At 52.2% G+C, this 139,465-nt stretch overlaps 4 protein-coding genes across 32 annotated transcripts; 2 read left to right on the top strand and 2 right to left on the bottom strand.

Annotated features, from left to right (window-relative positions):
- Positions 1-8,793: 8,793 nt before the first annotated feature.
- Positions 8,794-16,401, top strand: C21H12orf76 (chromosome 21 C12orf76 homolog). The gene is made up of 2 exons (XM_051835471.2): positions 8,794-8,980; positions 15,196-16,401. The coding sequence occupies exons 1-2, from the start codon at positions 8,851-8,853 to the stop codon at positions 15,279-15,281; spliced, it is 216 nt and encodes a 71-aa protein (XP_051691431.2). The 5' UTR covers positions 8,794-8,850; the 3' UTR covers positions 15,282-16,401.
- A 1,920-nt stretch (positions 16,402-18,321) lies between these two features.
- On the bottom strand, positions 18,322-55,709 carry ANKRD13A (ankyrin repeat domain 13A). 4 transcript variants are annotated; one of them, XM_017337961.3, is made up of 16 exons: positions 54,988-55,709; positions 44,092-44,209; positions 40,474-40,606; positions 38,923-39,047; positions 35,809-35,854; positions 34,919-35,062; positions 34,186-34,375; positions 30,858-30,924; positions 29,519-29,600; positions 28,655-28,716; positions 27,523-27,653; positions 26,616-26,773; positions 25,599-25,712; positions 22,860-23,020; positions 21,305-21,372; positions 18,322-20,073 (listed from the first exon to the last, which is right to left on the bottom strand). In XM_017337961.3, exons 1-16 carry the CDS (start codon positions 55,425-55,427, stop codon positions 19,878-19,880), a joined length of 2,235 nt encoding a protein of 744 aa, XP_017193450.3. In that variant the 5' UTR covers positions 55,428-55,709; the 3' UTR covers positions 18,322-19,877. The 4 variants fall into 4 exon arrangements, with proteins under 4 accessions (XP_017193450.3, XP_002722034.1, XP_017193451.1 ...); XM_002721988.5 differs by lacking the exon at positions 44,092-44,209 and having other exon boundaries at positions 54,988-55,230; XM_017337962.3 differs by lacking the exons at positions 44,092-44,209; positions 54,988-55,709 and adding an exon at positions 42,654-42,719.
- A 3,141-nt stretch (positions 55,710-58,850) lies between these two features.
- Positions 58,851-112,677, top strand: GIT2 (GIT ArfGAP 2). Of its 25 annotated transcripts, XR_515257.4 has the most exons (22): positions 58,851-59,053; positions 62,706-62,839; positions 65,185-65,297; positions 65,852-65,957; positions 68,007-68,093; positions 68,240-68,370; positions 72,977-73,071; positions 82,888-82,933; positions 83,055-83,072; positions 84,351-84,402; positions 87,423-87,495; positions 87,737-87,834; positions 88,782-88,893; positions 90,780-90,922; positions 92,740-92,889; positions 96,324-96,572; positions 98,093-98,182; positions 102,031-102,113; positions 102,679-102,867; positions 108,522-108,585; positions 109,424-110,639; positions 110,719-112,677. XR_515257.4 is itself a non-coding variant. In XM_008249110.4 (21 exons), exons 1-21 carry the CDS (start codon positions 59,002-59,004, stop codon positions 109,634-109,636), a joined length of 2,295 nt encoding a protein of 764 aa, XP_008247332.2. In that variant the 5' UTR covers positions 58,851-59,001; the 3' UTR covers positions 109,637-112,677. The 25 variants fall into 25 exon arrangements, 19 of the variants coding, with proteins under 19 accessions (XP_008247332.2, XP_008247334.2, XP_008247331.2 ...); XR_011385237.1 differs by lacking the exon at positions 83,055-83,072; XR_011385238.1 differs by lacking the exon at positions 92,740-92,889.
- A 7,901-nt stretch (positions 112,678-120,578) lies between these two features.
- TCHP (trichoplein keratin filament binding) lies at positions 120,579-131,708 on the bottom strand. 2 transcript variants are annotated; one of them, XM_070066028.1, is made up of 13 exons: positions 131,594-131,708; positions 130,608-130,801; positions 130,120-130,330; positions 129,547-129,603; positions 128,973-129,041; positions 128,318-128,491; positions 126,706-126,818; positions 126,519-126,585; positions 125,481-125,653; positions 124,802-124,883; positions 123,269-123,454; positions 122,591-122,734; positions 120,579-121,905 (listed from the first exon to the last, which is right to left on the bottom strand). In XM_070066028.1, exons 2-13 carry the CDS (start codon positions 130,799-130,801, stop codon positions 121,873-121,875), a joined length of 1,503 nt encoding a protein of 500 aa, XP_069922129.1. In that variant the 5' UTR covers positions 131,594-131,708; the 3' UTR covers positions 120,579-121,872. The 2 variants fall into 2 exon arrangements, with proteins under 2 accessions (XP_069922129.1, XP_069922128.1); XM_070066027.1 differs by having other exon boundaries at positions 130,608-130,766; positions 131,594-131,706.
- Positions 131,709-139,465: the final 7,757 nt, after the last annotated feature.

The raw sequence follows: 139,465 nt of genomic DNA, 5'->3' as shown, positions 1-139,465 counted from the left end.
TACAAGCAAAGGCCACACAAAGGTTGAAAATAAAAGAATGCAAAAATAAAAGGTGTAGCGAGCAGATAACAACCAAGGCAAAGCTGCCACAGCTTATTAATAGCAAATAAAAGGAATTTAAGGGGTAAAAATGATTAATAAAAATACAGACAGTGCAGCAGCTGCCTGTTGTCCCCGGGGGATCTGTTCTAAGACCCTGTTGGATGCCTGGAAGCACCGAGTACTGAACTCTGTGCCATGTTTTCTGGCTAAATTTGTGTAAGTTTGATCAAGTTTATGTTAGGCACAGTCATCACGTGATAACTTATGACAAAGTCAGCAGTTTGAGCAAATGATGATTTTTCTTTTGACAGGCAGAGTTAGACAGTGAGAGAGAGAGAGAAAGGTCTTCCTTCCGTTAGTTCCCCCCCCCCCCAAAGTGGCTGCTGTGGCTGGCACTACACTGATCCAAAGCCAGGAGCCAGGCACTTCCTCCTGGTCTCCCATGCGGGTACAGGGCCCAAGCACCTGGGCCATCCTCTACTGCCTTCCTGGGCCACAGCAGAGAGCTGGCCTGGAAGAGGAGCAACTGGGACAGAATCCGGCGTCCCGACCAGGACTAGAACCCGGTGTGCCGGCGCCGCAAGGCAGAGGATTAGCCTAGTGAGCCGCGGCGCCGGTGGATGATTTTTCTTAAGTTGAACCCTTAAACCCCTGCATTACCAGCGAGCACTTCACAGCTTCTCTTCGGCATCTGCATTGCTGGCATCACTACCTCCTGCACCTGGTGGTCATAACCAAGTAAAGCAACGGTGACTCCAGCACCCGCACTGAGATCCCAAGGCGGCTCCCGAGTGAGGAACAGGTGTGGACACTCGGGACAAAGGGCGGCTTCCGCCCTGGGCAGGACGGAGCTGGGGGCATGAGACTTCTCTACACCACTCCGCCAGTGGCAGTTAGTGTAAAGCTTGTGAATTGTTTATTTCTGGAATGTCCCTTTTAATAGTTTCTGACTGAGGCTGACCTTGAGTAATTGACACCCAGGGTGAGGGGGATGGTCCTCATTGAAGAAATTTTGGAAATCACTGTAGAGGCAGCCATTGTCAACGTACTTGATGCTTTGTTTTAGTATTTTCCTCTGCTTTTTCTCTCAACAGGAAATAACTGTACTTTTTAAATCCAAATAGAAAATTAATATATAATAATGATAGAGAAATTTGCATAATCTTATTCCTAGTATCCTAGATATTTTGGTGCACACATATAAATACTTTTAGAAAGTATCGTAGACATTGTGTTAGATTAAATAATCAGGCACAGATGAATACTGCATGATCTCACTTAAATGTAAGATCTAGGGGCCAGCGCTGTGGCACGGTGGGTTAAAGCCCTGGCCTGAAGCACTGGCATCCCATATGGGCTCTGTTTCCAGTCCCAGCTGCTCCTCTTCCGATCCAGCTCTCTGCTACGACCTGGGAAAGCAGTGGAAGATGGCCCGAGTCCTTGGTGCCCTGCACCCACATGAGATACCCGGAGGAAGCTCCTAGCTTTGGATTGGTGCAGCTCCAGCCTTTGTGGCCATCTGGGGAGTGAACCAGCGGATGGAAGACCTCTCTCTCTCTCTCTACCTCTCTCTGTAACTCTGTCTTTCAAATAAATAAAATAAATCTTTAAAAAAAATAAATGTAAGATCTAAAAATGTCAAAGGAGCAGAGAGTAAAATGGTGGAGAGGATGGAGAGATGTTGGTCCAAAGAGGCAGCATTTGAGTTAGGCAAGAGGAATGATCATCATGTTCTCAGTTCTGGGCGGAGAAAGAAGAAAACCTCAGGAAAGACCATGCCCGGGCCTGGCTGTGGTTGGGCTGCCCTCGAAGGCTCGTGGTCAAGCGCTTGGTCCTCAGGACAGTGCTTCTGGGAGGTGGTGGAGGTGTAAGAGACAGGGCCTAGCAGGAGCGGTTTAGGCGCAGTGGGAAGAGGAGGGGTGTGTGTGTGTGTGTGCACGCGCGCGTGTGCATGCATGCTTGCACTCCCGGAAGGGATTACAGGATGCCACGTCCTCTCTCCCTCTGACTTCCGGTCGGGGTCGGGTGTTGGAATTGTTCACACAGCCGTCCACAGTTGATGTGCTGCCGTACACTGCCCTCCTCAGAAGCCCCTCCTTCTGATCTTGGACTTTGAACCTCCAAAACTCCGAGCTGTTAGCTGCCTCTGGTATTTCATGCTACTGGTGAACGGTGGCCTCACGCAGACAGCACCCTGGGAGTCTTTGACGTGAGTGAATTCCAGCTGTCGGTTAATTGTCCATCTTAATGTTCCTGTGTGTGTGCGCACTTAACTCAGTGCCTGGGTGTATGGAGGCTGGAGAAACCAAACCCAAGCGCAAAGCCTGAGTAGGCATGGCTGACTCCTGCCCCCTGGTGGAGAAGGATAAACCTAAGCCAGAGGTCTGAGTGAGGCCAGGACCAGGCGGTGCCCTATAGCCAACCTCTAACCCGTGACCTTGCCACTTAGCCGAAGTCCAGGCCATTCACACGGGCCTTTGAAATGACCCTACTCAACCCCTGGACTCCTCCTGGAAGAGCTGTGCCAATGCCAGCGCTATAGACAAGACAGCAGGTGCCTTTAGCCCTTATCACACACACGCCAATAGACACAGATACACATGCTTGCTGCAAACTTCACACCCCTGGTGGAGAACAAGTCTACGACTAACGCAGCACTGAGCGTCGGGGCTGGGAAACACTCCCCGGGCACAAGCCTTATCTCACGGAACCCTCGCGATGGCCGTACTACGCGGGATCTGATACCATACCCATTTTAGTCAGAAAGTAGCCAAGTGAGAGCTTGCCTGCAAGCATTTTGGCTCTAAAATCCACGCTGGTAACCACCTCAGTCTATTTTTGCCTAGAGAAGTCGGGAATAGAGAAAGAGGAGAACAAACAGACTTTCCAAAGGGAAAGTTAGAAGCATATGGTAACAGCAACAATGAGGTTGTGGCTGCTTTCCAGGCCCGAGAATGTGTGCAGCAAAACTGTGGCTTTGAGACACATAATTCAGGGGATGATGCAATTGCTTGTCAATTGCTGTTGCATGGCAAGGATCGCACTTAACCCCTTCAGATCTGCAATGCCCTGTGTCCTCAGTCACCGCTTCAGTGGACTCAACAGGTCGTGGTCTTGATGCAAAGACAAGTACCTGGCTTATTCTCTAAGGAAATACCAAACACCCAGCAAAGGAAAAAAAATTGGGGTAGTTCTTTCATGTTCTTTCATCCTGCCCTGTTCTCTCCATGGACAAGAACAAATTGCGAAACAAAAAGAATGGGACAGATGAATTCTAATATTTCCTGTTGGTTGAAAATGATGTGCAGAGACAGATTCCAGATGGCGTTCTTGATGTAGGGAGTAGTTCTTGAGTCTTGACACAAACTTCAAAGGGTCATCGGTACAAAAAAGGGGGTTCATTACCCCAAAATCTCTTTGACCAGACACAATCGAGTCGTGACTTGATGTGGTCAGACGAGCAAAACGTGCAGCTTTGAGTAGATGTGCTCAAACTGACAGAGGGAAGAAATTTGCCAGCTTGAAGGTTTTTGAAATTAGAATGTTGACAAAACCTAATTTAACCTCTCAGGCTGGGAGAGCACAAACATGATGCTCTTGGAGACACATGAATGGCTCAACCTGAGAGTGTCCAGGTTCAAGGCCAGCTCTGCTCCTGACTCGTTTCCTGCTAATGCACACCCTGGGAGGCAGGGAAGACGGCTCCAATGACTGGGTGCCTGCCATCCAGACTGAGCCCTCTGCGGCATCCCTAAGGAGTCTCCCGTTGGCCACTTCTTTCTCAGGACTCCCCCTGTATCTTCTGCTGCAGCCGTCGATGGTTTCCCCAACACTCCTGGGGCTGTGGTTCAGCCGGGAGCCTGGGTCACCTTAGACACGACTGCCTTTCTCCGCTCACAAAGCACCCCTGGTGTAAGGTGCTTGTCGTGCACAATCGCCTTCTACTTGAGTTTTAGGGATGGAGCTGTCTGGAGCCCCCAGACCACGATAGGAAGCTACAGAAACTCAAATACCAGACATCATTGTCTTTCTCATGAGCCTTCCCTTGTCATGATATACAGGGTCCACTTCCTCCCAACCACCCCTCCTCCCTCCTCTGGACTAGCCCTCCCTTCTCAAGGTTCCCTACCAAGTGTTTATCAGATACTGGGTGAAAGTCAGAATTATGATTTTATTCAGAGCAATTCAGCTCTTCATCTCCTACTGTCTATTCCAAACTGTGCATTTGTCTTTACAACTAAAAAGGCTGCCGAAATATTTTCCTAAACCACTGTAACACCACTTCTTTCCGAAGTTAAAATTGTTGCCTCCCAATGCAAATCAAGACCGCAATGAGATATCACTTTGTACCAATTATGATGGCTTTAATTTTTTAAAAAATGGAAAACAGCAAGATTTGGCAAGGATGTGGAGAAATTGGAACTCTTGTGTGTTGCTGGTGAGAGTGTAACATAGTACAGCCACTGTGGAAAATAGTTTGGTGGTTTCTCAAAAGGTTAAACATAGAGCTACCCTATAACCCAGCAATTCTACTCCTAGGGATATGTCCAAAAGAATTTGAAAACAGAAGACCAAAATGGGTACTTATACACCAGTGTTCATAGCATTATTCAGAGGGTGGAACCAACCCAAGTGTCTATCAACAGATGAACAAAACATGTATGAGTCTTTACACGTAAGAGAATATTCAGTCACAAAAAGGAATAAAACCTTGATACATGCGACAGCATGAATGGACCTTGAAGACATTATACCGAGAAGCCAGATATGGGAGAATAAATATTACATGATTTCTTAGATGAGATACCTAAAATTCATAGAGACAAAGCAGAAGAGCGGCTACCAGAAGTTGGGGGTGGGGAGAAGAGTTGTTGTTGAAGGGGTGGAGTTCTTCTTGGAAACAATAAAAAGGTGTTGGGTTTAGACGGTGGTGATAGGCACACGACACTAATGTATTGAATGCCACTGAATTGCACACTTAGAAATGTTAAAATGATCAGTATTACATAGTGTACCAAATGCAACTTGGCACCTCCCCCAAATTCTCCATTTTTCATTTTGTTTGTTTCCATAGAAGAAACTTTAAATGCATCACCTGAAACGCAGTGACCTGGCAACTCACAAATAAGCCCTACAGTCTAATGAGGCAATTAACCATCACACAGGCATGTATGGAGCGCCTACTATATACAAAGCACACACGAGGGTAGAAGAAACTTGGCAGAGGGAAGGGCCAAAGATAAGTAAGTTCCAGGTTGTGTTTTTAAAGAAAAGTTGACAGATTTAGCAAGTAAAAATATTTGAACTTCAAATATACTATCCCATACAACATTTGGGATATGATTTTACTGAAAATTATAATTATAAATTGTTTATCTGAAGTTCAAACTTGACCGGGTGTCCTACAGCCCTGATGGAATAGATTTAGTTCAGTCAGGATCATAAGATGTTCCAATATCACCAGAATATGAGATATAGTTAGCCAAGCACCAAAAGGCTGAGAATTTAGTGGTGGTAGTTATTGTACTTAATTCTGAATGATCTGTTTTAGGAGGGTACAAATAGGTGTATCTATGAAGTTATTAAATGGAGTAAATGGGCTATTTTCCATAATTTTCCTTCCACAACCCTTTGGACAAGCATGTTTCTCTGTTACTAACATTGCTCCACATACACTAAATAAACACTCTGTTACAGGCAGGCTCGGCACCAGAGACAGAGTAGGGCACCAGACATTGCCCGTGTCTTCATGGAACTGTGGAGTGAGGGAGACCGAAAGCAGGGAGGGCATGCTGCCCTTAGGTTAAGTAGCCACTTGGGTTGCCACCACCTTATGTCAGAGTGCCAGTTTGGGTCCTGGCTACTCTGCTTCTGATCCAGCTTCCTGCTAATACAACCTGGGAGGCAACAGATAATGACTTAAACACTCGGGCTCCTGCTGCTCACTTGGGAGGCCCAGATGGAGTTTCTGGCTCTTGGCTTTGGCCTGGCCTGGCCCTGGCTGTTGCAGGCATGTGGGCAGTGAGGAAACAGATGGATGCTTTCTCTCTGTGTGTCTCTCAATATTTCTTCCTGTTCCCCTATATGCCCTCTCATACCATTACTCTGCCTTTCACGTAGATGAAAACATTTTTTAAAATAAGTGAGGGCTGGCACTGGGGCGTAGTGGGTTAAGCCATGGGCTCAATGCCAACCTCCTGGATGGGCATTGGTTTGTGTCCTGGCTGCTCCACTTCCCATCCAGCTCCCTGCTAACGCACCTGGGAAAGCAGCAGAAGATGGCCCAAGTTCACAGAGGTGATGTAGTGGACAGCAAGAAGGAGATTGGAAGCCTTGTCACATGCTCTACAACCTCCTCCTACTTTTTTTTTTCTTTTTAAGATTTTATTTATTTACTTGATGGTAAGAGTTAGAGACAGAGAAAAAGAAGTCTTCCATCTGCTGGCTCACTCCCCAAATTGCTGCAAAGGCTGGAGCTGAGCTGGTTCGAAGCCAGGAACTTCTTCCAGATCTCCCACGTGGGTGCAGGGGCCCAAGGACTTGGGCCATCTTCTACTGCTTTCCCAGGCCACAGCAGAGAGCTGGATCAGAAGTGGAGCAGCACCCATATGGGATGCCAGCACTGCAGGTGGCAGCTTTATTTGCTACACCTCAGCACTAGCCCTAACCTCCCCCTACTTTTAAAGACATCAAGAACTCATGGGTATTAGCTTGAACTGGTTGACCCATCCAGGAAAATCTCTGAGAAGTTAATTAATCAGTTTTTTTTAAACTATTTATTTATTTATTTGAGAGGCAGCGAGAAAGGTCTTCCATCCACTGGTTCACTCTCCAGTTGGCCACAATGGCCAGAGCTGGGCTGATCTGAAGCTAGGTGCTTCTTCCAGGTCTCCCACGAAGGTGCAGGGGCCCAAGCACTTAGGCCATCTTCCACTACTTTCCCAGGCCATTGCAGGGAACTGGATTGGAAGAGGAGCAGCCAGGACATGAACTGGTGCCATATGGGACACCAGCACTGTAGGCAGAGGCTTAGCCCACTACACCATGGCGCCTGGCCTTCTGATACCTTCTTAAAAAAAGCTTTCTCCTCCTCCCTTTTCAGGTGCTGCATGCCACCAATTCCCAGAACCAAATCTCTACACAAGAAACCATTAGCCTGGTGGGAATTGCTTTCCTGATGCCTAAACTCAGCATCCTCTTATTTTTCTTTATAACATCTATCACAACCTTTTAAAATTTATATATTTTATTTAATTTGAAACAGTTACAGAGAGAGGAAGAGACAGATCTTCCATCCACTGGTTCACTCCCCTGATGGCCAATATAGCTGGAGCTGGGCCAGACTGAAGCCGGGAACATGAGTACAGGCCCCAAGCACTTGGGCCATTTTCTGCTGCTTTCCCAGGCACATTAGCAGAGAGCTGGATCAGAAGGAGAGCAGCCAGGACTCGATCCAGCACCCATAAGGGATGCCAGCATTGCAAGCAGTGGCTTAACCAGCTATGCCACAGTGCTGGCCCCACAAATTTGAAAAGAATCATTTATTTGATAGAATGACAGGAAGAGGAAGAACCAGAAAGAGATCTTCTATCTCTGGTTCACTCCCCAAATTCCTACAACAGCTAAGGCTGGGTCAGGCCAAAGCTAGGAGCTGGGAACTCCATCCAGGTCTCCCATGTGGGTGGCAGGGACCCAAGTACTTAGCCCAATTTCTGTTTTCAGAGGCACACTAGCAGGGAACAAGATCAGAAGTAGAACAGCTGGGACTTGAACCAGCATTCTGATACGGGATGCTGGTATTGCAAGTAAGGACCCAACCTACTGCACCACAAAGCTGGCTCCTACCACACAATTCTGAACTACATAATTATCTATGATTGTAAGTTACATATGGACTGGGAAGCGGTGGTCATTTAATATTTTCTTAATAAATGAAAACACTCCCCTTTGGAACTTTTTAATTGGGGTATAACCACGTAGAGCCGACAGAAAGCATTAAGTGTCTTTGTACACCCATTGTGAGTTAGCTAGTACCAATCCCTCCACAAACAGGGCCTTCAAAGGTGAGGCAGGATTGGAGGCAGAAAAGCCCCTGGGTTCGGATCCCTGGGTCCCCTTGGAGCTCTGCCACTTCCTGTGTGAAGCATCCGACCAGGCTCTTAGCTCAGTTTCCTCTTTTATTCAGCATTCCTGGAACATCACGTGCCACCCTCCTAGCCTCTGCCGTAGAGCTTAGGACAAGAGCAAACTCGCTCATGGGCTTCGGTTTCTAAAGCGCAGGTCAGGGATTGGTATTCAGAAAATTACAAAAAGTCCGTTAAGTGATGAGTTGAAGGGGGTTGGATGAGGGGGAAAAAGAACGAGAGGAGGGAGTGTGTACGTCAAGGGAGAGAGAGTTTCAATTTCAGAAAATGATGCTCAATGAAAGGTTCCTTGAGGCAGAAGCGTTTGTAAAATGGAACTACCGGGTCTATTTATCACGCTTGTGGGGAAGACCTGACAAGACAATATTCAGTCCATAAGACAAAACAAAAACAGTGACGGGGCCAGACTAAGGAGTCCGCCAGGGAAAGAAGCCCGGCGACCTTGGTCGTGGCGGAACGGTAGTCGCGGTGGAATGTTGTTCCCATCGGAACTCTGGATGGACCGGAAAGTCGCCCCGGGGAGGCAACATCAGTTACGGACCTCAGGCAGGGGCGGGACTTGGGACTCGTGTTACCCTGGCAACGACGCGCTCCCGGAAGGTGGTGCGGGGGTGGGGCTTGCGGCGGAAGTTGTCTCTTTACTGCCTGCAGAAAGTGGAAGAGGATGTCTCGTTTGTGGTGGCAGCTGGGCCTCGTCCTCTGCAGCCTCCTGGCGGGGCCGGCGGTGGCTCCGAAGCCCACGGAGCCGTCGGAGGGGAGCCGGCCGTATGCCGTGCTGCGCGGGCAGAACCTCGGTGAGCGGCCTCGGGGTGCCGGGTGCCGGGGTCTGGCCTGCGTTGCCCTCGTTTTGGGCAGGAGCCTGGCACGCAGTGCAGGTGGACAAGGTTGGGGTTGAGGGTAGCAGGGGGGCCGTTCGTGGAGCCCCGCGAGCCCTCTTCCAGAGGCGCGGGCAGCGGGCTGGAGCTTTGCGGTGTGCTGGCTGCACCCGAGTGAACGAGGAAGCTTGGTAGCCGCCTCTGTGGCTGGCGGGCCCAGGCGAGGCAGCGAAGCCCATCATTCACCAGCGCTGCTGTTTCCCAAAAGGGCCCGTACTTGCAGTCATAACAGGAACTGACCCCTTGTTTAGCATTTGCTACATGGCTGCAAACGTGTTGTGCCAAGCACTTGGTGTAGCGAATTCATTTGAACCTAATGAGAAAGGCACGGGTTTTTGTTTTTGTTTGTTTGTTTTTCAGGCTTGTTTTACAGATCAGAATTAAACTCCGAGAGGTGAAGTTATTTGCCCAATCTTAGGGACTGGGGGGAGGGCCGTACTGGAATCTGGGTTTTATGGGACTTGAGACTTGGGGGATAGGCTATAGAAGTTCTTGGAAAATGGGATTAACAGGCCAATTTTGATGCATATTGAGGGGTCTTCAAGTTCTTTGTGAAAATATATATTATGGAGAAACTATGCGTGGGTTTCAGAATTATGTGCACCTGAGTATACTTATCTAGATGTTAATTCCACTTCCCATGTACCTTTTTTTTTTTTTTTCCCTTGAACATTTATTTGAGAGGTAGAGTTAGAGAGAGAGAGAGGTCTTCCATCCACTGGTTCACTCCCAAAATGGCTGCAATGGCTGGGGCTGGGTCTATCTGAAACCAGGAGCCAAGGACTTGGGCCATCTTCTACTGCTTTCCCAGGCCACAGCAGAGAGCTGGATTGGAAGTGGAGTCGCCGGGATTTGAACCGGCGCCCATATGGGATGCCAGCACTGCAGGCGACGGCTTTCCCCACTACGCCACAGCGCCGGCCCCTCTGTGTGCTTTTTGCAGTACTCTTGTGTGTCCATGCGGAGCCCTGGAGTTTAAAGCTTGGCTTACTTCTCAGTAAGTCTGCCTCTTCTACCAGCACCCTCTGCCCCACCCGCGAGACGAGAGTTCCCGCGTAGTGCCAGCTGTGGATTTTCTTGACTGCATGAACTCAGTGTCTGCCATGCATGGACCACTTTTTCTTTTTTAAAAGTATGTTGGCAGTGTTGCATTTCTAGCTTTAAAGTTCTTTATTTCTTTGAAAGGAAGAGTGCGAAGAGAGAGAGTCTTCCATCTGGTAGTTCACTCTCCAGATGCCAGTGCGAGGCCAGGCCAAAACTAGGAGCCGTGAACTCCATCCGGGTCTCCCACGTGGAGCCAGAGTACTCGGGCCATCGTCTGCTGCCTCCCAGGCACATTAGCAAGAAGCTGTAGACTCGGCTGAGTACCTTCTGGCTTTCACATCATGGGACTTAGCGTTTTCAGCTCTTTATGTTTGGAGTTTCTTTATGTTTGGAGCCTTCAAGCTCCTCCCTTCCAGCTGCTTGTAAAATATGTAAGTTACTATGTGAGCAGTGGCCGCCCCACCGTGCTGTGGGACCCCAGGCACAACCTTTGTGGCTGTGTTTTGGCAGGATTTCATTCTTGTTGATGGCTGGAAAAATTCCATGGTGTGTATTTGCCATCATCGGTCCGTTCACCCGTCTGTCCATCCGTCCATCCGTGGATCCTCCGCTTGATTCCGTGTCTTGGCTGTTTGCTGCAGTTTCGCTCCCCACTGAGGCGTGGGAAGGCTGAGTCGTGTGGCGGATCCGTTTTCAGTTCTCTGAGGAACTTCCGTAGGTGCTTCATGATGGCTGCACTAATTTGCGTCCCCACCAAGAGCGTGGAAGGGTTCCCTTTTCTCCATATCCTTGGCAGCATTTATTTTTTTCTGTTGCGTTAACAGCCCTTCTGACTAGGGTAGGTGATATTTCATTGTGGTTTTGACTTTGACTTCTCTGATGGCCAGTGATATCGGGCCATTGAGCAATGTCTATTCAGATCATTTGCCAGTTTCTTAAGTTGGGTTGTTTTTTGAGTTCTCTACCTGTCCTGGATGTCAGTCCTTCGCATATAACTCGTTTGCAGGTGTTTTCCCTTATTCTGCAGGCTGGTTCTTCATTCTGTTGATGGTTTCTTTTGCCGTGCAACAGCTTCTTAGTTGTCTGTTTTTTGCTTCTGAGAGCTTATGCATGAAACCATTGCCTGGGTTGATATCATGAAGTGTTTCACCTTGTTTTCTCCTGGTGGTTTCATAGTTTCAGGGTTACATTTAGTTCTTTGATCCAGTTTCCCAGCACCATCTGTTGCCTTTGTCAAGAACGGGTTGGCCGTGGATACTGAGTTTATTTCTGGGATCCCTGTACTATTCCATTGGTCTGTGTGTGTCTGTTGTTACGGCAGTACCATGCTGTTTGACTGCTATCGCTCTAGGAATCATGTGTTCCTGAAAGGTACAGGGGTGGGGGAGAGACAGCTCCCATCCGCCGGTTCACTGACGTCAGGATCTGGGGCTTCCAGCTTCATCTGGGTTTCCCACGTAGGTGTCAGGGACCCAAGCACTTGGGCCTTCTCCCACTGCTTTCCCAGACCATTAGCAGGGAGCTGGGTCAGAAATGGGGCAGCCAGGACTCAAACCGGCCCCTATATGGGATGCCATGTTGCAGGTGGCAGCCTAACCCACTGTGCCACAGCGCCGGGCCCTGGAGTCGGGTTTCTCAACCTGAATACTGACAGGTCGGGTCAGATGATTCTGTTTCGGCGGAGGAGAGCTGTCCTGCACTCCGCTCTGTGTTTAGCAGCGTTGCCAGCCTTTGCCCTCTGGATGCTGAGCGCACTGCCCCATCCCGTCGGGAGATGCTGGCGTCTCCTGACGTTCCCGGAGGTTCCGTGGGAGCACAGCACTCCTGGCTGAGCACCTCCGAGGGTGCAGTGAATCTGCAGAGACGACTGCAGAGATTGGAGATGTTTTGAAACTTAACAACTGGGGCCGGCGCTGTGGCACAGCGGGTTAAGGCCCTGGCCTGAAGTGCTGGTATCTCATATGGAAAGCAGTGGAAGATGGCCCAAGTCCTTGGGCCCCTGCACCCACGTGGGAGACCTGGAAGAAGCTCCTGGCTCCTGACGACAGATCAGCTCAGCTCCGGCCGTTGCGGCCATGTTGCAATCTCCAAGCAAGTAGAGATCTGAACTGGATGTCCCTGCACCGGAATGCTTGGCAGGTGAAGGGAACTGCGTGTTAGTCACACGGTTAGGACATGTACAGGTCTGGGACAGGCTAGAAATGACAGAAAACCAGTCTTTCCCGCGGAGCTTGAGAAATGCTGCCCCAGCATTCCTGTGCACGCAGTGTTTTCATCCTGTTTTAACAGAAAAGGAAACCGGCCGAGTGGCTTCAGTGAGGGCGCACAGCCGGTCAGTGCGCAGGGGAGCCCAGGCGATCGGACCCCAGATCCTGACTTCCTGGCCGCTGTGCTCTGCTCCTGCCTTGGTCTCTGACGGCTCTCGTTGACTGTGTGCTTCTTGTGCGCCCAGCACTGGAGAGTCCTTTTCAAAAGCAACCGTGCCTGAAGTTTAGCCCCCAGAAACCCTGTCATGGTGGGTTTTGTTTGTTCCAGTTCCTAGATGCAGAAAGTGAGACTCGGGATGGGACGTGGCCTTAAGGAGAGGCTGGAAGTCTCTGTGAGGGCTCTGTCTGGTGGTGGTGGGCGTTAAGCCTAGCAAATCAGACACGCCTCCCACATCAGAGTGCCTGGGTTCAGTTCCTGGCCCCAGATCCTGACGTCAACTCCCAGCCTTTGCACACCCTGGAGGCAGCAGGTAATGGCTCAGGTAACTGGGTTCCTGCTGGCCCTGTGGGAGACCTGGGTTGGGTTCCAAGCTCCCAGCTTCTATTCCAGACCAGGCCCCGTGGTTGTGAGCATTATGTGAGTGAGCCAGCGGCTGGAAGTGCTCTCTGCCTTCCCACCTTACCCCAAAGAATGATCTGCTGGCCCTGGGCCCATTCAAAGTACAGGGAGAGGTTTAAAAAAAGATTAAAAAAAAAATTGGAGGATTTACCAAGTCCCAAGTGGATACTGTGTACCTAATAATTCCTGATTTGAAGTTTTGTTTTTAAGCAGCTTTCCATCCCCCAAAACTCCAGTCCTTCCCTTCCTGCTTTAGGAGTTTTAAATTTTTTAGAACCCTTCCAAAATGTAAACTTCAAGAAAATGAGTTAAGTGGAGTTAAGACAACTTTCAGTCTTATTGTGGTCGGAATCTTAGAAGCTTTGCATTCAGGATTTGTGAACATTAGGGCAGGTATTCTGTAAACAAGGGCTATTTTGACATATGACATTAAGCTCGCGTAAGTCCTAGATTTTGTTCAACCAAGACCTTAGGATTACTTCTGGCCTTTTGCAGTGTGACATTGTCATTGTTACCTTTTCCTCCCTTCCACCCCCTCACTTGCCAAAAAAAGATGATCTTTCTGCATAATGACTGGGTACACCATGGAGAAGTAGCAGAGGGAGTCCCTCAACAGGTGCACAGAAATCAGGGATTGAAGTAAAACTGGGGTTACACCTTGGTTTCTGGGAGGACCAGTAAGCACACGGGAGAACAGCCGTGGGCAGGCTTCCATCGGGGCCTGGGCCGGGCCCCCAGACACACTGCCCGGTGCACTCGCCTGTGGGGCTGTCGTGCGGAAGCTTCCCCAGACGGCCCGTCTCCTCTGCACTGCGTGAGCCTCTGCAGGTTGTGGTGGCTGAGGTGAAGCCCAGGCCCTTGTCATCCTGAACCTCTGGGCCGCAAACTGAGCTCTCAGGTGTAGGTTCTGTTTCCCACCCGAGCACCATGCAGATTCTTTTTATTTTTAAAAATATTTATTTATTTATTTGAAAGGCAGAGTTACAGATAGGCAGGGGGTGGCGGGGGGGTCTTTCATCACTGGTTCACTCCCCGATTGGCCACAATGGCCAGAGCTGTGTCAATCCGAAGCCAGGAGCTTCTTCCAGGTCTCCCACGTGGATGCAGGGGCCCAAGGACTTGGGCCATCTTCTACTGCTTTCCCAGGCCATAGCTGAGAGCTGGATTGGAAGTGGAGCGGCCAGACGAACCGGTGCCCATATGGGATGTCGGCACTGCAGGTGGCGGACTTTACTGCTACGCCAGAGCGCCAGCCCAATTCTTTTTATTTTTAAGATTTATTTTATTTATTTGAAAGTGAGAGTTAGGGAGAGACAAGACAGAGATCTTCCCTTTGCTGGTTCACTTCCCAAATGGCCATGATGGCTAGGCCGAAGCCAGGAGCCAGGAGCTGCTTCCACGTCTCCCACATGGGTGCAGAGGCCTAAGTTCTTGAGTCGTCCTCAGCTGCTCTCCCAGGCACATTAGCAGGGAGCTGGTTCGGAAGTGGAGCAGCCGGGACTCGAACCAACGCTCATGTGGGAAGCCAGCACTGCAGGCAGAGGCTTAACCCTCTGCAGCACAGCACCAGCCCCGAAGATTCTTGACGTGAAAGTTGCTCTTGACGACATGAAAAGCCTGTGAAGTTAGTTGTTTGGTCCTAGGGCCCTAGTCAAGACGCCTGTAGAGACTGAGACGTTACTGCATCCCCAGATGTCGTTAACTCTACAGACACGCTCGGCCCCTGGGATGCAGTGGTCCACTCGCAGCCAGAGGGATCTTTCCCGGCTGAATCGGGGCTGTCACCTTCCACCTCCAGCCCTCCAGTGGCTTCTCTTAGAGTAAAATCCACGTCTCCTTCGTGGGCTCGGAGGCCTGCTGCCTTCCTGTTTCTCTCTTCCCATCCTGCTCACGGAACGTGCCGGGCTTCCGGCCTCTGTGGCCTCGCGTCTCCCGTCCTTGGGCCGGCAGCTCTGCGCCTGCCGGGCTGCGCGCTGTGGCTCCTCCGTCCCTCCCTCCTGCCAGGACACACCGCTTGTGTGACAGCTCCTGGGAGGCTTCCTTGAGCGTTCTGTCCTGGTCGCCTACCGCCGCAGTGCTGTCATGTTCCTGGCAGAGCAGCCCCGAGAGGGGCCCTTCCTTGTTTCTGTGCAGGTGGGGGAGACGACCGGACAGGGGGTCTGCTCACAGCTGCCTGCCTGGCACGAGGGGCGTTTGGTAAGTTGCCGCCAGTGACTGCGAGGAGCTGGAGCTGCCTCAGCAGGTAACCTGTTCTCCCTTTGCAGTGCTGCTGGGAACCATTTTCAGCGTCCTGCTGGTGACCACCATCCTCCTGGCGTTCTGTGTCTACAAGCCCATCCGGCGTCGGTGACTGCCCAGCATGCCAGCGTGGCCACAAGCACTCGGGGACAGGATAAGTTGTGTTGCGCGTGGGCCAGTGCAGAAGTTGGAATCAGAACTTGGAAATTACCTTTGGTGTGGACAGTTGGTAAATGTGACACGATTTAGGGACACCTCGCCTAGCAATTATTTTCTTTCTGACACTGCAATGTGGCTCATGGGTCACTGGGACCGCTTCTCGGTGTTTGATTTGATATCTGGCTGTACCTCTAAGCCCTGAAGCCCCAGGGTTCTGTGGGGAGGTGGGTGCTCAGGAGGAAGAGAACAAGGTAGCCCCTGGGTATCTGCAAGCAATGCCCCCGAGAGGACTAATCACTGGTGCTTGAAACAGTAATAAGAGGGAGACTGGACAGGTAGCCATGCCCTGCTTAAGAGCCCTTCGGCTGCAAATCCTTTTCCTTAACGCTGAGCGAACCTAGAATGCCTGTTAACAAAGCAGCGTCAGCCGTGGGAACTTGGGCCCGCACTCCTCCCACACCTGCCTGTGTGTCTGCGGGTCTCACTGCAGCCAGGGCCTCGTCAGGCAGGCCTGCTTCCGGGTGGCCCCTGGCCTGGAAGGTTCTGGGGCTGGACCGGGGGTGTTACTAGTGGGCCCTTCTGGAAAAAATAAAATACAGCTCCATCCTGCTCAGACACAGGATTGCACTTAAGTCTGCAGCCCACGGCTTCAAACTTGAGGGAGGTTTTTTTTTTTTTTTGCAGCCCAGCTGACAGAAGTGCATGACCCCTGTGCAGGCTGCTGTGTTTACTCAACTCTGAAATGCTGCTATTAGTTTGCACTGTTGGTTAACTGGATTTTTTTCCCCCTTACTGAAATGTTTTCATGCTTGTAAAGTGGTTATCGGTATTTATTTAAGGGTGCTAGAGTTAATTTCCTTTGTTACTAGAGCGAGATGCTTGTCTTGTGCTCCATTTAAGCACAGCACTGATTTTTTTTAACAGCCCGCATTTAATGTGAAATAACTGGTGTGGAATACTGTAACTGTTCGACTTCAGGATTTTGTTTGTAACCTAATAACAGTGAGCCACTGTAACGTTCTGTACTGTGCTTGTGAGCAAATTGTCAATAAGAATTAAAGTGAAACCCTACATTCTGTTATTGCTAGTAATTATTCCCAGGTGTCTACTATGTGGGGGTAGGGCTGTGTGTGTCTGTGTGTGTGCGCGTGCATCTGCATCAGAACTAGACTCCTAAGGCATAGCATGCTGATCGGAGGGAGGGACCCTGAGACACTGGCACTGACAGTTCAGTCACAGAACTCCACATCCCCATCCCCACCCCCACCTCCTCTGAAACAGGGCATTTGCTCTGCCATCATAGTACCATTTTTAGGATTTCAAGAGGAAACAGTGAAAACTCACCATGCCCGTAAAACTTGTGATTTTTTGTTTTGTTCTGTGTTTGAGACAGATATCCCAGCCACTGGGTCATTCTCCCAGATACCCACAGCAGTCAGGTCTGAGCCCAGCTGAAGCCAGGAGCTGGGAACTCCATCCAGGGCTCCCACGTGGGTGGCAGGGACCCAGCTAGTAGAGCCATCACCTGCTGCCCCCGGGTGTGTATTAGCAGGAAGCTGGAATCAGCTGAACCAGGCACTAAGGGATGCAGGCATCGTGACTATTCTACCAGACGCCCGCCCCTTGCCCCCAGCTAGTACTTTCAAGTGGAACTATTTCCCTGGCCTTCATCTTTGGGGCTACAGGGAGAGGTGGTGGTCAAAGCCTGAGCTGTACTCAGAACACATTCAGTTGACGTGCAGCACTCAGATAAAAATGATTTATGTTAAACACTCACTTCCTCTAGAGCCTGGCATTGCTTGAGTCCGGGGATCTGGAGTTTGACATCAGCAGACCACGATCCGCAGCCGGACCTCAGTCGTGGACACGGGCGTGTTCCTAAGTACAGGCCAAGCAGGACTGGGACGCCAGCGCTCACTGCACCAGAGTCCTGTGGAATCCCACTGCCCAGTTCTCCCGATGCCCTCGGTAGTCAGCTGGGCCTGATGGCCGTTTCCCTTTCCTGTCATCTAGGACGGGCTTTTCCGCTTCCTGCCGTCTCACTTAGGTACTGATAAGCTTGTTTACCGAGCGAGGGCTCTGAAGGACTTTGTTAACCTTGGTTGCTAGCAGCGTCTTTACACACAGAAGCTGCTCAAATTAAAGCTTCAGGGGCTGGCATTGTAGCACAGTGGGTTAAGCTCCACCCATGATACCAGCATCCCGTGTGAGCACCAGTTCGAGTCCCAGCTGCTCCACTTTTGGTCCAGCTCCCTGCTAATGCACCTGGGAAAGCAGTGCAGGATGGCCCAAGTCCTTGGGCCTCTGCCACCCACGTGGGAGGCCTGGATGGAGTTCTAGGCTCCTGGCCCAGCCCTAGGTGTTGTGGTCATTGGGGGAGTGAACCAGAAGATCTGGAAGATCTTTCTGTGTAATTCTGCCTTTTTAAGTAAATAAATCTTGACAAGTTTCTGCTGATCTGGGCTACTTGAGCGTCAACCCAAAGATGGGGTTTGTAGGTAAATAATCCGTAGGTGCTGTAGAACGAGAGTAAGTTGTCTATGACGCTTTCACAGCTCAAAGCACTGGTGTGTACTTTTCCCCCAAAGCAAAAAAGCTCCTTCACAGCTTCCCCCAACCACCGAAGCCTCAACGCTAGAAGCCAGGTGGTGGTGTTTATTCTAAAGGCATCGTACTTGGGTGTAGGATGCGTAGGGAAGCCTCTGGGATCACGTGAACGCCCAGGAACAGCCTCACTGAGCGCTGTGTCCTCGAGGGAGAGGGCACATTCTCTCGGTTTTGATGTTGGCCTGACAGCCCCGGAGCTGGTGCCCCGGGAGGAGGAGGCAGCAGCGGAGCGGAGCATGGGGCAGGCAGACGGTCTCCCTGGGGCAGGAAGGTGGAGAGCAGGCCCCCTTCGCGGTGACAGACAGCCGAGGTTCTGCTGTGCATCACGGGGAAGCGTGGGTGCACCGTGACTAGAACGCCCTGTGAGAGAGACTCGAGGCTGTACATAGTGTAGGAGCACCCTCTAAGGAAGCAGTCTTTATTTGCATTTTAAGAGTGAACACATACATGAAAAACGTTGCAATGAGTTGACACGGTGCTCGGTCCCCTTTTAAGTGACTTCCTGGGGAAGCAGAGCCATGGAATGCAAACACAGACGTTACCTACGACGCACACAGGTGAGCAAATGACATGGCCTAACTGCAGCCATTCCCAAGAGGGGTCTTCGCTCCCGGTAAACGCCAAGTAAACAAAACGCACGCTGCGTGTTGGCAACACAGGGCTGTTGCCTGGACTGGCCTCCTGTGTGGAGAAGGGGCCCTGGTCAGACCGCGACCAGAGGCAGGGTTCAGTGGCATTGAGGGCACAGTCTGCGTCTAGGACGTCTTACTGGCAACACTAACTATGATACCGACGGTAACTGGAACGGTCCTGTGTAGGGTTCACTTCCTAGCCCGAGAGAAGTTCAGCAGAGGAAACGGACACGAAACAGAGGAGATTTTGCTTCCCAGGTGACTTCGCGCAGAGCGAGGGGCTGCAGCCGCGTCCCCCAGGGCCCTGCGTGTTGGGTGGTAGTTATTTACAGGAGGGTTACACAAAATAGTGAGCTACTAAAGGTATCCAAAAAAGGCCTGAGAAGATCTGGTTAAAATGTATAACCTTGTATTGCTACTGATGGGAGTAGTCATTTTTATATCTTTTAAAAATAATAAAAACATTCTGTTAAAAAATATATTTATCCGGAAAGATGTTGATTTGAACTCTAAAAAGCAACGTGGAGTCATCCTTTTCCCTTTTGAGTGGAGAGCACGGGGCTGCACTCGGAGCTCCCCTTCCATCTGCACACCAGCCCTCCCTCTGGCAGGTGCCGCCTGCACACCCGTGGCTTCCCTCCGTGCTGCTCCAGCGTGCTGGCCAGCCTGCCAGCCTCGGGTGCCCCTAGCTGCTGCCTCAGGGACAGGATTAGCTGCCTTTGATGTTGCCTGGGGGCTCCTGCTCTCCAAGGAATTGCCTTTACAAATTCAAATCAGACCGATCCTCAGTAAGTGGAGTTGAGGTGGTTTGAAACCATTAGTAGTTTTAAAGGCTAAGGCAACGTCCGTGGTCATCTGTGTATCTTCATTTGATGCAAATAGTTACCCATAATCTAAAATAGATCTGTACATCTCTCCTCTAACGTCAGCTGGGTGCGAGTGGAAGGAATGGAGTGAGATGGAGAAGTATGATGGGAATGTCCTAAAAACCTTGTATAAAGGTAAAAATAAAGAGGAGATCAGCACAACCCATTTCTTTGGTGAACGGTAAGGAAGTGTCTCAAACTCATAAACCACACTCTGCAGAGGCGGTGCCGCTGTCCGTCAAAGCACCCTGACTGCAGTGAGGCTGTTACACGCCTTCCTAAGAACAACCTACAAACCTGCGGGGGAGGGAGGTCTTGTCGGAAGCTGGTAGTAAGAACGTGACCTGCGAGCCAACCCGGGTCCTCCCCTCGCCCCCTCTGCAGAGAGAAGCGGCTGCACCCAGCCCAGAGCCTCTGCTTTGTGCGGCCCCTGGGCAGGAGGGGCTACTTGTCGGTGAGCGACAGCTGCAGGACCTGCTGGAGCTCGGCCTCCTCCTCCTGGAGCCGCAGCTCCCGCTCCTCCAGCTCCTTGGCAGACAGCTCCATGGCCAGCTGCAAGTCGCTGTCAAAGCGGCTGCTCTCGCTCGGGCTGCCGGGACACAGGCCTTCCGCGCTGGTGAGCAGGCTCTCCTGGATGGCCCTGGGTTGGAAAACCAGGAAAAAAGAGACGGTCGTTACTACCATCACCGCGGCAGCGGCGGCGGCAACCACGCTCCTTACCTCCGCACCAAGTGCACACCGTGCCAGGCACTGTATGTGCACGACGCCCTTCAGCCCCACGGAACTGGGGCTGTAGGTGCTAAATCCAGGTGGGAAACTGCCCAGACCAGGGCTGGGGCCGTGAGTGAACTTGGATCTGTTTTAAAGCAAAACCCAGCTTCTACATCAGGAGACTTTCAAGTACGGCTGAAGACTAGGAAAGTGCTTCATATAATGAGTCTTTTTCTTTTTTTTTGGACAGACAGAGTGGATAGAGAGAGAAAGACAGAGAGAAAGGTCTTCCTTTTGCCATTGGTTCACCCTCCAATGGCTGCCACGGCCAGCGCGCTGTGGCCGGCGCACAGCGCTGATCCGAAGGCAGGAGCCAGGTGCTTCTCCTGGTCTCCCATGGGGTGCAGGGCCCAAGGACCTGGGCCATCCTCCACTGCACTCCCTGGCCACAGCAGAGAGCTGGCCTGGAAGAGGGGCAACCGGGAAAGAATCTGGTGCCCCGAATATAATGAATCTTTAGAGTTTTTTTCCTTAGAAAATTGTATAGGGGGCAGTGCTGTGGCATAGCGGGTGAAGCCGCTGCCTGCAGTGCTGGCATCCCATATGGGCACTGGTTCTAGTCCCGGCTGTTCCTCTGCCGATCCAGCTCTCTGCTATGGCCTGGGAAAGCAGTGGAAGATGGCCCAAGTCCCTGGGCCCCTGCACCCACATGGGAGACCTGGAAGAAGCTCCTGGCTTCAGATGGGCCCAGCTCTGGCCATTGCCAGATGAGTGAAACAGTGGATGAAGACCTCTCTCTATCTCTCTCTCTGCCTCTCTATAACTCTGCCTTTCAAATAAATAAATCTTTTTTAAAAAAATCTTTTATAAATTCCCCACTGCCGGCACCCACGCCGGGTGACCATGCATGCCTACACACAGATCACAGCCACCAGAGAACATTTTCTCGCTTTTCTGCCAGAGGCACTGACCTGGCAGGATCGTCAGGATGCTACCAGCCATCCCATCCCAGAAATCACCACAGGGGGTTTCCAGCTTGTTTAACGAGTAACCAGCACAGGAGGAAGCAAGAGGCTAACACCTCAAAGCTCTCCTGTCGGCAGGTGCCGAGCCACAGCCTGTGCCAGCCTGCGCGTCGCCGCCACGATGGCGTCAGTTACCTCTCGTACTGGGCGTCGTAGGCATGTGTCGGGCTGATCCCCCCGTTCGATGCTGGTCCTGAAAATTCCTGGCAAAAACAAACATGATGGACGTGAATACCTCTTGGAAGGAACAGGTGCACCCTGACAGTGCACGTGAGAGCAGCACTCACCTCCCCGCTGTGAGGAACTAACAGGGCCTGGCTTACCTTGCAGCAACAACGAACTGTCAGCTGGGCGTGGGCTTACGATAGAGTCCAGGGTGTCTGGTGAGCAGACACACCTCCCAACCTCACACAGAATCCACTGACCAAGAACGGCCAAGCTGGGGCAAATTTAAATGACCACAGCAGGTAATTCTCGGGCAAGGTTAGAGGGCATAATTCAGTATTTGTCATCTTTGACACTGGCTACTCCCCTTGTCAAAACTTAGGGTCGGCGAGGTTTGTGTAGACACGGGTTGGAAAGCCAAGCTCGTTCACCCCGGAGAGAAGTGGGCTCCGGTGCCAGCCACTTTGTGGGGCTGGGTCTTCTCTCACAGGAAATACGCTGACCCTCACCCAGCAGCCTCAGAAAAGTGAACAGGCCTGGGAATGAGCGAACTGTGATGGCAGGAAAAAGAGGGAGGCCCGAAAGCCAGAGCTGGAGCCACTGGAAACGCTGGAGCAGGGGTACTGTTCTCGGGGGCCAGGGCCGCCCTCACCCAGGAATCCTCAGCCCTACAAACACTTGCTGAATAAAGATGGAAGAAACCAACCAGCAAACAAATGGACGGCAGGAGCCCTGGATACACGCGGGACCAGCTCTGCCCTATGGCCACAAGAGGAAGGGGATGAGAGAGGCTGATAGTGGGGGGCGGCCCTTGAGCTTGGGCAGTGGCAGCAAATGAAGCCTGGAGGGAGACCCGCAGGGACTGTGAGGTGAGCACACACACAGTCACCGAGTGCACCCACTCACAACGCTCGCTGTTCCGGGGAGGAGCTGGCACAAAATCGATGGCTTCTGTACTAGACAGTTACAAGCCCCCAAATACACAGTGACCAGCACCTGGCTAACAGATGTCTTCTTTCTGAAAACAAAGGCTGCTGACTGGGGTGGTGCCGATGGTCTCTGACAGTAAAAGCTTCTGGAGGAGACCAGGCACTGAGAATGCAACCCGGGGCCAACAGTGCGAGGCCGCCAGCTGAGCCTTCGCCTTTGATGCTGGCGTCCGTTAGGAGCCCTGGTTCGAGTCCCAGCTGCTTCACTTCCAATCCAGCTCCCTGCTGATCTTCCTTGGAAAGCAGCAGAGGACGGCCTGAGTGCTTGGGGCCCTGACACCCATCGGGGAGACCCAGACCTGGCTATTGTGGCCATGTGGGGAGTGAACCAGTGAATGGAAAATTGACTGATTTCTCTCCTCTCCTTCCCCTTCAAACACATAAACTTAAATGTGTATCTATACATAAATATTTAAATGTATATGTAAATACCAGGAACATGCCGACTTATTCTTTAGAGGAAGTCTTTCCAGTTGGCCAAAATCCGAACCGGGGGTTCCCCCTCCCAAGCCCCAGCATTTGTGCTGATAAAGCACCTGGCTCCGGCTGGACTCCAGCAGGCTCTGCTGGATGGCGAACTGCATTATCTCATAATCTTCATCCTGCAAGTGCATATTTCTGCCGTTGTCCTGAACGTGGTAAGATTCGGGAATTTCAAACACAGATTGGTCAACCTCGAAGTTGGCGCCCGAGGAAGCTGCAACATCAAAGGAGACAGCCCAGCGTGTGAATGCACTGCGCTACGTTTCCGCTCCACTCCCGCCGAAATTGTTTTTTATGAAGAAAGGATCAAAATGGTAATAACCAAAGTTCATATTGCGTGAGAGATTCTGAGGAAGAATAGTGACAGAGAAGAAGTGCCAGAACACAGCTTTTTTCTTTGATTTTTTTAAGCCTAGTAAAAAAAAATTAATATCTAGTCAGTAGAAAAATGTAGAAGACTGTGAAATGAGAAGTAAAGATTTCTCTTCCTCCTCTATTTCCAGACCCCAGAGGTAGCTGGTGTCTGTGTCCTTTTGAGCAATGCCATGTGTAGGTGCACGTGCGTGTGCACACGAGGTCGCCCCAAGGCGTAAAGAAACACGTAGCGAATGCCTGGGAGTCTCCCCCGGCCCGAGATCCACCACCTCCACTCACATGGCCCAAGCACACCCTTCTCAACAAGGTCCAGCCTCCTCTGCAGGGGTGAACACTTCAGGGCGGGGGGCTTCACCAGCTAAGCTCCTCGCTGGGCTACTTCCACACGTGTGCGCTCTTAGTAGTTTGAGCTCGTTTCTGAACTTGACATAAACGTGCTGTGAGACGCCCCGGTTTTGATACACGTGGCTGCGTGTTTGACTCTCACTGCTGTGTGTGAGTCACTCCACTGCACTCCTACAGCACAGTGAGCGCATCCTGTGGTCTAGGGGCATTCGGGGAGTTTCCAGATACCAGCAGTACTGGGGTCGCAAGAAGAGCCCAAAGGCATAAGTGTCTCGGGACAGCCAGGTCCTGGGCGTGTTCACCCTCAAGTGACCACACTGTGCCAGACGATCTTATCGACATGTCGCCAGTGTACTCTGCTTGCCAAGAGCGGCTGAGCGTTCCTTTGCTGGGCGACTTCAGGGACACTTGTTATTACCCAACTTTGTTGTCACGTGGGAGTGGAAGAACGGTACTGCTGGCTTCATTTACACTAAACACTAAAATATATATAGCATTATTGGCAGACTAAAGGAGAAAACAATACAACCACCTCAAAAGCTATAGAAAAAGTATATTAAAAAGTAGTACTTAATGATAAAAACTTAAAACTAAGAAAGGGAAGCATTTTCTCAATCTAATAAAGACTATCTACCAAAGAAATCAACAGTGGACATCATATTTAACGGTGAAACAACCCTTCCTCCCTTGAAGTCAGGAAAGGAGCAAGGATGGCCATTCATCAATTTTACTTAACACTGTACTGGATGTCCCAGCAAGAGCCATATGACAAGAAAAAGAAAAAGTTTCAAGCGTGGAAGAAAAGCAAATTCTTCATTCACAGATCACATGATCATGTATGTAAGCAAAGATTTTTTTTTTTCAAAGATTTATTTATTTATTTGAGAGGCAGTGTTAGGGAGGGAGACAGTGAAAGGAGTCTTCCATCTACTGTTCACTCCCCAAATAGCCACAATGACCAGAGCTGAGCAGATCTGAAGCCAACAGCCAGGTGCTTCTTCTGGGTCTCCCACGGAGATATGGGGGCCCAAGCACTTGGGCCATCTTTCACTGCTTCCCCAGGCCATTAGCAGGGAGCTGGATCAGAAATGGAGCGGCTGGGACTTGAACTGGCACCCATATGGGATGCTGGCATCACAGGCGGAGGTGGAGGCTTGGCAGGTCCAGTTATGTTACAAGGCCAAACCACAAAACTCAGTTATATTTCTATATACTGGCAACTGGAAAATAAAATTAAGAAAACTGGGGCCAGGGTTACGGCACAGCAGGTTAGGCCAGTGCTTGTAACAGTGACATTCTGTACTCCACTTCCAGTCTAGCTCCCTGCTAATGCACCTGGGAAAGCAGTGGAAGATGCCCAAGTGCTTGGGCCCCTGCACCCATGTGGGAGACCAGGACGGAGCTCCTGGCTCCTGGCTTCAGCATGACTCAGCCTTGGCTGTTGCGGTCATCTGGGGAGTGAACCGGTAGACAGATGTTTGTCTCCCCCCTCTCTGACTTTGCCTTTCAAAAAATTTAAAAAGACACATTGATAGCAACATCAAAATATGAATTGGATCAACAGCAAAGGAGCACGAAGAGCTCTGGGGTGCACAGACAGGTGACACAGATGCACACGTCTGTCAGACTGCGGCACACTTAACCCACTATATCCAACCGTCTTATACAGAGGACACCTGTGGAAACTTAAGCAACAAATACACCACTTATGGGAACTTTGAAGTAGATATTATGTCGTTGAAATACAGAATTGAAAACTTGGGCCTTAACAGGTTAAAATGGCAGCATGCTGTGGTATGTACCTTAGTTGATTTTTAAGATTACGCTAATGCCGTGTTAAACAAAGGCTGCATCAACCCTGTGCAGATGATGTGTGTATCTTTTAATTCCTTCTTTACACACACTTGGGGAAGCTCTGCTCACTACACCACTGGTTCTTTTTGTCTACACTGAATTAGCATTTTCTCTCATCCAGCACAGAAGCCTACTGCAAAAGGTACTCTCATTTCAAACTGAGTAACTAGTAAAATAAGTGACTGTGGTTTTTTTTAATTGCAAAGCTCTCGTTTTACCTGGATCGGCCTGGGCTCCTTCCACGCTCTGAGATGCAGATTCTTCGGCAGTGCTGCAGCCATTCACGTTGCCAAACGTGATCCGTGCGTTTAAGACGTGGAACAAGGGGATTTCTGACAAAATGAGTGTGTTTACAAACAAACGTTACTGCGGAGAATCCCAGCGATCGCTAACTGCGTGCTCCCGGGGCTGGCGCCACCCCTGCCCGTGTTGCAAGTGTGACATCCTGCTAACTGCCGTCCCCCACGTACAGGCGGGAAACACGTTCAGAGCCAAGAACAGCGAGGCGGGGATGCAGCCAGGATTCGAGTGTGATGAGCACACGCCCAGCACAGTTAAGATTCTGCGCGAGTCGTGTGCATCATGCACAGCGTGGCGCGTCCTGGCGCGGGCCGGAAGCACACTGGGAGTCCCCTGTCCCCAGCTAGCGAGCTCTGGTACTGAAGCAAGGAAAGCTCGGATTATCTCCCTCTTTCCTTGTGCGAGCGCCAGCTGTCGGGAGCTGGTGGGAGAGCAGAGCTGTGGCGTGGCGGGCTAAGCCACTGTCTGCAGCGCTGGTTGGCGTCCCGGCTGCTCTGCTTCTGAACCAGCTCCCTGCTAATGCGCCTGGGAAAGTAGCAGAGGATGGACCAAGGCCTGGGTTCCCTGCCACCCACGTGGGAGACCTGGATGAAGCTCCTGGCTTCAGCCTGGCCCAGCCCCAGCTGTTGAGCCATTTGGGGAGTGAGCCAGCAGATGGGAGATTGCTCTGTCTCTCCTTTAACTTTGCCTTTTGGATAAATAAGTAAATATTTAAAGAAACAAGATCAAAAAAATAACTGTTGGCTAGAGACCTCCCAATTTTGACGTGCAAAATGAATCATGACACTTCTTTAAATCAAATTAAACCAGAACGCAGTCTGACCTGTTCCACTCTATTGTATGCTACTTTGTGCCTCAGTGTGCAGTGCCCCAGAAGACATCGTGTCACCCACGAAACAGAACGGACATGTGTCCTGAACCTTGCTTAGGAATACCTATTTTGACGGGAAATCCAGGGGGGAATTCCAGTTTGATGAAATCTCTCAGTCTTGCGAAGTGAGCGCTTGTCCGAGCCATCAGGTCGATGATGGGGATGACCTGCTGCACGAGGGAGAGGGGGAACTCCTCACACATCCACAGCGTCGCCTTAAACCTGCAGGGTTCGACCGAGACAGAGCTGAGGGCCTGTCTACTGCGCAGGAAAGCAGGTCCTGCCACGCCCTAGGCCAGACCACCCTTACTCCCGGCTCCAAGCTACAGCAGAACGAGAACCACAGGACTTCAGCCTGCCCTGGGATCAGACAGTGGGGGAACGGCCTGCTCACAACGTCGCTCTGCAGTGGCCTTAACTGCCAGCAAGCAGTAGCCAGCGGGCACCAGGCCATCTGAGCTGGTCAGCAGCAAGATAAGTAAGGAATTCTTCATCCAATCTCCATCCTGTTTGGAGAAGGGCTAAGAAGGGGGCCATCTACTGTCAGCTTGTATCAGATAAGTTGGTTTTCCAGCCGGTGTTTGGTACAGCAGTGAACTTGCTGCTCGGGACCCCGCGTCCCATGCTGGAGTTGCTTCAAGTCCCAGAACCTCTGCTTCCAATCCGGCTTCCTGCTCATGCACCTCCTGGGAGCCAGCAGGTGGTGGCTCAAGTTCTGGGCTCCTGACTGTGGCCTGGCCCAGCCCTGCCTGCTGTGGGCACTTGGGGAATAAACCAGCAGATGGAAGATCTCTCCCTCTGTCTCTCTCCTTCTCTCTCAAATAAGACTAAAACAAAATTTTAAAGTAGATACATATATACATTGGGAAGGCAAGGGGCAGGGCGCCCACTGAACCTAGCACCCTAAGATAAACAGCACGACCTCGGAGACAGTCCCTAGGGTGAAAGCGGCAGCTCGCCCTTGCTCTTACTTTTGTGTCCTAATGGTCAGCTCTTTCGGCCTTCCGATGTCCCTGTCTTTCAGATCGAACTCTTCGTCAAAGTACTCGTCGGGCGTGATGGCCGTGGGGTTGTTGGCGGTGGCACATTCTGTGGTGAGGTCCTGCGAGCCAGAACTCGGGAAAGTTAGAGTGCTGAGGCCCAGCACCCCAGTCTGCGGCAGCCGGCCACGCTAACCAGCTACAGACCGGAGGATTCCGTCACTACCCTTTAGAATTAAGTGACATCCGCAAAGGCGGCCCAGCCTCTCTGGTGAGCCTGATGGATTGTTCTACTCTAAGAGAACTGTAACTACCTGGTTATGGACAAGGAAGAAGGAAAAGACGAGGCGAGAGATCTGAACGTGTGAGGTCTGGGAGACTCGGGGTTTAAGCGCTAGCTCTGTCCTACCCAGCTTGCTTCGAGAAGGGCTGTTTCATCTCTCCGACCCTCACTGACATCCCAATACGGAATCCATGTCGTGCTGTGTTACAACTGCTATAAAAAGATGGGGGCCGGCACTATAGCATAGCAGGTTAAGCCACTGCCCGCAATGCAGCATCCCATATGGGCGCCAGTTCAAGTCCCCGCTGCTCCACTTTCGGTCCAGCTCCCTGCTATGGCCTGGGAAAGCAGTGGAAGATGGCCCAAGTGCTTGGGCCCCTGCACCCACATAGGAGACCAGGAAGAAGCTCCTGGCTCCTGGCTTCATTTTGGCCCAGCCCTGGCTGATGCATCCATTTGGGAGTGAACCAGGGGATGGAAGATTTCTCTCAGTCTCTCCCTCTCTATAACTCTGCCTTTCAAAATAAATAAAATAAATTAAAAAAAAAAAAAAACTAAATCCTAAGTTCCATTTATATGCGGAAGCCCTAGCTTATAGTAAAAGAGAGAAAGAAAGCACCTGAATTCAATAATCACCACCCCCGCCTCTGAAAGCTTTATTTTCAAAGACCCCCCCCCATCTAATTTTCTTCCAAATGAATCCACCCACTCCTGGCTTGGGCACACCCCTTACCCCTTCCAAATAAACCCACCCAGCCAGGGTCCAGTAAATGCCCTCTCAGGCACGGGGACTCCTCTCCTTTCATCAGACTGCACTGGGAGCTCGCTGCTTCAACTTACCCCTTGTGCACCAAACTGGTGTTCCACTGTTCCCAGCAAGGATTCCAGAGGGTTCCTGTCCGCTACAGAGGGGAAAGGTCAGTGTCTGATCTCACATCTGACTTGTGCTACAGGACACACCCTCATCCTGTTTTATTAAAGTCTCTGATCCAAGCCACCTGCTTAGCAAATCCATCTGTGGACAGACTGACAAAATCACCCACAGTAACCCCAAGCTGAGTGATGCTGTGTAGTGCACCTCTTATTAGGCTCTAAACTAGAGAAACAGTTACAAGAAATTAAACAGAACAGTGGGAAGAGCCTGGATTTTAAGAGAAGCCCAGGTAGGGATTCCGATCCCACCCTGGCCCCTGGGGACCCACATGTTCTGGGCCTCAGCTCTGCCCACCGGATTGGAGTCATGGTAACAGCAGATGCTGGGAACTGCCGCACGCCCCCGCACCCTGCAGGCTCCGTTCCAGGGTTATGAGTGCAACGGTGCCCGACCCTCCCAGGAACTCTCGGGAAGGTGGGGGGTCCCCTCCGTTTCACCGCAGAGGAAACTGAGGCTCAGAGGGTGTGCGACCTCACAGGGCCCCAGCAGCCACATGTTGGCGCTGTGGGGCTTGGAGTCCCACGTTCCGTCCAGGTTTTGCCCCATAATGACGGAGCTACGCCACCGGTTCTGATGGCCTTCTCTACTTTTTTGGCCAAATCCAACACATTGTTCTTCATAAACATGAATAGCTTTAATTACCGCTGCAGCCAAATGGGGAAACCTCTCCCAGATGAGTCATTCTGAGGCCATTTTTGTACAAAAGGAGGCAGGGGTGGGACTGGCAGACCCTGAGCCCTTTAACCCCAGACTACCCAAGGCTTCGTTACCTTTGTATCGCTTCTTTTCCTCCTCGGTCAGGTGTTCTGTGCGGATTTTGGTTATCACACTCACATTGTTTACTGTGTAAACCTTGAGAGATGTGTGCAAAAGAACACAGTGACACAGGGAATCAAAACTCAGAACCTAAGCACAGCAAGAGCAAGAATGCTGAAGCAAAAAGAAAAAAAAAATTCAGCAAAATAAAAATGAGAAATGGTTAACAATGAGGCTCCCGCAGGGAAGATATACAGACTGTCAACTAAGAAATGCATCGGCAGTTGCTTTCCATCTCTGACAGTTTGAACGGGAGGAGGAGCTGTTGTGGACAGCCTGCGTCTTCCACCTGCCCTTCTTGTTGCTAAACTCAAACAAATGCCTGGCAGTTCAGGCTGCCCGCCTGGGTTTCTCTTATACTAAGGGGATGCAAGCCTCTGTCACGCGCTTCTACTGATGTGGGGGGATCGGCTAACAGCCTGGACTTTGTCAGCCACCTGCTGGGCACAAGGAAGAGGGAGGAACCCAGGTTCTCGAGATCTGTGAGATCTGGGGACAGCCAGCAAGCCACTAGTGGGAGAGGTACCCCCCTCTTAGGGCCAAAAAAGCTAACTGCCAGAACGCATGCTCTGTTGTCAAGGGCAACCGAGGAGGATGGTGGGCTGGGCAGTCAAAGGCAGCAGTGGCCACGCGGACACCCAATGCTCAGAGCTGCAGAACACGCCCACTTGGTGCCAGGGCGACTGTTTGTAAATGCAGCTCTGCGGAGCCTGACATCAGCTTCCGCCAGAGGCCTCTGCAGCAGCTGGCCCGGCCACTGCCTGCCATCAGTGCAGCAGGACCGCAGGGCTCAGCAAAGGCCAGCAAGGGGAGCGCCAGGGGACCCGCGGACCAGCTGCCGTCTCCACTTTCACAATGACAGTGTCACAGGGGGGCTGAGAGCCTGTTGTTAAAATCAGGCTGATCTTAAAAAAAAAAAAACGTGCAGCTACTAACATTTTTGTTTTTAAAAGATGAAGAAGCACGTGAAATCCAATCCATTCCCTTTTTTCTTTTTTCCTTTTTAATTAAAAGAATGACTATTTGGCAGGCATTCCTGCTGGGACAGCTGGCGCCTGCACTCCTCTCTACAACACTGTTTCTCTTTGGCATAGCTAGAGCCCTCCTCAGGACAGGCTGGCGCGTTTTCTCAAAGTCAAATGAGATTAAAAACTCCAAGTGAGAGACATCAGACAGGACGCCCTCCGCGAGCGTCTTCATGGTACGGATGCATGAGAGACATCTCGACAGACTCCTCATTTGCACAGAAGCTACAGAGCTGTATTAAATCTTATTTTAAGAGTTGCCTTTTACCTTTGCTTCGTAACCATTAACAACTTCTGCTTTATCTGTCCTCCAGCCCCAGAATCCGGATTTAGTTCTGATAAAAAGTGAACACCACAAATTGCCACATGTACATGCCATTCAGATCCATCCCTGAGCCTTTATAGTTCGCTTGTTCTCTTCCCCCAGCTTAAGTTAGTAAAGGACACTTGGAAATCAGGTCCTATTGTCCTCGGAAGGATGCCACCAATGCCAGATGGCGTAGCCCCCCCACCCCCTCCCACAGTTATTAATCAATTAGCCTCACTCCAGGCATAGAGAGCCTCAGCTCTTGGCTGCTTTACAAAAACTGTCAGCATCGGGGACAAAGGTGGCGACATTTATTGGACAGCTGTCCTCAAGCACTTAAGTGAAGATGGCCAGCGTCCGAGGGCTCGCCACGAGGTGGATCTGGGTGAGAGCATTGATCCGGGGCATCGGAACTGTGGGTGTGGCCATCAGCAGCTCTCGCTCCACAAGCAGCTGCCTCTCCATCGAGGAATCTCAGACCAGGGAGCCCCTGGGAAGGGGCCGGTGCGGCAGGAACCCCTCTCTGGGGCGAGCTGCGTGGAGAAGCCATGAATGCCTGCAGACGGCCTATGACGCGCACGTGGGTCGGGTCTCGTGCGGCAGGGGAAAGAATGTTCAAAGCAGTTTGTCAGCCCAGCTGCTGCTTGCAATCACGCGGCCCAGCATTCCAGCCGCAGCTGCAGGGCTGGAAGCCGGCCCCATGGCCCCGTCATCCCGCTCAACGTACTCCTGAGAAAAACACACTCCGGAGCCAAGGGCGGCTAGGAGGCTCTGCTGGTCCCACTCAGCGGGGAGCCCTGCCCAGCCCTGCCCTTTGTCTAGGACATCACATCCTGGCTCCACGTGGCCGCTCTGACCTGAGGGAGGCAGCAGGTGAGCCGGTCACAGGGAACAGCTGTGCTCATTTGCATCCTGCGGGTCCATACGGTCGGCTTTTCTTCTAATGGGATTTGGTGGGTGCAGTCAGTGCAGGTGGGGCCTGAGGAGCTGTCTGTGTGTGTTTTAGCCCATCAGGGAAAGGAGAGCCCAGAGCTGCTGTCGTCCTTATCTGTCTACCATTAGTGTAACGTGACCCCATAGAAGCAAAGAGAGGAGTCCTAAGGGGACCGCGCCAAATGCTAGCTCGCTCCAACTGATGCTTCAGAAACAAAATACGGGCCCCGGGGACGGCAGGTCAGGGACCCCACCAGACTAAGGAACCAGCCTCCCGCTAGTCATCAGTAATTCAAGTTCAGCGTAGTCCTTTCAGTTAACTAAGTCCGTGCTCTGTCCCTTAGCTATGCCTGCGCCACTTAAGGTTTGGGCTCAGGGAATCCTGGTTTCCTGGCACTTGCGCAGTCTTCAGAGGGACTGAAGGGTGACACTACCTGCTCCCCCATCCTCGCCTACGCCGAAAAAGCAGAGCTGCACCTTCCTCCCGAGGACGGGCTAAGCTCAGCGCGCTGTGGCCCCACAGCCAGCAATGCTGCCGCCTGCTGCCCCCCACATCCCCACTCCGACAGCACGCCAGTTCCTAAGCTCCACGTCTACACCCCGTCTTGAAACCAAGGCCCTGGCGACCCCTGGGTCTGCATGGGCTCTGCGTGCAGAGGCAGCTGGAGGCCACGGCTGCCCTCTCGTGCCGCCTGCAGCTTTGCCTGTCTCCACCGGGACCACGGCGCCAAAGGCCACTCTGTAGGCCCGTGTCTTGGTGGCTGCTACACCATCTGGACAAAGGCCGCGAGGGTGCCGGGCGAGCAGAGTGTACTCCTTCAGAGAAGAGGAACCAGAAAGTACATCCTGCAGGCAAAGAATTCACTGGGGAATGGTGTCAACTCACAAGCGGGAGGCTCCGAGTCACAGGTCAGGAGGAATGGACAAACGTGACCGTCACAACACAGGAAGAGCCACACCTTACAAATTCAAACGGGCACGCATACCTCTGGCTGGAGGCAGAGGTGCACACCTTCCCTACCAGGAAACCTCACCCTGGAAAGCGCCTCAAATCCTTGCTCCCACACTGGAGGACCGGCAGAAAAGCAGCTGTCTTCCAGAAATTCTTGGCAAGCCAGTGGCAAGAGAGTTCGCTTGAACTCTCTGAAAACCCTGGGAGCAAACACTCAGTGTGCCTTCAGAAGCAATGGGCTGGCATCTCCCGTGTGCACTTTGTGGGGTGCCAGGCAGCAGTTCCCACGCTCTGCCCATACATCACACTTCCCAACAAACGGGGACTCAGACAACTGCGCTGCTGAACCACACAGGGCGCCCTGTCTCTCCTGGTGACGGCTCAGCGCCACGGACTTCAGGAACCTCACGGTGAGGCGACTCCGTGTTTTCCTCTCAGCTAAGACAGAAAACTGGAGAAATGGGGCCGCCTGCCCCAGGTCGCACACTCACTTAGTCGCCCTGCAGTGGCCCCAGTTCTCTCCTTACTGATGGGCTGTGGCGGGGGGGGGGGGGAGGATGGGCAGCAGCCTTGACCTTCTTCCTCTGCTACGGGTGCTCTCGCTGCACAGCGTGACAGACATGAGCGGGAGAGGGCACTCTGAACAAAAACCTCTCAGCTGCACTCACCAATTTGATGTGGGAAACAAAGGAAAATCGAGAGAGGACAGAATATTCGTGCAGAGGAGAGCAAGCCTGCATTCGGGGTAACGGTGTGCGTTCTGGATCAGGCTGTGCCACTGTGCTCTGCAGAGAGCTGGATGTGACATCCTAGGCAAACATTAAGGGCTCTTGTGGACTCCCTCGGTGCAGAGTGTCCCGTGGAAAAACACTTCCGGGAAAGGCTGTGCCGGCCTCTGCGCCGCTGGTGCGGCCCCGGGGTGGACGGCCAGCGACGGCGCTCTCATCTGCGCTAACCAGCTCATCGGAGGCCCTCCAGCCTCTTGCTGTGGGGAGGAGAACCACACTGAGCGATGCGCTGTGTGTGCATGTCGCTGATACAGGACAAGTGAACTCAGCAGCGGCTCAGTTCTAGTTTCTGGGAACTCAGCACGCCGAGGTTTGGGAGCCGCGCATGCTGAGGGTCCACAGATACCCAGATGAAAATCAATTCGAGCAAAGCCCCGAGCAAGGGCCCATGGCAGGATATGGAGACACCTCTCCAAGACTTAACCAGTGTGCAAGACAAATGACGGATGAGGTCAGCTGTCCGCTACGGTTTCTGTTCCCTCGGAGATCAGCTCATAACACTCCCTCGTGTTCATGACATCAGATAAGAAACCAAAGCCCAACCCCCCGAAATTCCAGTACATACACACATACACGTCACTAAGATGGCAGGACTACCCAGCGCCTGAATGCGTACCTCTCGAAAGCGATATTTTTAGTATCGAGGCTGGTATTGATGACGGGGCTGGTGAGCCGCCTCTCAACTTCCCTGCTTTTCGGCTTCATGAGGTCCAGGGTGAGGCGCTCCATCTCCTGGGAAAGGTCGAAGTGCTCGGTGGTGACCACTTTGTCGTCGTGGTTGACTTCCATCAGCTCGGCCCAGTTGTCTGCGGATGGAAACCCGGGCGGAAGTGGATGCAGCGCAGAAGCCAGGAGCTGCCCGCTCGCAAATGCAGTGCCTCTCGCGTTTGTCCTGCCGGCTGCTGCCTGCTAAGGCCTGGTGCGCTGACTATCGGTTACCTACTTGTCCAGGGGATTCCTGGCCGGTTTTCCACGTCTGTAGGGGGCTCTGGGCCATCCTCCCCAGAGATGCAGCCTTCTGCACCCTTGATTAGCAACACACCTCACCCGTGTCCTTTACAAAAGCGATCATTTCAGAATTGACACTCCTGAGTGCACCGTTGGGTGACCGGTGCACTGCTCTCTCCCACGGGGAGGACCAGGCCTGTTCAGCAGATGCAGGCCCAGGAAATGAGACAGACACGTGTGCAGGGGCTGAGTGACATGTGCCAGGGGCAAAGAGAGCAGCAGAATGGGTAAGAATAACCGGCAGACACGCCCCAGATGGCAAGAGAGGAAGACGACGAGGATGGGTGCGGGTCGTTGGGTCATGTGGCCGCAGCCACCACTGTGAGGCTGGGCTCACTCACCTTCTCCCTTAAATATAAAGCTGCGCCTCCCTCTTATCCAGCTCATGTTCTCAAAGCCCAGCAGTGTGATATCGACGCGCAGCTTGGCCCCGCTTTTCCAAATGCGACAGACGTCATTCGGGCATATCCTGGAGACCAAGGGCACTGGAGGAGAGAAGCATATGGCTGAGAAGAGCCCGGGGCCGGGCGGAACACCCAGCCCGGGAGATCAGGGTCCGGGCAAGATGGTGACTGGCAGACAGAACTGGACCCCCCAGCGCCCACTTGTCACATGCCAAGTCAGCAAAAAATACAACTGCATCTTCTGCTCCTTCGGCAGTGAATTTCCCGAGTCTTCTCATCCCACTCGCTGCCTGCCACCAGGGCGACCATATGGCCACAGTCACAGCCGCCCTTCCAAACACCAGACCCTCAAATGCGATGCTGGTTCACAAAACCTGAAACCACGGTGATCATTTGCATCAGAAAAGAGTCCTTTGGTGTCTCGGAAGAACAATCTGAGGTTCCCGGGAGGAATCTAAGGAGAACCTCTGTGGAAACATTGTCCCAGCCAGTCCTTTCCAGTGACATTAGGAGAAACATGGCCGCTTGGAACAAGCCAGCCATCAGGGAGGCTGCCCTTAGACTAACAGGCTTAAAAGACTCACGCTGAACTACACTATGGAAATGAGTACCCTGGGGGGGGGGGGGGTGCTTGGGGCCCAGATCTTCTGCCAGGGACAGGGTATGCAGAGCAGCCACTCAGGAGGGACTGGGGTCACTGTCCTTCCTCCTCCTTCTCAAGATTTGTTTTTAAAATGCACCTAACATTCCTACAGGAAAAAAACAATCTACATTCTGGCTAGGGAGATGTGGAAACGGAGAGAAATCCTAAGCCCACAGCCACTCACCCCAGCTGGTGAACTCCCACTTCATCTGCACATAGAAATCCGGAGCCTAAAGGACAGAGGTTGCAAACAGGTTACCCTTGGCGCCGTCAACGGAACACGCACATAGCAGCGGTTAACGGAGTTTTAAAATCAGAAAAATTGAGAGCAGAGGAAGTAGGAAGACACAAGGTTCAAACCCAGTGAACTGGATACTTCCTTCTTATTCGGCCGCTATTCCCCCTCGAGTGATAAAGTCTGTGAGATCGTTAGGAGGGCTCACACGGAAAGGAGCAGGCTTGGAAGCGGGGGGGGGGGGGGGGGGGGGGCTCGAGTCACAGCCCCCGGGGGCGGAGCTTCCCAGCAGTAACAGAGTCAGCCTGGGAAGATGGGTTAAATGCAGCCAGGCAGCAGGCTAACACAGTCTACGCACAGAGGAGAAAGGTCAGCGGCTGCCCTCGCACGGGGAACTTGACCGTGAAGGCTTTGCGTGCCGACCACTCAGAAACTGCGAGAGCCTGCCGGCTGGCCGACACCCACCCCGCCCCCCCAGGAGCGGATTTCCCTCCAGGCAGCAGCCTTCGCCCCACTCTCCTCTCCCACTTTGAGGATCTGAAGCTTTGCACCACCGAGGTTGCTTACCCACCATCAATTCTGCGGCAGGTTCTCCAGGAGCCACTTAAGATGGCCAGCGGTCCCAGCTGACAAGAGAAACGCTAGGGGGGCCGGGGAATTTTCTGTCCCCTCTCCTACCCTCAGAGCTCCGCTGTGGTTTTTACAGAGGATGGGGCGGGAAGGCTGGGAATCCCCCCAGGAGTAAAACCAGCCAGGATTCCAATGACAACCTAGAAGAGGCTGATTAGAAAGGCCGGCGTACATTATAAGGAGACAGTGTTTTAAGGCCAGACGTCAGCTACGGCCTCCGGTGCCACCTAAGTATACACATCATTCATGGCTGTCTAGAGCTCCCCGCCAGCAAACAGTCCCCGCAGCCCATTGCTGTGTATCAATACAGAGGGGAAAAAAAGCATGAAAATCTTTTATACTAGGTTTTTTAAAATGAAGGGTGATTGCATGTTCAAGTCATTTTCTGCTTTGTCAGATGGGCAAAGTGATGTTTTTAGTTCCTCCTGCAGCCAGTTATTAGATCACAGTGAATCTTTGCACACTCATAAAGGCACACCTGTCTGTAGCAATGCACACCACCATCCTACATTTCAGCGTGGGCTCCACTCAGGCCATGGGACATGAGTATCTTGGACACGTCCTCGCTTGAGTGGCACAGAGAGTGTTTTAGAGGGTGCTCAAATAATGAGCACTGATTGTCCTGCTTGTCACAAGGTTGTGCGTCTCAATAGAGCTACTGATTCTTCTTAAGAGATGTGTTCTGGGCCGGCGCCGCGGCTCACTAGGCTAATCCTCTGCCTGCGGCGCCAGCACTCTGGGTTCTAGTCCCAGTTGGGGCGCCGGTTCTGTCCCGGTTGTTCCTCTTCCAGTCCAGCTCTCTGCTGTGGCCCAGGAAGGCAGTGGAGGATGGCCCAAGTGCTTGGGCCCTGCACCCCATGAGAGACCAGGAGAAGTACCTGGCTCCTGGCTTAGGATCAGCGCAGCGCCGGCCACAGTGCACTGGCCATAGCGGCCACTGGAGGGTGAACCAATGGAAAAAGGAAGACCTTTCTCTCTGTCTCTCTCTCTCACTGTCTAACTCTGCCTGTCAAAAAGAGAGAGAGAGAGAGAGAGAGAGAGAGAAATGTGTTCTGACTCAAGTTGTAAGCTGATTTTCCTAGCAAATATTTTGGGGGCTCACTGGGAATGGGATAGCTCACCTCCATGCCTAAGTTGAGAACAAATATGAAAATAGGTACTTCCTTATCTGCTGCTGCCTGGGGAGTCCTGCACACAGGACAGTGCTAAGGTGGGGCTTTCAAACAACAAAGCTTATCTGAAGAATGGCTACCATCTTCCAACACAATCATAAGCCTATAAGTTAACGTTTTTAAGAAAGTTCTAGGAGCCGGCACTGTGGCACAGTGGGTAAAGCAGCCACCTGCTATGCTGCCATCCCAGATGGGTACTGGTTCGAGTCCCAGCTGCTCCATTTCTGATTTATCTCCCTGCAGATGTGCCTGGGAAAGCAGCAGAAGATGGCCCAAGTGCATGGGAGACCTGAAAGAAGCTCCTGGCTCCTGGCTTCGGCTTGACCCAGCACTGGCCATTGTGGCCATCTGAGGATTGAACCAACAGATGAAAGACTTCTCTCTGTGTCTTCTCTGTCTCCCCTGGAACTCCCTCAGATACATACATAAATCTTAAAAAAAAAAAAAAAAAGAAAAAAAAGAAAAGAAAAGAAAAGAAAGAGAGAAAGAAAGAAAAGAAGGAAGGAAGGGTCTGGGGTATCATATAGTGCATATATCTTAATTCAGAAGGCAAACAAACTGCCCCAAAGCCAAGAATTGTAAATTAAGGCAATGGATCAGAAGTTGCAAGATACCACTGGGTAGTAGTGACAAAGGTGGCAAGAAGAACTTGCCTGCTGACTTCCGGGCTTCAGCGAGCCCTGGAAATCCCTGGACTGTAACTGATGCTCACCACAACAGCCTCGAGATTAGCGGGCTCAGAGTGCTACGAGACAGGACGACAGAGAGCCCCCGTCTACTGTTTTATCCCCCAAATGTCCCCAACAGCCAGGGCTCAGCCAGGCCAAAGCCAGGAGCTCCACCCAGGTCTCCCACACGTGTGGCAGGGACCTGAGTACTTGTGCTGTCATCTACTGCCTCCACGGCACACTGGCAGGAAGCTGGATCTGAAGTCGTGCAGTTACGAACTGACCCAAGCTCTCCAGATGGAATGTGGGCCTCCCAGTGGTGGCTTAACCTGATTCACCACAATGCTCACCCCTTCAATTATAATTTTTACATAGCACTTAGAAGGGGTTAAGCCCAGTGACTTAGAAACGTAATTTGTGACAGCCCCCCAACTTCAACGAGTTGGAGAGGTGAGAAGTAGCACTGTTTGCGGCTCGCACCATACAGACTGTTGACACAGCTCTTAAGGAAGGCGTGCCAGGCCGTCACGCCGTGTCTCCAGCTGCTGGATCAGCACTTAGCCGATGGCGGCACGGCCCACGCCTGTGGGTACCTCGAGAATCTTGTGCAGCAGCTCAGGAACTCCCTCGAGGGCCATGGATGTGTTGTGGTAGTCTCGGTGTTGGAGGACCGTGTACACCATCTCGGGGTCGCCCGTGCTCACAGCTTCGTGTAAAACTGGAGAACAAAAGGGTGACAATGATCACTGAGGAGTCTCGGGCTGTAAGATCAACTCCAAAGCCAGTCTGGAAAAGATCCCTACAGACCAAAGACCAATGCCTGCTTTAGTGGCTGTGGTCCAACTTTAGCATATACAATCATGACTTCCGATCGCCAGCTTCTAAGTAAAGAGGAAAGAAAAACAGAGCCCTCGGCCTCTTGCTCAAACCTCTTCCCCACTCGCTGTGCCCCCACCCTCACTGCTGTCCCTGACGGTGTTTTCAGAGAGCTGGCTTTGACCGGGTGGCCACGCAGCACTGGTGACAGGAAGACCGGGCAGACAAGGCTTATGCTTGTGAGCACCCTGCAGGTAGCGGGGGGCTGCTCTGCCCGGGGCAGCCATTTGGCACGGCAGAGTAGATGCCACTTGAGACGCCCGCATCCCGCACCGGAGTGACTCGGCTCCGGTCCTGCCTCTGCTCTCGTCCCAGCCTCCTCCTGGTGTGTACCCTGGGAGGCAGCAGGGGGCAACTCAAGCACCTGCTGACCCATGTGGGACACCTGGATTCAACTCCAGCTCCTGGCTTCAGGCTGGCCCAGTCCGAGCTGCTGTGGCCACTCAGGGAGTGACCCAGCGGATGGAAGATCCGTCTGCCTCTATTTCTCTCACTGCCTCTATGTTCTGACCAATGGTAAGAGTTCACAAAAACGTGAAATGCCAGGATGTCATTAGAAGGTATCTCTAGCCCTGTTTTTTATTTGTGTCGATCCTGATAGACTCAGCGGTGGCACCACCATCGTCACCAGGGGGAGCTGGCCTCCACGTTCTCCCGTGGGAGGAAGGATTCCCACTGAGAGCTGCTTCTGGGTGAGGAGTCACCGGGCCACAGCTCAGCCCGCGGCATCCCCAGCCCTCATCTCCTCCCCACCGCCCTGGTCCCTCAGCTCCCAGCTCCTCCCCCCTCCCACCCTGGTCCCCCAATTCTCAGCTCCTCCTCCCCCCGCCCTGGTCCCCAGCTCTCAGCTCCTCCCCCTGCCCCGGTCCCCCCAGCTCCCAGTTCCTCCCCCCGCCCTGGTCCCCAGCTCTCAGCTCCTCCCCCTGCCCCGGTCCCCCCAGCTCCCAGTTCCTCCCCCTGCCCTGGTCTCCCAGCCCTCATCTCCTCCCCCCTGCCCCGGTCCCCCCAGCTCCCAGTTCCTCCCCCCCCCACCCTGGTCCCCCAGCTCCCAGCTCCTCCCCCCTCCCACCCTGGTCCCCCAATTCTCAGCTCCTCCTCCCCCCCCAGCCCTGGTCCCCCAGCTCTCAGCTCCTCCCCCTGCCCCAGTCCCAAGAGAGCAAGCCCCTGCGAGAAAAAGGATTCAGAGGAGGATTACAGTTGGGACTGGCCTCTGTTCAGGAAGATAAACCAAATGGAGCGACATTAGATTAGTTTTCAAGGAGACTTACCTGTCCATCCCTGGCGGTTTTCTTTTGTCACATCCGCTTTGTGTCGGAGCAGGACTCGCGCAGATTCCAAATGTCCCAGAGAAACAGCAAGGTGCAGTAAGGTTCGCCCTCGTGGATCCAGAGCCTCCACATTCTGTGAGGGAAACACCAGCGTCACGTAACCAGGTGCGGCATAAAAAACGTGGCCATGTGTTTCAGGGACACATTGAGCAGAAAGAAGCCAGAAAACGGGGGGCAGCCTTGTGGTGCAGCACAGGAAGCCACGGCTTGCTTCGCCAGCATCCCATACCAGAATGCCAGTTTGGCCCTGGCTGCTGCACGGCTGATCCAGCTCCCTGCTGAGGCACCTGGGACGGCAGCGGAGGACGGCCTAAATGCTTGGGCCTCTGCACCCATGTGGGAGACCCGGAAGCAGTTCCCGGCTCCTGGCTTCAGCCTGGCCTGGCCCCAGGTGTCGGGGGCATCTGGGGAGTAAACCAAGGAGTAGAAGACCTCTGTCTTACCCTCTCTCTCTGCCTTTCAAATTAAACTTTTAAAAAAACAACCAGAACAGTATTTACACATTAATTATAGCAATAAATACAAAAAGGTTTGCATCTGAGCTGAGTTATGAGCCTGAGGACTATAAATGAAGACAACAGTTACAGAGTTCCTTTTTCTATAAAGTTCAGTGCCCAATAAATAAGCACTGGCACCAAGCCTCAGAGCACCCAACACAACCTGACGCCCTCGGCGACACTCAGATTCAGTCCAAATAAGGAGAGGGGCCCGCGTGAAATGCCTTGGCCCCAGGACTCAGAACGCAGGGGATTTCTCAAGCCCACATCAGCATTCAAGTCTAGAACAGGAAGTATAAAACGGCAATCAAAACTGAAAGAACAGGAGATAATTCGGGCCAGAATAAAATGAGATTTTTTGGCTGGATTCCCACCAGAACACTTTGCTCCTGGCTGCGTACCGAGTTTCAGATGTTCTGAAGTAGCACACAGAATCCGGCAACACCTGCGGGTCCCCCAGGCGAGGCGCGTCCTTGGCTGAGCAGGCGCATGCGCACACTTAGAGAGGAACGTTACGTTACGGGGCAGGTGTTGTGGGGCAACGCGTTCACCCGCAGCCCACAATGCCGGCATCCCATTAGAGCAGCATAGGAAAGCAGCAGAAGATGGCTCAAGTCCTTGGGCTCCTGCACCCACGTGAGAGACCCGGATGGAGTTTCAGGCTCCTGGTGTCAGCCTGGCCCAGATCCGGCTATTGCAGCCATTTGGGGAGTGAACCAGAGGATGGAAGATCTCTGGACTGATCAATCTCCCCCACTCATCCCGCCCCATCTCCCCCACCTCCTGTCAGTCTGCCTTTCAAATAAATAAATTCAGGTTGCACATCCCTTACCTGAAATGCTTGGGCCAGCACTGTTTCAGATTTCAGAGTTCTTTGGAGTTTTTGAATACTTGCAATAGACTCTCCTGGGTGAGCATCCCTAATCTGAAAATCCAAAATCCTCTGAAACCAGAAACCTCGGAGCAGCAACATGACAGGTTTTGGCTCATTTCCGACTTCAGAACTGCGGATTAGGAATGCGCCACCTGTCACTGTCTTCTAAACCCGACCAGGCTATGAACTTCCGAGCTCCGAGCTTAGCTGGAGTTCAGCAGGAAAGGAAAGAGTCAGCCAAGCTCGTTTACCCACCTACTTACGTGTTATATAAACGAAGCATTTTCTGACCTAACAAATTCAATCCAAATGAAAGGTGCTAGGGTTAGCACACTGCCTGCCACATGGGCGGCGCCTAGCATTTATCCCAGGAGAGGAGAGACTCACACCTCAGGACAGAACTAACAGGTCTCAGATGAAGGAGCGAAGGAGTGGCCCTCACATAGGACGTGCAGAAACCACGCACAGGAAGTTTTTAACTTTTTCTGTTCAGCACCACAGGGGTTCTGCACCCATAAGCCACAGAGCAGCAGGGGCTACATGCTGAACTGGAACTCCTCAGGCCTCCTGCGCCTGTCTCTCTCTCTCTCTCTCTCTCCAAATGGGGGTTCGGGTCAGGTAGGGTGGGGGAAAGCATTTAAAACCGAGAGCTGGGGGTGGGCCTCTGGCCTCCAGGTGGGTAGAGGGAGCTTGGGACCGCCCTAAGCCTGATCAGGAAGCTCTACTCCTGACTCCAGTTCCCTGCTCACCTGTGAGGCAGCCGCCGATGGCTCAGGCAGTGGGGTCCCTGCCACCCACATGGAGACCGAAATTGAGCCCCCAGTTCCCTGTCCTCTTCCTGGCAAAACCCTGGCAGTTCACGGCATTTGGGAGTCAACCAGCAGATGAGAGTTTTCTGTCTCTGGTCCTTTTCTCTCTCTGCCTTTCCAATAAATGAATAAATAATTTAATTGGAAAAAAAAAAAAAGTAAGTAAAGATGAGGAGGGAAATATACAAAATAGAAAACAATCAAAACAACCAAAATTGATATTTTGAAATGTCAACAAAATCTAATTGTGAACAAAACATTTAGATTTGACTAAACAAGAGAAAAGACTCAAGTGAAAAAAAATTAGGAAAGAATATTATTATCAACTCTGTAGAAATAAAAAGGCTTATAAAGGAATATTATGAACAACTGTATGTGCCAAAACAAATCAGGTAACTTGGGTTAAGACCTAAGAGGGGCCGGAGCTGTGGTGTACTGGCTAAAGCTGCCGCCTGTAGTGCAGGCATCCCACATGGGCACCAGTTCGCGTCCTGGCTCCTCTACTTCCAATCCAGCTCTCTGCTAATGGCCTGGGAAAGCATCAGAAGATGGTCCAAGTGCTTGGGCCCCTGCGCCCATGTGGGAGACCTGGAAGAAAGCCTCAGGCTCCCGGCTTTGGACTGGCCCAGCCCTGGCTGCTGCAGCCATATGGGGAGTGAACGGATGGAAGGTCCCTCTCTTCTGTTTCTCTCAGTCTCTCTCTCTGTGTAACTCTGCCTTTCAAATAAATAAATCTTCAAAAAAATTTTATTAAAAAAAAAAAAAACAGGCCCTGATGGCTTTACTGATGAATTCTGGCGAACATTTAAGGAATTGATACCAATCTTTCATGATCTCTTCCAAGAAACAAAAGAGGAAAGAAAACTTTCTGGCTCATTTTATGAAACCAGTTTTATCTTGAGGACAAATGCATCATAAGAAAAGAAAACCATGGACTAATTAATACCATTTATGAATATGGAAGCAAAAATCTTCTCAACAACATACTAGGAAACCAAATTCGGCAACAGACAAGAAGGGTTATTATACATTATGACCAAGTCTTATTTATCCTAGGAATATAAGAGTGGCTTAATATCTGATAATCAATTAATGTTACATACCATATCCATAAAATAAAACGAAAAAACACAAGAGCATGGCAACAGATACAGAAAGATCATTTGACAAAATCTAACTCTAGTTCATGATGATGATAGTAATAACAATAAACTCTCAACACATGAGGATTAGAAAGGAGCTTCCTCCAAGAGTGTCTGTGAAAAACCCATGGCTATCACCATCCTTAACAGGAGAGACCAGCACCGCTCCCCCCAGGATGAGGAACGAGAAAGGATGTCCTTCCAGCGCCTCTGTCCCACACTAAAGAGGCTCTAACCTGGGCCACGGGCCGAGAAGTGAAAAGCATCCGGACTGGACAGGGAGAAGGAAAACCATCTCTAGTCACTGAAGACAGCATCTTCTCTACAGAAACTCCTAAGGAATCCAGCAGAAACCTACCAGAACCAACAAACAAATTCAACAATGTTGCAGGAGACACAACCAGTATACAAAAATCAATTACAGGGGCTGGCACTGTGGCGTAGCGGGTAAAGCTGCTGCCTGCAGTGCTGGCATCCCATATGGACGCCGGCTTGAGTCCTGGCTGCTCCACTTCTAATCCAGCTCTCTGCTGTGGCCTGGGGAAGCAGTGGAAGATGGCCCAAGTGCTTGGACCCCTGCACCCGCATGGGAGACCCGGGAGAAGCTCCTGGCTCCTGGCTTCGGATTGGCTCAGCTCCAGCCATTGTGGCTATTTAGGGAATGAACCAGCGGATGGAAGACTTTTCTCTCTCTGCCTTTATGTAACTCTGCCTTTCAAATAAATAAATACATCTTTCAAAAATAAATTATATGTCTATACATTTGTAATTAACTCTATAATAGAATTAAGGTAGCAGTTAAGGCCCCACATTCCATATCAGAGCACCTGGGAGGTAAATGAACACCCTGGGGCAGCAGGTGATGGCTCAAGTTAGTTGGGTCCCTGCCACCCACACAGGAGACCCACATTGAGTTCCGGGTTCCTAAGCTTCAGCCTGGCCAAGCCCTTGCTGTCGTGAGAAATTTGGGAAGGATATCAAAAGCGGATGGAAGATATCCATCTGTCTCTCTGCCTTTCAAATAAATAATTCATTTTTAAAATTACCTTTTTAGGACCACGAAAAAGAACACAACATTTAAGAAAAAATTGAACACATCAAAGTACAAAAGCTACTCTGGACAGTAGAAGGCACTACTGAAAGAAATCAAGGGCAATTTAAATTAAAAAAAAACAAACAAACAAACAAAAAAAAAACACCAACCTGCAAGGTCAGGGTTCAGAAAGCTTACTAACGGTAAGATGGCAGAACTTCCCAGACTGAAGTATAGACTTGATTCGTTAAAAGCCCAGCTGGATCTCTGCAGAAACTGGTGAACAGATTCTGAAATTCATATAGAAATGCCATGGGCCCAGCATAGCCGTCTCAGAAAAAGCGAAGTTCAAGGAACTCAGTACACACAGCGACGGCAATCAAGGCAGCTGGCACTGGCATCAGCAGGCACACAGGTCAATGGAGCATGATTTAGAGTCCAGAAATAAACCCACAGATTTATGGTGAATTGATTTTCAGTGAGGATACCAAAATAAATCACCAGTGAACAGCCCCTTCAATGAATGGTGCTTGACAAATGGATACTCACATGCAAAAGAATGAAGTTTTATATTCAACCTTTCATGAAAATTGGCTTATAATGGATCGTAAACCCAAATAAATGCAAGGACTAAAACGACTTAAAAAAAAACACTCTCTTGGGGCCGGCGCTGGGGCATAGTGGGTAAAGCTGCCACCTGCAGTGTCCGCATCCCACACGGGCGCTGGTTTGAGTCCCGGCTGCTCCACTTCCAATCCAGCTCTCTGCTATGGCCTGGGAAAGCAGTGGAGGACGACCCAAGTCCTTGGTCCCCTGCCCCCACGTGGGAGACCCGGAAGAAGCTCCTGGCTCCTGATCGGCGTAACTCCGGCCCTTGCAGCCATCTGGAGAGTGAACCAATGGATGGAAGACCTCTCTCTCTCTCTGTCTCTCCTTCTCTCTGTGTAACTCTGACTTTCAAATAAATAAATAAATCTTTAAAAAAAAAAAAAAAACTCTCAGAAAAAAGCATAAAAGTCTGCCTTCACAAGGTTAGTGTGTGGCACATCGGGATAAGTCACTGCTTGGGACACTGGCATCCCATATTGGAGCGCTGGTTCAAGTTCCAGCTGCTCCACTTCTGATCTAGCTCCCTGCTAATGTTCCTGGGAAAGTAGCAGAAGATGTCCAAGTACTTGGCCCTGCACCCATGTGGGAGACCCAATCAGAGTTCCAGGCTCCTGGCTTCGGCCTGTATAGCCCTGACTGTTGTGATCATCCGTGGAGTGAACCAATGGATGGAAGACCTCTCTCTCTCTCCCTCTCCCTCTCTCCCTCCTTCTCCCCCTCTTTCTCTAATTCTGTATATCAAATAAATACATACATACATACATTTAAAGAAAAAAACAGCCCATCTGAAGTGCCAGTTCAAGTCCTGGTTGCTCGCCTTTGATCCAGCTCCCTGCTATGGCCTGGGGAAAGCAGCAGAAGATGGCTCAAGAGCTTTGGGCCCCTGCCACCCACGATGGGGGCCCGGAAGCTCAAGGCTTCTGGCTTCAGCCTGGCCCAGCCCCAGACGTTGCAGCCATCTGGGAAGTGAACCAGCAGATGGAAGAGCTCTCTCTCTCTGTGTCTCCCTCTCTCTCTCTGTATCTCTGCCTTTCAGATAAATCTTTTTACAAAGATTCTTATACTTGTTGACCATTTGTATGTCTTCTTTGGAGAACTGTGTATTCAAATACAATTAAAAATCGAAGTTACTTTATTACTATTTGAGAAAGAAGAGAGAAACAGACAAGAGAGAGCGAGTCCCCATCTGCTGGTTCACTACCCAGATGCCCACAACAGCCGGAGTGGGATCAGGCTGAAGCCAGGAGCTGGGAACTCCGTCCGGGTCTCTCACGTGGGTGTCAGGCACCCAAGTTCTTGAACTATCACCTGCTGCCTCCCAAGGCACACGTTAGCAGGAAGCTACCTCAGGACTCAAATCTAGGCACTGTGATATGGGATGTGGGCATCTCGATGGGTATCTTAGTTATTTGATCATTTTAAAAAATCATGACTGTTTTAAAAAATCATGACTGGGGCTGGTGTTGTGGGTGGCAGGTAAGGCTACTTCCAGCAGCGCGAGTATCTCATATGGACGCTGGTTCATGTCCTGGCTGCTCCACTTCTTTTAATCCAGCTCCCTGCTGGATGGCCTGGGAAAAGCAGCAGATGATGGTCCACGTAGGGGACCTGGTTAAAGCTCCTGGCTTCAGCTTAGCCCAGCCCTGGCCAACAGATGAAAGATCTCCCTGTCTTTCCCTCTCTCTAGCTCTGTCAAATAAATAAATCTTTAAAACATGATGACTTATTTGAGAGGTGGAGAGACTGATCTTCCATCTGCTGGTTCCCTCTCCAGATGCTGGGGTGGGAGCTGGCAGAGGGAATTCCATCTAAGTCTCCAGGTGGGTGGCAGGGACCCGACTATTTAAGGCATCATTACCTGCTGCCTCCCGGGCTCTGCACTAACGAGAAGCCGGAGTCAGGAACTGGAGACAGGCATGGAGCTCAGGCACCCCTGTGGGGCTGCAGGCATCGTAACCGGCAGGCAGGATGCCCACTGTGACATGTGACCGCGGAACTGTGAGTCTGTCACGCGTCCTAGATGCCAGGTCCTTATCAGTACGACTGCAGGCATTTTCGCCCATCCTGAGAGCTTTTTTATTAAAGATGTTTATTTATTTATTTGAAAGGCAGAGTTACAGAACGACAGAGACAGAGAGAGCGAGTGAGCACTGGCCCCGTGAGTTGTCCTTTTTACTTTGTAGTATCATTAAACACACTTTGGGGCTGGCGCTGTGGCACAGTGGGTAAAGCTGCTGCCTGCAGTGCCAGCATCCCATATGGGCACTGGTTCAACTTCTGGCTGCTCTCTACTATGACCTGGGAAAGCACTAGAAGATGGCCCAAGTCCTTGGGCCCTTGCACCTGCATGGGAGACCCGGAAGAAGCTCCTGGCTCCTGGCTTCCTACTGATGTCACTCCAGCCATTGCAGCCAACTGGGGAGTGAACCAGTGGATGGAAGACCTCTTTCTCTGTATAACTCTGACTTTCAAATAAATAAATAACTCTTTAAAAAATTTTTTTTTAATTTTGATGAAGTCCAATTTATCTTGCATTTTCTTTTGTTCCATATGCTTTTGATGTTTTATTTAAGAAGACTTTGCCTAACTGAGGTCATGAAGGTGGACTTTATTTTTTAAAAGATTTATTTAGGGGCTGGCACTGTGGCATAGCAGGCAAACCTGTTGCCTGTAGTACGACATCCCATATGGGTGCTGGTTCGAGTCTCGGATGCCCCACTTCTGAACCAGCTCCCTGCTATGGCCTGGGAAAGCAGTAGAAAATGGCCCAAGTCCTTGGGCCCCTGCACCTGCTTGGGAGACCCGGAAGAAGCTCCTGGCTCCTGGCTTCAGATTGGCACAGCTCCAGCCATTGTGGTCATCTAGGGAATGAACCAGCAGATGGAAAACCTCTCTCTCTGCCTCTGCCTCTCAAATAAAAATAAAATCTTTAAAAAAATGCTCAACACCACTAACCATTAGGGAATAACAATCTACGACCAGGGGACCGGCATTATGGGAACAGCAGGTTAAGCCACCGCCTACAATTCCAGCATCCATATGGGTGCCAGTTTGAGTCCTGGTTGCTCCACTTTGGATCCAGCTCCCTGCTATTGTGCCTGGCAAAGCAGCAGATAAACCACCAAGTACTTGGACCCTTGCACCCATATGGGAGATCTGGATGAAACTCCTGGCTTTGACCTGGCCTAGCCCCAGCCGTTGCTGCCATTTGGGGAATGAACCATCAGATGGAAACTCTCTCTTTCTGTCTCTCTGTAACTCTGTCTTTTGAATAAATAAAATAAATCTTCAAAAGAAAAGAAAGAAAAAGAAGAACCCATAACCAAGGATAGGCTTGTGGCATGGCAGTTATGTTGCCTGTTGGGTCACCCACATCCCATACGGCAGTGCCTGATTCTGGGCTCCTGGCTTCCACTTGGCCCAGCCCTGGCTACTGTAGGCATTTGGAGAGTGAACTAGCAAGCAGAAGATCTCTGTTTCTTTCTCTGCTTTTCAAATAAAATTAGTAAATCATAATCACATACTTTCGCATACCCACGAGGATGGCTGTAGTCAGAGAGACAACAGTAAGCTTTGGCAGGGATGTGGAGTAACCGGAACCCTCCAACACTGCTGGTGGGGATACAGAGTGGCACAGACACTTTGCAAAGGTTGCCAGTCCCTCAAAATGTTGAGCACACGCAGTTACCACCTGCCCTGGCAATCCCTCTCCAAGGCATCTACCCAAGAGAGATGGGAACATCGGCCTGTGCCCAGACTTAGAAACATTGTGTATAGCACCCCGATTCTCTATGGCCAAGATGCAGAAACAACCCAGATGTCCACCAACTGATACAGGGATAAACAAAACCCAGAGTGTCCATACCCATGGACTACTACGCTGACATAAACAGGAATGACTCATGCCTCAGAACCCAGAGGAACCTCCAAAAGATAAGCTAAGTAAAAGCCAGACCAAAAAAAAAAGGGCAACGTGTTTTATGATGATTTTTCCATGAAAAGTCCAGAACAGGCAAATATACAAACACAGGAAGCAGACTGGTGGCTGCCTAGGGCTGGAGGAGTTGGGGGGAGGGGAGAGTGACTGTCAGAGACTTGGGGTTTCTCTTTCGGGTGATGAAAACGCTCTGGAGTTTGACAGTGGCCGCGGGAGCGCAGCTTCGTGAATGTACTAAAAATCACTGACTAGTAGACTTTCCGTGGCTGGACTGTCTGGAAAGTAAACTTTCTAATGCGTGTGTTTATATGCAGTATACAGAGCAGATCTCTCATCTATACGCCTGTCGGATCAGTTGCTTCATTTCTCTCGTGTCTCACTTTGCTGGCTTGCAAAACGGGAACAGTAAGAAACACCTACCTTTCAGATCTTACAGGGGAGAGGGCTTAACTTAGCACGAAGCGCTCGCTCTTATCACCCGCCCACACTGTGCAGTTTCGCATAAGCTGTCACTTTCTTCCTTAAAAGAGACCCGTGCAGATTGCGTCACAGGGCCTGGTCGGGCCTGGCATCTTCAACGGCTGCTATGAGTTCGAGAGCGAGGGCTTTCCAAAGGTAACTGGGATTCGCATCCGGGATCTTCCTCTCCGCTTCTTCAGCCCCGAGCCGCACTGAATTACAACACCACCCCCTCTGAACGAGCAGTGTCCCCCGAGGAGACAAGGGCTGAGAGTGTGGCACAGGATCCCGTCCGCTGATCTGTGCCCGGCTCGCTCTCCTGCGCAGTCGCCTTGTTCCCCAGCCCGCGGCCCTCTGAGACAGTCGCCAGCCGAGGTCTGAGAAAAGGCGGCAGCCCCGACATCCCACACCCAGCTTCCCTGCACCGAGCCCTCTATGCCAGGGCACCTGCACGCAGGGGGCGCTCCACACACATGGGGACCTCCGGGAAGGGGCCCTCCCTTCGCCGACTGCCCTGCTCCTGGGCATCTCTGGCCCCCTCCCCAGGTCAGCTGGGAAAGGCATCCACCCGCCAAGTTCCTAAGGACAGCCTGAGTCCCTGGTGGCCAACGAGGAGCCTGCTGGGGGTCGGCTCTAGGCGCTGCGGTCTTCTTGGCTGCACAGCCCCTGGCTCGCTGCAGGCCTCCAGCAGGCACCAACTTGAACGAGTGCCCCGTGGCCTCACGTGGCCGGCCCCAGGCTCGAGGGAGGACCCCAAGGTGGTTCTCGGTGAAGACTCAGGCACCACTGCCATCTGGGTGCCAGGCTTTCCCCTGCTGGCTTCCCAGTGGGAGGCATGGCCAGACTCGCCCTCCACGCAGCGCAGCCCCAGGGCTGTCACTGCGCTAAGGCGCAAAGAGTCACCTTGGGATCTGTCCCCACAGCATCCGTTCCCTTTGCGCACGTTGGTAAGAAGGCCAGAGGCGGCTCAACACACCTCTCTGGCTCAATGACACAACCAGAACACCGACAGTTTCAATGACAGCAGCCAACTTCAAGGCCCTGCCGATCATTAAAGTGCTGCTGGATTAAGAGGCACTTCATTAAGTGCCTCTGCAGAGCCGGTGTGGAAGGCCTGAAACCAGCTCAGAGTTGGCTGTTGGCCGCGGGGCTGGGGCTGGCTCTCACACACTCAGAGACATGTGCTGAGCCCCTTCCTCTGGATAAACTTGACTCTCTTCACGCTGCTGTCCCTGGGACAGAATCAAATCCTCCCGCCAGGCCTGCTTTGGGTAGGGTCTCTCTCCCGTGACGCACAGATGAAGGCAGGAGCAGCAGAAACTCACCAGCACACCAAGGCCTTCAGGGAAACAGCTGCTTTTACTGCTGGGTGATAGGAATATTTATTTAGGCCAGCGCCGCGGCTCACTAGGCTAGTCCTCCGCCTGTGGCGCAGGCACCCCGGGGTTCTAGTCCCGGTTGGGGCGCCAGACTCTGTCCTGGTTGCTCCTCTTCCAGTCCAGCTCTCTGCTGTGGCCCAGGAAGGCAGTGGAAGATGGCCCAAAAGCTTGGGCCCTGAACCTGCATGGGAGACCAGGAGGAAGCACCTGGCTCCTGGCTTCAGATTGGCGCAGCGCCAACTGTAGCAGCCATCTGGGGGGTGAACCAACAGAAAGAAAACCTTTCTCTCTCTCTCTCTCACTGTCTAACTCTGCCTGTCCAAAAAAAAAAAAAAAAGGAATATTTATTTAAAGGTGCATGTGTTTGAAAGGCAGAGTGACAGAGGGAGAGGGAGGGATGGAGAGAAATTGATTTCCATCCGCTGGTTCCAACCCCAAATGCCCGCAACAGCTCAGGCTGGGTCAGGATGAGGCCAAGAGCCAGGAACTCTGACCAGGTCTTCCGCGTGGGTGACAGGAACACAAGTACTTGGGCCATCGTCTGCTGTCTCCCAGGATCAGCAGGAAGCTGGGTTACAAGTGGAGGCCGAGTGGGATCCCGGGCCCCGTGATACAGGATGTGGGCCTGGCATCCCAAGCAAACACTTGACCACTGCACCACAACACCTGCCCCTGAGAAGAGGTTTTTGTTAATTATGCAACTAATCCCTGTTCCTTGTAGACAAACTGGGCCATACGGGAAAGCGGCTCCATTCTCGGGTTAATAAATGCTGTTGTGCTAAGAGCAGCAGCCACTGCTACGCGGTGCTGCCCCCACCCCCCACGTGCCTGCACTTTACAGCCATTATCTTGCACATTCTCCACAATCCGGCAAACGGAGGCATTCTTACTGGAAGGCGGCGCGGCGCAGAGGGACTGCAAACACAGGCTTGCCTGGCGAGCCTTGGTTTCCTCATCTGTAAGATGGGAATTGTAACAGCGCCCACCCCAGGGGGTTGGTGTGGGGATGACATCTAAGATCCGGGGAAAACACTTGGGCACAGAGCCGGGGCGGCCACGGGCTCTACTCTTGCCAGACTTCACAGGTGACGAAACCATTCAGACGCGGTATTAGCGCCGGCTATTAAACCCAGTGGCCTCCAGGTCACAGAGGTGAGTGGCTGTTTCACAATCCACAGAGGATCCAGATAAATACGAAAGCAACCAGATGTTTCCTGCCATGTAGTTCAGCGACATCCCTGCTCCCTTCTTCACCCTGAACTGATTACGTAATCCTGCAGGGCCCGGCGAGAAATGAGAATGCAAGGTGTGCCTCCTTCGAAAACAGTTCCAGGGCTTCATGGTGGTGGAAGCGGGCCTGAAGCCAAATACGGAGCCTGCCGGGACACAGGCCCCACGCGAGCGTCCCACCAGACAGGTGCCTTCCATGGCCATGTGGTCCAAAGCATCCTCATTCAAGAAGTTCCTGCTGAATGCGCCCCCCAACGGGCTCTTCCCCGGAGGGGGCTGGTGTACTACGCAATGAGCCACAGTGAGAACCAATCATGAAATCAAAGATGAATGATCAGCACACGTGACCGTCGCTCCTGGGCCTCCTGGACAGGCAAGGGCATCAAGGCCCTAAAAGGCACTTCAGGAAAGCCAGCAGCAAGACTCGAACCCCCAAACCACAGGTGTCCTTCGTGGGTTTTTTTTTTTTTTTTTTTTATTCGACAGAGTTAGACAATGAGAGAGAGAAAGGTCCTCCCTCCGTTGGTTCACCCCCCGAAATGGCCGCCACGGCCAGAGCTACACCAACCCGAAGCCAGGAGCCAGATGCTTCCTCCTAGTCTCCCATGCAGGGGCAGGGGCCAAGCACTTGGGCCATCCTCCACTGCCTTCCCGGGCCACAGCAGAGAGCTGGACAGGAAGAGGGGCAACCAGGACTAGAACCCGGCGCCCATAATGGGATGCCGGCCCCGCAGGTGGAGGATTAACCAAGTGAGCCACAGCGCCGGCCCCGACCTTCGTGTTTTTCAAGGTGAAGGGCAGAGAGCTTCCAGTGAGTGTTCTTCTCACAGTTGGCGAGGCAGAGGCAATTCAGCTACGCCGCGCTGCAGCCTGGAAACCAGGACGTGGTTCTGGTCTTAGCAGACACCGTGTCTTCCCCGGGGTCTCCAGCGACCAGGAAGGCCACTGCTTTCAGACACCGGTCCTGAAGGAGCCTGTGGCTCAAGGACGATGAGCTTGTCTGTTCCTGGCTCTAACGCGGGGACTGTCTTGGTACTTCTGCTCAACATGGCACAAGCCGGGCAGCCATGATGCTGCAGAAGTGCAGGTGTGAACACAGCCAGGCCCCTGCCAACCAGGGCTGGTCATCTGCACAGCATCTAGACGGGGCTCAGAGATGGCTGAGCGGGAGGGCAGAGGGTTCCCAGGACACAGTGGGAAGGAATCCAAGCAGCAGGTGAATCATTTTGGCTCCAGGCAATGGAGTCTTTATCTCTTGAACTCTTCAACTGTGGCAACAGTGGCAGGAGCCATCTCATTAAGAACAGGGCCTCCTAACCTGTCTGGAATTCCCTTCTGAATGACAAAAGAGCTTTTGAATGGGAGCCCAGCCAAGTTCAAATAAATATGGCGCTTGGCAGGAGCCCCTCCAACTGGGCACCGCTGAGCTCGCCCACCCAAGGAAAATCCAGGCTCCTTTTCTTCTGTAACTTCTGACAACCACAGGGTTCAATTCTGAGATACTTCATGAGCTGGGTAAAATGAATGAAACCAGCAAGAACAACGACACCTGGTTTCAGAGGTAACTGAAGACTCTCCCCCTGACTGTCAGCCTGTGAGTTTGTAACTCCAGGGCAGTTACACACTGGGGCCAGATAACTGTGGGTGGCGGTCTTGTGCATTGTGACAGGCTGGAGTGGCATCCCTGGCCTTCACCCACCACATGCCAGTAGCACCCACTCCCCACAACCAAAAATGTCTCCATACATGGCCAGAAGTCCCCGGGGTGGGGGAGGCGACTTTGACAGAGAACCACTACTTCAAAGAGATGGCAACAAATCAAAGCGCTTCGGAACAGAAAGGCCCTTAAGGAGCCAGAGCACAGGGGATCCTCAAACTTCCCTGGGTATCAGCCTCCCTGGGGAGCTTGGTAAGGAGGCCGAGTCCTGGTCCTCACCCTCCGACTCTGGGTCCAATCCGAGGTCTGCTCCCCATCCGAACCAACATCCTCAACCCACAGATTAACGCGGGCCCGCAAAATGCCTTGCCCAAGGTCACAAGAGCGACTCGGAACCTGGACTTCAAAACCAACCAAGCCCAAGTGGGACAACAAGGGTGGGGGTGGGGGCTGTGGGGGGGGGGGGCGTGAGTTGTTTCTCCAACTCGGAGGCAATGGGGCCGAATAACCTTTATTTAGTTGGGGCCGGCCTCAGGGAAGGCAGGGGACCCCTGACAGCTCCAGTTCCCGCCTCTGTCAAGCTCTGGGATGACAGCAGCTCCCTCCTCGCGTTCCTGGAATGGTTAGCAGGCATGATGGGCATAAAGCTATCGGCACGGGGCCTGGCATACAGCAAGCACTCAAAACATGCCCTACTATTTACCATGATTACCCCAATACCGCAAGCGTGAAGCCGTCCGCGGGGTCCCCGGCGCCCCGAGGCTGGAAACAGGCTCAGGAGGGCGAAACGACCCCCGCCCCGCCCCCAGCCCCCTGCCCCGCCCTCACCTGGCCCCGCAGCTCCTTCTCCAGCTGCCGGTAGTCGTTGTTCCAGACCAGAAGATGGAGGGGGAAGTGGTCGCTGACGTCTCGGGCCGAGGACATGGCGAGGAAGCCGAAGCCGGGCCCTGGCCGCCCGCTGGAAGCCTCGGCCCCGGCGGGGTCCCCGGCGCCCGCCCGCCCGGCGGCCAGAGAGCGAAGAAGCGAGGGGCGCAGTAGGCGGTGTACGCGGCCGCTAGGCCCAGCAGGCTGGGTGCGGGGTGCGCGGGAGGTCCCAGGCCACCGGCCAGGTAGGGGACAGGGTCGGACGCGCCCACCCCGCGCCCCGCCGCGATACCGCCCGCACTGACAGCTCCCGAACCGACTTCTGCGGGCCGAACTGCCCCAAACAGGGAAGTGCCGGGAGCGAACCACCGCACGCCGCGGCGGGAGGGGACGAGGCCAGGCATCGGGGCCGAGGTCCGCCCAGTGCCGCCCACTCCCAACTCCACGTCGGGAAACACACTAGAACCCACGAGGCCGAGCTGAGGTTCTCTCCCTGAGCCGCGGGTCTCGATATGGAAACCTCGGTCTAAGCGTCATCAGCCTGTTTCCCCCCTGCTCCAGTGACCCCCGGATGATTCGGTCCACAACTGGGCCTCGTCCATTGGCTCTGCAGTCAGGGGGTGACGCCAGGGGCCCGGACCAAACCATTCCGGCGCCTGACTCCCTTTCAGCCTTTTTGGACTAGGGCAGATCCTTCCACGGTGGGTCAGAAGCCATTTTGGAAGCGGGCAACACCGCGCAACGTTAAAGGAGGAACTTAAAACCCTGGAGGAGTGGCTTTAAAAATTTGCAGAGTAAGGCGACGGTTCTTATCTTGGGATTTCTCAACCTCAGCATATTTTGAGCATGGGTAATTCCTTGCGTGGGGGCTGCCCCGTGCTCTGTTAGGGTTGGCGAGCAGCGTCCCTACCTAGCCTCTCCACCCACTCAATGCCGGCAGCACCCCGCCGAATATGACGTCTCCAGACATTGCCAAATGGTTTCTGGGGGAGAAAAACCGCCTTCGGTGGAGAACCGCTGTTCCATCTAAGCTCCACACTGGGCTGTCATTCCGAGCTATCAACGGTGATGGTGTATTCGACGGATGAGAGTGTTCAACTATCATTTGCATTCTGCATTCTGGCTAATGCGTAATAGCCCAAGGTGGCCACAGTTTGCAAATATGAAGTCATCGTTTGGGTTGCAACATCAGGCACTACGTCCGTTTCCTGGGCTCGGCCAGCAGCCAGGTGGCCTCGCAGCAGCGGGAGCTCCCCGTTGCTGCTTGGGCTCAGCTGTCTGCTAGGAGGCCACTTGGCCCTCAGAGCATTCCCCCTGCCTTCTCCGCCGGCGCGCCTCGGATGTCTGCAAGGGCAGCTGTGCGAGAATCCTGGCCCAATCCATTCTCCACGCTTGGGCGGCCCGGGAGGTTTGTGAGTTGACGACAGAGCAAATTAGGGTGGCCCTGGAGGCCCTAGCTGTGGAATGTGTGCGAATCACGGGATGCACCCCACGTCCTGGAGGCTTAGTACCCGGGAGAGATGTACCCCAGGGCTCCTCGGGATACTCCTTGGAGTACCCAGGGCTCCTTGGAGAAGCCTTGTGACGCTCAACCTCTCTTCCATATCCCAAGTTTGTTGAACGTGTTTCCTCTCTCATTACTCTGAAAACCCCACAACGGCAGGGACCACCTTAGTTTTTGCTTACCGACAATGCTTCAAACTAACGTGAGAGTACTACAAAAAAAGTGTGTGGAGAAAAATGGGCCTAGAAGATAAGTTTGTCTTGGTGCAAAAACTTTTTGAAACCCATGCATAGAAGAGGGTCTTCAAGAAGCTCGTGGGAAAATGCATACTAGGAAAAAGCTACGCCTGGATAGATTTTTGCACCCTAGTAAACGTATCTTTTAATTCCAATTTCAGTTAGCTCTCTGTAGCCCCCTTGTAATACGTGGCCTACAGCACACACCCAATAGAGACCACAGCTGTGTTCACGTGTAACAAATACAAGAACTATTCATTAGTATTATCATCAAATCCCTTTTCTTTCACACTGATTTTCATTTCATTGTGTTTATTTTACAGCATCCTATATTCTCCGTAAGCTATTCTTAGTCTCAAATTTCAACTAGAGGCGCGCGGCTCACTAGGCTAATCCTCCGCCTTGCGGCGCTGGCACACCGGGTTCTAGTCCTGGTCGGGGCGCCGGATTCTGTCCTGGTTGCCCCTCTTCCAGGCCAGCTCTCTGCTGTGGCCAGGGAGTGCAGTGGAGGATGGCCCAGGTGCTTGGGCCCTGCACCCCATGGGAGACCAGGAGAAGCACCTGGCTCCTGCCATCGGATCAGCGCGGTGCACTGGCCGCGGCAGCCATTGGAGGGTGAACCAACGGCAAAGGAAGACCTTTCTCTCTCTCTCTCTCTCTCTCTCTGTCTACTCTGCCTGTCAAAAAAAAAAAAAAAAATTACAACTATATAGAGAAAAGCAGTAATCAGAAAATATCAATAATAATGCTATCACTTACTGAGGGTTTATTATGGAGTAGGCATACCACATTTCCCATAACTTACGGGATCGGTTCTTAGCCAGATAGAAAATAGTTAGCTTTGCTAGTCACATATAATTTTTATGGTGTATCCGTCTTTTCCCTCTTCCTCTCCCTCTCCCTCTTCTCCCTTTTCTTCTTGCAATGTTTTACAAATGTAATGTAAAAATCACCAGGCAGAGGCCAGGCAAAAATAAATCGGGGAGGTGCTTGGCACAGTGATTAAAACGGCTGCATCCACATCACAGTACCTGGGATTGATAACCACTTCGGGTTCCTGACCCCTGCTTCCCACTAACAGGGACCCTGGGAAGCAGCAGCTATGGCGGAAGTAACTGGGTCCTTCTCACCCTTGTAGGAGACCTGGACGGAGCTCCCAGCTCCCAACCCAGACCCTTGCAGGCATCTGGGGAGTGAACTCACAGATGGGGGGAGCTCTCTTGAGTGCCTTCTCTTTCTCAATCAATAAATAAAGCAAAAACCAAGTCATGGACTAGAGGTAGACAACCATCTCCATTTTATTGTCATTTTTTTAAAGATTTATTTATTTGGAAGAGTTACAGAGGCAGAGAGATCTTCCATACGCTGGTTCACACTCCAAATGGCCACAACAGCCAGAGCTAGGCCAGTCCAAACCCAGAAGCCAGAGCTTCTTCCAGGCCTCCCACTTGAGTGCAGGGGCCCAGGGACTTGAGCCACCTTCCGCTGTTTTCCCAGGCTCATTAGCAGGGAACTGAATCGGAAGTGGAGCAGCTGGACCATTAAGCAGCGCCGATATGGGATGCCAGCGCAGAGGCTTTGTCCACTAAGCCACAACGCGGCCCCAACTATCTCCATTTTAAAGAACCGCAGTCTAAGGAAGGAATCATTAATACAGCTTTAACTGACTTATTTTATCGTATATCTACTCCAGCACAATGTAAGCTCTAGAAAGGCAGGAATCTTGTCCGCTTTTCCTCACTGATGTTTCTTCAGCGCTGGAAATAAAGTGTATAACATAGTAGGTGCTCAATAAACATCTAATTCTTGGTGAAATTAATTATTCCTATTTGAATAAAGGACAGACGAATGAACTTGACAGCCACTGATCGCCTCGAGGAGGTTGTGGCCCCAACGTTCGGGTTACGAGACTGGGCTGCCTCCCCTGCTATTAATCGGTGCTCTACCCTGCGAATTTCTAGAAAGGAAGATCTAAGCGCTGGGACAGAGGATGCTGTGGTAGGCACCTGCCCTCACGCAAGATGGCGGCAAAGGAGCTTTGCCCTTTCCGGTCACATGATCTGCCAGTCGCCAAAGGGCACCGCCCCGCGCGTGCGCGCTGCGCCGTGGCTGTGAGGCGCTGAGGGGAGAGGCGCCGCCGCCAGCGCCGCCGTGGGGACCCGTTAGAGCGGAAGCGCAGCCGCCGCCGTCTTCGCGCTCCTGGGGCCCCCTGGTTCCCGGCAGGTGGAGGCGAGAGCCATGTCGAAGCGGCTCCGGAGCAGCGAGGTGTGCGCTGACTGCAGCGGGCCGGGTGAGTCGCGCTGGCCGGGCCCGCTCCTGGCCGCTCTCCTGGCCCGGACCCCTACCCCGGGGCCGCCCCCTCGTGTCTGGCGCGTTCCCGCGGCTGAGCCCCGCAGCCGGGGTCGCAGTGGAGGGAAGGGGAGTCCGGGGGCAGCTTTGGAGTGGGACCCGTCCCGGGCCTGTCAGAGCCGGGCGGGCCGGGGGCCGCCGCCCTCGCGTCCTGCCCTTCGCTGGCGTCCCCTCCGTCCCAGGCGGGCCAGGGAGGCGGCGGGGGCCGGGGCCGCTCTGCGAACAGGAAGGGGCTTGGGCAATGCACAGGAAGGCCGATTACAGAAGTAAAATGGAGCGGCAGCTGCAGGTGTCAGCCCTGCCGGGACCCCCGCCCCGCGAGGGGGGCCCTGGCCAGGGTGGGCGCCGCTCCCGGAGACCTGGCAGGGGGGCTCGGGTGGGTGCCTTCCCCGCCGCGGACACCGCGGCCGCCACTCGTAGGGCGCAGCCCCAGGACGCCGGGGTCTGGCTGCCCCCCGCCCCGTCCCCGCCGCCTGCACGCGGGGGGCCGTGCCTGTCTCAAGTTTGGGGGTCCAGACGGCCTCGGTTTCGGCTGGGTTTTGCCTGTTGGGGTGACCTTGGGCTGGTGACTTCACTTGGCCAACCCGCGGTTTCCTCATTTTTCCGATGTGGATAATTGGGAGTAAAGCTCAGTGGTTAGCTCAGTGAGGATCCACTCATCTCAGCCCCCTCCCCCCTTCTAAAGTCTCCGAATTTCTAAGTCGTACATTAATTACACAAACAGAAAAGCACAGTAGAGGCGTATGGGGCGCTGGGATGCCGAAACCATTCTTCCCGGGCATAATATGCAGGTCTAGAAACCAGATCCGTCCTAGCACTCGGGACCGAGTAGGTCGCTGGTGCTGGCGCTGGCATTGATCAGCTTTGGGTCTGCAGGAATCCGAAGGTAAGGTAGCTTCTTTGGCAGTCGCGCCCAACGAGTAATCGTGATGAAATCATCGCACATTTTGTTCTGATCTGCATCTTGCCGTTTGGAAGCAGAGACTGATTTTAAATAGCGCTGTGATAACTCAAACCTTATGTGGCTACTGCCCCGCCGGTGCCGTGCAGGTGGTGGTAACCGGTTTCCTTGGCAGATAGAGAGGAGATGGCGGAGTTGAAAAAGATGTGTTTTATAAACCCCCTCAGTGTGGGTTGTACAAACTCCTTTGTTTTGTCTAACGTTGCTGTGTGTTCCACTTCCTTATTTCCTTGCCGGTTTTCAGTTGAACTTTGCGTGACAGGCTCGGTGCACATGTATCTAGCTTCAGACTTCCTCTCGGGGTGCGTGGCTCCTCGTAGAGGCCACGGAGCGCAGGAGCCGGCTTCTCGCTGCCGCCCTGCCTCCTGCCTGCCAGTTTGCAGTGCCTTGTGCATTTCAGAACGCTTTGTCTTCGCCTGGATTGTTTTAGTTGTTGTCTGAGGGCCTGATCTGCAGAGACTTGAGTCACTTCCTTCCTGTTTTGAATATAATTAGGCTACCTTGAACTGTTCTGCGCACTGGAGCAGCTAGGGATTTGTGTTGCTTTTCTGCTAAGTCCCAGTGAAAGAATTGCCTGGCTTAGGGTTAGGGCTGCCTTCGAGATTCTGGTGAATGCAAAGCCTTCTCCCCCGAAAATGCACCATACTCACTCACTCACTCACTCACTCACTCAAGATCAGCTCAACTCAAAATGTGCGCGACGTTGCTGGGAGGAGCGTGCTGCACATCGTTTTGAAGGCTGTTTGGGGCTGCCGTGGCGCCTGGGTTAAGAAACCCTGGTGTAGAACACCCACACAAGCTGCAAAGTTTCACCCAACCTCATTCATACAGACTCAGTGTTGATTTTCTGTCTCGTTTATATTTTAATATGCCTTCCATGGGGTTCTGATCCATGACGTTGAAGTGATCAGTCAAGCATCTTGCTAATGTACAGCAAATCCTTGCTGTTTTTTTTTTTTCTTGTTTAATTTCCTCCAAGAATACCGTGAATCCTGTGAATCATGTGAAAGCCAAAACTGTGCCCCAGCGTGGTTTCTGGTCATCAGTAGGAGTCTGGAAGTGCAGAAAGTGGCACATCTGTGTACATCCTGCGTCTTCATGTGGCCCGCCTTCCCTTCTTTGTCTACCAGTAATGACAGAGCTCCACTTTTTGAGTTGTTTTGTTTCTGTTTTATTTTGTGGCAGAGATTTAATTAACCATGATCATGTTTCAGTAAATATTTTACTTTTCTTTTCATGAGCCTAGTTTATTATAAATACATCGTACCGAGTCCAGTTACCTGAAAATGTCATTATGACACTCCGACAGTGTTTGTGTGAAACATTGGGTGCTTTTAAGAATTTTCAGTCAAAAACTTTTTCGAGAGATCATGCGTCTCGGTGGACTCTCACAGCTCTATGAGTAGTATTTAGGAAATGAGTTTTAAAAGGTGTGGGAGCTGACATGGCTGCGTATTTGCTGTGTGAGAGGCACTTGCCCTTCTCTTTATGCTCTGTCCTGTGATGTGCTGTTATTCGCATTTGACCCATAGTGAGGACACTCAAGAAGAAACTTGCCTGAGATCATTGTGCAGGAAGCTGCAGAGTTGGGGTTCAAACCCTGGACTGCTTGTCTCCAGAGCCAGCCCTCGTAACCACCACACGCCCTGGCTCCCGGGATTTGTCTTTGATTGAAATCATAGCTTTTCATTATATGGTTTGAAAGAGTTTGAATAAACTGTTAAAAATGGTAAAGATGATGTACATGCATTTTGGAGATTTTTGTGGACATTGAAGAATGTTAAAATATAGCCCTTCGACCAGGCAGCTTGAGCGGCACCCATTGTCACTCCATGGCGAGGCTGGGGAACTGCAGAGGGCCCTTCTCCACTTGGGGCTCTGAGTGCTCAGTTTACGTACCCAGAGCCGTCCTGCTGCACTAAGTGTGAGGTGGTCCTTGTTTCAAAGGACGTCTGAGCAAGCTCTGTGGGATCTCAGAGGGGAAAAAGTATTTCACAGGCACCGTCTTTGCCTCTGTGACGCCACTTGTTTTCTGTTAGATCAGTTGCAGAATCGATCTCGGCGGTTTGTTGAAAACAGCTAACGGGCACCGTAGAGCATGTCCCTGTCCTCAGAACCACAGCAGCGAGGGCTTCCCTCCGTCCCTCACGGGCTTCTGCTCCGCGTCAGCGCGTGCTGGTTTGTAGCAGTGGATTAGAACAACCGTGTGGTCCCCGTTGACTTCCCATGATGCCGCGTGCATAGTTCACTGTCGGAATTGTGTCATCTTGCTGTGTGGAGGTAGATAAGCAGTGATTCATCGGTAGCCTTCCAACTGTGCCTCTGACGTTGACTGAGTGTGCACCTGAGATGGTAAATCTGTGTTAGAGCCAAAAACTGCGGCCCTGAGTCAGAAAAGAACCGCCTCATTAGGGCTTCAACTCGTGTTTTTAGTCTCAGTTAACACTGTACCGAGTCAGCCGAGGTGGGGATGGCATCATCGGACAAGATCGCTGGCTTGATGCACCGACAAGCATACTAATAGCAGAAATGTCTTGTTTTTCTAAAGAAACAAACGTCAGCCATCATTTGCCATCTGGCAGGTTAGAAACCAGCTGACGCCCTCCCCACTGAGATTGCCTTCTCTTTCCAGATCCTTCCTGGGCATCCGTAAACAGGGGCACGTTTATCTGTGACGAGTGCTGCAGTGTCCATCGGAGCCTGGGGCGCCACATCTCCCAAGTGAGGCACCTGAAGCACACGCCGTGGCCTCCGACGCTGCTGCAGGTAACGCCGGGCAGCGCCTCCAGGCTCGGGGTTCAGGCTCCAGGACCATTGCCTTAGCGCCCACTGTTTCTCCCAGATCCCAGGCCCCGCAGATCCTAGGGAGGTGTCTGAGTCGTAACTGAAGAGAGGAGCTGTGCCCATCGGTCTTACATATAAGTAGTATCCATAGGAGTTTAGCATTTCCGATTGTTACTTCTGTCCTGACACCGATCTCGTTCAGTTGTATGCAGATGGATGGTCATTAAAATGCCATGGGGATGTGTCACCGCCAGCCTCCTTGCTAGCGTCCCGAGAAGCTGTTTCTAAGTGATCCTCCTGTCCCATGCACCATTTTGAATGCTCCCGCAAGCCCCTGAGAACCTTTTCATTAACGTGCTTCCTCCTCCCGAGCACCTACCGATGCGTGACAACATTCGCTCCCTCTGAGGGGAGCACGGGCTGAGACGTCTCAGAAGTTTCCGAAACATCTGAACTAAGTTTTCTGCAAGGTCTTGTTACTAGTCGGAGACCCAATTAAGTTAACGTGTTTGGATTGCGTGCCTAATACTCTGTTAAGTGAGCTCCTCATTTTATTTGGGGTCCAGTGTCATGTCACCTGCATTTTCATTTAGGTGTACACATTCTTCAAGTTCCCTTAGAATGGAGGAGTAAGCGTATGTTTTGCCTTCATGTGTCTTTTTTTTTTTTTTTTTTGACAGGCAGAGTGGACAGTGAGAGAGAGAGAGACAGAGAGAAAGGTCTTCCTTTGCCGTTGGTTCACCCTCCAATGGCCGCCGCGGCCAGCGCGATGCGACCGGCGCACCGTGCTGATCCGATGGCAGGAGCCAGGAGCCAGGTGCTCATCCTGGTCTCCCATGGGGTGCAGGGCCCAAGCACCTGGGCCATCCTCCACTGCACTCCCTGGCCACAGCAGAGAGCTGGCCTGGAAGAGGGGCAACCGGGACAGAATCCAGCGCCCCGACCGGGACTAGAACCCGGTGTGCCGGCGCCGCTAGGCGGAGGATTAGCCTAGTGAGCCGCGGCGCCGGCCCTTCATGTGTCTTTAGTAAATCTATGGCAGCTACATAGCCTGTCCCTTGAACTTGCCTGTATGAGCCAAGGGACCAAGATGAGTGGATTTGGATCTCTGTTGTGAAAAAAGTAAAAAGAGGTATTTATTGCTCTCAGTTCTATCATGCTTAAAAAGTCAAATTATAGTATAGAATCTGAATAAAATCCAGAGAGATAGGCAGTTTAAAATGCCAGGGTTGTCCATAAAGTGTCAGTTCCCAAAGTATGATATGTAAAGTAGTACTTGGGACAGGTACAGGAGTTTCTCAAATATGTATTTTCATAGTTGCATTATTCTAATGTGTATAAGAAAACTATTTATCACATCAAATCATAATTGTTAATAAAAGTTTTAAATAGTGAATGGATTGGGCCAGTGCTGTGGTGTAGCTGGTAAAAGCTACCCCCTGAAGTGCCAGCATCTCATATGGGCAACGGTTTGAGTCCCAGCTGCTTCACTTCCAATCCAGCTCCCTGTAATGTGCCTAGGAAAGCAGCAGAAGATGGCCCAAGTGCTTGGGTTCCGGCACCACGTAGGAGACCTGGAAGAAGCTCCGGCCATTGAGGCCATTTAGGGAGTGAACCAGAGAATGGAAGACCTTTCTGTCTGTCTGTCTCTCTCTCTATAGCTCTACCTCTCAAATAAATAAAAATATTAAAAAAAAAAAAGTGAGAGGATTGTTAAAAAAAATAAATAGTACAAATGGGACATGGGGTTAAAAACTTGGAAAACAGTATTCGATTGGGTTGAGAGACACTGCCCTGAAGTGTCAGAGCACTCTTCATCATCTGGAAGAACAGTGCAGTCGAACCCATTCACGTGCTTAGCGCTCCAGCTGGTCAGAGCTGAAGGTTCATCCCAGAGTTAGAAATCCAGGCAGTTGTTGTGGTGCAGTAGATTCAGCTGCCACTTGGGACACCTGTATCCCTGTTGGAGCGCCAGTTCAAGTCCTGAGTCCTCTGCTTCCAATCCAGCTTCCTGCTGATGCATCCTGGGAGGCAGCAGGTGATGGCTCATGCTTGGGCCCCTGCCTGGGTGGAGTTCCTGGCTCCTGGCTTCAGGCTAGCCCAGCACAGGCTGTTGGGAGAAATTTGGGCAGTGAACCAGCAGGTGGAAAATTCTCTCTCTCTCTCACTCTTTCAAATAATAAATCTTTAAAACCGGAAAATAGCCATCTAAGTTGCATCCCAAATATGTTAATGTTTGTAGTGGAGCTTTGTTTTCCCAGTTACTGATTCCCATTGAATATTTGTGAAAATAAATGAAAACGTGATTTCACATTGCTTGCTTTCAGATGGTTGAAACCTTGTATAACAATGGTGCTAATTCTATATGGGAGCATTCCTTGCTGGACCCTGCCTCTATTCTGAGCGGAAGACGCAAAGCTAATCCACAGGATAAAGTACAGTGAGTGGAATGTTTATAAATACTTTTTTCTTAACACATGGAGCCCACTAAAAGGAATGCAGCTATTTTTGATGAGGCTTCCCTAGAGCAGCACAAGAGGCGCTTGGCCCAGCTGTGCGTCAGGCCCCTTGCTGCCGGAGATGCAAAGACAGGGGACATCCTCACCTTCACCTCTTTCTCACAGCTACGCAGGAGCCGAGGCTTGGAGGCTGGTGTAATCAGGCTTCAACTTAGGTGCTCAAAAGACGTTCAGACTAAAATTTTGGTTCCAGGCACCAGTCTGCTGGATGCCTCCTATAAAATGGGACTAAAATGCCACTTCCTCCCATTGTTGCTAAGTTAATTAAGAAAATGGAAATGTGCCGGTGCTCTGCGGCCCGGCCCTTGTCATGACAAATGTGTTCTCAGGCTTCGGGTCTTAAACACTGCCGAAACACATTTCAGCATTGTTCATTCCACTGTGGGTCACTTCCTCTTCTCTTTACAGTGCTAAGAATGGGGAATGTTGTCTCTGAATGGCAAGTGAACTGTTTTCTTTTTTTATTTCACACCAGTCCCAATAAAGCAGAATTCATCAGAGCCAAGTATCAGATGTTAGCCTTTGTGCATCGCCTGCCCTGCCGGGATGACGACAGCGTGACCACCAAAGACCTGAGCAAGGTGGGTCGCGCCGTGAGACCCCCAAGGGCTGGGCGACGCGGCATGTTGTTCTACCTGAGGAAAGTGTAAAAAAGAAAGGGAGAGAAGCAAAAACTCACTTCTGTATATCGAGTAGTTAATAGCAGCTGGTTTCTTTTTGCAGTAGTTTTGTCTTTAATCTTAATTCATGTGGCGTCTATTTGTGTTTTACCGATGATGATTTTGAAGTTACACGTCAGTACCCTTTCTGAGTGTTCAACCTTGAAATGGGAACCATCTTGGAGTTGTTTCTAAGGTGGGGCTAGAAAGTTTGCTGGTTTCCAATAAGGGCTGGGAAAGAATCCGTAAGGGGGCGAGGTCTTCAGGTTCGAAGGTTGTGTAGTGAGTCAGCTTTGGAGAGAGTGTGACTCAGGGTTGTGTGCGGAGCATGGTTTATTGTAGGTGAAGAGTGCGTCGATGGTTTCTTGATGAGAGCCTTGGGACGTTTCTAGAGATTCTGTGAGAGTCGCACATCTACGTCAAAGCACTGCGCTCGACAGTTGCTCACTCACATAAAGCACAATCTCTTGTAATTCGGAATTTTAAAGTTTGCGTTGAAATGTGTATAATTGTTATTTTTGTTCACTAAGACTTGTTTTTTTTTTTTCCCTTTTTGTAATGAAACTTTTTAAGAAGGCCTGGGTATAGGTGTTCGAGTAGCTCTCTGCTTTCCTGTGGTAAAGGCCGCCATGTCATGGACAGTCCAGGGATAGACTTGAAGGAGACCGCTCGTCTTCTGCACATAGGAGCGTTTCTGCAGCAGTACAGAGTGTGGCCTGTTTCCCACCCTGGAAGAGTGTCCTGGGACGCTGTGACGGAATGCAGAGTCCTGGAGTTTACACTGGGGACAAGCTGAAGCCCCAAAGCCCGAGGTTCAGTACCAGCAACTAGTAATCGTAGTGACAGCACTTTCCCTATCCTGGGCTCCCTGCTGAGCACCTGCTGGTCCTGTGAACCTTCACAGTGACGCAGTGACCCTGTAGCATTGTTATCACTGTTTTCCAGGTAGAGACTGTAGGTCAGCTTGCTTACAGAATTTTTGTGAGGCCACGCAGCTTGAAAGGGGTGGGGTTTGAAACTCAGGTCCGTAAGACTTGAGAGCCGGGAGCAGCCTCCTCCTCACACTGCCTCACTCAGGATCTGGTTATGCTGCTTGCGTAGACGAGTCATGCGTTTGGTTAGGTCAGCCTTCACAGTCCTGGTTTCCTTATCAGTAAAGTGGCCCTGTTCCCGGAGAACAGCAGGGTTCTTGTCTTCGCGCAAGGAAGAATTCAGGTGTGAGACAGAGAGTAGTGGAAAGTAAAATAGCAAGGTTTATTAGGGTAGGGACATCCATAAGAACGGATGGGCACCTCTCCAGACAGAACCTGAGAGAGAGTGCCCAGTCGCTCAGACTGGGGGAGAGCGAGTTTGGTTGAGTGGAGAGAATACACCTGGGCAGGCCAGGCGGGCGGCTCAGCAGAGAGGCGGGCTGAGCTCAGGCTGAGCCCGCAGTCCAGTTGAGGCTGGGGGGGGGGTGGGGTTAAAGGGGATGGGTCTTGACTTCCCGCTTCTCCTCCTGGGACAAAGGACTTTTTGAATGTAAATACGAAAAATGCCGTTCTGAGTTTTCCCCCTGAAGTTATCAGAGGGGGAAGCCTGGCTGGCGTCACCCGCCTTAGAGGAGCCCTAGAGGAAGGAGGGTTATTGGGTAGAAGGGGTGGGGTGTTTGAAGTGCAGATACTGGGCTGCACCTGGGAGGTTAGCGGGATGATGGGGATGCTGGACCTAGATGTCAACTCCTTAGGCCTTTGTCACACACACATAAGCTCATTTCTGACTTCCTACCTAACGGCCCCACTGCACCTTCCAGCCCACAGGTGGCCGTGATGGGGAGAAACTGCTCGGTCCCCCTTATTAAACCAAATAAATAAATAAATCTTTGATTACATGTTTCTAATGTGGCGTACATTAAAATAGTTACTACCATCAGCTCTTGTAGATCACCATCGACACTTTTAACAAATACTGTTTTTTGTTTGTGTTTTTCAGCAACTCCATTCAAGTGTGAGAACAGGGAATCTTGAAACCTGCCTGAGGCTGTTATCTTTAGGAGCACAGGCCAACTTCTTTCACCCTGTAAGGAGACACGACTTGATTCAGATTCCATTCAGTGAATGACTTCAGATTGACACTAAGTGACTTGTGACTTGTGTTTGTGTTGTCTTTAGTTTATCTCATTTGCTTTTTTGTTTTTTTGTCTACTACCTACAAATGATTCTTAGGAAAAAGGAAACACCCCACTCCATGTAGCTTCCAAAGCAGGGCAGATTTTGCAGGCTGAATTATTGGCAGTATATGGAGCAGACCCTGGCACGCAAGATTCTAATGGGAAAACACCTGTTGATTATGCCAGGTAAGAAAGGGAGCTTCCTGTCACTTGTCTCTGGGTTGTTTTATGTGAGTGTGATTTTTGCTAAGTAGCTAATTGTTTGTCATTAAAGTATAACCTCTTTGACAGTAGTGTTCTGTTACTTTGCTGAAGAAATATTTCAAAGGCAGCTGAGCTCAGCCTGGCAAAGGGTGGGATTGTAAAGCAGAGTGTTTGGCTTCTCCCCTTTATAATTCAGTGGTATTTGAACCCCCCACACCCTCAGGTCCAAATCAGGTGTCAAAAATTACAGAAATCACTCTTCACTTGAAAATCACTGTCTGAACTTAATAGCCAATTTGTGGCCAGATCTGTGGTCAAACAATGTAATAAAATGTTATTGAAATCTGTAAGTAGCAGACATCTGGGTGCTCATTGTAAAAAGTCTTTAAATTTTTCTTTATTTGAAAATTTTAATTGAGATGCTGGAAAAATAAGCAGGCAGTGTTAACCATCATTTAGATTGCAGATCTTTCCTCCTTTTTCCAAATTAGCTTTTCTGAATTACCGTTATTTACTGGCAAGCACCGTCCTGTGCTCCACGCAGGGTAAAATGAGCAAATGACAGACTTCTCCATTCCCACCCCGTTCCATCCCCCCAGAATTTACTTTTTGTTGGAAGAGATGATTCATAAATGCCTGAAAAAGAGTTAAGGCAAGAGAGTACATGATTCATTGTCAAAAAGGGTAGTTGGTCATAAAAAGCATATGTAGGATTTCTTGGCCGGTGCTGTGGCTCACTAGGCTAATCCTCCGCCTTGCGGCGCCGGCACGCCGGGTTCTAGTCCCAGTAGGGGCGCCGGATTCTGTCCCAGTTGCCCCTCTTCCAGGCCAGCCCTCTGCTGTGGCCCAGGAGTGCAGTGGAGGATGGCCCAAGTGCTTGGGCCCTGCACCCCATGGGAGACCAGGATAAGTACCAGGCTCCTGCCATCAGATCAGCGCGGTGTGCTGGCCCCGGCGGCCATTGGAGGGTGAACCAACTGCAAAAGGAAGACCTTTCTCTCTGTCTCTCTCTCTCACTATCCACTCTGCCTGTCAAAAAAAAAAAAAAAAAAAAAAAAAAAAGCATATGTAGGATTTCTTCACTGTGGCCCACATCATTAAGTTTCTCTGGTTGGCCTTTAGAGAATAGATTGTGTTTGGGTATGCGAAGTGGGAGCTGAGGTGTCCTGGGTGAGAGGAAGGTGGAAGTCAAGGTTGGGAGGCTGGGATGAGCAGGGCGCATTTCGCACCTCCACAGGCTGCAGTGGGGAGAGTGCGGTGTCAGTGGGGATAGCCGTGGGAACCCGTCCTTCAGACCCCGGGGGCAGCACGTGTACAGTTGTACGGTGTGTCATATTGTCATGTCGCACTACAAGAGGAAAAACGCTCAGCCCGTTAAATCACCGGGCCCCGGCTATCATGGGCTACTTCCTGGTTTCACAGATGTTAAAAAGTGAGAAAAAAAGATGTGCATCCCAAAAATCAGAGGTGTCTGGGAGGTTGGAGGAGATTTTGTAGTGCCTCAAATCGTGGAAGGAGAAGCTGGACTGGACCTTCGAAGAGGAGGGAGCCTCAGCAAATCAGCGTCATCGTCGTCATTCCTTGGAGTTTCCTCACTGTACCTTTCATATAACAGGCTTTATTTTTTATAATAAAAATTTTTTATTTAATAAGAAAAAATACCATTCCCCAAACGAGAGCAGAAAGAATTAGGTATGACAAGAGCCAGGGCGTTGTTCTTTTTTTTTTTTTTAAGATTTATTTTATTTATTTGAAAGAGTTACAGAGAGAGGTAGAGAGAGAGAGGTCTTTCATCTGCTGGTTCACTCCCCAGATGGCCGCAACGACCGGAGCTGTGCCGATATGAAGCCAGGAGCCTCTTCCGGGTCTCCCATGTGGACACAGGGGCCCAGGCACTTGGGCCTTCTTGTTCTGCTTTCCCAGACCATAGCAGAGAGCTGGATTGGAAGAGGAGCTGCCAGGACTAGAACCAGCGCCCATATGGGATGCCGGCGCTTCAGGCCAGGGCTTTAACCCCCTGTGCCACAGCATCAGCCTCATAATAGTCTTTCAATGTAATAATTTACCTCTATGCCATATTGATCCTAAGCAGCATAAATATTTATTTAAGGAATGAAGAAAGGCAAATTTGATGGTTTCTCAGTGTTAGAGAACTTGAAGGTACAGAGGTAAAGGAAGCTGCAGGTATGAGCCATGCGCTAGGTGGATCTGTCTGTCCCTGGCTTAAAGCTCTTGCCGTAGTTACTGGACTCTCATCAGAGGCGCTAGCCGCACAGAATCATCTGGGGAAGGACCTTTTTCAAAACATTGATCCTGGCCCCCTCCCCCATGTTCTTACTCATTCAGGATTTCCAAGAGTAGGACCTGGACATGGTACAAAGGCGCTTCAAATAGTTCTTGGGAAAATGAAATTAAAAGGTCTATTTATTTTGATACAAAAAAATTTGAAATCCATACATATGTGGGATCTTTAAAAGTTCCTGGATGGGGCTGGTGTTGTGGTGCAACAGGTTAAGCCACTGCCTGTAGCACCAGCCTCCATGTGAACATTGATTCCACTTCTGATCCAGCTCCTTACTATATGCCTGGGAAGGCAGCGGAAGATGGCCCAAGTCCTTGGGCCCCTGCACCCACGTGGGAGACTCGGAAGAAGCTCCTGGCTCCTGGCTTCCACCTGGCCCAGCCTGTGTTGTAGCCATTTGGGAAGTAAACCAGCAGATGGAAGGCCTCTCTCTCTGTCTATCCTTCTCTCTCTCTCTCTCTAACTCTGCCTTTCAAATATATTAAAAAAAAAAAAAAAAAAAAAGGTTCCTGGATAGGGCAGATGTTATGGCACAGTGAGTAAAAGCTTCCACTTGGGATGCCTGCATCCCATATTGGAGTGCCAGCTTGAGTCCTGGCTACGCAGATTCGTATCCAGCTTCCTACTGATGCAGCAGGGAGACAGCAGAGAGTGACCCAAGTCCTTCAGGTCCTGCTGCCTACGTGGGGGACCCAGATGTCATTCCTCCTGACTACTGGCTTTGGCCAGGCCTAAGCCAGGCATTTGGAGAGTGAACTGGTACATGGAAGATCTGTCTCTTCTGTCTTTCTGTCTTTTTCGCTTTGCCTTTAAAATAAATAAGATTTTAAAAATTTCCTGGAAAATTGGAATTATGGAAAAACTGGATTTAAAATCTTTTTACAGCATAATAATCACTTTTATATATATATATAAACATCACTTTTTAAAATTTATTTGAAGGCGCCGCCGTAGCTCACTAGGCTAATCTTCCGCCTGGGGCGCTGGCACCCCGGGTTCTAGTCCTGGTTGGGGCGCTGGATTCTGTCCCGGTTGCCCCTCTTCCAGGCCAGCTCTCTGCTGTGGCCAGGGAGTGCAGTGGAGGATGGCCCAAGTGCTTGGGCCCTGCGCTCGCATGGGAGACCAGGAGAAGCACCTGGCTCCTGGCTTCGGATCAGCGCAGTGTGCTGGCCGTAGCGCGCTGGCCGTGGCAGCCACTGGGGGGTGAACCAATGGAAAAGGAAGACCTTTCTCTCTGTCTCTCTCTCTCTCACTGTCCACTCTGCCTGTCCAAAAAAAATAAAAAAAAATAAATAAATAATAAAAAAATTTATTTGAAAGAGTGACAGAGTGACTCAGAGATCTTCCATCTTTTGGTTCACTTCCCAGAGGGCTGTCACAGTGGGAGCTGGTCTAGACTGAAGCCAGGAACCCAGTGTTCCAGGAAGCTCTCCTAAATGGGTGTCAGGGGCACATCTACTTGAGCCATCTTCAGCTGCCTTCCCAAGCTCATTAGCAGGTGGCTGGACAGAAACTGGCATTCTAGTATGGGATAGCAGTGTTGCAAGAGACAGGTTAACCCACTGTGCCACAACGCTGGCCCCTAAATTTATCTTTTAATTCCATTTTTTATTAACTTTTTAAAATACCCTCATCTGTTTTTAGAAATTCAGTAGTGAAATTTTTAAAACTTTTGCCATCAACCCTTTATTAATTTTATTGTCTCAGTGGCTCACTTGGCTAATCCTCTGCCTTCGGTGCCGGTACCCCGGGTTCTAGTCCAGGTTGGGGTGCTGGACTCTGTCCTGGTTGTTCCTCTTCCAGGCCAGCTCTGTGCTGTGGCCAGGGAGTACAGTGGAGGATGGCCCAAGTGCTTGGGCCCTGCACCCGCATGGGAGACCAGGAGGAAGCACCGGGCTCCTGCCTTCGGATCAGCGCAGCACACCAGCCATAGCGGCCATTTGGGGGATGAACCAACTCACTAACTCTGCCTGTCAAAAAAAATTTTTTTTGTTTTTGTCTCACCTCAGTAAATGAAGTTGTTCTTCGTCATAAGTCTTTGCGTTCCTTATTAAGCATTGTATCTTATACGTTAATACCGGAAAGGGCTAGATCACATGGGGAAAATCGTATATAAAGGTGGGACTCGAAGCAGAGCTCGACAGTTACCCTCACACAAAGTTGATTATGCTGAAAAGTCAGGTTTGATCAACGGCTCGGGCATCTCAGGAGATGCCCCTGTACTCTCCTGTGGGACAGCCAGTGAGCAGGGAGCCGCATGAATGGTACTTTGTTTTCTCTTGGTAGGCAAGGAGGGCACCATGAGCTGGCAGATCGCCTTGTGGAAATACAGTACGAGCTGACTGACAGACTAGCCTTCTATCTCTGTGGCAGGAAACCAGGTGAGTGAAAGGAGCCCAGCTTCCCCAACCTGTCAGGAAGCTTCTGAAAAACAAGTTGGGTCACTATGCTTTATGATCTCTGCTTTAACATATCCTGGAGAAAATCGTTAATCAGGTTTTCAGTTTTATGTAAAACACATAAAGTTAGTCCACCTGAAGTTTTAGTTTCTGAAACTTTATTTTAGCTCTAGAGAAGTGGCTTTCTCAAGAGTCAAAAAGGGTAATTGAGCCAGAATTGAATATGCATCACACTTATTGAATATGCATCACACTTATTGAATATGCATCACACTTATTGAATATGCATCACACTTATGGGACATCCCAGGACTCATGGAGGAGTAAAGCCATAACTTTTGCTGTTATTTGAAAAATTCTGTTAAGAATTGGAAAAAAGTTCAAAAGTGAACTTTGCCACTGGCCAGCTTTGTCATCTGAGATAGGGAACAGGGCTCAGCAGACTATGGTCTGTGGACCACATGTAGCCATCGCCTGTTCCATCAACAGAGTTTGGTTGCCGGGTAGCCTGAGCATTCATCCTGTTGCTTTCCCTCAGCGGCAGCAGAGTGAGCACGCTGAGTGATCGTGGCAGAGAGCAGGCAGCCCCCAAGCCTGGTTCCTCTACAGAGACAGCGTACCAAGTCCTGGTGCATTTCTCCACATTTGTGTATGTGGTGGTTCTCCACCCTCGTCCTGGGTGAGACAAAGTGAGCACACCCGACCCTACCCTGTCTCTCCTGCTAAATAGAGCTGGAATCCTCAGACCAAATGCCCAGTGTAGTTGTCTGAGATTCTGAAAAAGGAAGTCAAACGGTTGGTGAAGGTCCTGTAGATTTTACCTCAGATGAATCTTTAGCAAGAGCCTGAAGAACTGCTTAACAGGTGCAAAGAAGCCGCCTCCTTTTGGTCTGAGGAGCAAGAAATGGGACTTCTGCAGGACACAGAGTAGGGGGATTCCCCTGGGGTTTTCTCCTCCTCCTCCTCCTCCTCCTCCTCCCCCCCCCCCTTTTTCTCTTCTGTTCCTCTCCAGCTGCTGGACAGGAATGTGGTTGTAGTAGTGGCGGCAGCAGCAGCACAGGGACCCAGACCTCTGACCAGGATTTAAGGAGAATCCATGTTGCTTTTCTTTTTCTCTTTAATTTCTCACCACTTGCCCAGGAGGCAGAATCTAACCTTGTTAGTTGCCTGCTAAACCAGAAATGTTAAGACTTTCCATAGTGGTTACAGAAGACCTAGGGTCTCAGCACAGTATTGAAAATGCCCAGGATAACAACCATCATGATTCGACGTGGGAAGAACCAGGAGCGTCTCCTGGGCTTGCACTGGGAAAGCTGCCATCAGGTGCAACCCCAAGATCACACAAATGTTAGAATTATCAAAGATTTTAAGCAGCTAATGACACCATGCTCTAAGCAGTAAGAGTGAACGTTCTTGGAATAAATAAAAAATATAGAGAGTTCCAGCCAGAAATGGAAGATACCAGGAAAAAAAAAAAAAAAAAAAAAACAAGAATTTTAGAACTGGAAAATACAAACTCTAAAAGTTTGAAAGTCAGTGGGTGTGCTTATGACAGAAAAGGCAACAAATTGAAAATAGCTCACTAGAAATCATGCAGTGGGGGCGGGAAGTAGGAGGAAACAAAACCGAAAGAGTTTCAGGGACATGAGGGAAAGTACCAAAGAGTCTGACGTTTGTGTTGTGAGCTCTGAGAGAGGAGGACGAGTGCTGTGGAGAGGAAGATTATCTGAAGAAATATCAGCAGGAACCTCTTAAATTTGGTGAAAGACATAAACTTCAAGATTCAAGAAGCTCTGTGCATCCCAAAGAGGATAAATTCAAAGAAACTTATACTCAGGACACGTAAAAATCAAACTAATGAAAACTCAAGTTGAAAAAAAATATCTTGAAAGCATCCAGGAAAAAAAAAAAATCACACATGATACATAGAACATTGATTGCATGATTATGGCTTTCTCATCAGAGAATGGAAATGAGCAGGAAATGAAACAGAATCTTAAAGTGACCGAAGAAGATAACTGTGAACCCACAATTCTATATCCAGTGGGAAGAACCTAAGAAAATTAACTGATCTCACAGAATTTCTGGGAAAAATTCTTTGGGTGGAAGGAAAATGATACCAAGGAGAATCTTGGAACCTTGTGAATGAATGAAGAGTAACAGAATTAAGTATCTGGGTAATACAGGCTGTTTTCTGAAATTCAGATATATGACAGTGGAAAGCAAATGTTAAAATGTTATCTGGAGAGATTTTAGCATACATCTCTTGACAATAACTTGAAAGGGAAAAAGAATCGTTAAGATTTTTTCATGCTACTTGAAACGATAAAAATGTTATTTCTAAGTAGACTGAAAAGTAAAATGTATGTATATTATAATCTGTAGTGCAGCCACTAAAAAAAGAGTATACAAAGTTATGGGATCCAAAACTCTACAGATGAGTTAAAATGGAATGTTAATAATTACTGGTTTTCAAAAGCATTTTTTAATGTATGTGTTTATTTATTTATTTGAAAAGCAGAATTACAGAGAGAGAGATCTTCCATCTGCTAGTTCACTCCCAAAATGGCCTTATCTCCATTCAGGTCTCCCACGTGGGTGCAGGGGCCCAGGCGCTCGGGCCATCCTCTCTTGCCCTCCCAGGTGCATCAGCCTGGAGCTGGGTCAGAAGTGGAGCAACCAAGCTTGAACTGGGGGTCATGCGCGATGCTGGCATCACAGCAGTTGCTGAACCCACTGTGCCACAACACCAGCCCCTAAAAGCTACTTTGATTTAACACATTCTATAGAAGAGATGTGGGCATTTGGCATAACAGTTAAGACACCACTTCGGATTCCTGCATCTCCTGTCAGAACACCTCAGTTCAAATCCTGGATCTTCTTCCAGTTCTGGCTTCCTGCCATTGCACGCTCTGGAAGTAACAGGCGATCACTCAAGCACCGAGGCTCCTGCCGCCCGCATGGGAGACCCGGATTGAGTTCTGGGATCCAGGCTTTGGCCTGCCCCAGCCCCAGCTGCATTTAGGGAGTGAGCTAGTGGATGGAGGATTTCTCCCAAGCCCATCATTTTTAAGACACAATACTCTTCTTTTAGTAATAGAAAGAGTAGATAGAAAACCAGTAAGGATATAGAACTAAACCAAACAAAAACCTAGTGGGTCCAGCAGTGGATACCCAACAGCATCACAGTCTACATTCTCTTCAAGTCCTTGTTGAATATTTTAGACAGGCCATATTCTGGATTGAAAAACAAGTCTTCACAAATCTAAAATAATTAAGACCAGGGTGGGCGTCATGGCACAGCGTTTAAGCTTCTGCATAGGATCCCACATCCCCTGTCGGAGTGCCTGGCAGCAAGTCCTGCCTCCACTTGCCATCCAGCTGTCTGCTGACTTGCACCGTGGGAGGCAAACGGATAGTGGCTGAAGCACTTGGGCCCCTGCCACCCATGTGGGAGACCCAGATGGAGTTGTACCCTCCTCGCTTTGGCTGTAGAGAAAGGACCAGCAGATGGAAATATATTTCTCTTTCTCTCTCTCTCTCTCTCAAGTAAGTAAAAATTAAATAAATAAACATTTAAAAAAATTAAAATCCTACCAAGTGTATTCTCTGACCATGTGGAATTAAGCTAGAAGTTGATAATAAAAATAAAATTGGAAAATATGCAAAGTGCCTTAAATTTGACAACACACTTCTAAATAATCTGTAGATCTAAGAGAAGGTCTCATGGGGAAATTAAAAGATATTTTCAACTGAATTAAAATGCAATTAAGCAAAATTTGTGGAATGTAGTTAAAGCATTGCTTAGAGGAAATTTTATAACCTTTTTTTTAAAAAAATATTTATTTATTTGAATACAGAAAGAGGCAAAGAGAGAAAGAATGTCTTCCATCCACTGGTTCACTCCCCAAATGGCCGCAGTGGCCAGAGCTGAGCCAATCCGAAGCCAAGGACCAGGAGTTTCTTCTGGGTCTCCCATTCAGGTGCAGGAGCCCAAGAACTTGGACTGTCTTTGCTTTTCCCAGGCCATAGCAGAGAGCTGGATTGGAAGTAGAGCAGCCAGGATTCAAACCAGCACTGCAGGCGGTGGCTTTACCTAGTACACTACAGTAGCCTTACATTCTTAGTTAAAAAAGAAGAAAGGTCTGAAATCATAAGCTTCCCCCAAACAAACGTTGAGAAAAATAAACCTGAAGTAAGCAGAAGGCAGGAAATAAATGAAGTCGATGAAAGTCAAAGGGAAACAGTAGAAAAAAAATCCATAAAACCAAAAGCTGATTCTCCAAAAAGTTAAATACAATTGATAAATATATAGCTGTGCTGACCAAAAAAAAGGAAAGAATGTGAAGATGGAGACATTTCTACAAGCCCTACGATCGTTAAAGGGTCATTCAAAAATCTTGTTGGGGTCAGCATTATAGCACAACAGGTTAGGCTGCTGCTTAGGATGCCCATATCCCAGGGCCAGCACTGTGGCATAGTGGGTAAAGCTGCCACGTGCAATGCCGGCATCCCATATGGGCACCAGTCCAAGCCCCAGCTGCTCCACTTCTGATCCGGCTCTCTGCTATGGCCTGGGAAAGCAGTAGAAGATGGCCCAACTCTTTGGACCCCTGTACCCGCGTGGGAGGAGCCAGAGGGAAGCTCCTGGCTCCTGGCTTCAGATCGGCACAGCTCCGGCTGTGTGGCCAATTGGGGAATGAACCAGCAGATGGAAGACTCTCTCTCTCTCTCTCTCTCTCTCTCTCTCTCTCTGCCTGTCTGCCTCTCCTTCTCTCTCTGTGTAACTCTGACTTTCAAATAAATAAATAAATCTTGAAAAAAAAAATAATTAAAAAAAAAAGATGCCCACATCCCACATCAGAGTGTCTGGGATGAAGTTCTTTCTTCTGCTTCCAATATAGCGTCCTGCTAATGGGCCTGGGAAGCAGCAGGTGAGAGCTCAAGTGCTTGGTCCCTGCTCCCATATAGGAGTCCTGGATGGAGTTCGGGCTCCTGGCTTCAGCCTGGTCCAGCTCCAACTCTCAGGGCTTTGGGGGAGTGAACCAGGGAATGGAAGATTCTCATTCTCCCTGCCTCTCCCCCTCCTCTGCCTTTATATTCTGTTAAAACCCCATATTTCCAGATGGTTTCCCTGGTCACCAGGCAGAAGTAATGTTGCCATGTAGGTATACAATACATGTGATTTATGATTCACATGATTCCCTAACTTTTCAGGTGACTCTTACTGGATATTTTTAAGTGTTTGAAATGCACATTTCAAGTTTTCTTCATAATGTGAGACTATTCTGTGAAACATTCAAAGAAGAAACATTAGTTTTTCATAATTTTTTTAAAAAAGAAGGAAAGAAACATGTTTCAGCTTAGTTGATGAAGCTAGCATTACCCTGATACCACACCCAGCAAAAACGTAGCCCTCAGGAACATGGGCAGACATCCTTCACAAGTTAACAAACTCAATCCAAGAGTAAATAAAAAGAAACACACACTAATCAAATACAGTTTCCAGATGTGCAAGGCTGATTCAGTGTTTGAAAATCAGTTAAGACTAAAAAAGAAAAATCGTATAATTACTATCAGTTAATTCAGAAATGATATTTCACCGAATGTAACATCTATTAAAGATCAGAAAAATCTTAGCAAACAAGGAATAGATGGGTGTGCCTTCACCTGATAAAGGGGCTTTCTAGAAAACCGGCAGCCAACCTCGTCCTAATGGTGAAAGACTGCTTTTGTCCTGCAGAGGAGCAACACTCGGGTGTCTGGTCTTAGCCATTTCTAGTGAGCATTGCATTGGAACTCCTAACCAGTGTCACAGGCAAGAAATAAAGTGAACAAGCTGAAAAGAAGTAAGACCCTTTCCGTTCAAATGGAATGATTTCTACGTAGCATCTACAAAAAAAGTTTCTAGAACTAACTTAGAAGCTTTGCAAGGTTGTGGAATACAAGATCAGCAGCCAAGAAAGTCAGTCATGTTTCTTTAGACTAACAATGAGCAGTGTCAAACTGAAACTGGAAAAACAGTGCCATTTACAGTGGCTCCAGAGTAAACGCTGGGCATAAATCTAACAAGTGTGTGTAGGAGCTATGCTGATGAAAAAAATCAAGGAAGACCTAAATAAGTGGAGAGACAAACTGTGTTTATGGAGTGGAAGACTTGGTAAAGTTAACATGTCAGTTCGCCACCAAATAACAAGTCAGTTTCGTTCATGTCAGTACTTTTCACAGACATAAACCTTCTAGTTCTAAAAATTTAAAGGAGACAAAGGAACTAGAAGGTCCAAGACAGTTTTGCAAGAGAAATAATGTGGGAAGAGGCATACCACCGAGTCTGTAGACGTGCTGTGATCTGTACAATACTCAAGACAGTGTGATATTGGAGACAAATGACATAGATCACTGGAACAGTATAGAGAATCAAGAAATACACAAATAGGTTCAATTGATTCTCTACAGAGATGCAAAAATAATTCAATAGAGAAAGGTTATGTCTTCAACATACGGTTTTGGGACAACTCGACAGCCATTTACAGAAAAATGAACTGCAATTTAAACCGCACACCTTGTACAAAAACTAACTCAATCATAAATTTAAAGATAAAACCTAAACCCATACAACTTCTCAAAGAAAACATAGGGGAAAGTCTTTGTGGTTTTGGATTAAAGTTCTTAGCTATAATGCCAAAACAAGTCATAAAAGCAAATACAGGCCGGCGCCACGCTCACTAGGCTAATCCTCCGCCTGCAGCACTGGCACCCCAGGTTCTAGTCCCGGTCAGTGCGCCAGATTCTGTCCCGGTTGCCCCTCTTCCAGTCCAGCTCTCTGCTGTGGCCTGGGAGTGCAGTGGAGGATGGCTCAAATGCTTGGGTCCCTGTACCTGTATGGGAGACCAGGAGAAGCACCTGGCTCCTGGCTGCGCACCGGCCGCAGCAGCCATTGGAGGGTGAACCAACGGTAAAGGAAGAGCTTTCTCTCTGTCTCTCTCTCTCTCACTGTCCACTCTGCCTGTCGGGAAAAAAAAAAAAAAAAAGCAAATATAGATAAATTGTATTTTGTCAAAATTGAAAGCTTTCCCAAAAATGGGAAAACTATGATCACATGAGTGAAAAGACAAGCCACAGCCTAGGGGAAAACATTCAGAAATCAGATATGCAATGAAGAACTCGTATCCAGAATAATTGAAGAAATCTTTTTTTTTTTTTCAAGATTTATTTATTTGAAAGTCAGAGTTACACAGAGAGGAGAGGCAGAGAGAGAGGTCTTCCATCTGCTGGTTCGCTCCCCAACTGGCCACAACAGCCAGAGCTGTGCCCATCCGAAGCCAGGAGCCAGGAGCTTCCTCCAGATCTCTCACATGGGTGCAGGGGCCCAAGGACTTGGGCCATCTTTTACTGCTTTCCCAGGCCATAGCAGAGGGCTGGATCAGAAGTGGAGCAGCCGGGTCTCAAACCAGTGTCCATATGGGATGCCGGCACTGCAGGCAGCAGCTTTACCCACTATGCCACAGCCCCAGCCCCTTAAAGAACTCTTATTAAAAAAGTTTTTTTTAATTTATTTGAAAGGCAGAGTTATGGGGTGGGGGCGGGGAGACAGAGGGAGAGAGATTGGTTCACTCCCCAAATGGCTGCAACGACCAGGGCTGAGCTAGGCTGGAGCCAGGAGCTTCTTCCAGGTCTCCCAGGCAGATGCAGGGCCCAAGCACTTGGGCCTTCCTCTGCTGCCCTCCCAGGCACATCAGCAGGGAGCTGGATCAGAAGTAGAGCAGCTGAGGGGCAGTTGCTGTGACATAGTGGGCTGAGCCTCTGACTGCGGCACTGGCATCCCATATGGTCCCCAGTTCGAGTCCCAGCTGCTGCTCTGCTGATCCAGCTCTCTCTTATGGCCTGGGAAGGCTGTAGAGGGTGACCCAAGTGCTTGGGCCTGTACCTGCATGGGAGATCTAGAAGAAGCTCCTGGCCCCTGGCCCCTGGCCCCTGGCCCCTGGCTTCAGATTGGCCCGGCTCCACCATTGTGGTCATTTGGGGAGTGAACCAGCAGATGGAAGATCTTTTTCTCTGTCTCTCCCTTTCTCTGTGACTCTATCTCTCAAATAAAAAAAAATTTTTTTAATTGAAAAAGTAGAGCAGCCGAGACCTGAACCAGCACCCATACAGCATACTGGTGCCCGTGCACCAGCAGAACTCCTAAAACTCAATAGTAAGGGCCGGCACCGTGGCTCAACAGGCTAATCCTCCGCCTAGTGGCGCTGGCACACCAGGTTCTAGTCCCGGTCGGGGCGCCGGATTCTGTCCCAGTTGCCCCTCTTCCAGGCCAGCTCTCTGCTGTGGCCAGGGAGTGCAGTGGAGGATGGCCCAAGTGCTTGGGCCCTGCACCCCATGGGAGACCAGGAGAAGCACCTGGCTCCTGCCTTCGGATCAGTGTGGTGCGCCGGCTTCAGTGCACCTGCCGCGGCGGCCATTGGAGGGTGAACCAACGGCAAAGGAAGACCTTACTCTCTGTCTCTCTCTCTTACTGTCCACTCTGCCTGTCAAAAACAACAACAACAACAACAACAGTAAGAAAACAACCCAATAAAAACTAGACAAAGAAAAGATAACAGGTGGGGAAAAATAATAATGCATGAAGATAAGCTCAGCATCATTAGGCATTGGGAAAATGCAAATTAAAACCGTAATGAGATACCACAACATACTTATTAGAGTGACTAAAATTTGAAAAACAAAACAAAAACTGATAGTGCAATCCTGGGATGACACAGAGCAACTGTAACTCCCATCTGTTGCTGTTGGGAATACACAGTGAGAGAGCTGTTCTGGGCAGAAATCTAGCAGTGTCTTACAAGTTACACTTGGCAGTCCCACTCTTCTAGGTTTTCCCCCAGGAGAAATTCTTACGTTTACACAGAAACCTATATAAGCATGGTCATAATGGCTTTATTCATTGAAAGATGGCTCAGTCCCTGAGAAACTGCATTAGGACGTGTTAGTAACCATCCTAGGAGTAGAGGCCCTTCCTGGGTCTGCAGAAACAAACTGGCCGAACCCTGTTTTAGACTAATTTGAGCCACCAAATTGAGTGAAGTTTTGCCATCCCATAGAGCAGCCTGGTAGAAGTCTGCTCCAAGCTCATTCAGCTCCCTAAACCCTCTTCCCATGGCAGAAGATCGTCACTTATACTGGGGATAGACTCATACAGTCTGGAGTGGGCATAGGTTTTCCACTTGATAACATCTGACCTCTGTACTAAAAGAAAATGGGATATGATCCTTGTTACTGACCAGGTCTTCGGGAATTTGTAGCCAGTCTGACAGTGTTGGTACCCCTCCCCGCTATGTGATTCATAATGACAAAAATATTAATTGCACATCTTTTTTAAAGTTTTACTTATTTATATACATATATATATTTATTGTTTGAAAAACAGAATGACAGGGAAAGATACCAAGAGATCACTCATCTGCCAGTTCATACCCCATCTGCCCACTACAGTCAGTGCTGGGCCAGATCAAAGCCAGGAGCCTGGAACTCTATCTGGGTCTCCCATAGGAGCTGCAGGGATGCAAGTACTAGAGCCATCGCCTGCTGCCTTCCAGGGGCCATATTAGCAGAAAGTTAGATGGAGAGCAAAGCAGAGACTCGAACCCAGTCACTCCTACCCGGGGTACTGGTGCCCCAAGCAACATCTTAACCGCTCTGCCAAACACCGGCCCCTCTATTGCCAGCTTAAGTTGAGAAAATGCATAGTGTTCCTTTACAGATCCCATTCCCATGAACAATCTGACCTGGTTTCTGTTTCAGATCACAAAAATGGACAGCACTTTATTATACCTCAAATGGCAGACAGGTAAGGGCATTGAAAACCCAATTTTATCCGTCACTAATGTTGCCTCAGTTGTATAATATTTAAGTGTACATATTTTGTGTTTAACAAAGCCCATACTTTTTTCTCTTTTATGGCTGTACAGTTTGGAAATAAGACGGCTGTAAGTAAACCATAAAACACTTAAATTTGAAAGAACACAAGCAAGAAGTTTACTAATAACTTTACTACTCATAGTTGAAGTCAGTGATATTACCACAGCTTTCGTCAGCTTTGAGCATTTATTGTGTCTGTGGATTAGAAAGTCACAGAATGTTTGTGCTGTAAGAATTGATACTTGGCCGGCGCTGCGGCTCACTAGGCTAATCCTCCGCCTTGCAGCGCTGGCACACCGGGTTCTAGTCCCGGTCGGGGCGCCAGATTCTGTCCCGGTTGCCCCTCTTCCAGGCCAGCTCTCTGCTGTGGCCAGGGAGTGCAGTGGAGGATGGCCCAAGTGCTTGGACCCTGCACCCCATGGGAGACCAGGAGAAGCACCTGGCTCCTGCCTTCGGATCAATGCAGTGCGCCGGCCGCAGCGTGCCAGCCGCGGCGGCCATTGGAGGGTGAACCAATGGCAAAGGAAGACCTTTCTCTCTCACTGTCCACTCAAAAAAAAAAAAAAAAAAAGGGGGGGGGATTGATACTCTTGGTCTGCCACAATGGGGGTCATGGGGGTCGGCAGATGTCTTGCTAAGGGCTAAGTAGAAAACATCTTCGATCTGGTGAGCCATGCCGCCCGTTTCACAAATGCTTGTCTCATTGTAGAGGAAAGCATCTGAGGGCACGCTGTGGACGAACAGGCTGTTGCAATAAAATTTTATTTCTTGACACTAAAATTTGAATTTCATACAATTTTCACATCTTCTGCTACTCTTCCTTTTTTTTTTTTTTTTTCCTCCCAGCCATTTAAAAATGTAAACATCGATTTTAGCTCATGAGCCAACCAAAAAAGGCCATCATTTGCTGACCCCTGGTCTACGTGATCGGGGCCCCCTTCGTGTGGCCAGTTAGGTTTGCACAGATGCTGTCAGGGCGTAGGAAATGACAGCTGCGGGTGCAGATGCGGTCTTCCCGTTCCCGTGGCTCACGTCTTCCTTTTCATATTTTCTTCTGTTATTGTGCTTTTTTTTTTTTTAAATACTTCAAACATTGTGGCTTCTCACATGAAAACCTGGAGTTTAACCTGGCAATAGCTTTTACTGTGTAGGTGGTGGATGGTGTTTTTTCCTCGTCACCGTTTTCACATGCCTGTGGTGTTGCTAGGAGGGGTCACTTTCACCAAAGGGGGCCACCGAGTGCTCAGTTCCAGCAGTGTCTGTGGACTGAAATTCGTGTTTTTATCCCTCGGGTATCTACAAACGTGTGTTATTGATTTGCTTATTAGTGTTGTACATTTTCTTAGCAGCCTGGATTTGTCTGAACTGGCAAAAGCTGCTAAGAAGAAACTTCAGTCCGTGAGTATCCCTGTTTACTAGTGGGACCAGTGCAGGCATCAGCGTGTCCTGCTGGGTCCCGGTCTCAGTCCCAGTTACCTGTTGTGTCAGATGACGTTGTCTCGTGCTGTCAGATGTTGTCAAGTGAGAAGCAGGCCATTGTTACGAGCCAGTGAAGACGGCAAGCACTGTTGAGTTTAGACTCTCGAGTTCTTTGGCTCTGCTTCCGGAGACCCCATTTTTCTGTCAGTGTCACGGGTGAAGACTGTGTCTTTGGCGTTGTTTCTCCTCTTGAAAGCCTTGTTTTCTGTCAGTGTAAATGAGCAAGTGGGGCGCACCTCCTTGGGATGACTTCCTAGAGCCTCCTAGAGCGCTAGGGAGTGAGGAAAGCTGGTCCAGGCGTGGCGATGAGAGCCATAGACGCGCTCGTGCCGCTGGGCACCAGCCGTGGTTGGAACTGACTTGCCCTTCCCCATGCCATTCATCAGAACTTTCCAGATGGACACTTGGAGAAGCCAGTAGCCCTGGCCCGTGTGTTTAATCAGAGTTGGCCCAGCTCAGCAGGTTGCAGCCTCCCTGTGGACTGTGTGTTTCTCTCCAGCCTGCCCTCCTCTGCCTTAGTTAGGACCCTGGCAAACTCCTCTGGGAACAGCAGCACTTTGTGCACCCCAGGGTGCTTCCTGGCCACACTGTGCTCCTCAGCTGCCTGCTGTCTGGGTCAGAGCCGAGATCTGTAACCCTTCATATCTGGGGGCGCCAGTGCCACTTCCCACCTCAGCTTGCGCTGCTTCCCTTCATGCATGCATGTCTCCGTGTTTCTTTGTGGGCGACACTCTCTGAGGCCAGGAGCTGCCACGCTCAAGGCCTCTTCCACGAGCCCTTTTTGCCTGCAGTGTTTGCTTTGCCCAGCTTCCACCCTTCACCATTCAAGGAGCAAAAATCTGCCCCCGACGGTGTAGGCGGTAGCTTTCCCGAGGCTCTCGATTTAGGACGACTCCTTCCCCTCCTCGCAGAAGGCCCTCTACCAGCACTTCATAGGGTAATAAGTACTAAAGGTCACGTAAATGAGTTTATCCTTGCTAGCGTTTAACTGTATCATGAAATAAATGTGTTTTATGCAATTTGGTGTCTCTGTGTTCTATATCTACAGTTTTGTGTGTCTGTGTTTTGTTGCCTTTCTTAAATTAAGGAGGTCATGTATTAAGACACCTTCGGTGTCAGCACAGAATATTGTATGGTTTCCTTTTACTTATAACATGTAAGCGAGCTTTTGTTACAAGGAGCTGAAGCCTAGAGAGAGCCCAGTTTCCCTCTGACCGTGCTGCATGTGCTAGGCTGGAAACGGCGTGAAAGCTGTGGTTATGTCTGTAATCTCGGTAGCATGTGGTGGGCGTTCAGTAAACATCTGGAGCAGAGTTAAGGACAACTCTCCGAAACTCGGGCTCTGGGTCAGGCAGGTCAGGTACGTCTCATGCCTGCCAGGCTCCTCAGCCTTCCTGGGCTTGCTGTTGTCTCTTAGCAAAGGGAGCTGACGATACAGCAGAGCTGTGACGGGAAGGGCAAGCAGCTGTTCCCTGTGGGCCCCTGCTCTGGGGCCTCCATGTCTGGAGAGCCTGGTCGGTGTGCGTCCTCCAGTACCTTCTTCCTTTCCTCCTCTCCCTCCTGTTCTTCCCTATTGAAAAGCTGAGAGAAATATAACAAAGATGAGTACATTTATATTTCTTGAATGAGAAAATACTAGCGTTTTATGAGATTCAACCTGGATCTCTGGTCCCTCATGTATTTACTGTAGCTTTAGGCAAGCTGGTAACTTGCAAGCCTCAGCACCTTTTCTGTAAAACAGAACGGCAGTGGCTGCTGTGTTTGTGGGAGTGTCGGAAGCACCACATGCGACGCTGTTTGCACAGCTCCCGGGATGCGAGCCTCCCATCGGCGTCGCCTGCTGGGGCTGTAACAGGGATGTTCGTGTGGCGTCACCTAGAGGAAGAAGCTGGTTGTGAGCAAGTTCAAGTTCCCAGTCCCTCGTCTAACCCAGCTCTGGGTTCTCAGTGTTCATTTTTATTTATAAATGTCATGTGACAACACACTACCTTGGATTCAGGCTCAGTATTTTGGTATATTTCTTTCAGTTTTTATTTCAAATGCATGCAATTTTTTTTCAAATGGAACTCAATCATTACAGAATTTTATATCCTGCTTTTTTCTCCTAACAACGTATTGTGCCTATTTTGCCATGTTCCTCTGGAGTCTTGGTAGCCAGCATCATAAATCGTCACATAGCACACTTGCAGTCAGTCTGGGAGATGTTTCCCGAGCCCAATACTGCTTGTGGGGTCAGGAACACAGTAGGGAATTTAACACATTCAACATCTGTCCTCTAAGAATAGGGGGTCCCCGAGTGCTAAGTTTCGGGGTGAGTCATGAGGCACAGAGACCTGGAGCCGCTCTGGCGAACTTAACCTTGTCTTGGTGGGAAAGGCCTGTTGTTGTGTGGCCCATCCCCGGCTGCTGCCAATGAGGGTGCTGGCACCACACAGCCCACTGACGAGGAGGGCAGCTCAGTGCAGGGGCGGGGAGGGCCCCCACCATGGCAGGTGGCGAAGGAACGTGAGCACGGTCTGTGTGCATTTTTGTGTGTTGGCACATTGTGTTCTCTCAAGATGGCATGTTTTCACTGCCTTAACCTGCCAAGAACTTAGGATTTTGACAAACTGGCAAATGCTGTGAGGAGCAGAAGAGATCACAGGGCGATAGCTCGGGAGGAGTGAAGACTTGGAACCTGCTTTTTGAGATTAAGCACTTTGGGGATACTCTGGGCTCCTTACAGCATCCCTGTCTGTCTGTCACCGAGCAGCGAGGCTGCTGCGGTGGGCAGATGCTTGTAGACCACCGTATGATTTTGAAACTTACTGTCTGTCTAACACTGGGTATTTGCTAAGCACTGGCTTCGGGTGATAACAGGGTGAATTAAGTCCCAGTCCCCTCTCGTCCTCCTGGTGTTAATCGTTGTCCCTTGTGTTCCTGATATTTTTTACTTTCAGCTAAGTAATCATTTGTTTGAAGAACTTGCCATGGATGTGTACGATGAAGTTGACAGGCGAGAGACTGATGCAGGTGACTTGACATGTGGCTTTATCTGCTAAGCTTCTGTTATCAGTGGGCAGTGACAAGCTGCCAGCCTCAGTGTTGTACTTGCCCGATTCCTACCGTCCTGATATCGTGTGTGTCGACATTGACTTTTGAGTGTGTTGGCCTCAGAGTGTGCTTTCCCAAGTCTCCCTAGTAACGCGTGAGCCGTGCCTCCCAGAGGAGCAGGTGTGATGAGATTCTGTCTCTGGCTTTTTCCTCTGGCTAGTCTGGCTTGCCACACAAAACCACAGCACCTTGGTAACCGAGACAACCGTCGTCCCCTTTCTTCCGGTCAATCCCGAGTACTCGTCAACACGAAACCAGGCAAGTGGTTCAGTTTAAAAAGTAATTAGTAGTTGTATTGGTGGGGGGATGGCTGTTTCCCAGGACAAGTTATTTAAATTTTTTGATTGACTAAAATTTCGTACTTTTTATAGACAGACAACTCACAAAATGATAACCAAAGCAATAGATGTAAGTAGATGACTGGAAAAGAATATGTAATAACTCAGAGATGAAGTGTGAATGGCTTACAAATACGCAAGAACATTCACTCTTAGCAGTAATCAAAGAAGGCAACATAAAGGTGTTTGCCAAAGTTTCCTCAGTCAAAATAATAAAATATAGAGGATACTCCAGGCTTGAACGAACATGGCAGGATGAGCTATCTCATGCTACAGATTTTATGTTGCTGTAGACTTCAGAGAAGCAATTTTTTTAAAATTAGTTTCAGAATCCTCAAAATCCAGTGCATCCCTTTGGGAATGTCCTGATAGCAGCAGGTCTGCAGGCTGGCTTTCCGAGCGCCGTGTGTGCTAATGAAGTGTTAGCAACAGCCCCGGCGTGCTTCTCAAGGAGCAACGCTGAGTCACTGAGGAAGGTGCTGGAGGTTGTGATTATAGGCCACAGGTGAGGACAGAGTCCCTGCGTCCAAACCGTTCACCTTATTCTGAAATTGAAAGATCTTACTCCACATTAATTTTTTACTACTAGATGTACTTCAAAAAAATAAAAGAATTAATCATTTTATGTTTGGTCACAAGAATACAATACATTCTCACATTTTGAGAATTTAAATGTTAGGAACTTCTCCCATATAAAGGATTATTTTTTTTGAACTGTTAATATTTGAGTCAGTCATGGCTGTGATGGATCACAGCTTTGTTGGGCAGGAAGGGCTTTGCAGGAGTTGTCGATAATCTGACCAGCTTTGTGGTCAGATTATGTGTACTTACACTGGGGAACATGGGCAATTATTTTCTCATCCTTAGGGCAGACAGAAATTAGCTCGGTTTAATGCACACGAGTTTGCCACGCTGGTCATCGACATTCTCAGCGACGCCAAGAGGAGGCAGCAAGGCAGTCCTCTCTCTAGTGCCAAAGGTAACTGCTCAGACCTCTAAGGGTTTTGTGCTTTTGTCCTTCTAAACTCAATCCAAGTGTCAGTTTTAAAGTTGCACGTTACTGAACGCAGTCCTTCACATGGCAGCTTCGTGCAGTCCTGTAAGTTTGGTTGGAAGTATATTAAGTGACTTGGCCTTTCTTATAAATTATATCCTGAAATTAACCCGGGAGTTGGACTGGCTCTTGTTAAAGAACATAGAAAAAATTCTTGATTAGAATGGCATCTTACCTGCTGTTGCTTCCTAAAGTCACTTACATCGATTAAAATTTGCTGGGGCCTCACACTGGCTGCGAGGGGCCCTTTCATTTGTTGGCTTAGTGCCGTGTTCGTGTTTTTGTGTTTTTTGCTGGTGATTTTGGTTCAAAAATAGCCCCAAGCATAGTGCTGAAATACTGCTGGTGTTCCAAAGACTGAGAAGGCTCTGAGTGCCTCAAAGAAAACCGCGTGTCCAGTAGCGTCATTTAGGTGTGCTGTCTGTTGCAGTTGTGAGCTCGGTGCCGAGTCAGTGGTATGTATTAGATAAGGGTCTTTAAGCAGAAGCACACACGTCTCACAGTTGAGTATTGATTGGTTAAGGAAGGGTCATGACCAGAGGCTCTCGGGAAGCTAGCCCTGTATTTTCCCTCGGAGGGTACACATTGCTAATTCAGACTTTGCAGCCATTTTTTAGAGCAGGACTGCCAAGAATAAGAGATTGACTGAGTGTGTATAAATATACTTAGAAAAAAGACTTCAACACACAGCAGTGACTGTGAGTGATCGCTCTGTATTTCCTATATCGAATCTTAGTACTCTATCATCAGATTATATGTATTTGTTTTTAAATGTTAATTTAAAAATTAAAATAAGACCTAGTCCTTTTAAGTAACTGTAGTTCATCACAAAGATACGATTCACTGAGCTATCAGGTAAGTACTATTAGAAATCAGAGGTTTCCTTCAGTTGCCTGACAGGAATTGGAGAGATGTGGGTGGTTGGTAGAATCTTATGTAGGCAATGTCCAGCGTCCCATAACACAGCACCGGTTCGAGTCCTGGCTTCTCTGCTTCTAAACCAGCTCCCTGCTGGTGTGCCTTGGGAAAGCAGTGGGAGACGGCCCAAATAACTTGCGCCCCTGCCACCTACGTGGGAAAGCAGGATGGAGCTCCTGGCTCCCAGCCTGGTCTGGCCCAGCCCCAGCTGTTGCAGCCATTTAGGAAGGGAACCAGTAGATGGATGATCTCCTGTTCTCTGTTTCTTTCCCTGTGCCTGTTACAGGCATCTGGGGAGTGAACCATTGAATGAGAGATCTTGATCTCTCTCTTGCTGTCTCTTTCTGTCTGCCTTTCAAATAAATAATTTTTAAAATAGTGTGTTAGGGCCTGCAGAATGATGAGTCCTGCCCACCATGGAGGATATTCTGAATAAAATGCAAGTGTGCATGCACTGGATTCATTTTCCTCCCTTCTGTCTCACTGGGATTCAGGTGACTGAGGCCAGGGTTCCTGTCTCTAAACCTCAACAGTTCGCTTTCTGTTTTGACTTGTGACAACTTCACCTTCAAGTCTGAAGCCACACTCTATCAGTAGCAACTTAGGGACCTTTCCCGCTAGTCCGAGCCTCTCTTCGCTGAGCCAGCTCCTTGGTTTGCTCACATTTGGCAGGCGGGTGAAGGGCTGCTTCAGTTGCTCTGCACAGCTGTCCGTCTGCGGGATGACTTCTCTGTCTCCCGCTCGGTCGGGTGTGGCTGTGATGCTGCTATTCTTGTCGTTTTTCTTTCTGTCCTTTAAGTGGCTAACTCTCCATTTTTATCCTCTCAGTAGTTTGTTTTGGAAGGAAAGCAATGTTTTAAGCCTGAAGTAAAGTTCTTTGCTTCTGTTGGTAGACAATGTGGAGCTCATACTGAAAACCATCAGTAACCAGCACAGCACCGAGAGTCAGGACAATGACCAGCCAGACTATGACAGTGTGGCTTCAGACGAAGACACGGATGTGGACACAGCGGCAAGCAGAGCAAACCGGCAGAAGGTGAGCGGGCACGCCTCGCGCAGAGGGGCTCTGCTTCTTGTAGAAACCTTCCTTCTGCAAAACGGCCCTGTGTGTCAGTCACCAAGGCTGTGGGACTCAAGTTGGGTTCACTGTAGCTTGGGCCAAGCAGAGGTGAAGCAAGCTAAATGGTTTGCAAATAGGGGTCCTTCGTCCCTGACCAGCTGCTGAAATCACAGCCCTGCCACCTTGGTGACTTTGTAAGGCCTGTGAGGAATGACCGGTGTGTTTTAGTCACTCAACAAATGTTGATTAAGTGACTTCTCTGGATAATAACTCCACTGAGGGAGGCCTAGTCCCTGACCCCTAAGCATGTCCCTGTCTACAGGAGAGATGGGTGAGGCAAAAGATACAAAGTGATATGCATGGTATGACTCACAGAGGGGCAGAGGGCGAGAGAGGAGGGGGAGCCAGTGCTGGCCGGGCTGGCTCTAAGACACGCCCTCAGGACCCAGGGGCTTAGGGCCTCTGGAGGAGGCAGAGCAGGGTGGGTGGGGCAGAGAAAGGGCGAAGCCAGGGCACCTGGAGAGACAGCTTGCCCTGCAGAGGGACAGCCTGGAGAGCTGGGACTCGGGTACGTCAGCAGGCATGTGACAGGAGCCTGGCCTCACACGCAGTCCATAGCCCAGAAGGCTTCAGACAGGGCAAGAGGGCAAAGGTCAGAAAGTAAAAGGAGGGAACCCAGGGAAGACACTCCCCAAGAAGTCCCGATAAATTGGTGTAAGCCACCTCAGGCCCTAGGTGAGGAGGGCCCAGGTGAGACAGAGACCATGGCATCAGAGTGAGCCAGGGAAGGGGGCTGGAGCCCCAGGCAGCCCACCCACTCCTGCATCCCCTCGGCAGGCCCACGGGAGTATTCCACAGACGTTGCCGATGGGTCATGAGGAAGGTAGACTATGTAGAAAGGTCTTGGCAGTAATTTGGAGGTCTGAAGTGAAGAAACAGACTTACAGATGTGTCTGGAATTTTCCGGCTCACATGACTGAGAATATGATGGTGCCATTGGCAGGTTCAGGAGAGGCCCCCACCCAGGCTCCCTGGAAGCCGCCTGGTGCACTCAGTGAAAGCCAAGGCCATTACAGGACCCTCGTGCTGGGCCCTCTTGACTGACTGACCTCCCAAGGCCTGCACCCTGCACATGTACTCCCTCGGGCTGAGCTCTGCCCCCAGCCGGAGTGTTCTTCCAGACGTGGGACTGGCTCCTGTACCTCCCAGGCTCTCATCCACACCTCACCTCCTCAGAGGCTTGCCCAGCTCCCTGACTAACATGCAGCCCACTTGCACCCCTGTTTCAGCTCCTCAGCCCCCAACCCTGCTCCGTTTTACCTTTGCCCACAGCACTAATCACCATCGATCACACCATGTATTTACTTATTTTTATTTTCTCTCTCTCATGCTGCTGGGATGTAAACACCATGGAAGCAGGAGTGTTTTCTGACACATCCCAAGCACTTAGGACATTGCCTAGTGCTCTCTGAAAATGCTGGAATGAACGAGTAAAGAAGAAGAGTGAGCAAGCCAGTAAGGCAGGCAAGACAGGACAAAGCTCCGTAGACAGCTGTCAGCTTAGATGTGTAGCCCTACTGCCCATCCAGTTAGAAAATATTGAATTAAATTTTTTAAGTATTGAAGTGACGCAACTTTTATGTTGTAGTTTTGTATTACTCTCAGAAGCCTTGATTTGGTTTTATTAATTTTGCAATCCAGTTGGCGTGGCCAGAATTTGGAATTCTTTAGCTGTTAGTCTTTAATGTTATCATCGTCTCAGATTGTGAACATTTTCCCCAATTTATTTTTAGAGCCTAGATTCAGATTTATCAGATGGACCAGTCACTGTACAGGAATTTATGGAGGTCAAAAACGCTCTAGTGGCTTCTGAGGCCAAGATACAACAGCTAATGAAGGTGAATAACAACTTGAGTGACGAGCTGAGAATTATGCAGAAAAAGGTAACATGTTAATAAATGCCAGGGCGGTTGACTTTTAATCCCGTAGCATAAGGAAGACCCCTAGGCACCATGCTGTGGTCAGAGGGAGGATGAACAAAGTTACCATAACACACCTAGAAATCTTCAGGCGCACCTGTCATGTTGGAGGCAAGATGTGTTTGAAATGGAATAGCCTTAATGAGAAGTGTGTCCAGAGTAAGTTCTCCCAGTCCGTGAACCCCCTAGCCTGTGCCTGCTGGAACCTGGCTGCCCCTCCGTGGACGTGGGTCTTCCCCTGGCTGCTTCTGAAGAATCACCATGTGGTAAGACAGAGCAGAGGAAGCCCTGGGTGTGTTTAGACCCGCCCACACCAGGCAGGGGCCTTTCCCGTTCACACCGCACTGACTCAATGCCTGCCCCTGCCTTGGCAGCCCTGGCCCACATCCCTGCTTTATTTTCCCCCCAGACTGACCACTTAATTGTGGTGTCCTCGGAGCCGGGAGCAGGGCCTGCCTGCTGCAGAGTAGGCCCACAGTCTGGTAGAGAGAGCTCTTTATTTGCAGCGGCAGCAGCTGCGCGCTTAGCCAGGCGCAGTCGGGTCTGCCCAGCACCTGAGAGAATCAGAACCGAGAGCAGCGTGACTGAGTAGCAAGCAGTAGACTGAAGAGGGGCTTGCGCATGCAGTGGTTTCTGGGAAGGCTGAGGAAACAAAGTGGGAAAATCCTATCATCCAGTTCTCTGAGGGTCTGCTTCCCTAGGCAGAAACCAGTCTGGCTCTTTCTGCTGTCCTTTGAGGAGTCACGTTTCGGGATTGTTTTCTAGACCCGAGGACTGTACTGGGCCCGCGCTGCTCGGCTCGCCGAGGAAGTGAGCGCTGCGCCTCTCGGCCGGGGGCAGTACAGGGTGCTCTCAGTGCTGAGCTCCAGGTCATCCTAGAGACCCTGCAGTGACGGCCTCCAGTGCCAGCAATGAAGGGAACCCGGGCTCCTGAAGGCCAGGCAGCCCCCCGGGGGCCTCCCGCCGTGAACAGCACGTGCCGTGAGCCCCTCTACCATGTTGTGCAGGACTTGTGCTTCCTCTGCTGTTCCTGAAATATATTTCGCTTAGTGGTGTGTGCTCATAATTGGACTGATAATTCTGCTGGATGGCTCTTCCTGAAACGTGCTGACCTGGCCAGTGTTAGCCCGTCAGGCATCACTTTTTTTTTTTACCCTATGATTTTTTTTAACTATAATGCTCCTGTCAGTACTTGTGGAAATCACCAGAGATAGCCTGCTTCTCAAAGCCCATGTCCTGAGCTGCTTTAGAACTGAGAAGTGCAGTCACCTGCCATTGCTCATTGGTTGTATCTCCAGTGATTAGAAAAATGCCACTAAATTATCTTTAATATCTTAACTTTTTACTTTCTGTTCTGCTCCTTCCAAACAAAAGTGTGTGGCCTGGTTCTTAACAAAATAAGCGTCACTAACTTTATCCGAGGCTATCTCTAAATTCACAGGACTAAAATTTTTAAATATTGAAACCTGGAACTCTTGCTCGTCTGAAAACACCTTCCAGAAAACGCCCAGGCTGGATGTTTGAGAGGTGTGACCAGAGCCAGGGTAAAGTTGCAGGCTCCAAGGGCTTGTCTGAAAGTCTGCAGCTGGAGGCTTTTGTGCAGACAAAGGCGTGGGCAGACACACCAGGCCTCTGCTGAAGCAGGTGTGTTGGTCAGCACTCCTCGGGTCTTTGGGCCTTGACCACTTCACATTAAGCTCTGGGTTCCCTAATTAGTCGTTTCGACAGGCACCGCATGCCTGTCTGTCCCCTGGAACGTAAGGATTTCCAGTGACTGCTTGTCATTGTGCAGCTGTTCCCTGTTTGGAAAGCGAGTTGCAGATCTAAGGTGGAGCCTGAGAGTCTGTGGTGTAGAAGCGAGCTGGCCGTCCTTACTGGCTGTCTCCGCGAGGAAGCCCCGAGTTACCGGTCTGGCTCTGAAAGCGGCAGGAAGCTGCTTTTCCAGAGTGCCGGCACTGTGAATGTCAAGTGTGGGGAGTCTGTTAAGGAGCAGAGATGTATTGATTTTATTGGGAAGCTAGGGAAGATTTTAATATATAGTCGTATGTATCTGTATGGTTGACACAGTAGCGTGATTTGTATCTGATCTTTCACATTTAACAGTTGCTTGGAAAAGATGATAATTAACGAAGAGGAGCCGCTACTATTGGTGTGTTTTTCACAGATCGGTGCTTTCTAAGTCAAAATTGAAAGTAACTCCTAACATTGAATAGGTTTGCTGTTGACAAAGCAACCGTCCTCTGGCACAAGCACTGTTGCTTGGTACCGGTGGGGAATTGGTCAGATTTTACAGTCTGTCAAAGAGTAGACAGCTGAACATCCACCACACGCAGCGCATAGAGTGTCACGGAAGATGAAGGAGCACCCGAGGGCAAGGACACGTGCAGAATGGACACGCTTCCTGGTGTTCAGAGTGCCAGGGGCTGAGGAGTAACGAGCTTCCCTGCCGCCCCCCTAACTGTTCTTCAGACCCTGCGAAGCAGCCGCATGTGAGGAGTGGAAAGAGCCCACAGGGCCTCCAGGTGACAGTCCCTGCGTCAGATGACGTGGTGCCAGGCAGGTTAGCGTGTCCAGAACTGGACAGCACCATGGTCATGCTTTGTGAGTGACAAAGCCGCAGGAAAGAGAGGCCAGATATTCCAGCCCTGGCTGAAAGACAGTCGGTCACCAGAGGGAAGCGAGCACACTGCGCGGAGCACTCAATGAAGATGCTGGCCTTGCTCTGTTGTCCTCTTGATGCAGTGTTAATATAGCACACTCACCATGACGCGGGGCCTTACCCCCCATGCCGAATTATCTGGACTATCGAGAATATTATGTAATAAAAACTTACTGATCATAATTTTTCTTGTTGGCCTTTGGGAAAGCACTAGCCAATCTGATTTTTCATGAACTGAACCTCGACTTCTTTCTTGCTTTGCAAAGCAAGTCTGGTTACCTTTGTGCTGCTTCCATGGTGTCTGCTGTCGCTTTGGGCATTTGCAGATTGCTCAGGGCTCATTTGAAAAGCAAGTTACGCAGAGATGTTTTAACAGTCTCAAGTCCTAGCTTGAAACAGTCTTAAAATAAATAGTCCAGGGTATAGCTTGCCTGCAAACAATTCCCAGCCCCACCATGACAATTTTTTTTTTTTAAATTGGGAGACATTTAGTTTGCAAAAATTCCGAAGTAGGACTTTCCACATTCAGAAATGAAGCTTGAATTTCCCTCCTGATGAAGTCAGTTGATTGCTCTCCCTCATTCCAGAAGAGGGTTCTTGTTTGTGGTTGCGTTTTTACTTTGAAGTCATCACCTGCTGCTGTTCTTGTTTAAAGCTGGTAGCTGTATTCGTTTATTTGGTGTTTGCTTTTTCTGCTTGCTGTAGAAAAACACAGTCCCACGCCAAACATTTCTTTCAGCTTCAAACACTGCAGAGTGAAAATTCGAACCTCAGGAAACAGGCCACCACCAATACATGTCAGGTGCAAACTGGTTCTGAGTACCCAGATACTTCCAACCACTCTTCCTTAAAGCGACGTCCGTCTGCTCGGGGCAGTCGGCCCATGTCCATGTATGAGACGGGATCAGGTCAGAACCCGTATCTCCCAATGGGAGAGGTGAGCCACCCCGAGGAGAGCAGGACGAGACTGCAGCCCTTCCCGGCACACGTAAGTAACCCCATTGGCGCTTCTGCCCTGCGCTCTGTACAGCCTCAGCCTGACTGCTCTGTGTCCCCCTCTGAACCTGTGGATCCCCATGCCTCTGCTTTAGCGAACTGAGCTCCGAGAGTTGCCCTGGTGTTTGCTGCACACGGGGTCACGGGCTGAAAGCTTCCAGTCAAATGGGCGAGTCAGGTTCCACCTCGACTCCCACACCCGCCCCCCACCCCCACCGTATCCATGATTCAGTTCCCACCATCCACCTCCTTCCCCATTTCCTAAAACAAAATGGATTGTGGAGATCACCAGCAGAAGTGAGTGTGGTCTTCAAGGTAGACAGGGACAGGCCCTTTTATGATCTGGAGTGCCTGGGCTCCAAGATACCTTCTCAGCATTTCCCACTTGAGCAGGCGGTGTCTGTGGCCAAAGGGCAGGTCTAGGAGCTCCAGGCCTTTGAAGCCTGTCTGCTATGCTCAGTGTGCCTGCTGGGTTAGTGTGCCTGTCCTCTGCCCCTCCCCTTCCTGGACAAAGTGTGGCTTTGTCATAGCATAAAAATGAAATATGAGAATGCTACATCCATCTTCCAAGTGCTGAATTCCAAAGACTGTACTCGGTAGCAGGGCTCCAACAACCTCACTTTACCATGAGACAAGCAGTGCGTTCTGAGGTATTCAAATATGTTATTTCTCTTGGGTTAATTTATTTTAAAAATCTTGTTTTGACAAAATGTTACATTGTAAACTTTCCAGTGTGATTTTTTCCAGAGAGTAATATTTATGTTTTCAAGTGTCAAAGTTCTTGTTTCTTAAATCACATGTATAGCAGTTTCAAAACATTATCAGGGTAACTGTAAAGTTAAAGGATTTTAAATTAAGCCCTAGTATAATTTTTGTCAAGTTTTACCATGATGAAATTACAGCGTTGTTATATTGTGCCTGCAAGTCCATTGTTTCAGCTTCTCTTTAAATTAGTTGGGTTTAACATTCTAAGGTAATTCGGCTGATGCATTTGTTGGACTGTGGATGCCATTTAATTAAGAATCTTATGTTTGTAGAATTGAAAACAAAATCCAGGAAAAACAACCTTTGTTATTTTTCGTAATGTCCTTTCTATTTTTGAAAAATGTAGAATGTAAACATGTAACATTATTGCAAAATGTCTACAATTATGGTGCTAAAAGTTAGATTGGTATCATACGTCCACCTATCATCATTTGTACATTTTTCTTCTTTCATGATACCGGTCCCAGTGAAATGAATGCACTTAGTCTGTCGTTTAGAAAAGATTGGCAAATGTGACAGATTATGCCGGGTGATGGCTTTTCCCTCATGCAGATGTAGCCTTATTAAATCCACAGCCGTTCCCCGAGGTGTTGCAGTAAGGGATTCAGTGTCTCTGGGGACTGCCCCAAGCTCTCCCTGGCAGCCCAGCCTCCTCTCAAATTGTGTGGAGGTCTCGCACCAGTTGGTAGGTGGTCGGATTTTTGTTTGTTTTGTGTTTTCCCGAGTGTGTTTTCTTTCCCCTTCCAGATCGGGAGGAGTGCGCTTGTGACCTCCTCTTCGTCTCTGCCTTCCTTCCCCTCCACACTTTCCTGGTCGAGGGACGAAAGCGCCCGAAGGGTTAAGTACACTTGAATGGTCTGCTCTGGAGGAGGGGCAGTGCTCCTGGGCGCTTTGTGCTTGGGCCCGGCCCTCCTGTCCCTGCTAACTGCCCCCCGCCCTGCATGAGGCAGCGCTTCCTTCCTGGTTTCTCACGCACACACACGGGCACGCACGCCTGTCTAGAGGGGCGGCCTCCCTGTGTCTAACTCCACCTTGCTCGTTCTCACGTCATGATTAACACAGTGCGCGAATCACCCTGGGGCATCTGTTCTGAGCACACTGTCTTTTTAAACCATAGGAAAATTAGCTGGCTGCTGGTTGAAACCTTCGTAGGGCAGATCGGTCCAGTTAGTTCAGAGCTACACTTACTGGACGGAAACTCCTGTATCTGAACTCCCTGAAGCACTAAACTGTCATACGTTTGTTTTTGAAACCTCTGACAGGTTTTTGTCCGCACCACACTTGACAGACTAAGCTTTTAGAGTCTGCATCCTGAAATCAGAATTGCACCCCTCATGGCATTGGAAGTGGCTGTTGGCATAAAGCTGTTCACCTGTGGTGTTGGTCAAACCCAGCCTGCTGGTAAACAGTGTTTCTCTGTCTCTCCCCACCCCCGATTTATTTTATTTATTTGCAAAGCACAGTGCCAAAAAGAGGGAAAATCAGAGAGAGGGAGCAAGAGAGAGACAGAGAGAGATCTTCCATCTGCTGATTGACTCCCCAAATGGCTGCAATGGCTCTGGGCTGGGCCAGGCCAAAGCCAGGAGCCAGGAACTCCCACATGGATGGCAGGGGCCCAAGTATTTGGGTCATCATCTGTTGGCATCCCAAGCACTTTAGCAGGGAGCTGGATTGGAAGAGCAGCTGGGGCTTACACCACCAGCACTCTGAGACCGGATGCCAGCATGGCAGGCGACAGCTTAACCCTGTGCACCACAACGCTGACCCCTGGTTCTCATTCTCAGTAGCAGCGTGTGATTCTGAGAAGTTCCTGTTAGAGTAGTTAGGCAACAAGTGCTCATTCAGCACCTCCTTCCATCACCAGCCTTTTGTAAGTCAGTTAAGGGTCCTAAGGAGCTAGGTGACATGGTCCCTGCTCCCACAGAAACCATCAACTTAAAAAATGTATATTTTCATGCACGAAATGCACATGACTGCAACTTGGAAAGACCGTGAGAGAGAGCAGGCTTTGCAGACCTGCATCCAGGTCCTGGCTCCCTCTGTCTGAACGGAAGGAGGGTGGTGTCTCTGTGGCTTTGCACATGGCCCTTGTCTCCTCCTCCTGCACCCAGAGGATAATGGGGACTCTTCCTCAACACTGCCGTTGGTGAGAGGCTCAGCACAGCCCTTCTGGGATTCTTTACAGCACCTGAAGCAGTCTGACCGAAAGATGTCCTGATGCATGGGACTTAGTCCTCTGGGCAGGCCTGAAACTGAACCATAGCATTTCCATTGTGGCGTTCCAGTTAGGGTAGTCATGAGATGTCTCATTTGAAGTTTCATTAATAAGAGTCAAGTCAACTTTTCACCCACTGTGAAATGTGTTTTTTTTTTTTTTTTTTTTTTTTTTTAATTTTTATTGGTAGCTTTGAAAATCATTGCAAGGGCTGCTTGCTGAGACAGAGCTTTATACGAAATTCACAGCCATTTAAACTGATAATCACACTTGTTCCTGACAGCTTCGTCACGGGCTTAGATTTTTCTGGCTTATCTGTATTCAGAGAAAGCTGCAGATGTATTCTATTAAATCAGCTGAACCAGCACCAGCTATAAGGTAACTTTTCTGTTAACAGCTGTGGGAGGCAGCACTTTTAACCAGTAGCTCTTGGCTCTGCATGTTTACAATCACTTTCCCGAGATTAAACGCTGGCTGCCTTGAAGTCCTGGGCATAGGCTTTGCTCACAGCGGTGGAGGACTCCACGTGTAAGTAACTGACTTCCTGGGCGGTGGTTTCTTGTTGAGAAACATTTCCTGGACGCTCTTACTGGGTGTGAGTCGCTACTCCTTAACTGTTCTAAGTGCAGCTCGGTACTTTTGGTCACCGTGGGTTGGATATTCGACTTAGAGTGATCAAATTGACATCAAGGAGGTGAAAAGATCCATTATAAAGATGTGGAGTTTTCTGGATTTAATTCTATTTGCTAGATTTTTTTTCCTCTGGAGCAACCCTGGATGAATTTTTCAGTATAATTATTTAAATGCAAGTTTTTTTTACATTCCATTTATATGTGTGTATGTCTATGCACACATCTATGTATGTGTGTGTGTGTATATATATATATATATTTCATCAAAAAAAAATTAAAAGTTAGGTGTTCCCCGTGAAAGGTAAGAATTGTTTGTGGGGATGAAGGGTTGGTTTTGAGGTCAGAGCTGGAAGACCATAGTTTGACTCACTGTTCCTGCACTGAAGGTGATAGCAGACATTGATCTTGCATTTGAACTTGCAGTGGCCAATAACACTGATTCATTCACAAAATCAGGACTGATTCCTGGTAGGAGGTATAGCAAAGGAATCTCAAAAGTCTCCCAGACTTTACAGAACTTAGCTTAACAGATGTCCCACATGGCTCCACGCCAGTGCTTTTCATCATTTTCCCAGTGAATCTGAGGAGATAAAATAGGAGTCCATGTTGAATTGTAGGAGCCCAAAGAAAGTGTCGTGCGTTAGAGTAGCCAGGGAATAAAGAGCGTCGTGGGGGATGTGACAGACCTCAGCAGGCAGAGGAGCATTTGCCCTGGGACAGGCAGCAAACTGGGTGAGTGGGGAGGCACCCCCGGCTTGAGGCTGTCTTGCTGCTCCCCAGAGGGCCCAGCAGTGTATCAGTGGTGAGCGAGCAACTAGACCTCCCGGAGGCCTTCTTCAGCTGACGTAATTCTGAAGTAGTCTTCCTTCTGGGTGAAGCTACAGGGTCCCCACGTGTTTCAGCAAGACTGTGCTTTTCAGCTACATGCTCAATTTTATTGCAGCGTCCATGAAATTCCTTAGTCACACGATTTCATGAACTTGAATGCAATTCCGGGTAGAAAGCTGGAAATAGCGAGGTAATCTGTTTAGGCTTTGAATCAGCTTCTGCCAACTCCTGTTCTCGATGAAGGGATTATCAAGTATGATAAATACTGAGGGAAGATCATTTTCTCTAGACTCTTCCAGAACTGACGTCGTCCCTTCAGAGGAATGTGGTCCCCATCAAGTTTTTGCATCCAGGAAGGCCCTGTGTTTAGCAGGGCTGCCATTTGCTCAAAGTATTTTTGGAATTCCTCTTCTGAATCTTATCCCAGTTTTGAATCTCCACAGTTGCCTGAATCTGTATATTTTAAGGAGTAGATATTTCTGGAAACAGATGGAAGTGGTTTGAAACCAGGTGTCATACTGGATTAATCCATTGGTTCACAAACAACATGTGGCCATGAGTTAGTAATCGTAGTTTACTCGTGTGGTTCATGAGAGCCACCTCCAAGGGCTTGGAGGGCCAGTGTCTTGAGCCCTAGCTGTCCTCAGAGCCCCAGGCATGGGGCACTGGAACCAGCAGGACACAGGATACCCGGCTTCTCATTGTGTTAGAAACTCCATATTCCATCAGGAACTAAACGAAGGCGCGTTGCCTTGATGTCTGTGTTAGTTTCTACCAAGGATCTGTTTACGAAGTAGCCACTGAGCTAAGAAGAAAATGGTGCCGAGAGGAAATGAAATCATTTCTGGATCTGCTGCTCGTCTTTTACTAACTTTTCAGTGAAGGGTTGGCTCCTACCCCAAGAGAGATCTGGGCATGGCGGCCATGTAGCCTAACAGGTAATGATTCCCAGGGAAGACTCCCAGAAAGGGTCTCATGTTCTAACTCATGGGGGTCCCCTTTTCTTGTAGGCCTCCAGGCTGGAGAAGCAGAACAGCACACCCGAGAGTGACTATGACAACACCCCCAACGACATGGAGCCAGATGACCTGGGGTACATCTGCAGGATGAGGGCGCAGGGGCGGGCTGAGGGAGACATACCAGAGGCCTGGTAGCAGACCAAGGGCACTCACCACCTCCTACCCGTTTTCCCTACATTCAGACTTCTAAGGTCTTGGCATGCGTGGTTCACCTGCCCACTCGTCTCACATCACTGACCCAGGGCCTCTGTCCTTTTGCCAGTGTGTCCTGTGGGCCTTTGTGTATTTAGGTATCTGTAATGTGCTTAAGTTAGTGCCTCACTTTGTTGTCAAAGTGAATTGGCTCAACTGGGGATGGATTTCTCAAGCCACACCCAGCCAGTTATTCCCTCCCCTTGGTCATCCTGTCCATAAGAATCATCATTTCCATCCAAGGAATTGTGTAATCAAACAGCCTGGGGTGAGCTGTAACTGCCCTTTGATGAAACAGCCTTATGGAGAGTCTCCTGCTAGACAGGGTGAAGGAAACCCCAGACTCGGCCCTCTCCTGCCTTCAGGCAGGCGGCATGGCTCCAGGACACACAAGCAGCTAACGAGCACCTTCAGTGTCTAATTCAGCCACTTCTTTAACATCCCCAGGTCAGGCCGCAAAGGACGTCAAAGGAGTATGGTGTGGCCAGGTGACAGCTCAGTAGCAGACACAGCAGAACCCCACGCAGCCCCAAGCCCCAGCCTTCCCAGCACGGAAGACGTCATACGGAAGACGGAACAGATCACCAAGAACATACAAGAGCTCTTGAGAGCAGCCCAAGAAAATAAACATGACAGGTAAGGGGGCTGAAAACCCTGCCTGGGGCGGGCATGTGTACTCGCCCTGCAGGGATTGTTGGGAACTCGCTGCTCCAAGGCGGGAGAGCAGATGCGTAAGCATCGTTGGGTTTTTAGTGTGCTCTTCAGTTGTGTCTCACTGTGAAGCTCTTTTGAAGATTGCTCTGGAAATAAAATAAAATTGCTGTGGATTTGGAGTAGTGATGGGCCTTGTTCTAGATGGAGAAGAGAAGGTGCCTTAGGGCTTGCAGTGGCTTCTTAACTTATTTGGGAAGCATAAACAGATAAAGAGAGCTTCTTGCATCTGCTGGTTCGTTCCCCAAAGGCCCATAATGGCCAGGGCTGGGCTAGGCTGAAGCTGGGAGCTGAGAACTCAGTCCAGGTCTCCCGTGTTGGTGGCAGAGACCCCAGGACTTGAGCTTCCCAGAGTGCACATGAGCAAAGCCGGAAGCGGGAGCCAGCGTGGGGCATCGATCCCAGGCGCTCTGGTGTGGGATGCCGGCATCCTGACCAGTGTCTTCACATTAGGCTCAGTTCCTCCCCCAAGGTGATTTGTGCACCCACTGCTATACCTTGCGGTCCCCTCAGCTGTAGAAACAAAGTGTCCTGAGAGAAACCTGACATCTGTTTCCCTCGTGTGTGTACACGTGTGCTCATGTATTTGTGTAAACTAAAATTCTCTGCCTGTGAAAGAAGCGTCTGTTTCCTATGAACAGAAATTCATGTTGCAGTTACTCTGTTTTTCAAAATAAGCATTTTGGCATTGTAGTTTAACACGTTAAGCCACCCCTGTGATAGCAGCATCCCATTTGAGCACCAATTTGAGTCCTGGCTGCTCCACTTACAATCCAGCTCCCTGCTAATGGTCACATTAAGGTATTGGAGGGTGGCCCAAGTCTTTGGGCCCCTGTCACCCATGTGAGAGACCCAGATGAAGCTCCTGACTCCTTGCTTCAGCCTGGCCCAGCCCTGGCTATTGCAGCCATTTGAGGGATAATCCAGCAGATGGGAGATCAATACCTCTGTCTCTGTCTCTCCCTCTCTCTATAACCCTGCCTGTAAAATAAATAAATCTTGGGCTGGCACTGTGGCATGGTGGGTAAGGCCACCACCTTCAGTGCCGACATCCCATATGGGTGCCAGTTTTGAGTCCTGGCTGCTCTACTTCTGATCCAGCTCTCTGCTATGGCCTGGGAAAGCAGTAGAAGATGGCCCAGATCCTTGGATCCCTGCACCCACGTGGGATACCAGAGGCAGCTCCTAGCTCCTGGCTTCTGCTTGGCCCAGCTCCGGCCATTGGGGCCATCTGGGGAGTCAACCAACAGATGGAAGACCTCTCTCCGCCTCTGCCTCTCTCTTAAGTCTGCCTTAGATAAATCTTTACTAAATAAATCTTTAGAAAATAATAAACATTTTTTAAATTCTGGGTTTCTTTTTTGAAGATTTATTTATTTTATTCAAAAGGTGGAGTTAGAGAGAACGAGAGACAGAGACTGAGAGAGATCTTCCATCTGCTGGTTCATTCCCCACATGGCTACATCAGCTGGTGCTGGGCTAGACTGAAGCCAGGAGCAAGGAGCTTCATCCAAGTCTCTCACATTGGTGGCAGGGGCCCAAGCACTCAGGCCATCCTCTGCTGCTTTCCCAGATGCATTTGCAGGGAGCTGGAAGTGGAGCAGCTGGAATTGGGTTATCAGAGCTGAGAATCCAACCCAGGCACTCCCTTGTGGGATGCAGGCATCGTAACTGCTGGACCAAATGCCCACCCACTGTAGGTATTTGTTACTCTGCAGAAGGCAGTGGCTCAAGCTCTAACAATCCTTATGTTCACGGGGAGTAACTTCTTCAGGAACTTCTGGGAAGTTGCAAACCCTTTTGAGTGACATCCTGTTTCCCACAGCAGGTGAAATGGAGACACACTCCTTAAACATTGTTGAACCCCATCCCCCGAGCTTGGAAAAGCAGGAGAGTTGGCTCAGCCACAGGGACAGCCTCATCTTTCCATTAGGTCAAGAGTTTAGGACCTCAGTGAAGAACCTGTGTCCGTGCCTGCCTGGACAGGAGGCAGTCCGGGCGCACAGAACTGCCTGCTGCGTCCCTGTGTTCCCTTCCTGGGAACACGCATCCATACCCGTGGCTTCCCCGGTGCTCCTGGCCCTGCCGTGCGGCCTCCCCCGTCTGCCCTGATTCTCTTATACAGCTCACGCTTGCCCCAGTGTCACCGTTTCCCGCTAGGAAAGGGAGAAAACAGTCTGTGTGTTGAAGGTCAAGTGAGTCTTCACGGAAAGACCGTGGGAGGCTCCCTGGAGGAACCTGCGGAAATTCTCAGCCCCCTCCCCAAAAAAACGCTCACCGTGGTGCTCCCTCCTCTCCGAGGCGTCCTCTGTCACCCAAGCCTCTTGAGCCTCACGTGTCATAAACACGTAGGCCCTGTGCGTGGGGTCACAGCCTTGGTAACGGTGCCTTGGTGTCTTGTTGCAGCTGTTCCACAGCTTCCAGAACACGGTTCTGACAGCGGTTCTGACAGTGGTTAGTGCTGACCCAGGCACGCTGCTTCCCAGTGCTCTCCCCATTTACCACTGCTTCACTTCTCGTTCCCTCCAGCTCAGAAGTGCTGCGCTTGTATTTCAAGCTAAACTGAAAATGTGCTTACATTGTGTGGCTCTGATAGTTGTCAGAAATATAAACATCTGCCCCAAGGCCATTTCTGGCTTCACAGATTGCAGTGTGGTGCTGGTATGATTTGGGGAGTTTCTTTCTTTTTTTTAAGACCATAAGAGAATGATGCAGAGGTTTTACTCATTAGTTCTGTTTTTGTTTTTGTTTTTGTTTTTGTTTTTGTTTTTGTTTTTGTTTTGGCTTGAAACCAGAGTTGGTGGGGCGGGCATCGGGCCTAGCATTTAGGATTCTGGCCAACAGCTCGTGTCCCACACCTGAGTGCCTGGGTTTGAGTCCCCGTTGCTCCATGCTTCTGATCCAGCTTCCGGCTAATGCAGCTGAGAGCCAGCAGATGATGCGCAAATACTTGAGTCTTTGCCATCTATCTGGGAAACCCCAGTGGAGTTAAAGTCTCCTGGCTTCAGCCTGGCCCAACCCTGCCCAGTGCAGGAATTTGGGGAATGAACCAGTAGATGGGCAGTCTGTCCTCTCTCTATTACTCTGCCTTTCAAATAAAGAAACAACTTTTAAACAAATAATTTTTAAAATAAAGTTATGAGCTTGAACTCCCTCTGATGAGTTTGTGCCTTGTTGAGGACTCTCTAACATAGTGAACTTTTGCGAGAGATGGCCTTAGAAAGCTTCCTTCTCTGTGACAGGGGGAGAGGGTGCATTGTGTCTCAACCTGAAACTATAGGCAGCCGTGTGTGAGGCTTATAGGTCTCCTTCTCAGTCAAGTATCTTAGAAGGTAAATATTTTTTGAAATATTTATTTATTTATATGAAAGAGTTACACAGAGAGAGGAGAGGCAGAGAGAGAGAGAGAGGTCTTCCATCCGCTGGTTCACTCCCCAATTGGCCCCAACAGCCAGAGCTGCCCCGATCCAAAGCCAGGAGCCAGGAGCTTCTTCCAGGTCTCCCACACGGATGCAGGGGCCCAAGGATTTGGACCATCCTCCATTGCTATCCCAGGCCATAGCAGAGAGCTGGATCGGAAGTAGAGCAGCTGGGTCTTGAACCGGCGCCCATATGGGATGCTGGCAATTCAGGCAAGGGCATTGACCTGCTGCACCACAGCACCAGCCCCAGAAGGTAAATTTTTAAAACCCAACATGTGGCCAAGCCAGTGGCATTCAGAACAGCGTTTCCCAATGTGCTCAAAAGGGGCTTTTCTTGCAGTGCTTTTCCCACATAGCGTTTCCCTCCTAAAACAGGGCTCAGTCCCCGTAGAATCGAAGCCCAGGCATGGTGGCGATGTGGTACCCAGGAACCATCGCTCCATACCATCCATTTGTCTCTCTGCACCTCATAGCAGGTGGCACTCAAGGTGCAAATCTTTTTAAGGTGCAGGAATTAGCCCCATCTGTTGCTTGTCACAGTACCAAGAATGAGAATCCTGGATGAAACCAAAGTCTTAATTCTGTAGTCCTTGTCACAAGTCAGAGTGCACTCACCTGTGTAGGAAAGATGTGAGGGGTGGGTATTTGATGCAGCTCTTAAGCCACTGGTTGGGATGCCCACAACCTGTAACTGATGCCCGATTCGGGTCCTGGCTCTGCTCTCCATTCCAGCTTCCTGCTCATGTACACCTGGGAGGCAGCAGGCAATGGCTGTAGTTCATGAGTCCCTGCCACCTATGTGAGAACCTGGGTTAAGTTCCCAGCTCCTGAGGAGATCTGTGTCTCTGTATCTCTTTCTCTGCCTTTGCAATAGAACTTTTTGAAAACAGATTTTAGGGGCCAGCGCTGTGGCCTGGCAGGTAAAGCCGCTGCCTGCAGTGCCAGCATCCCATATGGGCGCCGATTCAAGTCCTGGCTGCTCCACTTCCGATCTAGCTCCCTGCTATGGCCTGGGAAAGCAGTAGAAGATGGCCCAAGTCCTTGGGCCCCTGCACCCACGTAGGAGACCCAGAAGAAGCTCCTGGCTTTGTATCAGCACAGCTCCGGCCATTGGGGCCTACTGGGGAGTGAACCATCGGATGGAAGACCTCTCTCTCCCTCTGCCTCTCCTTCTCTCTCTGTGTTATTCTGACTTTCAAATAAATAAATCTTTAAAAAAGAAAACAGATTTTAGAAGATCAGTTAGGAAAAAGAAAGATGTGAGTCCATCCCCTGTTGTCAGAAGCCAGGCTCAGGCACTGGACGTGGGGTTCGAGCTCGGCCCCTGCTCTGAGAGCTGAGGGACCTGGGCAGGTTCTCTCTGGTCTCACATTCCTCTTTTGAAAAATGGGTGTCAGAAAAACCTTCAGCCTCACTGGTTGTTGGGAGCGTTTGTCAGTTCCCATAAAAGCCATGCTTCCGCAGCTGTCGCTCTTGTGCTGTCTGTGGAGTTTCTAGAAGGCCAAGTGGCCTGGAAGAAATGATGAGGACAGGCAGACTTAAGTGCTTTGTTTCCTCAGAGCCCAGCAGGGAGCGGAGACGGTTCGGACTGCACTGGCAGCATTTTGTTACAAGCCAGCAGTGCTGACTGCTGAGAAGGTAGATCAGTGTCCCGACAAGCAGGCGGAGCAGGCTCAGTGTGATTTTCACTCCTCAGCGACTCCGGTGCATCGGGGCGGCAGGGATCGAGAAGTGTCTGTGGGCCAAGTGACACCAGGCGTAGTGTAGGCTGCAGTTCCGTGTGTAAAGGATTTTTTCAGTCCTGTGTTTCTCATGAGTGGCCTCTTACAAAGAAATGCCCCTTTGCCTTCTAGAAACTGGGAATATGTAACACCACCGACCTGAGTATGTGTGAATGTCTTTTTTTTTTTTTTTTTTTTTTTTTTTTTAAATTCTGTTTTGTGACTCTGCCAGTGTACGCTTCATCCCTGGAGGCTGGTTCTAGCAGGTTGGGTGAACTTTCTGGAAAGAAGAGGGGCCGTGGGCTCCTGCACAGGGGGGTGGGGGCTGCACAGGGGCTGCTGCAACCTCATCCCCTTCCGTGAGGGGATGGAAACAGATACCCGCAGGGTCATCTTCCTGTCTCTGAGTGGAATAACCTCTTCTGTATTCTTTCAGTTACGTGCCCTGCTCAGAGAGGATACACGTCGCCGTGACAGAAATGGCAGCTTTATTCCCCAAAGTAAGTCGTCTCCTCCTCACTGGGTTCAGACCCTTTTCCATGAACCGCAGGGACTCTGGGAGGGTCCTTCCGAAAGGTGCTGGCAAGTGGACTTCAGGGGTGTGTGTCCCAGAGGCCTTCTCAGGCGCCTCCTGCGTGAGGCCTAGGTGCTCACAGGCAGTCCCGTCGGGCTTTGAAACGCGCTTGTCCTGCGCCAGAGATGCACGAGTGAGTGCTGGCGGGGAAACCTTTCACCCGTGTGGATTGATGTTCCCAAAACTGCCTCCAAGGCCGGCGCCGCGGCTCACTAGGCTAATCCTCCGCCTAGCGGCGCCGGCACACCGGGTTCTAGTCCCGGTTGGGGCGCCGGATTCTGTCCCGGTTGCCCCTCTTCCAGGCCAGCTCTCTGCTGTGGCCAGGGAGTGCAGTGGAGGATGGCCCAGGTGCTTGGGCCCTGCACCCCATGGGAGACCAGGAAAAGCACCTGGCTCCTGGCTCCTGCCATCGGATCAGCGCGGTGCGCCGGCCGCAGCGCGCCGGCCGCGGCGGCCATTGGAGGGTGAACCAACGGCAAAAGGAAGACCTTTCTCTCTGTCTCTCTCTCTCACTGTCCACTCTGCCTGTCAAAAAATAAAAAAATAAAAAAAAATAAAAAAAAAAATACTGCCTCCGAGCGCACACACTGCAGGCGTCACACACCTCTCGCTCCTGCCGTGGTCACTGCGCCACGCTGGAAAGGCGCTTCACCAGCGGCCTTGCGCTCCGTGGAACACCCGAGCTATTTGCGGGAGAATGCGTGTCCCTTGCTCTTGGACGCCCACCCTGTAGTTCATGGCAAACGGCTGTGTTTTCTGTTTAGAAACCCAGGTCTGACACGGTGAAGACTTCCCTTCGTTTGCTGACATCCAGTGCCTACCGTCTGCAGTCAGAGTGCAAGAAGGCCCTGCCGGGGGACTCCGGCTCGCCCACGGACGTCCAGCAGGTCACGCAGCAGGTCATCCAGTGCGCCTACGACATCGCCAAGGCCGCCAAGCAGCTGGTCACCCTCACCACCAAAGAGAACAACAACTGAACCATGCAGCCCCGTCCTGTTTTCTAGACTTTCTACAGCCCAGTTTCAAATTCAGACCTGGAATTCCTCAGATTTTTACCGAAGCATTGGATGATGGTTTAAAACTTTTTAAAAGAAAACACAGTATTATTTTTGCATGTTTTCTAACAGATTTTCAACTATTAATTTAACCCACTTGCCTTATTTTGTGCCTGTTTGCCAGTTTTAGTTCCTGATGTTCAGTTGTGTTGTCAGCCACTGTTGAACTGACCATGGACATCCAGAAGCATAGCTTCATTGTTTAAAGTTCGTGGAAGCTCCCCCATCCTCCGCAGCTCTCAGCCTGTGGCTAAAACTGAATGAGATTTCTAGTGAAACCTTTTCTTGAGCGAGCTGGGTTTAGAAAAAAGAATCAACATAGCCTCCGTTCCCTACCAAGCATCGTGCAATAGTGACTCGTCCAGCCTCCTGCAGTCTCTTGCGTGCGGGGCGTCTCCAAGCGCGTGTGCAGCGAAAGGACCTTGTCACTTTCTGAAACTAGTGCAACAGTCTCTCTTGGGAGGAAACAGTGAATTGATCCATCTCTTCTCGCCCTTCTGTCATGTTCAATGTTATTTAATTTCTTTTTCCCGTGATCTCCCATCTCCGATGTCTTACTGACATCCTGAAGTCTGTGGAGTCAGATGAAGCAGTCGTCCTCCGCTGTGTATCTGATTTGGCTGCGTGCAGCTGGGAGCGCCGCCCACACTGCCACCATGGCCAGGCCTCCACCTCCCCACCCCTGGAAGACAGGCGCTTTCTCCGGAACGCCTGGCGACCAAGAGAAGCGTCAGCCTCGCCAGCCGGAACTAGTCTGGTTCCACCCACTGTTCAGATGTCACTGCCAGGAGCTGTGGGGATGGGAAGTGACCTGCCCCCAGCGTGGGGTCGCACCTCCCACCCGGGACTCAGCGCCTCCTTTCACCGCCACAGCCCTCTCTCCAGAGCTGCTCTGCGCGCCTCCTCGTTTTTAAGGACTTCAAAGGTAAGACGTGTGCAATCATCTGAGTTAGTTTCTCCTCCGTTACCTCGCCGGTTCTTAAAAACAGGACATCACCTTTCAGGAACTGCGTGGAGAGTGTGCCGTAGCGGACTGCCAGCACTCCCAGAGATACGAGAAGGTGCAGGCTGAAGTTGTAGATCGTGCGGAGTGTACCTTGTGACTTGCTGGAAAGCCGGCTCACGTCCTCAGTGCCGAAGCGCATTCCTCCGCCTGCTGAGAGCAGCGCTTTCATCCTGGCCCGACCTGAAAGAGCAGGGGACGTGAGTGGAGGGAGGGGGTGCCAGGGGACAGCCGGGAGCCCACGGCCCATCCAGCTGGCCCGGCAGCCCCCCAGCCCCACCCATGTTGCCACTTAGAAACAGCAGCCTGGGGCTGCCAGAGCTTTGATTTGTCAGGAGACACCAGGAATGTGGGTGTGAGAGATGCCCTCTCCGTTTATGAAAGTGGCCAGCCAGTCTGAACCTCTGCGCAGAATGTGTGCCGGTGAGCTGCCTGTTCGAGCCTCGGCGCGGGGGCCTGTACGCTGTGCCGTGGGAGGGCCTTCCTGGCCACGCCTGGGTCAGCCTCTGAGCCTCACCTGAGAGACAGCCAGCCTACCCTGGTTACGTGGCTGCCAGTACCCGTGTCCCTGCCTTCCGTCCTGTAGTGGTCACTCACACACGTGAAGAAGTCAGAATCATTAAGTTGCCTCAGCACTTGCAAAAGCAGCCTCTGTGTTCACCGAACTGGTTCATCAACGCCTTGGTAGTTTGGACCGTACGCTGTCATGGCCACGGTGGTGTGTGGTTTACTGGTCAGGAGTGTGGACGCTTTTGTCAGTTTTGCTACACCGTGAGTGGCGTAAGGAAAAGGTCCACATCACCAAAAGACTCATCCACCTGTCTGCCCGCGCAGCCCTAAGTGCCCTGTTACCGCTGGATGCCTGGGATGCCTTCTGGAGGGGCCTCCCCCCGACCCTCCCTCCCCCACCCGCCGTAAGCTCCAGCTCCATCTAGAACCTTACCCGCATGCTTCCACGCCTGGCTGCACCCCCCATCAGGCTCCCCACTGCAGTCCAGAGCCTGTGCCCTTGGCCTTGTCTGCAGGAAGTGGAGCAGTGACTTCCCTGGGACTCTGACCCTGCAGCAGAGCACATTACGAAGGGAAAGTGACCGTGGGACCGACAGAGCACGTCCAGATACAGGAGAAGCCCAGGAGAGTCTGTGGTTCACCCTGCAGTGCCGGAGCTCCAACAGTGGTTCCAAGGCTGAGTGACACACGGTGACAGAGAGCTGCAAGTCCGCCCTCTGTCATGTGCTCTGTGCACTTCCTTGGCCGTGGCTGAGATCCGGCGTCAGCGTTCTCTGCTCCTGCTGGCAGACCGCACCTTGTCTGAACACTGGCTCCGGCCGCCTTTGCACAGGGATCCCACAGCCTTGCACTCAGGATGTCTGCATTCCGCAGTGTGTGCTTTCAGACGCGTTCTCAGTTATCCGTCTCCCCCAGCTGACAGGACAGAGGTGCACTTTATGAAACTGACACATGGCTGCACAGAAGGAAACAGCTCTGCCCGCTTCGCTCCTTTCGTTGAAATCGTCTGCCTCAGAAATGCAAATAGTTCTTACTTGCCAAAGAACCGTGAATTGGGCCCACAGATCAAACACAGCCTTTCATAAACTGGGAACTATCAACGCACAACTTAGGAGCTGTTAGCTCAATTCCTCCACGATTTCAGTTGCAGAACCAAGAACGAAACTGGCGTGTTTTGTCCTCAACAGCACCCGTGAGCGCTCCGGTGATTCCGTTTCCTTTCTCTCCTGTCTCTGTTCAAGGTGACCCTGGTTCTACAGAAGGGAGTGCTGCGTAGGAAAGAAGAAATGCCTTTGATTCAGATGTGCTTTATCCGGGCCACCCGTTCTGTGCTCATTTTCCCTTTTTCGTGTACATTCTATTTCTGTAATTATTGTACCCTTTTAAGTGTTGTAAAATCGTTTTGGACTCTGTGCCTGCTCATTAGGCAATAAACAGGCTCTGTAAGTAAGTGTGTGCGTGGTGATGCGCTTCCCCCTGCGGTGCTGAGGTTCCTGATCCTTGGCAGAGCGTGGGGCAAGGTTCCCCGCACCTACCGCCGTTGCTAGTGAGAGTCGGGTTCAGTGTGCTTCCTCCCGGGCCCTGCTCAGTGATACCGTGTTCTCAGCAGATGGAGCTTTTCTGCAAAGAAATCCTGCGTCAGATGTTTCTTCCCTGTGTCTTGTAGCAATGTATTTACTTCTTAAGTCTAATTTTTAAAATCAAAAAAATTTTTAAAGTTTTTGTTTATTTGAAAGAGGCCGGCACTGTGGCTCAATAGGCTAATCCTCCACTTGCAGCGCCGGCACCCCGGGTTCTAGTCCCGGTCGAGGTGCCGGATTCTGTCCCAGTTGCTCCTCTTCCAGGCCAGCTCGCTGCTGTGGCCCGGGAGTGCAGTGGAGGATGGCCCAGGTCCTTGGGCCCTGCACCCCATGGGAGACCAGGATAAGTACCTGGTTCCTGCCATCGGATCAGCGCGGTGCGCTGGCCGTGGCGGCCATTGGAGGGTGAACCAACGGCAAAGGAAGACCTTTCTCTCTGTCTCTCTCTCTCTCACTGTCCACTCTGCCTGTCAAAAAAAAAGAAGAAAGAAAGAAAGAAAGGGGGGGGGAGGGAGGGAGGAGGAGGGAGAGGGAGAGAGAGAGAGCGAGAGCGAGAAATCACCCATGTGCTGGTTCATTCCCCAAATGTCTGTAGCCGCTAATGCAGGGCTGTACCAAAGCCAGGATCCTGGGACTTAATCCAGGTCTCCCATGTGGATGGTAGGGACCCGAGTGCTTGTGTCATCACCGCTGCCTCTGCAGGTGCACGTTTACAGGAAGTGAAGTCAGGAACAGAGCCCTGACTGAGCCCAGGCGCTCTGATATGGGACACGGTCATCCCGAGCAATGTCTTAACCCCTACCCCAACACCCGCACCCCCTCTAAAGATTTTCTCCATCTATTTGAAAGGCAGAGTGGCAGCTCTTCCTTCTGTTGTTCATTCCCTAAATGTTAGAATCGCTAGGGCTGGGCCAGGCTGAAGCCGGGAGCCCAGAACTCCATCCAGGTCTGGCCATGGGTGCTTAGGCACTTAGGCCGTCATCTACTGTTTTCCCAGGCGCCTTAGCAGGGAGCTGGATTGGAAGCAGAACAGGACTAGGAGCAGTGCTCCTTGATGGGCTGTAGGCATTGCAAGCTGCAGCTTTAACCCACCACATCAGAGCCTGCTCCAGTTTTTAAGAATCATTTTAGGCCAGCGCCGCAGCTTACTAGGCTAATCCTCTGCCTTGCGGCGCCGGCACACCGGGTTCTAGTCCCAGTCGGGGCGCCAGATTCTGTCCCGGTTGCCCCTCTTCCAGGCCAGCTCTCTGCTGTGGCCCGGGAGTGCAGTGGAGGATGGCCTAAGTGCTTGGGCCCTGCACCCCATGGGAGACCAGGAGAAGTACCTGGTTCCTGCCATCGGATCAGCGTGGTGCGGCGACCATTGGAGGGTGAACCAATGGCAAAGGAAGACCTTTCTCTCTGTCTCTCTCTCTCACTGTCCACTCTGCCTGTCAAAAAAAACAAATCTTTTTATAGTTTTCTTTAAAGATTTATTTATTTGAAAGAGTTACACAGAGAGAGGAGAGGCAGAGAGAGGTCTTCTATCCGTTGGTTCACTCCCCAATTGGCCACAATGGTTGGAGCTGCGCCGATCCAAAGCCAGGAGCCAGGAGCTTGCTCTGGGTCTCCCACATGGGTGCAGGGGCCCGATGACTTGCTTTCCCAGGCCATAGCAGAGAGCTGGATCAGAAGTGGAGCAGCTGGGACTCGAACTGGCACCCATATGGGATGCCGGTGCTTCAGGCCAGGGCGTTAACCCGCTGCACCACAGCACCGGCACCTATAGTTTTGTTGTTGTTTGTTGTTACTTACCTGAAAGAGTTAGAGAAGGAGAGACAGAGAGAAATCTTCCATCTGCTGTTTCACTCCTCAGTGGCTACAACAGCTAGAGCTGGGCCTGACTGAAGCCAGGAGTCAGGAGCTTCTTCTAGGTCTCCTTCATGGGTTCAGGGGCTCATGGATGTGGGTCATCGCAGAGAGCTGGATCAGAAGTGGAGCAGGGCCGGCACTGTGGCATAGTGGGTAAAGTTGCCACCTGTTTCCAGTCCAGCTCTCTGCTGTGGCCTGGGAAAGCAGTAGAAGATGGCCCAAGTGCTTGGGCCCCTGCACCCACATAGGAGACACAGAAGAAGCCTCAGCTTTGGATCAGCGCAGCTCTGGCTGTTGGGGCCATTTGGGGAGTGAACCAGCGGATGGAAGACCTCCCTCCCTCTTTCCCTCTCCCTCTCTCCCCCTCTCCCTCTCTCCCCCTCTCCCCCTCTCCCTCTCTCCCTCTCTCCCTCTCTCCCCCTCTCCTCCTCTCCCCCTCTCCCCCTCTCCCCTCTGCCTTTGCTTCTCTGTAACTCTGCCTCTCAAATAAATAAAAAAAACTTAAAAAAAAAAAAAAAAAGTGGGGCAGCCGAGTCTCAAACTTGCACTCCTATGGGATGCCGGCACCACAGTTGGCAGCTTAACCCACCACGCCACAGCATGGGCCCTTATAGTTTTCTTTTTAACAGTAGTTGTATTTGTAGGGTACAGTGTGATGTCTTAGTACCTGTATACATTATGGAGTGATCAAGTGAAGCTCCTTAGCATATCCATCACCTCAAATATTTATCTTTTCTTTGGGGTGAGAATTATTTTTTTAAAGCCCAGCTATTCTGAAAAATACAGGAAGTTACCATTAACTGCATTCACCTTGCCGTGCAGAAGGCCCCGGGACTCGTTCTTCCTGTCTAACTCAGATTTAGACAGCTAAGGTGGGCAGGCCCAGCATAGGCACTGTCATCTCGAATGGGTGACCCAGCAGGCTGTGGCATTATTTGTGCAGGTTCACGTGGGGACTGACGGCACAGGCACATCGGGGTTCATCAGACTCCACCATCAGGAGCAGTTTCGGGAGAGGTAGGGGACTTGGGTGCTAAATGGGAAGTCAGGGGAGGGTTTAGCATGCTCCCCCGGGGTTCCGGCCGGCGTGGGAGGACCCCAGACCTGCAGTCAAACACAAGAGCGGCCTGGCTCTGGAGCAGGGGCTTCTCCAGAGCCAGTTCAGGGCCTGGAAACCCTGCACACCTCACACTCCCACAGGCAGGCCCTGCACGCGGCAGCCCCACCTGCTGTCTGCCCAGATCCCCCAACTGCTGGTCCCCCAAGCACAGCTTCTCCCCAAGGTGCCTCCCCTTCCCAAGACCAAGTGACTTCCTGTTTGGACTCAGCCCTCCGCGGGCCCCAAGGAATCAGCAGTTAGCTGGCCCTGGCCGAGTCCCGTGGGCCTCCTCTCACCCAGAATGCCTCACAGGCAGGCAGGTTCTGATACCTAACCTGACCTTGCAGTCTGCACCTGGCATCTCTGCCCGCCCTCCCCGTAGCACCTTCTGCTGCCTGCCCCTCCCCAGACCCTCGCTCTTTGGGGCCTTCTCCCCTCCCCGCTTCCTTGACACCAGGAGGACTGTGTTCAGCCTCTGGGCCAAGCCCTTGGTATATTTCCCAGTGAATCATGAAAAGCAACCTCATGAAGGTATCCTCATGTTGCGGATGAAGGAACCAAGGCTCAGCCCTCAGAGCCCAGGGAGTGGGAGAAGGAATCAGCACAGAGCCTGTGCCCTTAACCGCAGGGCTCTGCTGGCACAGGTGGGCATCCAGGACGAAGACAGCTGCAGCAGTGCGGCAGACGGCAGGCCTGGAACCAGGAGAGGCCGAGGAATGGCTGTGGCCTTGGCAGAGGTACAGCGGGAAGTCTGGGGCAGAGACGGTGTGTGTGGTTCTCTCTACAGAGTGCTGGGCTCGGCCTGGCGGGGCCCACAGGGAAGTGCTGCTTGCTGTGGGGCCTCCACCCACTGAAGAGACCCTGGGTGGCCTGCTGTGTGTGTCTGGCAGTTGCTGCTTTTTGCCACAAATATTTGTTTCAAATGAGGATATCCGGTACTTAGCGCTGACATAGCACTGTGATCTGTGCGTGGGGCGTTGCCCAGTGCAGCTGTTGGGGGGGTGGTGGGAGGGTCTCCCAGATGGCACAAGCACATGCGCTGGCCTGCACCGAGGCAGCAGCCCTGTGCCTGCCACCGGAAGCAGGAGGGCTCCCTTAGGGGGAGTCCCTCCCAACCTGGGGGGAGGAAGCCTTGGGCTCGGTGAGGGCCTGTGCCTGACCTGCCCCCCACTGAGAGGAGTGTGCAGGCAGAGGTGTGGTCAGAGGTGGTGTCCTGGGGGCGCCGCCTCTCTCGGCTGGAATAGTCGGCTCTGAGCGCCCTCGCATCTCCAGGCTTGTGTTGCAGATAACATTCCAAGTGTGCTCACCCAGCTGCGAGGGGTGGGCGGCAGGGCCAGACCCCAGGCCATCCCCGTGGTGAGCTGTAAATCCAGCAGGGTGTCAGACATGCCTGCGATGACGAAGCCGCCGCCCATGTAACTGGTACCAGCTCACGAAACAGCGAGCGCTGCCTTTCCCTCACGTGTCCCCGCGGGCCCCTTCCATGTGCTGAGCTCAGCCAAGCCTCTGGGCGCGTCTCCAGCAGCCTGGGTTTGAAAACAAGACCTCTGCTGCGTTGTGAGGTTCAGCTGTCAACGTGTGTAGCTCCAGGTAGGTGGGTTTTTTTTTTTCTTCTTATTGAATCATTTTATTTACTTCAAAGGTGGTGGTGGGGAGAGAGAGGGAGAGAGAATCTTCCATCTGCTGGTTCACTCCCCAAATGGCCACAAAGGCCTGGGCTGGACCAGGCTGAAGCCAGGAACCAGGAACTCCATCGAGGTCTCATATATGAGTGCCCAAGCACTAGGGCCATCTTCACTGCTTTCCCAGGTGCATCAGCAGGGAGCTGGATTAGAAGTGGAACAGACAGGAGTCAAACCAGCACTAGGCAAGCAGCGGCTGAGCCCGCTGCGCCAGCAGGCCCCTCCCTAGCTGGGTCATTTTTCTTTCACTTAAATAGTTTTTATTTAGTTTTAAGCTAGTTCATTTTCAAGGTGTAGTACTGACTGAATGACTTGTCTCCCATTTTAGTGCTGGGCATTTGAGTTCATTCTGGCTCTGTGAGGATTCTGACTGGGTCCTTGTCTGACCAGCCTCCACAGGGTATACAGCTGGCCGCGGAAGCCAGGCCGGTGGAAGTCACCACTTGGTCTTTGGCAGCAGGCCGGCAGGGTGTGCCTGCCGTTCGCAGCATCAGCACTGCTGTAGGAAACCTGTTATCTGGCTGGTCTGGTGGGTTTGCAGCCGTCCACACTGCAGCCTTGACTTGCACGTCTCTGATCAGCGCTATGATTGCCTGCCTTGCACTGTTTGTAAACCATTTAAATTCCCTCTTTCATGACGTTTCTGCCGGAGAGTTCACCCAGTTTTCTACTAGATTCTGTCTGTTTCTGTCTTATTTGTTTGACAAGCAGTGATGAGCTCTTCCATTTACTATTGGTGACAGCAGGGGACTGGACCAGGCTCAAGCCAGGAACTCCATCCAGGTCTCCACATGGGCGGCAGGAGCTCAAGCATTTGGGTCATCTCCCACTGCCTTCTCAGGCACATTAGCAGGGAGCTGGATAGGAAGTGGAGCAGCCAGGGGTTGAATGGGCAATCCAATAAGGGACGTAGGTGTCCCGAGTGGCGGCTTAACCCGCTGCGCTACCCAGCCCCTTAGAAATCATTCCTAAGAAGTGCTCTGAACACCAGTCCCGTGTCGCTGGCCAGGGTCGCTCTTGCCCATGCTGTGGCTCAAAGTTTTCTCTCAGGTCTCTGTTGAACACGAGCTTTTAAGGCGAATTGACCAGTCCTTTCCATTGTGGTTGGTGCTCTGTGGTTCAAGAACGCTCCCCTGTGCTAACTACTGTGTGTTCTGAAATCATCGCACAGCGGCCCCTGTGCGCTTCCCTGTGTCCCCCGGTGCCTGCAGTGCAGCATCAGTCAGGACATGGCCCCTGGTAAAACGCAGGCCTTACTCAGAGCACCGACGTCACAGGCGTGCATGTGCGGCTCCGTGCCATCCCATCACACGTGGGTTCCTGTGACCACAGTCAGGTTACAGAACTGCTGTCACCACAGATGTCCAAGGGAGAGAGGAAGGCCTCTTCCATCCACTGGTTCATGCCCCAAATGCCCACAACACCCAGAGCTGGGCCAGGCCAAAGCCAGGAACCAGATACTCCATCTGGGTCTTCTGCCTGGGTGGCTGGGGCCCAAGCCCTTGAGCCATCACGTGCTGCCTCCCAGGATGCCTGAGCATGGAGCTGGATCAGAAGCAGAGTGGCTGGGACTTGAATCCGCACTGGTAAGAGAATGGGTGTGCCACGCTGCAACTCAACTCTGTACCACACGAGGTTCCCCCTCTAAAGGTTACAAACGTTCCATGTGGAAAATATCAGATACTTCAAGAAGTTTATGGACAAACAGAATTAACTTTAGGGGTAGACGTTTACTCTAGTAGTTTAACATGCCTGCATCCCTGGGACCAGCACTGTGGCGTAGCGGGTAAAGCTGCCACCTGCAGTGCAGGCATCCCATGTGGGCACTGGTTCGAGTCCTGGCTGCTCCACTTCCAATCCAGCTCTCTGCTGTGGCCCGGGAGAGCAGCAGCAGATGGCCCAAGTGCTTGAGCCTCTGCAACCACATGGGAGACACAGATGAAGCTCCTGACTCCTGGCTTCGGATCAGCCCAGCTCCAGCCATTGTGGCCATTTGGGGAGTAAACTAGCAGATGGAAGCTTTCTCTTCGCCTACATCCCTCATTGGATAACCTGGGTTTCTAACCTGGCTCCAGCTCTGGACTCCAACTTCCTGCTAAAACAGACTCTAGGAGGCAATGGTGATGGCTCAACTGATTGGGTTCCTGTCACCAATATGGGACACTTGACTTTTCAGCCTGGCCCCGTCTTGGCCATTGAGGGCATCTGGAGAATAAGCCATGGGTGGGAGCTTTGTCAGTCTCTCAAATAAATATACTGGGCCCCTGCCCACAGTGGGGACCTGGATTGAATTCTGGGTTCCTGGCTTTGGTCTGGTCCAGCCCCAGCTGTTGCGGACATTTCGGGAGTGAAACTGGGTGGAACATCTCCCTCTGGCTCTCTCTGCCTTTCAAGTAAATAAAACGTTTCTGGTTAATAAAATACCAGTTTATTTTGGCATAAAAACATTTAGCAAGTCACACCTAATTTCTCCACAATATGCATTGTCTATGGAGATTCTGAGGGTCCCTAGGGAGAGAAGCGCCCGTCCTGGAAGACTGACCAGTGCAGCTGTCGGGGCCGCAGGAGCAGTGGTGTAAATACTGCTGGACTGCAGCAGAGCTACTTCTCAGGAACTTTATTTTTAGGCTTTCCGTTCTGTTGAATGCACAGAACGACGTCCCAAGCCCACGGCCCCGGCGCCGGCCGTCTAGAGCACTGGTTCGCAGTGCGCTAAGACTGGAAACAGCGTGTCTGTTCCAGTCTGACTGGGTGTTCTATTTCCTGGGCCAGCAGGCCTGTGGCGAGTCCCAGGAGGGAACGGAGGGCCAGCTGAGTGGGGTCTTGGTCCTGGGTGCGGGAGGCCAGGGAAGAAGGTGGGAGGTTTTCACATCAGGAAAACGGGTGCGTTAGTGACCACACACAGTCCCATTGGTGGTGACTGGGCAGACTGTAGCTCAGAGTAGGATGTGTGACCTTGGTGGAGGAATCTGAAGGACAATCGGGACGTCATTTGAGGTAGAAAAGGGTGCTTGGAAACAAGGAAGCCGATGCGCATGTGTGCAACCACAGCCCAGGCACAGCACGCAGGAGCCAGGGGCCCATCTACGGACTGCAGGAGAAACGGAGAGACGGTGATAGCGCCGAATTCAGAAAACAGTTTGCCCATTTAAATATTAGGGTAGAAAACAATTTTAATGCAAGCAAGAAAAATTATCTCCACGCTTCAAAAGCAAAAAATTAAAATAAAAAACGTATTCAGTAAATATGCGCGTGTCTGTGACCAGGCGCACTGGTGCTCAGACAACATGACTGCTAGTAACTTCTAACGGAAGTGGAGGCGACAGCACCGCTCTCACAAGGAAGCCGAGTCCAGCCTGCGAAACGTGACCAGTGCTAGACAGCGTGCAGAGCCGCAGGGGACGCGGGTCAGTCAGCGGCCATCAGTCCCCGCCAGCCCACCCCACAGCAGTGACTGCAGCAGGCCCAGCCCGGGAGCGAGGCCCTCAGGCATGTGTCTTCAGAGAGACTCAAGAAAATGCAGAGCAGATTCAGGGCGGTTTGCAGCTTCGTTCCGGGGAGCAGTGGCAGGGAACTGACGCAGCCCTCGCACTCGGGGTTCTAAGAAACGCTGCTTTCTGATAACCATGGAGCGCCGCCCCCTAATTAGCTGTGACTGACTGAGAAGTGGAATGTACTGAAAACTCCCGAGTAGGAAAAATACATTTAAAAAATACAGGTCATAGAAATACGATGATTGAAGCAAGGAACCTGAAGCTGCTGGTAGAGGCTGATCCAGAACGGTCTCACGGACACAACGGCGGGAGAAAGTTCTGGCCAATTTGTGGCTCTGAGTCTGATCTCGTTTCTTCAGGTTCAGTGTTCCTCCCGCTGGGCGCGCGGTCCCTGGAGGCTGCTTGTGGCCAAGACCTTCCCGGGCACGGGGGGCTGTGAGGGTCATCCCCACGGGCCGGCCGCCCCCACGCAGCCCTCCAAAGCTCCCTCCTACAGGAAGGCCTCATTTCTCACGCCGTTCCACAAAGCACCCCTAGACCACAGCAGTTTTTTCTCCCAGAATACAAAAGGCTGGATCCTTTGGGGACCGCTGAAATCAGCTGTACCAAACGCTGCAAGACCGCTTCCAACAGACACAGCGACGAGGCTGGAGTCGCTGAGCGCGGGCGGCGGGAGAGCACAACTCGCAGCGCTGTGTGCCGGCCAGCCGACACCGTTCACGAGCGCGCCACGAGGGTGTCGACAGCACTGTCGGCACGTCCCGCTCAGGACCCCTTGAGTAAGAGCAGGGAAGGGTCTCTGGCTGGGAGCTGCACGTCCCCACAGCTCCGTGCCTGGGCCCCGGTGCCCCGGCCCCCACAGAACCTGGTGCAGCTGCTGGGCGGCTCTGCGTCGAGGCTCCAGCACCGTTGCTCTCCGGGCGTCTGGCACCAGCCGCGTCAGTCCCAGGCAATTCTGGGGTGTCCGCGAGGCTGAGGAACAAGGAAGCAGACATGGGGGCGGTGGAAGAGCACCGCAAGTCAGAGCGAAGAGCACGACACGAACGGCTCTTCACGTCCAGCTGGAAGCTCTGCCCGACACGGAAACAGGCTCCCTGCGGTGGTTCCGTAAAGCACCAGCCCTGACACACTCCTGCGCGCCCTGGGAAGCCCCGTCCCCAGACACTCGCTGTGCACGGCCAGGGGAGCTCCCTGCGGTGGCCTCCCCGCTCGCTCTGTTCTGCTTGGCTTTGGGACTCCCTGACCCGGAAGGGCCAGCCTCCTCCCCTCACAGCTCATGACCTCGAGAAGGCACCGTGGGGCACCAGGCAGCTTTCCTGTCTCACCAGTCGGGAGCCTGCCCCTGCTGTCACCTCTCCCCAGCTGTGGCCACCGCCCTTCTCAGATTGCTCTTGGCCCCCAGACAGGCTGGACAGGCTGGACAGGCACGCAGCTTGGCGGCGGGGTATCAGAGTCTGGGCTGCAGTGGCAGGAGCCAAAAAGCGTGAAGGCTGTTGGAGGCCCAACGAAGGACTGAAACAGACCCTGCGCCGAGGTTCTCTACTAGTCAGGAGGAGGCAAACACAAGAGGAGCGCCCAGACAGAACCGAGACGCTGCACTGCACAGCACAGCACAGCTCAGCGGGGCTGTGGACACGCCGCGGAGGCGCGCTCCTACCTTGGGCCGGTAGCCACGCTCGGCCATCATCTTCGCCTCTTGCCGCAGCAAGGCGTCCGACAGCTGCTCTGCCTGCCTGGCCTCCTCCTGCTCCTCCTCCTCCTGCTGGTCAGCCTCCCGTGCCTGCAGCTGGCGCTCTGCCACCTAGGCCCAAGAGCAAAGTCACCCCAAGGCAAGGCCCCGGGGCACAGCCCTGCGCCTGCTCAGCAGGGGAGGCTGCGGGCCCAGCTGGGCTGGAGGACCAGAGCTCTAAGGAGCAGGGGCGGCAGGTGCCAGGAAATGGGAGGGGCCCCTGGGGACTGGAAAAGGCTTGGCCAGCAGCCGTCCGGGTCTTATACAAAGCTCCACACACGGCTGTGTGTTGGGCAGAATATTCCGTGTTCCACCTCAGGTTGTGGAATTGAATAAATGGAGAACTGTGGCCCAAGGAGCCACCTGTCCGCAGGTGCGGACAGGACGGAGGGGACAGACAGGCCAGCCGTGCCCACCAGAGGCGAAGGACCCTGTGTGGGGTGCGCCAGGGCTTCAGCTGCAGTACCCAGGGCCACAGCGCACTGCACTCTCCAACACGAGCGAGCTGTGCGGAAAGCGCACCAGCCCTCAGGCCTGCCCTGCAGCGAGGCAAGGATGCGTCCCCTGCAGAGGCTGCCTCCCGCCCAGGGCCCTGGCTCAGCCCACCTGGGCTTCCAGCTCCTGCTTCCTGGCCGACTTCTGTTCTTCACTCTGCCCCTGCTCCCGGCGAGCCGACTCCCTCGCCTCCTCCAGACTGCGAATGAGTTGCTCCCTGTGCTTTAAGGATTCCTCTTGCGCCCGTCGGTTTCGTTCAATCTTTTCTTGTATTTGCTGTTGTCTTCCCGCCAGGACCTGGCCTCGGCAGGAAGGAAGAAGCAGACTTGAGAACAAGCCTTGGCCAGGCAGCTCCGCAGGCGACCTAACCCTCAGCCTCGGGTCTAAAGCCCGACAGGACGGCCAGGCCCCACTCAGACTCGGGCAGAGTGAGACTCGTTCCCTAGCAGTGGGGAAGCCCACAAGCCCCGCAGATGGCCACAGGGGGTGGGGGGGCCTCGGCTCATGGGGTGACATCCCCCACTCAAGGCCCCAGAGCAGCGTGATGTCTTGCACCAGCCTCGGACGGCCTTGGGGATCAGAGAGGCGCCTGGGAAGCCACCGACACACCCTACGGTCACGCTCTCGGGAGGGAACCTGCAAAGCAGCCACGACCAGGACCCAGGCTGGAGCGAGGAGAATCAGCGGCCACTGGGGACACCTGGTATTCACAAGAGTGGGAAATCACCAACGGAGACCCCAGTTCCCACCGCCAGGCACACGGGACTCCCTGCTCTAAGCCACTCGGAGCTCTCGGCACACAGGTGACACAGACCACCCAGCCACTGGGCGTCTTCCACGTGTGCTCTCCAGACCATGGCTGGTTCCCCGTGCTGAGGGAGAAATCTCAATGTGGAAAAGCCCAAAACACTCCGGGCAGCATTGCTTACAGTGGCTCAGAATGAGAACAAACTAGAACGCACCAGACAGCGATGGAAAGGCACGCTGGGAGGCCCTCAAGAGGACGCGTGGTAACAATCTGGCCGTGACACGGCATTTACACACAGAGCAGTACGTGGAAACGCTCGCCTCGAACGGCACAGTATAATAGGCACCGGCACACACGGAAGCAGGAGTTGAAAGAAAGATGCCAGTGGCTATGCCGAAGACAAGGCTCGGGTGCTGTCAGTTTTACTTTCTGCAAGTTCGTTCTTTTTTTTTTTTTTTTGATAGGCAGAGTGGACAGTGAGAGAGACAGAGAGAAAGGTCTTCCTTTGCCGTTGGTTCACCCTCCCACGGCTGCTGCGGCCAGTGCACCGCGCTGATCCGAAGGCAGGAGCCAGGTGCTTCCTCCTGGTCTCCCACGCGGGTGCAGGGCCCAAGCACTTGGGCCATCCTCCACTGCACTCCCGGGCCACAGCAGAGAGCTGGCCTGGAAGAGGGGCAACCGGGACAGAATCCGGTGCCCCGACCAGGACAAGAACCCGGGGCGCCGGTGCCTAGTGAGCCGCGGTGCTGGCCTGCAAGTTCTTTCAACAAGAGTTTCCAAGCCCACGTAAGATAACTGGAAGAGACTGTCCCCAGCAGCGCCGGTGGGATCAGTGCTCCACGGTGGACTCCAGACACCTGCCTGGGGCCCCGGGCCTGGAGGAGATGCTGGCTTACCTCGCTCATGAGCCTGTCGCGTGCACTCCGCTCTCGGGCCCACTCGGCCTCTCTCTTTTCCCACATCTCCTTGGCCTCCTCCCTGGGCAAACACGAAACAGGTGGCAGAGGCTCTGCACCACTGCTGCTGGCCGGCAGTAAGCCAGAGAGCACACAGGGCCCAGCAACAGGCTCCGGAGGACCAACCTTCCCGTCAGCTTGTCCCCCAAGCTCTGCAAACCTTCCCGGAAGGACTGCCCTCGGAATCTGAGGCTACCCCTTCCCAATACCTCATCTCCTAAAAGCACTGCAGGCAGCTTCTACAGCAGCCCCTGGAGTGATGGAGACCACCAGGCCTGGGCGGGAGGAAGGCACTGCCAGGGCCTGAGCCCTGTGGCCGTGCACTGGGGTCATGGCCAGTGACCTCCGTGAGTGTCAGTGGCTGTCACCCATCACGTGACCATTTCAGTCTATGGGTTAGGTGTCGAGGGCCAGGACCCACTTGCACAGGCCCAAGAAGCACGCAGCTTCTCCAGGACACAGCAGTTTCCCTGCAGATCGCCAAGATTTTACAGCAGCTGAGCAGTGTCCTGAGCCGTCGTGACTTCCACCTGAAGTGACTGAAGGACACGCTCCCACAGCCAGGCCCGCGCGCGCCCCGGTCAGGGGGCCTGGAGGCCACGGCGGCCTGGGAGCCCACCTCAGCAGCAGCTGCAGCTCTGCCTCCCGCGCCCTCTCCAGCTGCAGCTGCTCCTCGATGGCCTGCTTCATCCAAGCCGCGTCGGCCTCGGCCTGCTGGCGCCTGGCCAGGCGGGCGCGCTCCTCCTCCTCCTCCTCCTCCAGCAGCGCCTGCAGGATCCGCTTGTCGGCCTCCTGGGGGAGGCAGGGGCAGCTCAGCGGGCGGCCTGCACGGGGCCCCTCCCCTCCTCCCTGTGCCCCGTGTCCCCGCACGGCGTCTCAGAGCAGGGACGGGAAGGCACGGAACTTCTTCCAGACAGCCAGGGAGGGTTACGCGCCCGTGGCCCAGGCTCAGAGCCTTCCCGTGACTGAAGAGAGACCCCTCCGGCACCACAGGCCCTCAGCCGTATCTCACGGCACAGGTCCACGTCTCAGAGTACGGACTACAGTGACACAAATGCACAAAGTGCTTGCTTATCAACGAGGTGGCTTCGTCAAAACACCTAACGAGAGGACTAAGCAGCTATTGATAATACAGCATGTTCAGGCTTGGCGGGCAAAAGCTGCCACCTGTGACACCGGCATCCACACGGGCACCGGTTCAAGTCCCGGCTGCTCCACATCCAATCCAGCTCCCTGCTAATGCGCCTGGGAAAGCAGCGGAGGATGGCCCAAGTCCTTGGGCCCCTGCACCCACTCTGATTTGGGATACAAGTATCCAAGTGGTGTCTTAACCCCTGAGCCACAGGCTTGCCGTTTTGTTTACATAACAGCTGTACTGACATATAATTTCGTGTTTTCATATGCACTGTGAAGTGAAGCTAGTTAACAGACCCATCCTCTCAACAGGATTTTTCGTGGCAACAACACTTCAGATCTGCTGTCTGGGCTTCTGCGGAGCCCACGGCCCCTGCGCAGTACTCGACGTCTCCAGACCTCGTCCACCGCAAGCTTAGGCTCTGCCCCGCTGAGCGCCTCCCCGCCCCGCCCGAGTGCGCCCTCTCGCTGAGCGTGGCACACGCCTCGGGGAGGGCGAGAAACACCCCGGCTCTTCACTCACCAGTTCCTCTTGGATCTGCTGGGTACGCCTGCTGAGCTGGGCGTTGTACTGATGCCGCAGAAAGCGCCTACGAGAGGGCAAAGTACGGGTCGCCGTCCGTGTCACATGAAGAATTACACGGAGGCTGGACACGGCTCGCTGCCGCCGTCTCTCAGGGCTCCCGTGTGAGCCGGCCGCCCGCACCCACCCCAGCTCGGCCTTCTGGCGCACGGCCGCCACGCGCGCCCGCTCCTCCTCCAGCTGCTCCAGCTGCCAGCGCTGCCTCAGCAGGTCCTCCTGCTCCTTCTTCAGCTCGCTCGCCTGCGGAGACAGTGAGCGGGCCCGGCCTGCACCCCTCTGCTTCCGGCACACCTGACGCAGCGAGGGTGGCTGGGCTGCGTGGTGCTCAGGACCCCCGCCCGCCTCCGGGCCCGGAGCCCCACAGCCCAGCTTAACTCCCTCCCTCGTCCCATCTCAGCAAGAGCACTTCCCAGGGCTGCAGACGAGGAAGAGCCCCGACCTCAGGCGTCTCCCCTGCCCGGCCAGGCCAGGAGAGAGGGCTTGTTCCGGCTCGACCGCCAGCACCTACGATAACCAGTGGACACTAAGTCCTGAGTCCCCCAGGCCTGGGGAGGGAAGGAGAGAGAAAGGGGCACAGGGGCCTCGCTCGGCTCCAAGGGAAGACCCAGCCCTCACAGGCCAACAGCACAGCGCCCTCAAGGGGCAGCCTCCGGGACCATGAGCCTGCAGACCCCACGCCCGCCGCCTGGGGAAAGCCGTGTGCAGACCACGCCGCGGAGTCCTGTCTGTGTGAGGCCCTGGGAGAGCCACGCTCCCACACGCGGACAGAAGGCAGGCCGGACGAGCGAGCGCCTGGCCGTGTTGCGGCACTGCCCTTCCTCTGTCCTCACTTCTCAGAAGGCGGCTCTGTTTTGTTTGTCATTGGAGAGGCAGAGAGAGAAAGCGCGCCCTTCCAGCGGTTCACTCCCCAGAGGCCCCCAACAGCCAGGGTCGGGCGGGGTCTCCCACATGGGCGGTGGGGAGGAACGGACTGGAGCCACCCCTGCTGCCACGGTGTCCGCGTCGGCAGCAAGCCGGAGGCAGGAGCCAGAGCAGGGATGGGTGAGGTGGGCCAACCCCTGGGCCATGCGCCCGCATCGAGGGCTTTTTAATTATTGTTTAAGTCTGCTTATTTCTTTTTCTTTACTTGGCAGGCAGAGAAGGGGGGAGGAGCAGACATAGCTTCCATCCACTGATTCTCTTCCCAAATGCCTAAGGCAGCTCAGGCCAAATCCAGAAGCCAGGAGCGCCATCTGGCTCTCCCTCATGGGAGCCAAGGACCCGAGTACTCGAGCCATTGTTACTTTAGCCAGGGTGTGCGCTGGCAGGAAGCTGGACGGAAAGAAAACAGAAGTGGGAGTACACCCCAGGCCCCCGCAGCAGCTACAGCCCAGGGGCCGGCGCTCGCCTCCGCCTCCCGCAGCCCAGGGGCCCGTGCTCGCCTCCACCTCCCGCAGCCCAGGGGCCCGTGCTCGCCTCCGCCTCCCGCAGCCCAGGGGCCCGTGCTCGCCTCCGCCTCCCGCAGCCCAGGGGCCCGTGCTCGCCTCCGCCTCCCGCAGCCCAGGGGCCCGTGCTCGCCTCCGCCTCCCGCAGCCCAGGGGCCCGTGCTCGCCTCCACCTCCCGCAGCCCAGGGGCCGGCGCTCGCACTCACCTCCGTCTCCCGCAGCCCAGGGGCCCGTGCTCGCACTCACCTCCCGCAGCCCAGGGGCCGGTGCTCGCCTCCACCTCCCGCAGCCCAGGGGCCGGCGCTCGCACTCACCTCCGTCTCCCGCAGCCTCAGCTCCTCCATCTGCTGCAGCAGCGCCTCGGCCTGCAGCCTGTCCTCCCGCTGCCGCCTCTCCTGCTCCGCTCTCAGCCGCTCCAGCGCCTCCCTCCGCGCCACCTCGTACTCGTTTTCCTGCCGTCTGCTCTCCTGCTCCGCGGTGGCCTCTTGCTACAAGGAGCAGAAGGAACCCGGGAGGTCAACACATGTGACCCGCAGCCGGCCACGTGCCCGCCCCTGGGCGCAGTTCTCGGTGGAAACCGCAGCAAGGCCGGGGAGGCCGTGGCACGGGGCCTGACGCAGCAGAGGAGCTGGGCCACGTCGAGGCCCCTCCCCCTGGCACAGGCTCCCACGCACTTTCAGGAATGGAGCCAGAGGCAAAGCAGTGGGGGCGTGGAAGGGGGCGCTCGTCCTGGAGGCGCCGCTGTGGGCCAGCACCAGCGTTCAGGAGACGAGTTTCATCGGGACACCGCTGACAGCAAAGGTTCGCTGCAGGCCGCCCGTGCCCCTCCCACTCCCCGGCCCCCCACCCGGCCTCACTCTGCCCCGGGGGATGGGCAGTGCTGCACGTGCCAGGTGTGCCCGACTGGCGCCCTCCGCACGGCCAGACTCACACCGTCCCAGGGGCGTCCCCCAGAGGCAGGGACCGTACCTGCTTTTTTTCTTCTCTCTGCGCCTCCCACGAGTCTACCACATGCTTCCTGTGAAGGTCCAGCTCGACCTAGGGTGACAAAGGGCAGACTCCGGACTCCCTCCCCAGCTGCCCTGACGCTCGCCGCGGGGACCGCGTGCTGCCTCCTGTGCCACCGGCCGCCGTGTGAGGACCCACGGCGGCCCAGCTGACCAGCGGGGGGAGCAAGAGTGGCCCCGAAACACAGCAGCCCGATTAGGAAACGCACAGAGCAGGTGCGAGCACACCCGCCTGGGAGATCCAGCGCCCCGGGGCTGAGCGGGAAGGCTGTCAGCACACAGACAGGAAAGTACCCCTCCCCGGCCTCCAAGTGGGTTGGGGGCCCACCCCCTGCCCATCTGCCCAGGCCTGTGCAGGAGGCAGACGGTGTCACTGCACGGGGAGCCAGCGGCAGAGGGCACAGCCAGGGCACCGCCGAGGCCAGGCCGCCCCAGGTCCTGCGCGGGGCTTTGCAGCCAGCACAGACGCATGATTAAAAACAGTCAAGACGTGACTTCATCCACAAGGCAACTCGATGGAAGGTTCTGGGCTTCACCTCTCGAAGTTCTGGGTTGTTCTGTTTCCAGTGTTCATACAGAAGCTGCTCTGCGATCTATCAGGAAAGCAGAGAGAGGTTCAAATCCAATCACGTCTGGACAAGGCTCAGTGCGGTCGTGGGGTCGGCTCAGGCTAAGGGCTCCTCCACCGTCCAAACCCTGCACCCACGACTTCGAGCCAGACTTTGGGAAGACCCGGATGGCAGTGCCAGGGACCCCCTGCAGAGGTAACAACAGGGGGTCAACTGTTCCACCCGGTATTTTTTTTGCAAGAGAAACGGGAGCAGTGCCAGGCCCTGTGGGGAGTCAGAACTCGAATGAGGCACTCGGACTCATCTGTAATGACGTCAGGAGTGAAAGAGAACAGCTGATTGAACAAAACTCTCCCCGCCCACCAACGTGGAGCGGGCCGTGCCCTGGCGGCGGCGATGTGTGTGTGTGGGGGGGGGGTTGCTGTCACAGCGGGGTGCCCGGGCTGGCCCATGTGTGCACACACACACCCCCCGCCGCGCCCTCACGCTCGTGCTGTGAGCGCCTGCCCCACCGCCGCCCGCGGCCCCGCGACCAGGTACCAGTTTCCGCTGCTCCTCTCGGGCCGACCTGAGGTGCCCGTGCCGCTCGCGGATCCGCCTCTCCCGCGAGCTCACGCTCAGCCGCAGCTCCTCCAGCTCTCTGGCCAGCAGCTCCTGCTCCTCCAGCATAAGCCGCCGGAGCCGCTCCCGCCGGGCCTCCAGGCTCCTCCTCTTCTCCTCCTTCATCTTCTCGCGCTGATAGGCGTGCATGCTGGGGGACAGGGCGCCCGCGGTCAAGCGCGCGCTCGCTCGTGGTCGTGCAAAGGTATGCGTGCTGGGAAACGCCTAGTGGGCTTGCACAGGCGTGTGCTGTGACGATGCCCAGGGCTCCCGGGCAGCCCAGTGCCGGCACTGCACACGCGTGTCTGCACGCGTGCGTCTCACCACGTGGGCTCTGTCTGGGACGAGGCGGCAGGTGACACGGTCGGGATCTCTAAGCTCCGTGTGCTCCTGTGTCTCTCTAAGAACGGGCAGACGGGCACAGTTACCTGCGCAGGTAGGAGGCGCGGGAGCTCCACTCGGCCTGCTTGGAGCTGCAGATGTCCGACAGCCGGAAGTAGCGGCTGTTCGCGTCCCACTGCTGCCGCAGCCGCGCCGCCTGCTCTCGCTGCCGCTGCAGCGCCGCGTGCTGCTCCGGGAGCCTCCGGCTGTACCAGGACGAGGACAGCGTGGGGAGGGCCATCTGGGGGGGGAGGCGGCAACGGCGGGAACACGGGGTGACTGCCAGCCCCGGGGGGCCTCCAAGCTTGGCCTCAGCCCTCGGCTGCACGCAGGCATCGCCTACTGCAGCTTTAAAAAATATGTATGTACGTGCCCATCGGGTCCCACTCCTGACCGGGGGAGGGGGGCTGCGCCATGCCCTGCCGCCAGGGCTGCCAGTGGACGGCATGACCCGGCCGACCCCTGGCTGTGGACCGCCCACCACCGGGGACTGGCCTAGCAAGGCTGCAAGAGGCACACCGGGTGGCAGGGACAACACTTTGGGGACTGTCCCTGGGTGGCAGGCACTAGGCGTGCACGCCGCCTCCCCTTCGTGCAGCCACCCCGCTATCCGGCACCGAGGGAAGGGCCTTGCTCAGCATCACAAGGACAGGAAGTAGAGAAAACAAGGAACACAAGCTGTCACACCGGGAGCGTTCGGGGGAAAGCCAGGACCCTGGGAGAGGACTCGGGTTCCCCTGGGCGACCTGGAGACCACCCTCCCCCACAACGCAGCAGGTGCCCGGGCGCGGGGAGGCGCACGAAGCCAAGTCCACGCCGAGAACCTCAGACGCAGAGCCCCCTCGGGCCCGAGCCCGCTGCAGGCCAAGCACACGCCGAGCTCGCCTCGGCCCGGGCAGCCGGTCCGGGATGGGCCACCGGCCCCCTGCGCCGCTCCCCGCACAAGGTGCACCCCGCTCTCAGCCTCGACCTCCACATCCGCGTCGGCCGCGGAGCCGGGACCGACCGCCCAGGTCCCCACCGCCAGACTCACGTTCCTCCGCGCCGCCCGGAGCTCCCGCACGCCCCAACCCGGCCCGCACAGTTCCCGCCGCAACACCGACGCCGGCCGTTTCCTGTCCGCTAGTTGCCCCAGCAACCGGCCCGAGGACGGAGCGCCGCAAGGGCCAAACCACTTCCAGCGCGATACCAGATGCACGCCGAAGGAAAATGAGACATTTTTGTTCTGGCGCCCCCTGGTGGTGGGCGGGAGACCAATCGCAAACGTCTAAAGTTCTTGACACGGGGAAGGAGGGAGACAAAGAATCCACCCCCTCCCAAAATCCAGGATGGTGGCTACCTGGAAGGAGTGAAGGTAAACTGTAAAGGGGGCAGGAAGTCAAGGGGAATATAAACCAGTGGTTCTCAAATAATGGCTTTACTTGGGAGTCAACCAGGGAGCTCTTGAAAGCCCAAATGGAGTTGGGTGTTTGGCATAGCGGTTGAGACTGAGATGCCCGCATTCCGCATCCCAGGGCCTGGGTGAGAGTCCTGGCTTGGCTTCCCGCTAACGTGCACCTTGGCTCAGGTGGCGGGATTCCTGCCGCCCATGTGGGAGACCCAGATGGAGTTCCTGGTTCCTGGCTTCCTCCTGGCCCAGCCCTCAGTGTTGTGGGCGTTTAGGGAGTGGACCAGCCTATGGGATTTCTGTCTGTCTGTCTGTCTATCTACCTGTCTCTGTGTCTCCAGATGCCCAGGCAAATCCCACCAGGTGCCCTGAGAGTACCTATGGTTTTCAAGGTTCCCCACATGTACTCAGTGTGCAGCCAAGGCTGACCACTGGCACAGTGGATACAAATCATTGGCAGCTTTGTGTTGTTGTAGTCCTAGATCAGCAGTGGGCTCAAGGCTCAAGCATGTTCATTGTTTTATAACACGTGTGTGCTACACGTGTAACTGTATTGCCAGCCGTCCCATGACAAAGCAGAGACATCATCATTGTCTTTCACGTTCCCGCTCCTGTCCTCCATCCCTTCATCCATGTCTGGTGGTGCCCGGAGGCAGCACAGCATCCCGGTTGGCAGGGTGGCTGCCGTGACCGGGATGCCAGGTTCCAGTCTCCACCTCGTAGCTGCAGGGTCTGTGCCTCCGTTTCCCCACAATGCAGAGCACCTGGTGGGTCCCTTGCGAGCACAACCGTGAGTCGTCTTTCACAGCTGTGCTCTGGGTAGGCCTCGCTCCGTGCGTGGGGTTCCCCAGGGCTGCCCCCAGCGTGGCTCAGCTCGGGACCGTTCTTCCGTGTTGTGGGAAGGGAGGAAGCGACAGCTCAGCAGGAGTGGCCCCTCCAGCACAGCAGCCAGCCCGATCTCTGAATGGTTTTTTTTTTTTTTTTTTTTTTTTTTAGAGATTTATTTATTTACTTGAGAGGCAGAGTTACAGACAGCAAGAGGGAGGGACAGAAAGGTCTTCCATCTGCTGATTCACTCCCCAAATGCTGCCAACAGCCAGAGCTGGGCCAGGAGCCAGGAACTTCCCCCAGGTCTCCCAGGCAGGTGCAGGGGCCCAAGCACTTGGGCCATCTTCCACTGCTTTCCCAGGCCACAGCAGAGAGCTGGATCAGAAGAGGAGCAGCCGGGACTCGAACCGGCACCCATATGGGATGCCGGCACTGCAGGCAGAGGCTTTAACCCACTGCACCACTGTGCCGGCCCTTCTGTCTTACTTATTTATTTGACAGCATTATAGACAGTGAAAGAGACAAAGAGAAAGGTCTTCCTTCCGTTGGTCTACTCCCCAAATGGCCACCACGGCTGGAGCTACGCCGATCCGAAGCCAGGAGCCAGGTGCTTCCTCCTGGTCTCCCATGCGGGTGCAGGGCCCAAGCACTTGGGCCATCCTCCATCGCCTTCCCGGGCCACAGCAGAGAGCTGGACTGGAAGGGGAGCAACCGAGATCAGAACCCGGCGCCCATATGGGAGGTCGGCGCCGCAGGCTGAGGATTAACCAAGTGAGCCACAGCGCCGGCCCTGTCTTAATTATTTAAATAATTTTAAAATGCATGGAAAGGTGAGGAGCTCCTCACATTGAGTCTCTTCTCTCCCCGCCCCTCAAAAGAGAGAAGAGACTGCCGTGTGGCGCAGCGGGGCAAGGCGCTGCTTGTCGTGCTGCCATCCATATTGGAGCGCTGATTCGAGTCCCAGCTGCTCTGCTTCCAATCCAGCTCCCTGCTAATGCACCCAAGGAAAGCAGTGCAGGATGGCCCAGGTACTGGGGCCCCTGCACCCACATGGGAGACCCAGATGGAAATCCAAGCTCCTGACTTCAGCCTGGTCCAGCCTCGATCATTACAACCGCTCCGGGAGTGAAGAGCAGGTAGACAATCTCTGTGTATCTCTCTGTCTCCACCTGCCCCCTGCCCAGTAACTCTGCCTTTCAAATCGATGAAGACATCGTTAAGGAGGACTGGGGAGAGAAGGGGGTGACAGGGAGTGGCTCTGGTTAGCGGAAGCGGGCCAACACTGACTGCCCCGCGAGCCCCACTTCATGAGCAGGTGGCACCCCTGGGGCGTGCTTACCCGGGCATGTTGACCTTGGCCACCACAGCTCCTCTCTCTGCCCTGGGCTGGGCTCCCCAGGCTCCCTGAAGACAGGCTGCACAAGTGTACATGTGTGCCAGGATCCCAGCGCATGGCGCTCAGACCCCAGCTGTGTGCCTTAAGAATAATAACAGGGATCATATGAAGTAGAGATGTCCATGAGAAAAACCACATGAAAAGGTCTTCACACAAAGCTGGGGGGTGGAATTGTGGGTGATTTTCATTTTTAATCCTCTGTGTTTAGTTTCACAATGGTAACTGTTGCTTGTTTAATTTTTTAAGCTTTTTGGGAAAGATCTCTTTTTTTTGAAAGGCAGAGAGAGAGAGAGAGAGTGCTTCCCTCCACTAGTTCCCTCCCTTTTCCCCAAATGATAGCAACAGCCAGAGCCAGGCCAGGTCAAAGCCAGGAGCCTGGAACGCTATTCCTGTCTAGATGGCAGGAGCCCAAGCACTTGGGCCTCCCTCCTCTGCCTTCCCAGGCGCATTAGCATGGTGTTGGATTGGAAGTGGAGCAGCTGGGACTCAAACCCGTCCCCCTAGGTGATGTCGGCATGCCAGGCAGCAGCTAAACCCGCTGTGCCCCGACGCTGGCCCCTGGGAGCAGATTCCTTTGCCTTTCCTAACTTCTTGACGCCCACCACACTCCGTGGCTCGTGGCGTGGCTCCTTTCTCTATCTTTCTGGCCAGCCACAAAAGTCTCTCTTGTTCTTCTGAATTCAGTCTCACATCTCCCACTGAGCACAGCTGGGAAGGTGGCTCTGTCTCTAAGGCCTCAGTGCCCACCTGGATAATTCTGAACACCTTGCCCCATCCCCATCTCGAGGCTTTTAACCTCACTCCCCTCTGCAGTCTCTCCTACCATGTGAGGGTCCTGGGGTGGCAGGTGCCCACGTCCTGGAGTGACATGTCCTGCATGGAGCGACATGGAACCTGCACTCCCATACGGGATGCCACAGTCAGAATCGCAAGCAGCAGCTTATCCCACTGTACCACCCTGCCACCCTGCTAACGGATGTCTTAGAACTGCTAGGCTAGGACATAGATACCTGGGAAAGTCATTCGTCCACCTCACTGTGGTCCACTTCCGTTTACTGCCCTTCGGCTATGTGTGTTTTAATTCTCTGGGACACCAGGCACCTGCAGAAGCAGGCAGGGCGGGGCAGCCATGCGCACAGGTGCAACGTCCAGGGTGACCAGAGGCTGAGAGGGTGGTCTGGGACTAAGTCACAGGCTCCAGCTGGCCGCACGCCCAGTGCCGCAAGCCCCCACCCCATGGCTTTCTAGAAGAAATAATAAAGCATCTTAGTGCTTAAATCATTTTCCCATCACTCGCAAGTGATGGATTTTTCCACACTGACATTCCTGAAAGTGTAATTCTTTAAAAAAAATATATACCGTGAGGGGCAGGCTTTGTGCATAAAAGGCCAAGTTACCACTTGGGATACCCACACGCCATATTGGAGTGCCTACTTCCGATCCAGCTGCCTGCTAATGCGCACCTTGGGAGGCGGCAGATAATGGCTCAAGTACTTGGGCCCCTGCCACTCATGTGGGAGACCTGGATGGAGTTCCTGGCTCCTGGCTCCAGCTTGGCCCAGACCCAACAGTTGTAGGTATTTGGGGCAGTGAACCAGCAAATGGGAGATCTCTCTGTGTCTCTCTGTCCCTTTGCCTTGCAAATAAATAAAAAGTAAATAAAGAATTAAATAAATATAAAACAAACCGTCCAATGAGCACTCCTCCCGGGAGACCTGCCTGGCAACCACCCTGTGCTTTCGTGTGCTCTCTCTCTCTCTCTCTGTCCCTGTACCAGTAGAACAGGCGACACAGGTAGTGCCACCGTTCCCAGCGGCCCCTGGAGGTCTGGTGCTCCCTTCTCTTCGGGATCTGTCAGGGGTGAAGGTGACTTCTTTGAGCTGGTGTCGTCTCTTGTGCTGCGTCCTCTGGGGCTTACCTGATGTCTCACCTGAACCTGCTCTGTCCCGGCCAGGGCCGGCTCCTAGAGAGTGGCCGACACTGGACACAGGTCACACGAGAGCCTGGTCATGGGCGAGACACGTGGGCACACTGGGCACGCTCTCGTGACATCCCCCCCAAGGCCGAGCTCTCGAAGCCCTGGGACGAGACCCAGGCTGCCTTGCCCCCTCCTCTCCACTGTTTAAATGACCCAGCGGCGACTTCCCCCCAGCAGTTGAGAAAAACTGCTCCAGCCTTTGGCTGCTGTGGGCCGTGCCATAGCTGAGATCGGCAGCCGGTGGGGCCCGATTGGCAGGTGTCGCTGTGGCTCTCATTAGGCAGAAGCCGGTGGCAGCCAGGCCCTGTGCTGCAGCAAGGCGGCTTGGCACGGAGGCTCATACCACCCAGAGGAGTTGGCACAACAAATCCCATTTGGCACATTTAGTCCTGCTGGAAACCCGGCAGTGGGGAGGCGACACAGTGCAATCAGTCCCCCGCGCGCTCGCCAGGCCTGGGGAGAAAGAACTCAGAAAACAGGTGCATCGTGACGGCCCTGCCCCTGGAGGGCTGCCTGCCTGCTGCCTGCAGGCTCCCCGGAACCGCTGGTGGTGGTCCTCATTGGACAGCCGGCTGAGGCCTGGAGGAAGGGGGTGTGTGAGGCAGACAAAGCGCTCCCCAGCTTCTCGCGTCCCGATGATGCCCACGAGCTGTAAATGTTGCCTTACTGGGGAAAGCACACTTTGCAAATATAATTAGGTGCAGGATCTCAGAATGGGGAGGTTACCCTGGATTATCAGGGCGGGGCCTAAATGCCATTGTAAGTGTCCTGATTATCTAGTTACTAACTAAGAGCAGAGCGCTCCCATCTGTTGGTTCTCTCTCTCAATTACCTGCAGTGGCCCCCGCTGGGCCAGGCCAGAGCCAGGAGCGGGAACCCAGTCCTGGACTCCCACACTGGAAGCAGGGATCTAACCCCTGAGCTGTCATGGCCCCAGGCCGTGCCCTGTTAGGAAGATGGTATCAGAATCAGATCTGGAACTCCAACCCAGGCCCTCCGACATCGGAGGTGAGCGTCCCGCCTTGCAGTTGTTTGTGTAAGAGAGAGATGCAAGGAGTCTTCCCACGGATGGGAGGAGGTCGTGTGAGGACAGAGCAAGAGGCTGGAGAGGTACAGCCATGCAAGGGGCACCTGGAGCCACCAGAAGCCAGCAGGGTAGGGGACGGATTCCTCTCCAGGGCCTCATGGGGGCGCGCCGTCCGGCCAATGCCTGGGTTTTGCACCCCCTGACAATGCTTTTGGATGTTTGCCCTCTGGACTGTGACAGAATGCGTTCCAGCTGCGAAACTGCCCTGTGTGTGGCCATCTGTCTCAGTGGCGACAGGCAGCACCCCCAGGTCGGGACTTGCCCCCAGGCCACACAGCTAGGACGTGGGGTGCTTGGCATGGCATTGCATACAGTCAGTGCTCAATACATGTGAGCGATGATGATGAGGATGTTGATAGTGGTGGTGCCTGTAGAGAGGCTGTGTTTATGGGATGAAATAGCAGGAAGGCCGTGCCCTGGGCAGAGACGGGCCGCCTAACCAGGCTCGGATGATTCAGTTTGGGAGGACGTTATTAACCCTGGGTGGAGCTGATGCAGGAACGTGATGCAAGCGTGCTGGCTGGGCATCTCACCCCCACAGAGTCAACTCCAACCCCTACCATTAACTCCACTGGCCACGCTGGTCCTGCTGATCTGTTTGGCTGGGGGGGGTGGGGGTTTGCGGCTGGTGGAGAAGTTGTCCTGGTCCAACAAACCCAAACAGACCAGGTGGCTTTGTTTTTTATGTAACTCTCTGTCCTCCTGATTCAGCCCCAGGGCCATTAGGTGGATCCCAGCAAGATAAGCAAGAACAGTGATGAGGGGGAGGAGGCCCGGGCTGGTGTGCAGGGAGGAGCGCTGCGGCCCGGGTGGCATTCGAAGGGGTTGGACAGGAGGTGCGGGTGGCCCAGCACAGGGGGCTGCGTCCTGCAGGTGAGGGAGGGGGGTCGTCATGGAGCTCCCGTGGGGAGGGAGCCGCAGCAGCAGCAACAGGAAATGGTTATGGATGAGGGACTGGTCAAATAAGTGAGCATGGGAGAACCAGTGAGAGCCCCAGGTTTCTCCCAGTCTGCCAGGGGAGTTACAGATTTGGAAAGGGCGGGAAGGAGAGCTAAGCCTGAGAAGTTAGATGGGATGGGATCTACTGGGGTGAGGAGCAGTTTTCAATAGTGATAGATGACTGCAAACGCACAAACAGATGCATGTAGATGTGTGTGTGTGTGTGTGTGTGTGTCCCCGCTGGGAGGACCCAGCAGATGGGACATCCCACTGACCATAAGCACGCCTAGATCTTGGTTCCAAGTATCATCCTCCCTCAAAGGAACCAGGGCTCTTTGGCCAAATGGTTGATTGTGGATGAAGGCAAGGAAAGCACAAGACGAGCCTGGGATATCTCGTGCTGGAGCGTGATGGGCACGCGTCAGAGCGACGTACGAGCCAGCTCACGGCCACTGGCGTGGGCCCTAAATGGGACAACACAAACCCTGAAATAAAAAACAGCAACGGATTGTAGCCATGGAATCCACACTCTGTGCTGATGTAAATACGCAAGTGGGAAGTCTGATGGCTGCTGGGGGATGCACCTCATTTCAGAGTAGGTCCCTGCTGGTAGCAGTCAGCCCCGACCTCAGCTGCTGTCCCACTGCTTCCTTGTGGGCATTATGGTGCAGCCTATCCAGCTCAGGGACCACCCACATGGGAGGCCTGGATGGAGTTCCTGGCTCCTGATCCCTGACTCTACCCTGGAGTGGACCTGCAGAGAGCAGATCTCCGGCTCTCTCTCTGTTGCTCTGCCTTTCAAATAAATAAAATAAACCTTTAAAAGATAAATCCCCTATATTTGGGGAAAATAAAATAATAAGAACGTGATGAATTTCAGAGGGAGAGATGGGCTTTCCAGTGGAGGCGTGGAAAACACCATGCTATTCAAGCGATCACAGTTGGTATGTTCAGTGAGGGAACAAGTCCAAACCGTGTGCACCTGTCAGGACGCAGCGGGGAGAGCTCGGCCCTGCTCCTGTGGTGTTGGTGGTGCATGGCATGCAAGTCGCATCCCACCAAAGGAGACAGGGAAAATCTAACTGTGAGGAAACAGCGGACACAGCCAAGCTGGGGACGGACCACAGATCCTCATCCTCTTCAAAGCGACAACGTCGCCAGCCTTCAGAAACAACCAAGAAATGTTCCAGACTCAAGGACACTCCTGAGATGGGCTGATTGTATGCAACAGGCCATCCTAACAGGACCTTCCTGCTACAGAGGACATTAGCAGGACAAATAGCAAACCTT

This window comes from Oryctolagus cuniculus, chromosome 21, assembly GCF_964237555.1.
Source record: "Oryctolagus cuniculus chromosome 21, mOryCun1.1, whole genome shotgun sequence".
Classification (NCBI taxonomy): Eukaryota; Metazoa; Chordata; class Mammalia; order Lagomorpha; family Leporidae; genus Oryctolagus; species Oryctolagus cuniculus.
This window is presented reverse-complemented; position numbering and strand designations above follow the sequence as displayed.

Coding starts and splice junctions, on each gene's coding strand:
- C21H12orf76 (XM_051835471.2), top strand. CDS start 8,851: ATGTCTCGTTTGTGGTGGCAGCTGGGCCTCGTCCTCTGCAGCCTCCTG. Junction 8,981..15,195: donor GCTGCGCGGGCAGAACCTCG/GTGAGCGGCCTC, acceptor CTCCCTTTGCAG/TGCTGCTGGGAACCATTTTC.
- ANKRD13A (XM_017337961.3), bottom strand. CDS start 55,427: ATGCCTGGCCTCGTCCCCTCCCGCCGCGGCGTGCGGTGGTTCGCTCCC. Junction 34,376..34,918: donor CTTTATATTTAAGGGAGAAG/GTGAGTGAGCCC, acceptor TTCCATCCGCAG/ACAACTGGGCCGAGCTGATG. Junction 26,774..27,522: donor CTGACCATTAGGACACAAAA/GTAAGAGCAAGG, acceptor CGAACCCTGCAG/GTTTAAGGCGACGCTGTGGA.
- GIT2 (XM_008249109.4), top strand. CDS start 59,002: ATGTCGAAGCGGCTCCGGAGCAGCGAGGTGTGCGCTGACTGCAGCGGG. Junction 65,298..65,851: donor AATCCACAGGATAAAGTACA/GTGAGTGGAATG, acceptor ATTTCACACCAG/TCCCAATAAAGCAGAATTCA. Junction 102,868..108,521: donor CAAGAAAATAAACATGACAG/GTAAGGGGGCTG, acceptor GTATTCTTTCAG/TTACGTGCCCTGCTCAGAGA.
- TCHP (XM_070066028.1), bottom strand. CDS start 130,801: ATGGCCCTCCCCACGCTGTCCTCGTCCTGGTACAGCCGGAGGCTCCCG. Junction 129,604..130,119: donor GAGAGGAGCAGCGGAAACTG/GTACCTGGTCGC, acceptor CTTTCCTGATAG/ATCGCAGAGCAGCTTCTGTA. Junction 121,906..122,590: donor AGCGTGGCTACCGGCCCAAG/GTAGGAGCGCGC, acceptor CTTGTTCCTCAG/CCTCGCGGACACCCCAGAAT.